The 139072-nt window shown below is 63.4% G+C and overlaps 1 protein-coding gene across 1 annotated transcript; it reads right to left on the bottom strand.

Moving 5' to 3' along the window:
• Positions 1-25282: 25282 nt before the first annotated feature.
• Positions 25283-106403, bottom strand: TCERG1L (transcription elongation regulator 1 like). The gene is made up of 12 exons (XM_054584935.1): positions 106128-106403; positions 103978-104124; positions 103055-103235; positions 88143-88325; positions 54430-54521; positions 52973-53061; positions 49218-49372; positions 41938-42007; positions 36647-36782; positions 30778-30867; positions 27276-27394; positions 25283-25439 (listed from the first exon to the last, which is right to left on the bottom strand). Exons 1-12 carry the CDS (start codon positions 106386-106388, stop codon positions 25283-25285), a joined length of 1680 nt encoding a protein of 559 aa, XP_054440910.1. The 5' UTR covers positions 106389-106403.
• Positions 106404-139072: the final 32669 nt, after the last annotated feature.

Below are 139072 nucleotides of genomic sequence, written 5' to 3'. Positions count from 1 at the left end.
CAATACCTTTTTCTTTGCTTATTCAGTGTTTTCCTGTTAAATGCCGGAGTCAGCCATCGGTTAGTTCCAACGCGTGAAACCCAAGTAAATCTGCGATTTTCGGCTACTTGCGTTAAGGCCCCGCTCAGCCTGGCTGCACGTTTGACCCCAGGAGCTGTCAAGTGTAAAATAAGGGTTCAGAGAGGCCCTGCGCCGGGGGCTGGAGGGGACTCACGCCGTGGGACGCGCGGCAAAGGTCCCCGATTCCTCGCCGTCCCCCTCCCCCGCCCCAGCGACACGCGCAGCTGCTCTGTCACAGGAGACACGCCTCCACTCCCTGCCCCCCTCCGGCCGCACTTGCTCCCCCCCCATGCCCCACCCCCCGTTACCCCGTTGTTTGTAGCCACCACCATGAACGCCGGGAAGAGGAGCCGAGTCCCTGTCGCAATCACAGCGCGTCTGCACCTGCTGCCTAAACCCCCGGGGAGGCAGAGAAGCGAGGATCTCAGCACAGCCCGGGCCCCGGCGCCACCCCAGAAGGAGCACAGCGCTGGCCAGGCGACCAGACGCAGTCGGCCCGGGTCTCCCGAAACCCTGTCACCTTGGCCAGGGGCTGAGGCTACAGGGTGGGTGTCTTCAGCGGGACTCCGGGTCCGACCGGTGGCAGGCATGGCAGCTTTGTCCCTGTGCAGCTGGCACACGCCGACACCTCCCCGCCGAGCAGGAGGCCGGCGCGCAGGCGCCCGGGGAACAAGGCCAGAGGTGGCCGCGGTGCACACGCGGCGGGTCGCAGACGCCCGGGGAAGCAGGTGCGGGAGGTGTGCGTGGCCTGGGCCCGTGGGGCGCAGGGGTGTGAGTTCGTTCGGGGACGAGGGCCGTGGGGCCGTGGGGCTATGGGCCCTGTGTCCCACCACCTTCCGCTGCAGCGGCAAGGGGTCAGGAGGCCGGCCCCACATGCGGCCCAGCTCCCTGGCTCCGCGCGCCCGGCGCAGGACTCCGTGGCGAGGCGGCCGCCCGTTTGCCGCAGCGACGGGGCGGGGAGGTGGGTGGGGCGGGCTGGCTGGGGCCGTCTTTGCGTGGGTCAGCCTGCTGTCCTACCGACGCCGTCGCACGGCCCGCTGGTCGTGCCTGGCCCTCCGAGGGCCAGTCCCGCGAATTCCGCAGGCGAGGCCCCGCTGAGGCGCCTGCCGTGTGGGGTGGCCCTCGTTCCCCACCAGGCCCCTGTCCCTGGGACCCAGCCCAGCAGCACCGCTGACACGTGGCCACCGCTGACGGAAACCGCGGAGAGGACAGAGGTGACCCTCCGCGGGCTCAGGGCACGAGGTCGCGGAGGAAGCCGCGTCTTTGACGCGTTAATCTGACGCGACACTGTGGGTATCGCTTGGAGGAAGTGCACGCAGGGACCCGCACTTTCAAACGCTGCGGGGGGTGGGGGATGGGGAGGCGAGTGGCTGCCTTGAAAGCGGCCCCGGCTTTGCAGATGAGGGATCCTCCACCCGCTAGACCGGTTCAGTGGGCGGGGCACAGGGCTGTGGTGGGCGGGTAACAGAGAGCTAGTGGGCGGGGCACCGGGAGATAGTGGGCGGGGCAAAGGGGGGTGGGCGGGGCACGGAGTGGGGTGGGCGGGGCACAGAGATGGAGTTTCTGAGACTTCAGGGGAGCAGCTGATGTGTCCAGAACCTGCCGCTGTTTAGCAGGAAAGCCAGCCCGTGGGAGCAGGTGTTCTGGCTGCTCCTCCTCCTCCTCCTTTTAGGTCCTTTTCTCCACGGGGGCGGTGGTCAGGCAGCATCTGGGACCCAGGGGACAGTCGAGAACAGCCCCGACCTGAAGGAGCATAGGTGGCAAGACGGCGAGAGCAACTGTCCAGAAGAGCAGGGAGTGGCCGCCCGGGGTCCGGGGGGGCACTCGCGCCGTGCGATCAGGGAGGCGGGCCTGGCGGGTGCACCCACCGGACACAGGGCAGCGGCCCTGACACTCAGAGGCGGGGTGGGGGTGGGGGGTGGGGGTGGGGCGTGGGGGGTGGGCGGAACTCGAGGGCGCTCTGCTGACGTGTCCGTAAACATCCAAGTACCTTCAAAAGGTCTACTTATTAATAAAAAAATATATGCAACCCCACACAAACACAAAATATTTAGCATTCTGAGTTTATTTCTCATTTTGGTGAAAACGTCTATAAGCCCACTGTACCCGACCCACTGCCTTTGTTCTGCCTTTCTGTGAACGATTTTTAAAAAATTAACCCATAAAAGGTTTCATCCAAGGTGCAGAGAGAAAGGAAGGCAGGCTGCGCTCAGCGAAAGGACAGAAGAGAAGGTTTACGTTTCAGAGGGGGAGAGAGACCCAGGACAGACGGGACATACTAAAATCTACCCTGTCTCCCCCGGCCGGCGTGGCTCCGCGGACTGAGCGCTGACCTGCAAACCGAGGCCTGGCCGGGTGGATTCCCAGTTGGGGCACAGGCCTGGGCTGCGAGCCAGGTCCCCAGCTTGGGGCGCGTGTGAAGCAGCCGATCGATGCATCTCTCGCACATCGATGTTTCTCTCCCTCCCTTCCCCTCTCTCTGAAAATAAATTAAACTTAAAAAAATAAAATAAAATCTGTCCTGTCTCCTCACCCCAAAATTATTTTGAAGTGAATTGCAAAAAGGACCCCATACAGAGAAAGGCTATAAAAACAAAGGCACAGACCTAAAAACAAGAGGAGCAAGGAAATATGTAGTAAACACCTGAGAAAATTGGATTATGGAAATGAGCAATATATTTTGTGCTGGTTGTTAAAAAAAAACAAAATGGTTCATAGACTTTGACCCAACAACCCCACTTCCAGGAAAATATTAAATTGGGGTTATTTAAAGGGTGAAATGTGAAAGTTCACCCACATGTCCAGCAACAGAAATGATTAAGTAAATGATTCTGCGTTAATGTAGAGGAAATTGCACAGTCACTGTAAAAACTGCTTTACAGTTTTTAGTCATGTGAAACAAGCTTATTGTATTAAGTGAAGAAAAAGAAGATTTAGAACTCGGTAAGCAATGTGACCTCAACTATACAGAAAACAAAACCACCTGGCTGAGTGGGGAGGAAGCAGGGGTCCCCGGTCCCTCGAGGGAGCTTGCCCTGATCTACCGCAGACATCGAGCCGGGGCTCCGGCCCAGGAGCTGTTAGCCCGGGGGCGGGGTGGCCAGGTTCCTGCCTCTGTCCTGGGGCTGGAAGGCCCGGTCAGTCCCTGAGGCGGGGAGGGCCCGGGAGGTGGAGCAAGTCCCAGGGGGTGGGTGGGAGAGCGGTGAACACTGGGGCTTGAGGGCCGGAGGCTGACACTACCTGGCAGCTGCTAGAACGCAGGGTCAAGGACAGAGAAGAGGAGCTGGTCGGAACGCAGCGCTGGCGCCCGAGGAAAGGACCGCAGGGACAGCCAGCAAGGGGGGGCCGGGGGACCGAGGCAGGAGAAGGGGAACGAGCGAGCTCCCCGGGGGCGGGGGCGGGGATGCAGGGGCGGAAATGCTCTCCCGAGAGAGCGCAGCCGGGAAGGCGGCTCAGGAGGGCGGCCTGGAAACGGGGCCGAGCCCCGGCCGCAGCGGGAGGGGAGAGGGGCCGGGTCCGCCCGCCGAAGCCCCGAGGCCCAGGCCTCTGTCAGGGTCAGCCGGAGCCACGCCGGGGGCCACGGGGCTGAAGCAGGGATTCGGGTTCCCAACGCTCAGGCTGAAGGCAAAGAGAAGGGCTGTGGGGAGACCCCGAGCTGAGCTGGCGTCGAGGGAGGAGGGATGTTTGAAAGAAGAGGCTCAAGTGCAGGGACGGTGGGAGAGGCGCTGCTGGGACGGCCTGGCACGGAGACCGGCCCGCGGAGAGGAGAGACGGGAAGGGCTGAACCTCGGGGGGAAGTTCCGGGTGGCGTGGGGCCGGGAGGAGGGGCCTCCGTCCGAATCCAGCAGGGGAGAAGGATGAAGGACAGGGCCAGACGCAAGGGAGGCTGCAGGGTCCACGTCCAGACTCTGGGTGGCGGGCGCTCACTCAGGAGCCGCCCTGGCCCGGCCACAGCTGCTCTCGCCCCAGAGCCCTGGGGCGGGGCCCCCACACGCGCTCACAGGCTCACGCTTCCCATAAAAGTGGTAGAGACTCTGCCGCCCTCCCCTCCCTCTGCGTGCTCGGGGCGGGTCCGCCGTAGACGCGTTCGGGGTCCAGCTGCGGGGAGCCGGGTTACGCCGGAATCGGAAGCTCTGTGGGGCGCGTTGATGGGTGGGCAGCTCCTATCCCGGTGCAGGGCGGCTTTGAGGGGCCTCCCCTGCCACTGTGATGGGTTCTCGGGCCCGGGGACATCGAGGGGCAGGGCCGGTCCCCGGCAACGTGAACATGGCTCAGGGCACCGGCCCTGGGAGAGCAGGATAGGGACAGGGAGGAAGCAGGAAGTCTGGGGCGGCAGCGCTGGTCTGGGGGAGGGTTCCCAACCATCACACGGGAGGGACGTGAACCGGGGAATCGGCCTCCATCGGCGCCCGGCCCAACAGGGGGCTCCGCTTGCCAGGACACGCTCAGTGACGGCACGCGACCGATTAACAATGTGCCGGATACAAACATTCCAGAGGCCGTGGAGTCCGGGGGGGCGGGGGGAGAGAGAGAGAGAGAGATTAGATGATAGATAAGTGATAGATAGATGACAGATAATATTCTCTCTCTATACATATTCTGTATGTTCTATTCCATGTAATTTCAATGAAGTGATCATATATATAGCAGCTATATACACACACACACATGCACATAGAGAGAGGTAGGTATATGTAATTCTGACAAAAAACTACATGAAATATGATTTATAAAAACCCCTACTCCGCAGGACACGCCGTCGGCAGGGCTACAGGCCTCCCAGGCAGTCCTCCTCACCCTACATGTCATGCACTCATGCAAACCGACAGGGAAAAACCGAGTTCACGTTGCTTACCTGGCTCTCAACGTCCCCGTCAATGAAGACAACGGAGACCTCCTACCCCCGTGGTGTCCGTCAACGGCCCGCTGGGGCAGCAGCGCCAGGTCCTGAGCTCCTGAGGGCAGCGGCCGCCGGAGACGTCAGAGGCCCTGACCCCCGGCAGGTCACCTGCGGAAGGGCCCCGCTGTGCGTCCCCCACACTGGACAACGGTCCTGTGCGCAGGCGTGACTCCACACGGCGGAAGCAACGGACGCTTTTCTGAACGGCCAATGTAAAAGAGGAGCAATCGGCGTGGGTCTAAGAGGCCGGAAGAACGGCTGATGCGTTTTCCTAGCCTGCGCAGAAAATGGTTTTACAAAAACCGTGTAAAGGAAGAGTCCGTAAAAGTACACGGCCGCACACGTGGTAAACGTAACAAGGCCGAGAACGCGTCGGGTGGCGGGTGTACATGCGATGGGATCGGGAGGCTCCTGATGTTTGGTACTTCTGGCAATTTTTGAATGTGTCATTTGTTGTGATTCCTTTTATAATTATACATATGCATTTTTGTACCTAACGTATGCTTTGTACTTGTATTGTCTTTCCCAAAGGTGGTTTGTTTCTGGAGTTTTCCATGTAATATTTGTGGACAGTGTGGGAACCTCTGTAGCACCAAAAACAACCAGGAGCCCGGCCCCCCCGGTCGCCCCCCACGGGTCAGTTGGCAGAGGTGACGGGTGGGGTGCCCCCCGGCGGGCCCAGCGGACGCAGGGGTGACAAGGACGGGCCTGGGACCGGACTTCGCGGCTGTTTGTCCTGGCGTGAGCGCTCAGTGCGTGGGGAACGGGGTGGCCCTTCTCAGCGTGGGGCCGGGCTGATATGTAATCAAGTGTAAACTGTTAATGAGGTTTAACAATTTTCAAATGCGTTTCAAACCCACAGCAGGTCTCGGTTTACCCACCTTGAGGCTCAGCAACCTCGGAGGTCAAGGCTGCGCCCACCCCAGTCCCGGCTCAAGCCCTGCACTGACCGTTGCTTCCTCGGGGGTTGGGGGGGGGGGCTGCAGAGGCGGCCGCCTGGGGTCCAGTTCCGCCCCGGCTCCTCGGGAACTGGCGGCTGGGGGACGGTTGCTTCAGTTCTCCAAGCCGTGCTTTCCTCTCCCGGAAAAGTAACCGCACGCGTGTTTATGCACAGGCCTGCTGCGTCCTGGCCCTGGGTCCCACGGGGAGCTGACAGGTGCCCCCCAAAGCACCGGGCCCGGGCAGGTGGCAGCCACTCTCCTGCTGCAGCCGCGACTCCGGGTCGGAGCCCCCGCCCGGCCGTCCCCCGTCCCCTAACCTCATCGCACCCCCCAGGACGACCCCCGCCGCCCGCCGCCGGTCCCTTCCTCCCTCCACTCCGCCCTTTCTCACCCTCGCACGTCCAGCTCCTGCCGTCTCCCTCACCGGCATCTCACGAGGAGCGAATTCACGTGCCGCCCTGTCTGAAAGGTCCCTCTCTGGTCGGAGTCGCCCTAAGACTTGTTGACAACACCCCACCCACCGTGTCCGGGCCTTTGCCCTGCCCTTTGCCCTGCCCTCCGCGCCTGACGCGCGGCCGTCTGTCTGCAGCCCCCGGGGAGGCCAGCCAGCTTGGCTGGGGCCCAGCCACGCCCGTGAGTCCCGTGTGACTCGCCGCCGAGCCGCCCTTCGCACACGAGTGACGCGCACGTGACGCGCACAGGGCTGGCGTAGTGGGGCCCGCGCGCCTGTGCCGTTTGGGAGGAGTGTTCAGGCCCAGCGCCTCGTGACCAGTGACTGCACGACCCCAGGCAGCTGTGTCACTGGAGACAAATGTCGTGGCTAGTGCACTTCTCCAGGGTCGTTCGGTGCCGACACGCGACCGCCGGCGCGGACCTCAGGGGTCAAGGCGCAGCCCCCAGCGGGGCCGCCCGCTCTCCAGAGGCCGGCTGCCAGCTCAGGGGCCCCAGGCCACAGATCCGAGGGCTTCTGGACCCTCGGTCCCGTGATTCGCTGGCACGGCTCAGGGAGCTGGGAGCGGGCTCCGTGTAGCCTTCAGCTCCACCATTAAGGCGGCAAACCAGAGGCAGCCACGGGAAGACGCACTCGGCGCGAAGTCTGAGAGGGTCCCAAACACGGAGCTCCGGTGTCATCACCCCTGAGTCAGGACATGCCGACTTTCTGGCCCATCCAAGGCCCTGCCAACCGGGAAACCGCCTGAGCCAGGCAGCTGGAGTCTTCACTGGGCTTTCATGACACCGCGCGAGGGGCCAAACCATCGGCCCCGCGACTGAACCCGGGTCCGGGCCCTCTCCTTCCCCACAGGTCCGGTCGGCACCCCGGCTCCAGCCCCCGCCCTCTGGCCCTGCGGCGGGGGTCCCCGCAAGGCCTGCCCCGCCCCAGGAGTATCCGGGGTCCCACCAGGAGGCCCCTCGTCACCGTGAGCCCAGATGTGGGACAGGGCCCACCATGAAGGACAAAGACACTCCATGCGTCACTCAGGAAACCCAGGGGATTGACAGCTGCTCCCAGGACCCGGGACGGAGACCAGACCCAACAGCCCCGGCGGGTGTGGCTCAGTGGGTCGGACGTCGCCCCGTAAATCGAAGGGCGGCGGGTTCCATGCCCGGTCAGGGCACGTCCCTGGGTTACGGGTTCGGTCCGCACGAGGGGCAGCGGGTGGACGCCGCTCCCTCGCGTCGGCCTTTCCCTCTCCCCGCCCCCTCCCTAAATCAGCAGGCGCGTCCGCAGGTGAGGATAAAAGCAGAAAAAGACAGACTAGACTCATTATTTGGTATGCAACGGCTAGTTATTCAAAACACACTGGAAACTGAGTTTTTGTTCCCCGTTATTTCTGGCAAATCAAAAATTGTTAAGTTCTCAGTTGTTCCTGAAATTATGAAGTAGAAGTTGTACACGGTTCTATAGGAGGTTGCTGGGTGATAGGAACGAGTCCCGCCCCTTTCTGCGGATGAAAGGGAGGGTGCACCCTGGGATTCACACGCACACCTTTACAACACAAACACACGGCTAATTGGATACAGAACATTCTGTTGGTGGATCTGTATGTTTGAGCCTGAAGATAATGACTTTCCCAGCTTTCTGGGTCCGCGCCTGGCGGGGAAGCCTCGGGAGACCGCTGGGTGCGTCTGCGTCTCCCTGCGTGACGGCGGGGACGCGGGTGGGGGGTCCCCGCGGCCTCACTGCGGCCACCCGCCAGCAAGAGGGAGGGGAGGCGTCCCCCCCCCCCGGGAGCCCCCCACGCCCTGCCTTCCCGCAGGTTAGACTCTTATCCTCTGTCAGGGTGCGAAGTTAAATTACAAAAGCAAAACAAAACCCCCTGTAGCCTGAAGGCTTCTGGCAAAGCAGGGCGTGTCAGACTCTGTGACCCTTGATGGCAAGAAGTGACACGTGAAATGTCCGTGCCTCCAGAACCTCCTGCAAAATGTCCACCCTGGGGCTTCAGCCAAACCCTCTTCAGGGCCAAACGCTGGCCGGGCGGCTCAGCTGGTGGGGGCGTCGCCCTGTCGTGCCAGGGTTGCGGGTTCGACCCCTGGTCGCGGCCCACGCAGGCGTCCGCCAATGGACGCGTGACTGAGGGAACATCAATGCCCCCTCTCTTTAAGTCGAATAAACACACACACACGCACACGCCAGTTTTTCGGCTCCCGTGACACAGGCCCTCTCGAGGGACGACGTCTGCTTTTGAGAGAAAATCTATCCGTCGCTTTCCGGAGGCTCCGGATCAGTGACTTGGGCCCGGCTTAAAGGAGGTTTGTCTTGGCGTCTGAGTACCAGGCGAAAGACGGACGCGGGCACTCTCCCCGAAGGTCTGCTGGGCCGGTTACAGATTGCAGTGTCAAAGAGCCTCATTAGCATGTGGTGTCACCTCCAAGCAGGGGACCGGCTGCACGGGAGCCGGTGACACAGCTGTCATCCTTGCCCGTTGCAGCCTCTAATCATCCCGTGCCCAGAGGTAGGAATTAAAGACCACGACCTCGCCATGATTGATGTTTTTCTCTGGCGTTTCTTTCAACGCGAGCGAGGGAAGCAAAGGAAGGAACGCTCCGCAGGACACAGGACGCAGGCCCGTGTCGCCCGCGCTTTTGTCCTCAAGGGGGGCCGGGGCCGAGGGCCGGGCCTTCGCGGAGGCTGCCGACCGCGGGCTCACGGGTGGCACCAAGCCCTTGCGCGCCTGGGGGGCGTGTCTCACGGCGTGGGTCTTCGCCGAGGCTGCAATTTAAACAAGGCCCCCACTGGCCCCGAGGCCAAGCCTTGCCTTGGCCCACGTCCAAGGCCGTTCACACGGCCGAGCAGGAGGAGCCGCGGGGAGGGGACAGCGCGTGCGAAGCCCCGAGTCCTGGGGAGACGTGGCGGCCAGCGTGGGGGGCGGGCAGGCGCCCACTGCCCGCTGGCGTCACGCTTCCCGGGACCCTTTCCTGCGACCCTCCTGCCTGCACCCGCTTCCGTCCGGCCGCTCGGCTGTCACGGAGTCCGCGTGCCTCGCGTCCTTGTCTGCCTTTCCGCTTCTTTCCCGAACTTCAAAGGAGGCGCACACCTTTGAAGCTGTGGAAAGCCGCCTTTCCGAGAGTCACTTGGGCCTGAGCACAGTCTTAGCATTCGGGACACAGCGGCCGGCGGGCTGGGTGGGCCTTGCCGACACGTGGGCCCTGCCGCCGCCTGTGAGAGCCGCTGCCGGCCCGGGAGGGGGCCGCCTGCTTCCACCGCCCGGGGCTGCCCCTCACGCAGCCCTGCAGGCGAAGTCCAGCGGAAGAGAGTGCAAAGTTCTCTTCCTTTCCCTTTAAGGAGGATCGGGCCTCTTCCAGTGCGATGGGGGCGGCGTACCCCTCTGCGCATCCTGTGAAGCACAGCCGGCCACGGGCCGGCGCCAGGTGTGTACGGACACAGGGAGACCGTACGAGTGACGAAAGGCGGAGGGCCCCTCGGGCCAGGGGAACCGCCGGGGGAACCGCCGGGGTGGGCGCTCGGGTTTTCTTTTCCGCCTCGTGCGGTGCAGATGTGGAACCGAAGAAGCCAGCGTCCTGCCTGTGCGCCAAGCCAGGAGGGAGCCGGACGCCCACCCTCGCCTGGCTGCCCCGAGGCCCCCGGACCCCCGCCGGGGGGTGCCAGGCGGGGCTCTCACCTCACTGGGCCGTCACAGACGTGGCCCCTCCCCGCACAGTGTCCCTGGAGACGCCAGGACTTCCATCCTCACCCATAACGGGGGGGGGGGGTGCCGAGGGGTTGGGGGAGGCAGGACTCTGTTATGCAGAGATAACAAGCCCACCCCCACCCCCCGGCTGTCAGTAGAGGTCTCAAAAGACGCGAAAACACGGTGGAGGCGCCGCGGGGCTGGTACCCACTGCTGAGACAGGAGGTATCAGCGGGGGCCAGGGCGGAGCGGGAGCCCCCACCCCGGTGTGGCCCTGGAGCCTCCGCGGCGGGGGTGGCGGCAGCCACACGGAAGGCGCCATCAGGCGCCGGGCTCTTGTGCCCTGCAGCCCGAACGGCCAGGTTTCGGTAGAAAATCGCTCGCCCTCCCAAGTCCAGGGGCGCCTTTGACTGAATCAAAACGTGGGATCCGTAAATGCTGGGACGGAGGTGGCCGGGGTGTTCACATCATCCGAGATTTCAGCTCGGTCATCGTGAACACGCTGCCGCGGGCAGCTACGGACACCCCAGGAGCAACCGGAGAAACAGAAAATCCCAGCCAAGAACCAGCAGAATCGCAGAAGAAACAAAGGGATTTTGGACTGAAAAAAAAATACAACAACAACATGAGACACTCCACAGTGGGATGGAGGGAGCAGAGGAAACCACCGATCACCCCGCACGGGAACACCACACGCGGCCTGGATGCTGACCAGCGCGGCGGTCCCGCCCGCACAACGGAGGGAAACGCGCAGCGGGGAGCGCGCGGGGCCTCGGGGACCGCGGGGCAGGGGCAGCGTGAGAACGTTTGTGTCAGCAGCGACCTGGGGGTGGGGGGGGCTCGGGAGAGGGCGGGCCGAAAGGTCCTCAGAGAAATAAGGACCGACACGTTCTAAGTTTGTCAGAAGACAAAACTATAGTTTCAGGAAGCCGAGCAAATCCTGAACGGCACACGCTGAAGGGGATCCACAAGACACTTCATAGTCCAACTCATGAAAACCGAAAAGGAAATATTTGAAAGCAATGAAAAAAAAGAAAAAAAGGTCCTCTTACCTGTAGGGGAAAAACACTTGGAACGAGGGTGCATTTCCATCAGAAACCACAGAGCCACAGGAAGGGGCTCCACACACTGGAGGGAAAGAACCATCACCCCAGGATCCTGCACCCAGGAGGGCACCGCCAGGTGACGGAAAACCGAGAGAGCTTGTCACTGTAGGTCAGCTTCCAAGGCGCCTCAGGGAGGCCCCCTGAGCGGAGCGTGCACAGCGGAGGAGGGACACGGGGTGGGGGGTGCTTCCGCCGCCTGGACCGGCTGCCGTGCCTTCGGACATCTGTCCCTGAGACGTGCAGGCTCGGGGCCACACGGCCGCCAGCCCCGAAGGTCTGCGGGGGCTTCATTCATGACATGCCCGCAGTAGACGAGGCCCAGGCGTCCCTCAGCGGGCGGAGGGTGAGCCGGCGCGTCCGTGCGACGGGCCGGCGCTCGGCAACAGGCAGCCCCGACTACCGGGGCCCAAGCCCTCGAGCGAGCCCCCCAGAAATCCTGCCGAGGGAAAGAGCCCCCCCAGGGTGCGTGCTGCGCGGCCCGTTTACGTGACACTTGAAATGGCACAACGATAGACTCGCGGTGGCCAGGGGCTCCGGAGGGGCGGGGGAAGTGGGGCTGATTTATTGCCATTTATTGATATCCACACCGATACCCCGGCTGTGAGAAAAATACTTGTCCCAGATGTTGCCATGGCGGGGAACCGGCCCTCTGCGTTCGAATCGGCAACTATCTCCAAAGGAACGTTTGATTTTATATATTAAAAAAACAAAAAGGCAGGGCGGGACTGTGAAGATGCCTGGAGATGCTGCAGAGCTCCTGGGACGGCCGCGTGCGCGGGGCGGGGCGCGGGGGTCCTCAGCGACGCGCCGCCCCCAGAGCGCACAGCGACCCGGCCGCCCTGCGCGGGGCCCTGCTCCGACCTGAGCGCCCCCGCACCGGCCGGCTGCTCCCAGAAGCGTCTACGGCAGATGGGTTCCTTTTTAACCAGCACTTTCTGCCCTGAAGATGAGAGTGGACACCGGTGAGGTGCCGGGGTGACGCGCGGCCATGCCCCAGGGCCCCCGAGACCTTCCCTGCCCTGCAGCTCCAAGGCCGCGGCTTGGTTTCCTTGGCCCAACTGAGATTTGTGTGAATTATTTTACATTAACTAGAAATCAATTTTTGCACACGCAAATTAAAGCTCAAAGAAATTTTCTCCAAAATATACTCATTTGTCTGTATTAAACATATTCATTTCCAATACAATAAAGCACAATTACATGCAAATTACTCTGAGCCTGAGTCAGGAGATTATAGCTTTCATCATAATTTTGGAGTCCATGGTAAAAAATAAAATAAAATAAGCGGGGAGCCACTGACCTTCCGGGCTTGGATCGCTCACGTTATCAAATTTCCGGAGAGGAGTTATGTGCAGCGTCCATTTCAGACGGTGACGGTCGGGCGCCTGGAGAGCAGAGCGCGCCGCCTTCCGAGCCCGGGAACGCCGCGCCAGGCCGGGAGCAGACTCCGCACGGAGCCCCAGCCGCCTGGTTCTACAGTCACCCTGCCCTGCGTCCCCGCCACGTGCCTGTGCCTGTGCCTGCTCTCAGATCACCCAGACGGTGACGTTCACATCCGTCGCTCTTTAAAAATAGCCCAGTCTAAACTCTCGGCACCGAGGCTTTGGCTCTGGGACCCCACCCGTCCCGGCCGGGTGGGTGGGGGAGGGAGGGAGGGAGGGCCTGGGCTGCTCGTCCGCGTAACGCGGGCAGCGATGACGCTGCGAGGCCTCCCAGGGCCACGAGGCCAAGACCGCGGGTCGGAACGTCCGGGAAGCCTCCTCTTTCTCATTAAGCAGTGTCCCCGCCACGGCCGCCCACCGCTGTCTCTGCGCTGTGAGCGCCTAGGCCTGGGCCGAGCTCTGTCCAGAAAGTGCCTCCGCTCCCCTCCTGAGCACGGCCGGCGCGCCCCAGGAGGCGGGCGTGGTGCGGAAACCGGTTGCCCCAGCTCCCAGGGCCAGCACCGCCCCGGGCCCGCCCGCTGGGGGTCCTGGGCCACATTCTGCAGGGACCAGGACAGACGCCCGCCACTCGTCCCGGCCTCTCTCACTGGAAGCCCCACCCACACACAGACCCCCCCCTCCCCCCGTCGCGGCCACCTCTTCTGCACACACCGAGGCTGTGCTCGTCCAGGAGAACCCGCCTGCGCCCGGCTGCAGACGCTGGCCAGACGCTGGCCAGACGCTGAAGGCAGACGGCGGCGGGAGGGCAGGTGTCCGTGATGGAGCAGCGGGGCAGGTGCGTGGGGGGTGTGGGCGCCCCCGCGGGCATTCCCAGCATCCCGATCCAGGCCCGGCGCCGCCCTCCAGGTCGGCGGCTTCTTTCTGGGCTCCGCGCTCGCCCCCTTGGTGCCCCTCAAGCCACCGTTCCGGGCCCTACTCCCCCTCCGCCCGGACGCTCTGGCCTCTCCCTGTGCCCCGGGAACGCTCTGCCTGAACCCCAAGGCCCAGCTCGAACACTCTCTCACCGCGGAAGCTTCCCGGACCCCCAGCGCCTGCCCGGTCCTCCTCACCCCTGGCGGGGACGCGGTCACGTCCTCGAGACCAGAGAGCGTCCTGTCGGACAACGCCCGGCTCTCACTGTTGGTCCACGGCCGCGGGTGAGGGCCGCCATCGGCTGGGGCCTGGCTGCCGCACAGGGAGGGAGGGGGGCGGGAGGGAGGGAGGTGCTGTCCAGACCACGGGGGCCCAGCAGGGGGCTGCTGCGACCCGCCGCGACCGGGCGCCTGGGCCGGGGACGAGGACGTGCGCCCGGCCGCTGGAGGCATCGAGGTGGAGCAGGCCCAGGCCCGGGCTGCGCTGGAAGGAAGTCTCAGCTGCGAGGAGTCTGGGCCGCGCTCGGCCCCGCCCCAATCATCAGCTCTTCTGCTAAAACAGACCAGGCTTCCACGGCGGGTCCGAGCACTCAGGCCAGGAGAGGAGGGGGCGCAGGCGGAGGTCCAGGGGCTCAGAAGCAGGGCAGGCCCTTGGGAGACAGTTTCTGACCCTCCGGAGAGGTGGCCGGCGGTGCCCTCCCCGCTGCCCACGCCCAGGCCTCCTTGAAGGGCCTACTGCAGGGCCAGCGGCTTGAGGGCAAGGGGCAGCCCATTCAGAGGCCACCTTCCTGGTCCTTTACCAGAGAGGCGTCGCTCTCCAGCTTTCATGCCGGGGCCTCCAGACCTGAGCCCAGCGCCCGCGTGGGGCGGGCAGAGCCTTGGCCGTCCCTCACGCGTACATGGGTTGCAGGTGGCAGTCGGTGTCCAGCCTGGGCTTGTCCCCCGGGACACACCAGCGCGGCTCCGCTCGGCTCTGCGCTGGGACCCCAAGGTCACCGCCGTCCGGTGGCCCGGCAGACGCCGGTTCGAGGTTGTGAAACGCCTCCCCGTGTATCACGCAACTTGATCTTCATGGCAATTCTCTGCACCTGCCCCAGCGGGCGCGGGTCCTGGGCCCTGGCCCTGCCCCCAGCTGGCCGTGCCTCACCTGGACCCACCGCCCCCTCCGGGCGCAGCTGGAGGCCCTGCCCCAGCCCCTCCCCCACACAGGCTCTGCGTCTGTGGCCAGGGGGTGCCGAGCGCCCCCCTCCTAAGGCGCCCGGGTGCCTGGCTCTCTGGAGGGCACAGCCGGCGCCCAGCAGGAGGCCGGGGAGGGAGGCCTCTGGTGGGACAGGGCCAAGGCCGCCTTCTCTCCAGAGCAGCCCTTAACAAGGCCCCGGGAGGCGCATGTGCCCCTGGCAGATGACACTTAACTTCTAAGGGAGAAAATAAAGAAACCAAAATTGTATTTCGATCACACATATAAAATACACTGAACAATAAACCAAGAGAAGAAAAAAACCGGACTGGAAAATTAAGATCCATAAATGTGTAATGATGTGTGATGAGCTGCTCCGTTAGTCGACAGGGAGCCGAACAGAAATATCTGATTTTCCTGGCCGCTCGGCTGGGGGGGCGGGGGGCGGGGCCGCAGCGCCGGAGGAGGCGGGTGGCCCTGAAACGCCAGCCCTGCCGGGAGGCCCCAGGCCCCTCGCTGCAGAGGGGACGTCGCCTGGGTTCTCTGCATCCCTGCTGTTTCGGAAAGCGACGCATGCTCTGGAGAAACAGTGCGGGAGGCGCCTCCGAAGGGCTGTGTGCCGGGCCCGGGGCGCGGTCTCTTCCGCTGCTGGGCTCACGCAAGGGCGTGACTGAGCGTGTACTGCGGGTGCGATTTTATATCCGAATTTTTTTTCACTTACTCCTGTGAACTATTCCACACGTTGTTGAAAATTTTCAGGAAGTCTTTGAATGGTCCTGTTGTACGAGCCGGCACCATTGAATTATTCCCCTGGCATGGGACATGCGGTTTTTGCATTTTTCCATTTTTATGGCTAATATTGTGATGAGTACCTTTGCAGGGGAGTCTTTGATAGTCACTATGGCTGTTTCCTGGGAAGAGATGCTAAGAAAAGGGGTCCCTGAATCAACCCATTCAACTAAGCAGCTGGGAAAGCCGCGCCCGCTCACCCGGAGCGGCGGGAGCGTGCCCCCTGCTCTCTGCGCTCGTGCGCGGGGACGGCTGCCGTTGTTTTTAAAACCCCTAACTTGGTAGGTAGTGACTACCTCACCGCTGCGGTGAATTGGCTCTCCCTACTCACCAGCAAATGTGGATAATTTTTATGTTTATGTATCAATAACTGCCTTGGAAATAACCTCCTATTCCTGCAGCCATTTTGCGAGGAAAGAAAACAAAAGACATAAAACACCAAGACCCAGTTCTGATTGAAACAGTAACGGCAAACCCTGCGCAGTGATGTAGAAATGGAGGGAAACCTCCCTGACACGATCATACATTCCTTAGCCCCAAAGCTCGCACCGAATCCGAAGCCAGGGTAGGACGGGGTGTCCCCACACCTGGGGGGCCTCGCTGCGGGGGCACCAGCCGGTGCAGCCGGACAGGGAAACAATAGCGGGGCCGGAGGAAAACCCTGTCTGTTGGCGGGGAAATGTGAGTCCCTAAACCTCCAGGAAAATCAGGGTGACAATAAAGACTTAAGCTAAAACCAAAGCCTACACGTGCAAAGGTGAAACAAATTAAAGAATTCAATAAAGTATCAGGGTATAAAACGAACATAGTAAGTCGCCTTTACACGAACAATGACCAAACACCAGAGAATAAGAAAACACCATTTAACTAGAAATAAAAAATATATATAAAATATACTTTAAAAAGCTGTAAACTTATATTAGATAAACATTAAAATACTCCTTTAAAAAAATAAATTAAACTTGCCCGAACGGAGCAGAGCCCCCTGCTCGTGGGCGGGACATCCGGGAGTTATTAGGAGACCAGGTCCCTCAGGTTAATGTATAACTTTCCTAGATAAAAATAAAAGGGCTAATAAATTTATTTTTTTCCTGAAACCAAACAAATCGATTTCATATGGAAACTACTGCTAAATAGCAAAAGAATTTTTAAAAGGAGAGCAATTAAGGGAGACTTACTAGGTATTAGAACCATGATAAAGCTTCCATGATTAAAACAGTGTAATATTGGGACATGAATCAACAGGCCAATGGAAGAAAACAGAAATCTATAAATAAGCTCAATTGCATCTGGAAATTGAGCGTATGTCAAAGGCAGCATCTCTCACATTTCTGGGGGCAAAACAAACGGGTTTTAGGGGCATTAGGAAGGCGGCGGCCACCAGAACCTTGGACCACCCCTCCCAGCATCTCTCATAACACATTTCCACCGGATCCGGCGGTAAAAATAGAAATTCGCAAATATCAGAGAAAGCCGGAAATGAGAATTCTTTTCTATTTGGAACTCAAATTTAGAAGCAATAAAATAAAAAGATCGATGAGCAAAAGGCATACTTTTTAAATTGTTCGGTACAAATCACTATAAATGAGTTCAAGATAAATAGCACACGGCCAGAAAACATTTACAACTTCATTCAGAATGAAGAACAGCCTGACAGAAGGACAGGTTGCTGCGCGTGGAATCCACAGGCTCGGACAGCAGCGTGGGGACGGCAGGGGGGCGGGCAGGGGCCGGGCGCGGGGCACGTGGGGGGACAAGCACTTCTGCCATAGCGTCAGCAATGGAAGTAAAGAAAAAAGCCCCCACTGAGCCCGGTCTCACCCTCCAGGTTAACCGAGTTCCTGAGCGTCACAAGATCCGGGCAGACGCCCTGTAACGCTGGGGGGCGCACGGAGAGCCACCGCCCACGGAGGGGACCAGACACGGCAGGACATGGCAAGAGCCCACGCTTTGGGCCTAGGGGCGCCCTTCCGGGAGCCTCCCTCAAAGACAAATGCCCCGAAACTGGAGCAACATTGAACGTGGCATCGCTGCGCGCTGGGCACACAGGAGGCGGCGCGGGGCGCTGGACGCAGGACAGGGCCCCGTGCGGGCAGGAGGGGCGGCCTGTTCGATTGCAAGTGAAGGAAACAAAGAGCGTGCGTAGCGCACAACCGCTCACGCCACGGAAGGAAGCCCAGAACGGGCGACGCGTGGCGGGGGTGGGGGGCGCGGCACAGGAGACAGGCTGGCGGGGGGCCCGCCCCGTGGGTCAGCGTCCTGATTTTCCTGTTCGACCCTGGGGCTGCTTTACCCCTTCAAAAAACGAAATTCAGAAAACGCCGAGGAAAAACCAAACGAGCCAGAGCACTGAATCCAGCAGAACCGCATGGACCCAAACGCACAGCGAATTCATAATGAAAACCACACAAAGGATTCACGTGTCTCTTAACCAGCATGCTTTGCGTGTCTGTCCCGTAGTGGGGTGTGTCCCGAGAACAGCAATGAAAAAGTTCTGAATTTTAATCAGGTTCAGGGACAACGCTCAGGACGCAGGGACTGTGAAATTGTGTGGGCGCCACGGGTGAGCAGCAGCCGCTGACCTGGGCCGCAGCCCCGGGTCGGGGGGACCGGGAGCGGGGGGCGGATGCCGAGAGGCGAGGGCTGGAGGAGCCGCGAGGCTGGCTCGGCGTCCGCGCGCCGCCCCGGACCCGGGGTTTTAAAGGTATTTAATTAAAAGTATAAAATTCCATCTTTCTCTAGTGTGACGCACGTAGGTTTACGTTTTTGCATACGCTCTCCTCTGCCTGTCCATTACGAGGCGTCAGGGCTCCTGGGAGAAATGGCTGGCTCCACGCCTGGCGAGCGCGGGCCGCGTGGACTGGGACGCCCCCAGCTCCGGCCCCGCCTCAGCGAGCCCCGGCGGGTGAGCTGCCTCCCACGCTCTCTCAGGGGTTCCTCGAAAACACCCCCTCCCTCGGCCACATCCCTTAAAAATATGCGTGTAATATCGTTCGGCACCAACCCCTCACTCAGGCTGTGTTTGCACACCAGCTCCAGGACACGCAACGCTTCTGTGCTCATTACAAAAATGTTTATAGCGCAATAAAATGAATATTTCAGAAGGAGATGATGCATTTAATAATTTCCGTGCCCCAAATTGCCTCGCACTTGCCTTTTCCAGCAAATGCAGAGGCCGGGCGCCCTAGGTCCCGCTGCCGAGAGCCCGCTGCAGTCGGGCCGCCCACCGCGGGCCGCGCTCCTCCCCGGCCGCGCACACACGCACACACGCGCTCCTGCCTCTGCTCACGCGAGCCCTTGCTTCCCAGGGCTTCTCCCTGGGTGGTGCACTTTTAACCCACACAGCTCAGACCAGGCCGAGTCCGCGCTCTCAGATCCGGAGAGCTCAGAGCAGCCGGGCCCAGGTGCGTGGCTCCAGCGGGGAGGTGGCCCTGCATCCTGGTGGCTCCCGCAGTGCTCCCGCCGCCTCTCCCTCCAACCCACCCCGCCCCTGCCCCGCACCCAGGCCCTGCGGCCACCGCCCGCCCAGGCTGCGCTCGCTGAGCACCGTCAGAGAAGAGGAATAAAGTCACCGGGCTGGTGACTTGCGCGAACAAGGCGTGAGTGCCCCCGAGTGACAGGTGACCGAGGACGGAAAGGCTCTGACCCTGTGGCAGGGGCCCGTGTGTGATGGTCCCAGAAATGCTGCCTCAGGTCCCTGCTGACAGGGGGTGGGGCGTGTGTCCCCACAAACCACAGGGACCTCTGTGGCCCCTGGGGACTGGCACTGGGCCCCGGCCCAGAAGCTTCCCCCGCGGCAGCCCCTCCCCGTGCTCCGCGTGAGACCCGCCGGCCTGGCGGGCGGGGCGCCGCACGTTCCTGTGACCCAGGACTCCGACCGCCCCCCCCAGCTTCCTGGGCCCCTGCCAACGCCCAGCCCTCCTGAGCAGAACCTCACCACCCCCTCCCTGCCCCCGTCGTGAAGGCGCCACCTCCGTGAGCCGACAGCGCTGTCCCAGGCTGAGCGGGTCCTTGACTCCCCGCCGGCCAGGCGGCTCCCGAGGCTGGAGCCAGACGCCCTCGCCAGCGCTCTCCCTGCGAGCCCCGCCCCAGGCCGGCGCCACCCTGAGCTCCGCTGCGACCGCAGGAGCCGCCTGGCCTCCGGCAGCTCGGGGGCCCGGTGACGCCCAGGAGCTGGCCCCATCCCGGCAGCGCAGAGCGCGAGCTCTCGGCCGGAGCTGCCGGCGGCTGCCTGCCTGGTCCTGGCCCTAGTCTGACCAGGAATTCTCACTGTGCCTCTTGCAGAAAAAAAATCTTTCCATCAATCAATATTTTGAACAGCCCTGCTGAGGCTCTGCCAGTACGCGCTTCTGAAGGAGTAAATGTGGGCTCCTCATTCGTGGGCCTTCATCACAAGCTTCTACGTCCAGGCCCTCAACTCAAGGACAAAGCAGGAGGCTGGCTGACCTTGAGCAGCGGGGGCCGGCCCTGGGCAACCAAGGACCCAGCTGCACCCCCCGCCTGCAGGCGTGGAGCCTGGCCCAGCGGCCTGAGCCGGGCTGCGGCCCAGCCCACACTGCGTCGCCATGGAAACCAGTCCACCCCGTACGCACAGCGGCAGCTTCAACAACAAATGGGAATAAATTTGGAAGCAGAAGCGTGGGACCAGCCAGGGCGGAGCCTGCAGGGTCCCGGCCGGTGGGCCGCAGAGCGGTTTCTGATGGGATGCGGGCTCACGCTGGCCGTCACGCGGCGTCTCTTCCCAGAAAGCTGATCGGCTCCGTGACTTGTACGTGAAGCCGGGGCTCCGGCTCCCAGGACGGCCGAGGGGTGAAGGGTGCCAGGACTCCCCTCTTCAGGCCCCATCCGCAGGGGCCGGGGCTCCTGCGCGGAGGTGCCCGGGGCCAGCCCACCGGCCGGCGGGGCAGGGCCTCCCCTGTCTGCGTCAGCCGCAGGTGCCCGCTCCTGCGGGGTCTGACGGCTGGGGCCCTGTGGGGGTGGGGCGCGCCCAAGGGACCAGCTCCAGGGCCTGGTTCCTGGTGAGCCTCTGGGCTGCCTGGGGGTCGTCGTTCTCTCTGCACGTCCACGCGTCTGGAAAATCCCATTAACAATCTTTTAACAGCCTGGCTCCTCCCAGGTCGGCCCCTCGTCCGAGCACCGGGAAGCCCCGCTCAGGAACACGGAGGGACAAAGGCGGAGAGCCAGGAGGGCCGGCCGCCTTCCCTGCCCCGCGGGGTCGGCCAGACGGGAGCCACGCGTGCCGCGCCAGCCCCGGCCCCGCAGGACGCCGGCACCCCCTCGTCCGGGTCTCCCCGAGTGGGTCCCCGTCACGAGTCCCGCCCGCTCGGCCCGCACGGCCTGGCAGGTGTTGCGACGCGCCGGCGGGCGCAGGCTGGTTCCTCTCTGAGCTCGTCAGGCCTCGCGTGGGCATCTAGTCCCAGCCCGCTGGGGGTGCAGCCTCCCCGGGCCCCCGGGGCTGGCCTGGGCCCCCCCACCCGCACCGCCTCTCTGTCTGCTCGGCTCCAGGACGGCCGAGGAGACTCACGCAGGAGACACGCACAGAGGCGGGTGGGCGAGGCCCCTCGGGGACCTCGCTCCCTCCCCGGGAAGCACAGCCCCCGCTACCCCAGTGGCCAGGCCGCCCAAGGGGGGCACCTGCCAAAGCCTCCACACCAGGCGCTCCGGGCAGGAGGAGCTGGGGAGCCGCAGGAGTGGGGCCATGCTGCGCCCCAACTCCGTCCCCACGGTCACCCCTCCTCTCCGGGCCCCTTGACAGAGCCGGGTGAGGCGGAAGGGCTGGGCGCGGCCGCAGGCGCCGGTTGGGCGCTGCCCCACCCTGTCCTGGGCGCGCGCCGTGAGGGACCGGCTGGCTGGCTGCCCACGGGGCTGCGGAAGGACACGGGCTGATCCCCGAATGACGAGTGGGGGGCAGGCTGGGCCCCGAGCTTCCCGGCGAGAGGAAGCCAGGCCTGACCCCCGGCCCGGGCACGTCTTCCGCAGCCCCGAGCACTGTCCCGGGAGTTCGCCTTCACACCGGCCCCGGAATCGCAGGCGAGCGCGGAGTGACCACGCAGCTGAGAGCCTGACTGTTGTTTCCTGAAGATATTTTCATTATCGGATGAGGATTTAAACGGATTTTTAACCGCCTCCCTAGATAATTCCTCTTAAATGTTTCAATGTTAAGACCTTCCCGGCTTAACGTGCTGCATGGGGTGTAACCGGGCGGTACTTCCTCTGCCGTCTCAGCCGGAGCCGAGAGGGCGGGATCATCATAAAACAGCCCCGCTGGGCCATTGGCTTCAGCCGCCAGGCGAGGCCAGCCTCCTGGGGCCTGCCACCCCCTGACCGCACCCCACCCTCTGCCCCACAGGCCCAGGTACCGGTCACACCTGGGAAGGCCCCGACCCAAGGCCCCTCTCAGGGACGAGGATGTCACGGGTGTGGCCTCGCTCAAACCTGCCCTGCTCCCTGCCAGCCCCCGCAAGACGGGAAGGGCCGTCTGATATCACAGGATCTCCCGGCTCAAGGCCAGCCCGGGCTCCCCGCTGGCCGCCTGGCTCTGACCCTGGACTCGCTGAGCACGGTCCCGCCCTGCAGAGAAGTGGGGGCCAGGGGTGTGCCAGCTCCACGCCCTGGAGCCCCAGAAGCGTGGGGACGGGCCCCCCGGGGGCCTTGTGGGCGTGGGAGCCCTGGGCTGGGAGCCTATCCCGGCTCCCCACTCCTGGTGTGGCTGCCGCGGGGCCTCGCTGAGCAGCGGGTCCTGGAGGCCGAGCGCCTGCGCCCCATCCGTCTCCCACAGGACCCTCCCTGTGAACACCCTCCCTGAGGCGCCCCCGGGGGTCGCGGGCGCGAGCGGCCGGTCGCAGCAGAGGACGTCGGGCAGGCGCCCCCGTGAGGACCCCGAGCCGCCCTCCCTCGGGACCCCGGGAGCATCGCCCCCGGTCGGCGTGGCCCACGCGGTCACTCGGCCTTCTCTGCGCCCGTTGCTCCCGGGGCTCGGGCTGTGTCTCTCCGCTGCCGGCCCCGGAACAAGGCAGCTGCAGCCTTGGTGGGACTCAGCACCTGTGCGTCCAGGTGCCGCACGCGACCCTGCTGTTCTGACCCCACAGCTGGGGACCGGGCACTGGCAGGGGACTCAGCGGCAGGGACCCCTCTGGGCAAAGGCCCGCCGTGTCAGGAGCCCGGGCTGTGCTGTCCTGGCCTCGGGGACGCCGGGGCGAGGCCAGCGCGGGAGAGCAGGTCTCCTAGGCCGGCTCGGGGAGCGGCCCCCGGCCAACCGCCGCGTCCAGCCCACCAGCCGGAGGTGTGGATGTGGCCTCGGCCACAGCGTGCGGCCTTTGTGGACCATTCCGTTCCTAAAATATGGCATGAGTTGCAAAGTGATGATACCTGTGGCAAGAAATATTTATTACGTGCAGGACCATAATAAATACGGCTTTTATATCCTAACAAAACCTAAAAACCCAGAATGTTCTGTGGGCCCCTTTTATGTCTTCCCATTACGGCCGCGGCCCGGTGATTTAGCCCACATTTAGTGGCAGTAAACGTGAGCTACGGCGACGTGCTCCCCGCCATGGGGAGCGTCGGCACACGGCAGCTCCACGGCCCGGGAGACCGGAGGACTGAAACCGCCGGACCTGCAGAACCCAGGCCTTCCGCCTGGGGGACCCCTTCTCACGTCCCTGAGGCCAGGATGCCACCGAAAGATGGGGCGAGGCTGCAAACACGCGTGGGCCGGAGAGTGTGTCGGCTCCTCAGCCTGAGCCGCGGAGGCCGCGGTGTGATTTCCGACCGCGCCGCAGGCGCGGGGCAGCGGGCAGGGCGCGGAGAATGGCTCGTTCCCAGCCAGGAGGCGACTCACCATGGGGAGCACACGGAACGCCCGCGTTTCGAGGCTTCACGGGCAGAACTAGGGGTGACCGCAGACACCCATCTCGGGTGGACGCGGCGGCCAAGCATCACCGGCCCGCAGAAGCCAGCGCCGCGCCCCTTTTGCGGGAGCGGAGAGCAGCCTGCCCCTCCCGTGAGCAGCCACCCACTTGTCTTCACGCCCCCGGCGTCTGTCTGCTGGGGCTGCAGGTCACCTCCCACAGGACGGTCCTTGCGGGGCCAGGACGGGGTTCCAGGGGGAGGGCTGGCGTGCAGACACCCGGGTGCTTCCCGCTCCCCCGACAGCAGCCGCCAAGGGGGGACCTGGCCCGCAGCCCAGGCCTGAGTCCTGACTGGGAATCAAACCGGCGACCGTTTGCTTCGCAGGCCGGCGCTCAGGCCACTGAGCTGCGCCAGCTGAGGCCCATTTGGGATCCCATCGTCCGCGCATCAGGAAGCCCGCCGGCCCCTGCAGCGGGTGCTACTGAGGGCGAAGCCCCGGGGCCTGCCCGGGCTCTGCACTGCAGCCCCCCAGCACCCCTCCCCCGAGGCCCGGGTGGCCAGCAGCCTCCATGTCACACCCCTCCCCACGTGGGCTGGGCAGAGCGTCGCCACGGACGCGCGGCCATGTGAGGGGCCTTCCCAGCCACCGGCACCCTGGGGGTGGGCTTCTGGCCGGGGGGCAGCCCCACAGCAACGCCCCTCGTGCGCCGATGGCCGCGAGCCTGTGCCCTGGCGGGGGCGCTTTCCGTGGCTGTGCCTCTGAGCCCGAGGCACAATGGCCGCGCCTGGCGTCCAACGTGCGAAGCCCTCCAGACGCGTCCTCGCTCGCTGGCCTCCCCACCCGCACGCATCGCGGCCGGCACTGCCTCCCACTCCGTGTCCCTGTTCCCTCACAGGGCGGCTTCTGGTTCCCACCCGGCCCTGGCGGTCGCAGGCCCCACCCACCGGGCCGCGGCCACGTCGGAGCCCGGAGCCCACGGAGGCCCCCCGTGGGAAGGAACCCGCCCACAGCACTGGCACTGAGGCAGGACTCGCCTCAACAGAGTCCTGCTGTGCCCAGCCGCGTCCTGACACGTGGGGCAACAACGTCCTCGCGGGGACTGACTGTGCGCAGTGGGGTCACGGTGCACGAGGGACAAAGACCATGTGTCTGAACGGACGCTCCGCAAACCTTGAAAGGAACGAATGGGTGTCTTGCACCGGGGGTGTTCCCGACCACTCTCCCACCCAGGACTAAAGCTGACAAGCAGGGTTTCTGTTTGATGAGGACCTACAGGGCCTGTGTGCACAACCGTGAACGTTTCTGTGAATTTTTCAAGGTAGAGTACCTTCGGCACAACTTTTTGCTGTTTAAGATTGTGTGGGAAGTCTTAGCCACAAAGGCACACTGGTTTAAAATATTTATTAATTAAAAAAAATTTAAAATTCTTTTATACAAAGATGATGAGAAAAATCTCATGCACACTCTGGGCATACAATAAAAATAACTCAAATATCATTTGATGGTTTTGTACAAAATAAATCTTTTTCCATGGGACCTCGGGCAGGCCGCGCGGCCCCTTCCCCGGCCGGACGCCCCGGGGGTGGGGGGTGAGGGGCTGCGCCTGTGGGGGGTCCGCGCCCATGGGCCCGGACGCTCACAGATGTCGCTAGGATGGACGGTACAGGACTCTATTGCTACGACTCAGAACACCGGACTGGGACGCGAGGACACTTGAGTGAACGCCAGGAACTCCTGAGGAACCGAGGACGCACAGGGAGTCTCAGGTCGTCGGCTCGACTCACGAAAACGCCTGGGGACGGTTTCAGGTGGCGCCTGCTGCTGCTGAGCCACAGGCCGGAGGCGGGTTCAGGATCTGTACACGTTACGAGTCATTTGCATAATTAAAACAACTAAGGGGTCGACACGTCCTGGCGATTAGAGATGCGTCGAACTCTGCCCGTCTCGTACAAAAGAGCTTCAATATGAAACAGTGATCCCGGGCGGGCGGCGCCCTGGGCGGCGCCCCGACCCCGCCCCGCCCCCCTCGCGCCCTCATCTGGGCCTCCGCGGCCGGAGCCTGTCCTCCCTGCCCCGCTTCTTCAGAACAAGGATGAACTGGTGGAAGAACTGCTCCTGGTCCTTCCTTTTCTGAACAAGTCGAAATCTCTGGTCCCGACCATACTTCTGGGCGAACTCCTTAAACGTGGTCCTGAAAAACAAGGCGTTTCTGAGCCCTCCCCGCAGAGCCGGTGGGTCCTGGGTTCGGGGCGCGCCTTCCCCAGCTGCGGGCTGTGGGGGCCGGGGGGCGGGGCATGGGCGGAGCTGGGGGGTGCTGGGCTGGAGGGGCAGCTCCAGGCCTCCAACCCTTGTGTCCGCGCCCCTCCCCCGCTCCCCGCGCTGGGCTGCTCCCCCTGGGCCCCAGAGGGCCCTGACCGCCCCACCGGTCAGCCGATCTCATCGGCCGCCGGAAGCGAGCCTGGCCCCGCCTCTTCGGCCTCCTCTCGCCCGGAGCCCAGCACTGCCCGCGGCCCCGCCCCGCCCCACCCACCGCTGCTTCCCCGCAGGGGCCTCCGGTCCCCTGCTCTCGCCAGCCCCTCCCCCGCCCACCACGCGTCCTTGCGCGGACTCTGCCCGCGGCCTGGGAGAGGTGCGTGGGGGCCGCTGTACGCATTTTACCAGTGGGTGGAGACTATTGGCTGAAAGTCTACAACAGTAACAGTAACAGAGACAGCTCCCGGCCGTCTCCTAATTTAACTCGTCTACAAGGTGAGTGGGTGGGGAGGCCAGTGAGCGCCCCCCCTGTCGCTGCCTCCCGGGCCCCCCTTCCCCCCAGGCGGGTGTCCTTCTCCTGTGCAGGCCCCGCCCCAGCCTCCAAGTCACCCCGGGGGGCTGTTGCCACTGGCTCCCACTCAGAAAGCGACACCAAAGCCCGCGAAGCCCAAGGCCTCTGCCCGGCCGGGCCTCGGGGGCAGGGCCCACCTGTGCCCCGAGGCTGGGGCTCCAGGACCGGCCTCCTGGCCCCACAGCCCTGGGGCCACCCCCGGGGTCACCGCGGGACGGGATGTGGGGAGGCCACAGCCACCCCCCCACCCAGCCCTCTCATCTGACTGAGGCTTCCCCCGCAGAAAACCAGGACTCACGGGTCATTAGACGCGCTGGCTTTTGCAATAGAGGTAATTCATGCTCATTTTCCCACTCAGAAAGTTTCTGTCCTTTAAATACCCGGAGGTCTTATGAGGACTAAGCAACCAAGACTAACTCACGGTATCCAATTACTGACCTGGTGAATTAACCAATTATCAATAAAATATGGAAACCTATATTCATGGAAAGCAAGCATTACTAATGCCCACTTAAAAACTAATGTTGCATTTATGCGTTTTTATTTTTAATAAAAACGCATAAATGTCCACTTAAGAATAATATCCCGATCTAAAAAAATGCATCCGAATCAATCATCTCGTATTATTATAGTTTTAAAATTCTAGAGCTACTACAAGTTCATTATTTTAAATATCGGTCAATTAAAGCTCATTTTAAGAAGCGTTGAGCTCGCGTCCTTTCCTAATTACTGACAGCTGCTTCCCGGGGGGTGCGCTGTGGTCCCCCGATCATCCAGGGCAAGTTCTGGCAGCCGAGCCGCCCGGGCCCATCGGCTGCGTGGGTCCTCAGTTTACGCTGCGGCGCCAGGAACCCAGGGGCTGGGGGTCTAGTTTGCTGTCCTTTGTTTGGCATATTTACTCCTTGGTTGTTAGATCAGAAATCAGGCCGCCTTGCAGGTGGGTCACCTGTGGATTGGTCACTCAGGCCCTGACACGCAGGGCAGGACACAGGGTCTGTGTCCGGTCAGCGCCCGGGGCCGTGTGCCCCGCGGGCAGGGCTGACCACACAGGGAGGGAGAGGCAGGCTCCCCCCAGGGCCCCCAAATCTCACTCCGGACGTCTGCGGACGCCAGGTAACGGGGCCTGCCCGAACGGCCCAAGCCCTCTTACAGGGACTGGGAGTCTCCGGCCCTGGGCGATGCTGGGCGCACCTCCCTCTATACCTGGGCGACACTTTAGATTCTTCTAGAAGCTTTTTGAATTCCTCTTTGGCTAGCAGCAATTTACTCTTCTTTTCCTTGTATTCTTCTTTTATCCTCGTCTTGACAAACTGTTCAAAAATCTGAAAACACACACACCAGAGAAACGCGTCAGGAGGCTGCGGATCCGAAATAAGCCCTCGCGTTTCACACGTGAAACGCAGCGGGAACCGGGGGTGAGCCTTCCTTTCTCGGGGGCTGGAGCCGCACGCTGCCGCCTTCCCGAGGCGTCGCTGCCCCGGCTTGGCCTGGGTTCCCACCGGGGCAGCTGGCGCCCCGCCCCCGCCCCCGGCCCACCACCGGCACTGCGCCGGGGCACCTGGGGACCGGCCTGGGAGCGACCACCGCGGTGCAGAGCTGGTAGTGGCGATGCCCACTCCGGGCCGCTGGGCTCCCGTGTGGAACCCAACCGCCGGCTGCAGCCACATCCGGCCGCCTGTCCCCTCCCAGAGCCAGTGGCACCAACAACGCACCGGACGTCATCTGTCCCAGTCAACTCCTACAGCGATGTCCTGGTCGCATAGGTCAACCCAGAATCCATTCTGCACACCCTGGCCTCCAAAAAGAGCCACGTGTGAACGTGGGGCTCGGGAGACAAGGCCGGCCTCTCCTGGGCGTGTCACGGGGCCCCAGGCCTGACCCTCGGACGCGGCGCGCTCCCCCATTTGCCGAGCTGTGTGCCAGAAAAGCCCTGTTCCTTCCCGGGAAGGACGCGGACCCCCTGGTGGGCGAATCCCTGCAGCCGACAGAGCGCCACGAGGCGGCGAGTCTCCGCTGTGGTGGCTTCCGGAATGATCTTTGCTTCATTACATCAAGACAGCCCGTTGTTCTAATATCAGGAAAGGGGTCATCAGAGACTCTGAAGCCAAAGCCGGGGAAGAGAGGCTTTGTTTCCCACGCTCTGCAAGCCTCACGAACAGGAAAAGGAACACACACGGGAGATCGTTTGAGGGTGTGGGCGATGGGTGAAAATCTTTAGAGATGGGTGAAAATGCCACGCACGGCCCCACGCAGCCACGAGGGAGCCACCCGCGCCGACCCCGCTGGCGGCTGTGGCGGCTGCTGGACCTGGACGCGGGCGCTCAGGGAGTCTCACGTGGGGACAGGGCTCCGCGGCGCTGTCTCTGGGCCCAGCGTCCGTCGGCCGCGGCAAAGCCCCGGGAGGATCAGAAATACAGGCCTCTGGGCGCCTCCCGAGGACCCGGCAGCGAAACCCGGTGTCCACGGGTGGGGCTGGCATGGACAGCGGGACGTGCCGACGGCGCCTTCAAAGCCAGTGGCAGCGCCGGCTCCCCAGCTGTCTCGTCATTTAACTCGTCTACAAGGTGAGCGCGGGGATTCTGTCCAAACGGAAGCGCGTGGCTCCGCAGCGAGCCGGAGGTTCGCTCTATCAGTGTTAACCGGGGAGAGCAGCTCAGGCGGGCGGGGCGTCAGAGCGGCCTGGAGCGGCCCCTTCTCCCCCTGCCCCCGGAACCGCTTAGCCGCCTAATCCCACTTTGCTCCTTCCTCTCCCTTTGCTCTGTTGCTCTACTTAGCGGCTATAATTTAATGTCACAGGTTTTTTTCCCTCTTCAACAAATTATACCGGTTTTATTCTAAGTGGAGCATGACTTTTCAGAAGACAGCCATTGGCTCCCGTCTCCTCATGGCGTGCTCCAGTGCGGCGAGAGGAAACGCCACGTGTTGCCATAGAAACAGGCCCGCTCGCACACCCTTGACCCCCGCTCTCTCTCTAGGCGCCTCTGCTCCGCCTTCCCAGGAGCCTCAGCGTCCGCCAAGAGCACCTGTTGGCAGAGGCCCCTCACAGAGGCCGCGCTGGGTGGTTTTATTCATAAACTGACTGTGTTTTGAGTGCTGGCCAACCACCATTTCCCTCGGCAGTTTGGCCGCAGGTCCACTTCTCCCAGGCTCTGCACCGCCCCCCGGGCGGGGCGGCTTCTCCCAAACGCCGGCATCTGCCGTCAGGACGCTCCTGCCAAGTGCCGGGGCCGCCTGCTCCTGCCCGGCCCCCTCGGGCCTCGCGGCCAAGCGCCAGCCCGCTGAGGTTCCCGCGGGGTGGTGTCTCGGGGGTGTCGGCAGGCTGTCCCCAAGCAGCAGATTCCCGGTGTGAGCTGACGTTCTAGTCTGACCGGTCCGCAGAGCTCACACCCAGGCGCAGTCAGGACGCCCGGCCCGGGAGGCGCCGCCCCTCCCCGGTGAGTGCCTGCCCCGCTGGCCACGGCCGGCGGGGGGGGCCCAGCTCTCCCAGCTCCCCTGGTTAGTCCGGGACGGCCTTGTCCCCAAGGCAGCTGGGGACCCTGCCCCACGCAGGAACCAGCTGAATTCCGCAAGCACACAGAGCCCCGGGTGGTACCGGTCACCGAAGAGATGTGGCCTTCAATCATCCCTGGGGCTTTTCTTTGAAGGCTGAGGGGTCCTACTTCTTCAGCTTCCTTTAAAAGGGCTGAGAGCTGCTGAAAACATCGCCGGCCGGAGAGCAGAGCACCGACCACGACAGCAGGCCAGCAGACGCGCGCCCCACCTCCGAGCCCACGGCGGGGCGTCCCAGCCAACCGGTGCGTCGTGACGATGGCTCAAGCGCTTCGTCACAAAAATAGGCAGGCTGTCCACCATGCGGCCCCGTGGCTGACTGGCTGTGCTTCCTGAGGTTTAGTATTTCCGCCCAATAGTAATAAAAAGGCGAACTGCCACCCACAGCCACAGTCTTCCGTTGTCCCCAAGCGCAGGAAAACCGCCCGCGTGACGCTGCGCTTGCGCCAGGCCCTGCCTGCTGGGCTTCACTGACCCCGCGCTGGCGGCTGCCTGCAGGGCCTTCCCGGCCGATGACAAGGCTGAAGTCAAATTGTGCTTGCTGTCCCCGTGCTGCCTGAGGGCCTGACGGTCCCCACGTGGCCACGGCCACGGGGCCCGCCCCGGAGTGGCGCTCCTGGCTCCTGCCTCCAGCGGCTGCCCCCGACGAACCGCTTTCCTTCTGCGCTTGAAGGGCCGGGGTGGGGCCAGGGAGAGGGGACACAGAAATGGGATCCTTCCCGAATGCATCTCGGGACCCTTGGCGAACGTGCTCCTGGGCCTCCAGGTCCCTGCTGGGCTGCGCGGCTTCCTCGCCCCGTTGGCCCTGCTGGCACAGCCGGCCCCTCTGCGGACCAGCTCTGACTCCGGGGCCCTGTGACGCCGCCCTGGCTTTTCCGGGGACGTCCTTCCTTTCCTCGGGCACCCACGGTCCCCTGGGCCCTCTCCTGCTTCACCGTCTGCGCAGCCGAGCTCAGGTCCGGCCACCACATTCATCGGGGACGCGCTCACTACGCAAGCGACGGCCACGACCGCCCTGCGCGCGGCGACTCTCTGTCCACAGACCCCGGGCCGGAGCGCGTCACGCCTCCCACGGGCCACACGCGCCACCTGCCCGCCACGCCCCCGGCACGCCATTCTCACGCTGCACCCTGGGCTGTTGCCAGTCCCCCCTTACCTGTTTCCGCTCCTCGGAGTTCAGCAGGAGGTAGCGGGGGTCAAACACGATCTTGTGTAACTCCTTCTCCCAGGTGGAAAACGCAGACACCTGCGGGGAGACATGCCCCGGGCTGCCGTCAGCCCCCGCCGAGCCCGGAGCCCGCGGAGACGGTCGGTGAGCGACCGGCCCTGCCCGCCCAACTCCTGAGAAGTCGGTGCTGGGAGCCCGCGGGACCCGAGTCCACGCTCGCGGCACTGGCTCCGCCGGGGTGTCTCCCGGGGCCGGCAGCGCCTCTGCCCGGAAGCCGGTTCCACCCGCGAGCCATGACATCCAAGGTCGTCCCATCTGGAAGGAGGCGGGACCCCGTGACCCTCTCAAGCACTTGGACCCATGGAAAGGGCTAAGGATTCAGGGACGATAAGCCGAGGCCTGACACCAGGGAGCCCGCGGTCCGGGGCAAGAGGTCAGTGAGGGGTGACCCCCTGAGGCCCCCGCAGGCACTAAGCGCACGCAGAGAGAGGCCTCTCCACCCGCCAGGGAGAGGCTTTCCAGAACGATGGCTGTTTCCGGGCCATGAAGACTCCCCCCGGCCGGGGAAGGGGCAGGAGAGGCCGAGCCGACAAGCAGGGCCCCCCCCGGGCAGACTCGGGACCGGGACCTTGTCCCCAGAGCCCCGGGAGAGGAGGGGGCAGGCGAGGCCTGCGTGTCTGGGAGGCCTCCGGGGGCCTGGGCACGGGGACCCCCAGGGGCAGCGCCCACAAAACCCCCTTCACTCGCACGCCTGCAGCGGGCGGAACACCTCCTGGTAGAGGACACGCGCTCTGCTGGGCCCGTCACAACACACATGTTGTGAGTTGATGTCTCTCCTTAATAATCCAATTGAAGCCTTTTTAAATATTCACACGTTCTTTCATCAGCAGGACAGCCCAGTGCCACGCGGGGATTTTCTCAGCGGGCTGAGGACCGGGGAAGGGTGGCCCCAGGGACCGGGGCGGGGGCCCTGGGCCGGGCCGCGCAGGAGGGCTCCCTGGCCCTGTGGTAACCGAGGCCATGGGCCGCGGGGGCCGCCGGGGGGGCCGTCCCCGGCTGCGTCCCGGCCAGCCGAGCACCGCGCTGCCCCGTGCGGGACCCCCTGCCCTAGGCGGCCACCCCGGCCAGCAGAGTCCCAACCCCCGCACCCCACGCCCCGCGGCTCCCCCACTCCACCCGCGGCGCCCCTGCAAGGGCGACCCTCCCACCGAAGCCCCGCAGGGGCGGCCAGGGTCTTGAGCACGAAGAAGAGGGAACACGGACGAAGCTGGCTCCAGCCTCAGTCCCCGCTTCCCAGAGCCTGTCTGGGCGGGGGCGCGGGCCTGCGTGGCACGTCCGTGTCTGGGGGACACCGGCTGCGTCTAAGCAGTGGGGTCCGAGTCTGGCCGTGGCTGAGAAGGGCAATCGCGAGTCTCCCGCATGCGCCTGCTGCCCACGGCGACAGCCCTCCCTGCGGCGTCCGCCTTCCCGGCCGAAGGCTGTTGTTGGGAGTACTCGACGACGCTCCAATCCCAGGAGGAGCCGAGGCCGTCCGGGCGGAGGAAGGGAGGCAGGTGGCCGGGGGGGGGGGGCTCCCGCGGGCCCCAACGCGGGCATCCGCTGTCGGCCTCCCCGGGCGGCCAACGCCGGCAGGTGCCCCTTCACTGCGGGGGCACGGGGCTCCCCTCGGACGCCTCTGGGGCACCTGGGGACCGGCCTGGGCCGCGCCCCTGCGTGTGGCTGTCGCTCCGCACTGCCGCCCTCATCGCTGCCTGCCTGGCCGGATCGGGAGCCCGGCCAGAGCAGCTGCCAGTGCAGCCGGGAGCCCGAGGCTGGGGTCCTGGGCGGCAGAGGGGCCGATCTGCATCTCCGATGGAAATCCAGTTACTTCAGAGGCTAATGGTTGTCACCAGATTTGAGCCTCAGACCCGCTGCGTGGACGGGCGCCCCGTGGGCGGGCGCTGTGTCTCTCCCTGGCCTGAGACCACCGCCCCTGCCTCAGGGCCCAGAGGCCAGAGGCCACGGCAGGGCCCTCGCCTGCGAGCTTCCCGGTTCACCCGCTGTCTCCACCTCCTGCCCCGCGCCGGCCCCAGGACCGCTCCCCTCTGCCGCCCACGGCCCGGCTCACCCCGAGCCCCGCCGCCTGGACTCTCCTCCGGCCCCCTGCAGGCGCCGCTCACGGCCCGAGGCTGCCCAGTGCCCGCCTTTCTGGTCCTCCCCTCCTTTCCCTCCCCTCCCGTGGGCAGGTTCTGGCCGATAACAAACACCAGTCTCGGTGATTAGCGTTCACACCATTACCCTCTTTACCTAATTCCCCGGAACCTGCGGCTGTGTCTTCTGTCCCCGGCTCCCGAGCTCCTGACAGTGAGCAGTGGCTTGAGAGGGACGCAGCCCAGATGGATGGACCCCGGCTGGCAGGTGGGGCTGTTCCCAGCGCGCCCCTGATGGCGAGGGGGCGTCACCGTCTGCGTCTCCTGCAGGCGGCCCCGAGTCAGGAGCTCGGGTGGAGCCGCAGTGCCTGGGAGGGGACCCCGGGCAGACCGGAGACTGGCACGGGGAAGGGGGGCAGCCGCGGTGGCACGGGACCCCCAGGAGGGCCGTGGAGAACCCGCCGGAGCCTGCCTGACGTTTGTCACCCAGGGACAGGGAGTGGGGGGTCTCCACCCTGGTCCCCCCTTCCTGGGATGAGCATGGCCCCTGACGATGTGAAATCCAAACTCAGCGGCGGAGCCAGGTGCCCCGAAAGGTCAGCAGGGGCCCGGGACACCCCGGCTTCCTCCACTCGCCTCCCTGGACTCACAGTATTTTTACCGGCGTCAGGGTTTTTTCTGTTTTGATGGATAAATAAAATGTCACAGCTACCCCACAACATACTTAGCTGGCCTAATTGACTTGAGGGCTATTTTCACATCAGGGAGATGCGTGATCCGTCCTAGGAGTCCGTGCGCCATCGGCGTGAGCAGACCTTGTCTCATGCAACCGCGGAGGTGACGCTGCCGGAACAGCGGAGTCCCCGGGGCCACGGTGCCCAGACCGGGAGGCGGAGCCGCAGCCGAGAAGCCGGGAGAGCCTTCGATCCCAGGAGAACGATGAGCCTCCGAGAGCGACGACCAGCCGCTGTGCACCTTCTCCCGCCCCACGCCGGCGGGTGCGCGGCCACACACGTGCGCCCAGGGCCCGTCAGACGTGCTGCCGGGGGGGGGTGGTGTGCCCGGCACGGACACGCCGTGTTCAGAAACCGGCTGGGACGCTGCCGAGGGCCGGGGGGCTGCAGGGAACAACCCCGCCCCCGAACGGAAGGCCGCACTGGGACACACGCTAAGTAGCTGAGACAAGCAGGGGTTTTGAATGGACAAGTTGTGTCCGCACCATAAACCTTTTCCGAAAAAATTACATTCACACTTTTAAAATGCTTAGGAGGAGGAAAGAGGATGCAAGTTTGGAAGTTAGGTCAAACCTTATGGAGTGGTCTACTGCATATTAAAAAATTTATTGCTCAGCCACGTTTAACTATAGTTTAATATTCGTTACACTGTAAGATAAAGATGTTTATTCTAGATATTTAAAAAAATCTGTTATTAAAAAACAGAGACTGGAAGAAAATGAACCCAATCGATACCGTGACTGTCTCTTAGGGTAGCGTTTCAGGGGATTTTTCCTTATTTATACTCTTAATATTTCGCAAGCCTCCTATGAATTAGCATGCGCCACGCCGGGGCACGACAGCGCTGGCGGTGGCGGCAGGTGTCTGGCGAGGTCCTGAGGAGTTGCCGTGGGAACGTGTGCCCGAGCGCTTCCCGAGCCGCAAGGAGTCGCCGCCTGCAGCAGGTGCGGCGGCTGCCGGGGCCACCCTCTCCCCGTGGCGTCCAGGGACCCGGGGCCGCCCGGGGCCTCCCAGCAAGGAGCCTCTGCTTCCTTCACACCCGCTTCCTTCAGCCCCACAGCCTCGGGATCGCTGGCTGTCCCAGCGCAGACGGGGCCCGGGGGGCCCGGCCGGGGTGGGTGTGCCAAACTCACAGCCAAACCCCAGTTCTCAGCTCCGCTGTGGCCACAGGGTCAGCGAGTCCCCTAGAGGCTGCTCACTGCTGGGACCGGGCCAAGGGCCACCCACACAGAGCCCACGCACCTGCGGCCCCCGAGTCCCCGGAAGAGGAACAAGGGTCCTCAAAAGGCCTTTTGTCCCCCAGGTCCTGGGAAAGCCACATCCTTGGGCTTTGCACAAGGAAGGAGCTCCCCGTAAAGCGCCGTGAACACATTTACCGAAACAGGCAGGACCGATAATCTATTCAATTAAACTGGCCTCTTGACAGACCGATGTTTAAAAGAAAGCTGTATTGTGGTTCGCGTAGTAAAAACAAACGAAACCTTCCGTGGAGCCCTCGCACGCACCACAAAATCACAAAATGGGGGGCCTTCTCTAGCCCGATGCGCTGCCACGCCTCGGGCCACGCCTTTGAAAACGCCTGGAAACCCACAGCCGCTGCCCCGTCCCGGCATCGGTGCACGAAATCCTGAGCAAACGCAGTATGAGATCTTATTCCCCACTCGGTTCATGAAAAAAGTGACCTTTCTGTGCCTCGTTTCTAAGCAGCTAGAAACCGTGCACGCTCACCAGCGCGTCCCTGTGGGCAGCTCACGGAGTTGGCCAGTGGGTTTTATGGACTCAGGGAGTCGGAGCGGCGGCCTTGCTCTGTGCCGCCGGCCGGAAACCCGGGCCAGGCTTCGCTCTCTGTGAGCGGCGTGGGGGCTTCTCCTGAGACCCCCGTGAGGCTTTTGGCCCCACGCCGGCCTCCCTCCCCGCAGAATGTGGCCCACGGTGGGCTTCACGCGCCACGTGTCTGGACGATCCCCCCGGACGAGAATCAAAGGCTGAAAGGCACGGCCCAGCTCAGTGAGGCTCTGAGACCTCATTGGTAAAACCGCTCAAGCCGGGCCAGCGGGGTAAACCACACAGCCCTGTCGGCCGAGCCGCTGCCGCCCGGGACAGAGAGCTGGCCCCCGAGCGGCCCCGGCCGCAGGCAGGCGCTTGGTTAGACCAGTGACCAGGAGAGGAAGCTGGCTCTGGGGACAGCGGCTGGGGTGATCCCGCCTCGGGTTCGCCGCCGCCGGGCCCTCTCAGCCCCCCTGCGCCCCCGGGGCCCACACGGTGCAGCAGCGACGCGGCAGGGCCCGGCACCGACCCCCGCCCCGCCCGGGGCGCCCCCTTGCCTACCGATGGCCCCGCGCCCCGGTCCCCCAGCACCAGCGGGGGCGGGGCGGCTGACGGCGGGGAACGTGCTCCTGGGTCCCCAGGCCGCTGCCGGGGCCCTGCCGCGGCCTCCGCGCTCCGTCTCATTTCGTGAAGAAATCCAACTGGGCTAACCTATCATTTCTGCTCGTTTTATACCCAAAAGCCAAAGCAGGAAATAAAAGTCACTGGAAAGAGATTCAATTACAAAATGTTTTCCCCCCATTAAGTTCCAAATGAGACCTACTGGTGAACGGCAATTAAGGATCTTAGAAACGAAATGCAGCGGACTCGTCCGCGGACGGTGCGACCCTCCCCGAGAGAGGACGCCACGGGGGGTTCCGCAGGGAGGGGCGGCCCCCGAACCCGGCCGGGCGCCCCAGGAACCTCAGCCGGCGGGTGCTCCCTGCCCGCGGCCCCCGCAATGGCCCCTCCTGGGCGGCCGGCCGTCCCCCCCCACCCCTGGCCCTGCCAGGCCCCACCCTCCCAACTCTCCTTTCCCCTCCACAGCAGGGAGCGGGGCTCCTCCTCCCGTCGGTCGGCACCGGGACTCCACGCGGGCCGACCCCGCGGGCTCGCGGGGGACGCAGAGCGGGGCCGCGGGACAGCGCCCGGTCCCCCGCCCCGAGCCCCGCTGGCGCAGGCCCTTACCCCTCTCTCCAGGAGCATGTCTCGGAAGTGGGTCACCCGCTCCTCCAGCGGCGGCAGGACCTGCGGTGGCGGCGTCCGGGGGCCCTTGTCCCTTCTCCCCTCCTCCTCCGGCCCGGGACTCACGTGGCCTTCAGTCCTTTGGGGCACAAGACACGGAGAGTCACACACACCCTGGAGACCCAGTTGCTTTGTGTGGCAGCCTTTTACCCGCTGGGCGGCTCTTACGGAGCCAAGACTCTGTTTCTCTGGAAACCCCTTTTAAATCCCGACACAGTCGGCCCAGCCGAGGGGCGGCCTCTGCTTCCCGCCCACGCTCGGTGGCATTTGGGGCGGGAAGCCGAGGCCAACGCCCTCGGTGAGGGGCCCCAGGCGGCGCGGAGGTGGAGGCCCCCCAGGAAGGAAGCCGAGCGGCCCTGTTTCGGGGCCTTGACACAGCTGTCACTCAAGCTACGGGGCGGGCCTTCCACTAGAACAAATCACCGGGCGCAGGCCGGGCTCCAGTTTTTCAGGGGGCCCCGCGTTTTGTACAGGTGCGTGGGAGGGAGTCCTAGGGAAGCTGTTCTGGCACCGGGCACGCGGCGGAGAGAGCCGTCCCGAGCTCCAACCCCATGCGGAGACGTCAGTGACAACAGGGACACCGGCCCCTCGGGGTCGGACGGCCCAAGTCCCTCGCACCGTCACTCACGCTGGGCTGTCGGACACCCCTCTAGCACTGGGCACCCACTGCGGGGGCGCGGGGGGGCTCGGCTCCTGGGACGTTTGGCAGGGTCGGGAGACATCGGCAATGCTCACAACTGGGGAGGCGCTACCGGCACAGGAGTGAGGCCAGGGACGCCGCTCAGCCCTGCGGTGGACGGGACGGTCCCCGTGCGCTGCCGCTGCGTTCGCGGAGGTGGCGATGGGGCCGTTCAAGGTCCCGGGGGCACTCAGTGGCCAGGACCCGGCGCGTCCCCCCACATGCCCAGGTACGTGGCCTGCCTGTCACCGTCTGTCCAGGGCTTTGTGAAAACCCGTCAGACCAGCCGGGGGACCTGCTGAGACTGTTCCATGTCTAAGAAGAGGCTCTACCACCAGGGCTGTAACGGGTTAATCCAACCGAATGCAAAATGTGCAAATCGAAAACATGATTGCTCAGCATTAGGAAATCTCATTTCTACACCAACGTGTTCAGGGGAACTTACGTTCTTTGCTTCTTCTGTGATTATGTGGAATTTTTAAAAAAGAAAATTACCAGTGGATGTTCTATTGTACATTCCAAGGAGTATAATTAGGGTTCCTTTGTAATAAATTTTCATTAGTTAAAAATAGAAATGTGGAAACAAGACTTGCATTGTCGTAACTTGAAATGAGATTCCTAAGAACCCCGTGCGCTCGCCGACGGCCGCGGGTCAGTGCTTCGTCGACCCAGCGTTTGTGCCGAGGCCTGGGCGCCGTCCAGGCGGCGGGCGGCGCGCGCGGGGCGCAGCAGCCACAAGCCAATGCCAACACCGACTTGCTAAATACACTTTAAATATTCTCATGGCCGGGGGATAACTCTGGTGCCTCCAACTGAGAGTGAATGTGGATACTTCTCCTCCAGCCGGGGCTGCCCGAGGGCGAGGGGCAGCCTCCCCGTGGCGCTGTCTGGCACCCGTCGCCCCGGCCTCGCGTGGTGGAGGGTCCCAGCGCTCGGCAGGGCCCGGGCGGGTTGACGCGCTGCTGTGGGGACACCCCGGCCGCCTGTGTGGGCGGGAAGGGCTTCCTCTGCTCCGGCCCCCCCGCCCCCCGGGGCCCCGCGTCTGGGCCGCAGGCCGGGGCCTCCACTCCGACCGTGGTGCCCACCCTGCCTCTGTCCCCTCCCGTGTGGGGCGGCCGTTCCCAGCCTTTGTCACCTCACGGCACACACACGTTACCAAACGTCTGCAGCACGCCAGAAACACTGGATTTTTAGCGGATCCGACAAAAAAACAGGTGCGGTTTTGATTCACTCACACTGGACAGGTACTGAGTTGGCCGTCGTCATGGCTCCTCTATCTGACCACCGAGGGGGACGGCGGTCGGTGCCCCGACGAAGTGCTCGGGTGCCGCCCGTCGAGTCGGGCGTGCGGCGCAGCGGCGGCCCCGGACGGGCGGGCGGCCCTCAGGGAGGGCGGGGCCTGCGGGCTGCGTGTGCGTGGCTGGCGTTCCGCCCATCACGCCCGCGCTGACCCCGCTGGCTCCCTGACAATGACTCTGCACGAGGCGGCTGGGGAGCCTCCTGGCTGGGGGGCATGTTGGGGTGCCGGGAGGGGGTGCACCCCAACTCCGCGGAGACAGAGGCGCCTGCCGGGGCCCCTCCTGGGCCTCAGCCCCCGCGCCCCGCGCCCTCGCCGTCCCCGAGTGGCCCCCGGGTGACGTTGCTGTGACCGTCGGGGCAGCCCCTCCGAGTTCCGTGAGGCGTCCAGGGAACCATCGAAGCCGAAGGGGGCGTGGGCAGCCCCGGACTTACAGCCACGCTGCGCAGAGGCGTGGGCGGCCTCCGCGGCGGGGAGGCCTTGTGCGGCTGAGCCCTCCACCTCGGGGTGCCCGCTGCCGCCTGCAGGTGGCCAGCGTGAGACCCGAGGGAATCGAGGGCGGCAGAGCCCAGAGCGGCCGCGGGGACCGGGGCGGCCGGGCCGAGCATGGACACGGGTGCCCCGCCCCCCCCGTGGAGCCAAGGCTGGCGCGGCCGGTCAGGCGGCGCCGGAACGTGGGTCCCCTTCCGGTCGTTTTTGTTCCATCCGGCACGGTGCTGGCAATTTCCTCTCTCACTAGTTTTATGTCTAATTCCATTCCGGTTTTTCTACCATGTGACACACTTCTGCTGCCCGTTTAAAATAATTCCGCTACTTGAAGCAAATCCTAAGTTCCTAACACAGCACATTCAAAAAGCAGGTCTGAACTCTAAACGGAACCGCGCATCAGAAATGGCCGCACCTCCGGGCGCCGTACGTCAGCGGGGATGACAGCCCGTGTTCCCGTCCCGGGCACGCGTGTCAGCGCGTCTCGGGGAGGCCCGTTAAACAGCAACTAGCAAGTCATCGGAACGGTGCTCACCACGTAGTTAAAACATTTCAGTCACTGGAGAGCTTGTCACTGTGACGTTTGGGAAAAGTCTCACTTCGACCTGGGCTATTTGCACAACTGACTTCGTTCATCTGCCTGAGAAGGTCCCCGGTGGACGGGAGTTGGCAGGGGACCTGGGGGGTGCAGGGTGGAGGCGGCACCCCACACAGGCCTCGCCGCCTGGGCCCCGTTTCTCAGCCGGCGACACGGCTGCAGTGAGCCACACGTGGCCGGAGGATGTCAAGTGCTTTTCGCTGAGGAAAAATTGTGTTATTTACACCCAAAGCGTCAGTCCTAAGGCGCGGCCGCCGGCAGGCCCTCGGAGGCCCGTCTCCCACCGCCGGGCGGCCCAGCCCGGGGAGTCGGCCGCGGCAGACAGGAGCCCGCGCGGCGCCCGGACTCACGGGCGCAGCCTCGCCACAGACGCAGACGTGCCACGTCCGGCCGGCCGGGGGTCGGCGCCGCGCAAGTGACGTGCAGGCGGGTGCCATGTGGAGGCTCGGGGGCAGCTCCCAGGCGGGAGAGGCGCCCTGCGTGGGGCCTGGCTCATAGAGGACGGCGGAACGTTCCGGGCCCCGTGCAGCCTCCCGACCGCAGCTGAGGCCTTTCCCATCGTCCCTGTGCCTCAGAGAGTTCATCTCAGTTTTAAAATTATTCACGTGTCTCTAAAGACCGAAAAAGCCCGGCTTGGCCGATCTCCCCGGTGAGGATGCAACAGTAAAGGGACACGCGTTACCCCCTCCCCAGAGCCCTCGGTCCCATCGAAGTCGCTCCGTGTCAGGAGTGACTCTAAGGAGGAGACTGGGCGGGGGGCCGGGGGGATGACAACAGGGGCCCCCTCGCTGCCGTGCCACAGGCAGCCCCGCGGCGCCTCGGCCGGGAGAGGAGGCCCCGCCTCCCCGAGACCATGCCCCGTCTCGGAAGGACCGGGCATTGTTTCTGAGAAGTTCTGGGATGCTGGCTTATTTCAATGAAAATGACAACATCCCTGGGCCCTGACAGGCAAACCAGGTTTTCGGGAAGTGCATTGTGGGAAAAGGCCCAGAGGTGTCGGCACTGAAGGACTTCCTGGGCCCGCTCAGGTCTAAATCTACAGGCTTGCGGCTGTGGGGCGTCCATCAAAGGGGCGCCTGTACCCCCCAGCCCTGCTGCAGGGCACCCGCTCGCCTGCGCCTCCCCGGCTCCTGCCCGCGCCCCGTCTTTTGCCGGGAAGCCTCGGGGTGAGAAGTGAAGAGGCGAGAGGGAGCGCAGGTTCAAAGGCAGGATTTCATTTCCCTTCATGACTGCAAACCTTCGTTGTTGCAAAAGTATTGCTTCTTCTAAGGGATGTTTTTTAAAAGAGAAAACGCAAACGGTGCTGACGTTCTTGACGAGAGCACTCAGGTGCCTGTCGCGGGCCTGGGCTGCCCCAGCGAGGGGACACGCAGCCGCCCCGTGCGGGACGGAGGGCGCCCCCGGGCCACGGGCCACCACGCGGGCGCAGGGGGCGGCCTGTGCGTCTGCCCCCCGGGCTGGCTTCCCGATCCCCCACCCTCCTCTGCCGAAGTCGGCGCCCTGCCACCACGCCATGCCTCTGTCTCTCCCCGCCTGGGGAACTTAGACGTAGTCCCCAAATGTCACCCCCTACGTGGAACGCAGTCGGGCAGGCACCACAGACGGGCCTGCCAGGCAGGCTACCGGGGGACGGTGACCCCCAGACTTGGGCGGAAGCGTGGCTTTCCCACCCCCGGCACTGCCCCCACCGCAAACCTAAGGTGCCACCCAACTCCAAGGGCGGGCCTCCACCCCCGAGTGCGACAGGCTGTCACGTGGGGCCACCTCGCCCAGGCGTCGCTCGGGCTGCGGCTGGGAGCTCCTGCCATCTCACAGGGCAGGCGGGAACCCGAGGCCATTTGGCAGGATGACTCCGCCCGGGACCACAGAGCCAGCGAGGCCGAGCCGGAGAGTCCGCCCGGAGCCGCCCAGCCCCAGGCGCGCGCCTCACGCTGCGTGGGGCACCGGAGGCCCCGCCCACTCCCACGGGGCTCCAGGACCCAAGGCCACCGAGCCCCCGCCCACTGAGACTGAGCACCCCGAGTGGCCACAGAGACAAAACCCAAAGCCTCCCGCCAGCGGGTGGCCTCGAATCCCGCTTCGCTCAGCCAATAGCCGCCCGAGGATCCTTTCCGTCCTTCACCGCCTACCGGCCCACCAGGGAGGAACAGAACGGGAAGGACGCAGGCACCTACCGGTTCCTCTTGGTTTTCACGGCCGGGTCTTCGCTGCCGTCCTCGGAGCTCGATCCGTCGCCGGGGTCAGCTGAAAGACAGGCGGGTTAGCGCGGCGGGGCGTGGGCTCTCGGCCCTGAGGCCAAGCACCGGAACGTTCCCGCAGGCTCCTTGGGAAGCTAAGAAAGCAGGTTCCCCTTAAACACCGATCTCAAGCTGCCACTAGCTTCCTCTTGGAACGCTTCCTTCAACTTCAGCCAAGAGAAATCTGGTTTTCTCTGGGGCATGGAGGCCTTCCCCAGCCGCTGTCCACTGAGAGGCAGCTGGGCCTTCTGCGGGGCCAGAGGACAGAGGGCTGAAGGCCGGCGCCCACCCGCCTTGCACCCCGGGACGTGGGCCCTGGCTGCGCCCTTCTATCCCACGCCTGCCGGGTGCCCCTGTGAGTGGCCCCCCCGACCCGGGCCCCCCTCTGTCCTCCGGGCTGAATAATCCGCTGTCCCCTGGGGGCTGCGCACCCTCCACTCCTGACTCTGTGTCTGATTCAAAAAGCCAAACCGGTTTAGAAGGCGGCTCCCCTCCCTCCGTCCCGGAGAGGCCGGCTCTGTCCGTGGCTGGGGGCTTCGGGTGGAAAAAGGAAAAAGGTGCTCGGGGGTCTCACAGGGGTCTCCAGAGGGGCGGGGGAATGTGCATGGCGGCCTGGGCCCGGACCGGCGGGGCGGCTTCCCGGCGCGTCCGGCGCCCCAGCTGCCTCTCGCCCTGTTTCTCCTTCTCTGTGGTCCCCCAGGATTGTGTCCCCGAGTGGGTGCAGGTGCGGGGGACTCGGCACCCGCCGCCCGGCTGCCCCAGCGCACGCACTTCTTCCTGAGGAGGCCGCACACCGAGAACGTAGCTCGTGACAAACGTGGAGCCCCTGGAAACAGCACCAAGCCCCGCCTTTGCCCTCTATCAACCCTGCCGACGCGCTGCCCGGAGTCCTGCACCGCGGCTCCAGGCCCGCCTCCTCCCAGCTTCTCCGCCCGCCCACGTGCAGAGGGCGCGGCTGGACGGAGGAGGCGGGGCTCCGGAAGCCCCGGCACACCCTTGCCCCCGCCCCCGCCCGTCTTGGTTCTAGGGGCCTCCTCCCCCTGCCGGCCAGGCCGGCCGCGTCCCACACGGCGCACGGCTCCACCCTGGCGCCTGCAGAGCCACCAGCTGCCAGGCGTCCTCCTGCGGGACCCGCGGTCCCGCCCCCACCGCACACGCTGCGAGGAGGCCCTGCCGGGGAACGGGGGATGGACAGGGGCCCCTGCAGGGCGGTGCTGGGGCGGGGAGGGCGCTCTGGGCCTCAGCCCCTGGGGGCGGTGGTGGCATCCGGCCTGGTGTCTGCAGGGCTCTCCAGCTGCAGCCCCCGGCCTTGCAGCAGGGGCACCGGGGCGGGAGGGGGTGCCGTGCCCGTGGGGCGTCGGCAGCATCCCCGGCCTCCGTCTGCCTGAGGCCGGCGGCACTGCCCTCCCAGCCGGGGCCACCACGGGCGTCCCCAGAAGTTGCCAAGCATCCCCTCAGTTGAGAACAGAGGTGCAGAGAGAGCAGCGTGATGACTGAACTGCCGCGGGGGAAGGGGAGGGGGTGCTGGGGGGGCGGAGGAGGGCCGTCCCTCCTCCGCCCTCCCTCCTTCGCCCCCACGCTCTCCTCCCACGCGTGCCCATCATGGCGCCAACAGTCGCTCTCCCTGCGCTGCGGACACGAAGCCTCGCTGGTCTCCCCTGCTCCTGCCCGGCTCTCCACCTCCCGGCCCCTCTGCCCAGCGTCCCGTGGGGACCCCAGCTCAGCACGTCCAAACCCTGCAACCTGACATCCCACGGGAGTTCTGGGGGCGGCCGCCCACCTCTGGCGGAAAAGACCGGCGACAGGTAAAGTAGCTTTTATACTCGACAGGGTGCTCGCGTCACCGGCAGAGCAAGACCTCGGGGTCCTCGGAAGCTCCGTCCGCCCGGGCGCTGCGGGCCCCTCCGCGGAGAGCCAGCCAGTGTGGGCGCCCAAACGGAGCTAAGGATGCAGGTCACACGGTTCCCTCGCTGGGCAAAGCGGAGGCTAAGGGCGGGCCACTGGGCACGGTCGGAGGTGGGGGACGGTCCACGGGGAGGTCGGGGCTCCTGCCATGGGGCCAGGCGGGGTGGGGAGGGGTCTGCGTGGGGGGAGCCTCCCTCCACCCCCGTCCTCTCGGGTGAGCCACTCTGGAGAATGCCCAGCACGTCCGGCCTCCGTGGCCTCGGATCTTGCTGAGCGTGGCCCCGTGGCCCCACCTCACGCGGGGACCTGTGTACGCCGTCCCCGGGCAGACGCGGCCTGGAAAAGCCACCCCCTCACAGCCACAGCTGCGGGGCCCCCGGGGCCCCCGTGTGTCCTGTTGGGGAAAGGCGTGTCACCGTCAACGTACGTTTGTCTTGGACGCCAGAGGCTAAAACGTTTCCGGAGCAGTGAGGCCAGCGGGGTCCGTGCCACCTCCGATGCGGGTTAGGGACAAATCAGTGTGAGAGGACGAGGCTGCCGCCCCGGTTCCCAGGTGCTTTCCAGAAGCCTGTTTGCCTCACACGCTCCAGGCGCGGGGCCGGGCTGCCCCCCTTGAACGTGGAGTCGGACCCGCCGAGGTGCCGTCCTGCCCCCCGTGTGACAGCAGAGCGACCGTGGCCAAGCCAGCGCGCGTCCTCTCTTTCATCCCCTCTGTCACCTGCGGGCGGCAGGACAACGGCCCTCCCAGACATGCGGGCCCTGGTCCTGGAGTCCAAGGGCGCCTCTGGCTCCGTGGCCGAGGTTGCCGGACAGCGGATCCAGGCGGGAGGCGACTCCGTGTCTCCCCGGAGGGCCCAGGGCCCTCATGAGGACCCTGCATGCGGGGGTGGCCTCCGAGGCGTCGGCGGGGAGGGCGGGGAGGGCGGAACTGGCTGCTCTGAAGGTGGAGGACATGCCTTCCGCCTCGGGGCTGGGAGAGGCCGGGGCTCAAGTCCCCAGGGAGAGCGGAGAGCGCTGCTCCACGGCCGCCAAGGAGGCGCGCGCTGCTGGCCTCTGACCTCCGGACCCGTCAGGGAACACACCTGTGTCGTCCTCCGCCGCCGGGTCTGTGACTTTGCTCCAGCAGCCGCAGGAGGCTCACACAGAGGCCCCCCGCACCCTGAGTTCCCCCAGCTCTGCTGGCCTCGTGTCCTCCCCAGCCACGGGGCGGCCCCGGCGGGACAGGAAGGCAGAGGAGAGTCGGAGGGTTCACCGCCCGTCTCTCCCTGCCCCGCCTCCTGCCCACCCCGAGGACGGCCCGCCGGCACTGTCCTCGCACCCAGCGCGCGCCCCGGGCTGCCCCAAACCCTCCCGGGGGAAGGGACAGGATCCCCACAGGAAGGCAGGCAGAGCGGCCACGGCCGGGAGGCGCAGGCGTGTGCCCGACCCGCGGGGGGCGGACCGTGGTGCTGCAGGCAAAGGCGGCGGCGGCGGCACAGGGACTCCGACCGACCGGTGTGAGGGAAGCGGGTGCTGGCGGAAACGGGAGTGCGTACGGGCGGCCGCCTCACGCTCACAGTAGTTTCCCTCAGGACGGGTTTGTGGGGATGTAACCCGTCCCAGGCCGGGGAGCCTCTGCACCCCCTACACGGAGGGCCCCAGCGGCGCGAACAGCGCGGGGCGGCGGCTGCGGGCGGCGGCGGGGCTCTCCGTTCCTCCCTGGGGGCGGACATTCATCCGGCACCAACCGCGGCGGCCGGAGCCATAAAGAATCTGGATGCTCCGCCAGGTAATTAGAAAATAACTCAGGCCCGGGTCTTAATCTCTCAGCAATGCTAACGGGGTGACAAAGGGACTTTTCCTTTATCTGTGGGATGATGGGTGGCTCCGGCGCTGCCAGCCGCTCTGTCCGTCTGCGGCCCCGGGGCTGCCACGCGCCAGCCCCCACGCCAGTGCCTGCTGCTCCTGGTGAACATGCAGGCACATGCATGCAGGCACGTGCACGCACACACATGCCTGGGCACACACAGGCACACATATGCAGACACACACGCACACAACTGCTAAACCCAACAGCAGCTTCATGTGGCAGCTGTTGTTTAGAATTAATTTATTGTGCTTCCTTTGAAAAATGCTGGGTGTCAACTGGAATGCTCGCTTGTTCCGCCTCAGTCTAGAAGCAGGTGATGCTACATTCAAATCTACCAGTTAACAAAGTGCTGGAATCTCCACCAATCCCAATCCCGCCCAGAGCTGGCTCTTACAATAATTAGGGCCAAATCATTTCATGAGTCCTGGTGGATGCCCAGCCAGGACAAAACGCCACCGGCTGGCAGCTGAAGGTCATCTGCTCGGCCCAGTGGCCGCTCATTATCCTCCGGGAGCAACCCCCGTCCTAGCTGGGCTGCTGCAGGAAACACGCTGAGTGGACCTTAGGAAATCAGAAGTTGCACATTTGAATTGCAACTCTACCCTGCCACAGGAAGTTGAGAATCGAGGCCATTAGCATACGTTTAAGATTCAGGTTTTTTAAATGATTGGTTTAAGAAAACCTCTTTAAAAAGAGGAAGCTAGGATAAAAACGTTGGTAAGTGCATGTGCTTTTATCACCACACATCTCTCCAGGTGGAGCGTGGGGCCCCCGGAATAAGTGGATGGAAGGCAGACGCGCCGTAATGCGGCGAATCTACACGCACTGGCTATTATTTCTGGCTGCGCTGTCAGGTGTAAGCCTCCATTCTCCCCGTTTTTTAGTATAAAATGAGATTGGTGGTTGCAGAGTGAAACGGAGCCCGCTAACTCGGGTCCCTGTCACTAAATCAGTTAAACGAGGAGGCCATTCGACGGAGGAGGCTCGGCGCGGGGCCCTGGCAGAACCCACCAGAGGCCCCAGCCAGCAACTGCCCCGGGTTAAGCCGTCTATCAAAATACCGAGGGCAGCCAATCACAAGCGGCCAGGGGCTTCCACTGCAGCCAATCAACAGCTTCCTTTCTTCGCTCCGCACCTGCGAGTCTTGTCCGGTGGGCGGGGCACCCCAGGCATTTCGAGTTTGGTGGTCAGGGTTAGAATGCTTTCTGCTCAAATAACCTCTTGAAATCTGTGATGGGCCTCAGTTTACCTGTTACCGCGCCCCCCGCAGGGTCCTCCGAGCCGCGAACTGGCCGGCGACCCGGTGGGCCGTTTGCGGGCGTGGCTCTGCTACACTCGGATCGGTGGGTCGAGTGGAACGCAAGGAACAGGAGTGCGCGTGCGCACGCGGGCCGCGTGGAGCTCAGGTCCTTCGACAGCGACCCGCTCCGGAGAGAGAAACAAACAAACGGGACCAGCGCCCAGCCACCTGCGAGTGCGGCCGGGCATGGCGCCAGGGCCTGCCCGCAGTGCCCGGCTTCCGCCGCAGCACCACCGTCGCTGCTGCGAGGCCCTGGCGTTCCTCGGGGGCTGTGGGGTCCCCCGTCTCCCTCCTGCCCGCGCCGTGCGGGTCCTCTGTCCCCGAGGGCAGACCCCAGGAGGCGGGTTTCTATCAGGGCCCCTGGCTCAAGCCCTAGTCCAGCAAACAAATACCGCCCTTAAAAATGGAGGCCAGACGCTAGTGTGGCTCAGTGGACTGAGCGCTGGCCTGCCAACCAAGGGGTCACGGGGTTGATCCCCGGTCGGAGCTCGTGCCTGGGTGGGGGCCAGGCCCCCAGTAGGGGGCGCGCAGGAGGCAAACACATGGATGTTTCCCTCTTTCTCCCTACTCCTCTGTCTAAAAATAAATAGAATCTTGATTTGAAAAACCGGTGCCAGTCAATCAAAAGAGGAAACAATCCCAACTTCCCAACTTCTATTGCCCCTGAACTCAGCTGAGGGGGAGCAGAGTCTGTCACCCCAAAATGTGCCTGTTTCGGGTCTGGAGTACTTGGATCTGGCTGTTTTAAACAAATGACTCAGAAACAACCTTTGGCCCTTAGTTGCCAAAAAAACTCATAAGCTGGAGGACCTGCTCTGGAAGGCAGCTTCATCGGGTTAACGCCAGTTAACATGAGCTCGGGGTCTTGGGCAGAGAGGCGCCCACGAGGCCCCGTTGCTACTGAGGGGCCCAAATGGGCTTGGGCACCAAATACCGGCTTTTCCCTCCCCCGGTGAGCTGCCCTCCTGCCCTCGGAGGCCCCAGACCGCAGCCCCCTCCCTCCTTAGCTCCGAATGGCATGCGCACCCCACGCCGGACAGGCCTTGGGCCCATATTCTCACGGAACCGGGCTCGCAGAGCCTGTTACTCAGTCTCATGCTGATTTGGTGATTAGCCCACCAGAACTCAGAGAGGTAGGAAGAAAATGATATTCCTCTCCCCGCAGAGCTAAGTTTTTACAGATTCAGTGAAATAAGCACCCAGAACACTTTTCTTTCCCCAGCAGCGGCGGACGGCAGCTCTCTGGAGGACACTCTTATTATCTTACGTGAAATAAACACATTAAACCTGTCATCTTTCCACAACAACAGACAACCACTGGCTTCAAAAGAGCCGCCGTTTCTCCGTCCCTCGGCGCTGCGAACGTGTCGGGAAAGCGTGCGGAACACCCCCCCACAGCCGCGGTCGGACGCCGCCGCACCTGCCGAAGCTGCGGACCCTGGCATTGGTGCGCGCCCGCAAGGAGGCGGAATCGAAGCATCACTGCAAACCCGAGAGAACAGCCCACAAAATAAAGGATGACCCGCCCTTCCGGGGGTCCAGCACCTGCCTTTCAGGCCAGAACCAAGCTGACCTCTAGTCCCCCGGGGGCCCGCGGGCTCCGCAAGGGGCTCTCCCAACACCGCAGCCGATCAAAACGGTAGCAGGGCTCACCGGAAAGGGCCCGTCCCAGAGACGCTCGGTGTTCGTGTTCTCTGGGAACGTGATTCTCCAGGGCCTATGGGAGACGGCTGCCCTCCGCCCCGCGCCCGTGCCTCCCCCGGCACGCGGTTCCACGGAATTCCAGGGTCCCGTCAGATACACGAGGGACGGCCCCGTGCACGGGTGGGAGGAAATGGGCTGTTTGTGCACGTCTGGTCTCTCAAGTGGGCTTCATACGACATTCGGAAAAAATGAACTGCCGGCCGAGGAGGATGCCGGGAGAACTGGCGTGGCTGCCGACATGAAAGGCTTTCTCTGAGTTAGAAACCTAACTGGGAAAGACAGCCAGAGCCGGCCCCTGGGGAGGACGGCTCTTTCTGCAGAAAGCGCCATAAAAATTTAATTACTACATTCTAAAATAGTGAACACGATTCCTTAACAGCCAGCCGCCTCCGGAACCCGCTCCTCGGAGCGCGCCGCCGGACGCGGACCCAGGGCCCGCGAGCACCCGCCATCGGCTACCTGCGGAGGCCTCCAGCTTGCGCTTGTGGGGCGGGTCTTTGATGATCCTGTTGAGGTCCCCGCGGTGTCTCAGGTCCCGGGGCTTCTCCCACACGGACAGCTGCATTGTCGGGTTGAAGAAGAAAACCCGGTCGTCGCCTGTCCAGACCACGCACCTGTGCCGATCGAAACACTCGCCTCAGTTACACCCGGACCCGCAGTTCGGGCTCCGCTGGCCCGTAGGACCCTCCTGGGGTCCACCCGGTGACCTGGTTTCCAAAGCAAAGGGACCACTTCGCTGCCGGCCGACAGGCCAACGGGACGCGCTGGCCGAGCCTCCGCTGAGGCCGCTGACCTGGCGTCCAGAGGCCCCCCCCCGCCTGCCCATTCCCCGAAGGCCTGGAGAGGCTGAGACACGCGTGCCAAAAAGCCCCGGCACCGCGGGGGGACCTCTGGAACGTCCTTTACCAGGTGGACACGCTCATTTCCTCACTGCCTTCGCGGGGCATCTCCGCCGCTGGTTCGCGTTAACGTAGAGGAAGTTCATCTAACTTAGGAAAGGGGACTCTACGTTTGGAGGTTTATGGGGCCCCGTGCTCTCCCGATCCCGGGTCGTCTGTTGCTTGTCTGCCACGTTGGGGGTGCACCGCTCCTGAGGCCGGGGTGCCCCGTCCAGAGACTCCCCCACGCCACCCGGGCACAGGGCAGGGCCAGCGCCCTGGAGCCCCAGAGGGTGGGCAACAGTCGCAGCTTCCACACCACTGAGCTTCTACAGTGAGCGGAGGGCGCAGCGCGGCAGGGGCTTCGCAGGGCCGTTCCCCGGAGGGTGCAGAGCAGCATCGGCCAGCGCAGTGCCCTTCCCTCCGGGCACAGGGCCGCACCTCGGGCCGGGGCCGGGCCGGGCCCTGAAATGCAGGCCTACGCGGCAGCCTCGTCACACAGCACCGCCGTCTGCCTTCGTGACCCTCTGTGACACTTGTTCCCATTAGTGTCCCCTCCTCAGCACAGAAGTCCTCGCCTGCCCCTTCCCTGACATAATAGAGGCTCCGTGGTGCGGAGGGGCCAGGCCCGTGGCCCCCGGCAGCCTGTGCGCTCAGGGAAGCGCGCCGTCGCGTGGCCTCCAAACCCCGCCGGCACAGCTGCCATCGGGGGGCCGCAGGCGGAGCCCCACGTCCCCTGTGTGCCTGGCCCGGCCTCTCACTGCCCACAATTCCGACTGCCGTGCTGCTGTTGAATGTCACCCGGTCGTGTTATGTTTAGGGACATTTTCCTTTCTTCCTGGACAAGTTTTACCACTTTCCTCCAAGGCCTTATTTTTGATACTCATTCTTTTATACCCACGTTCAGAAAAATATGGAGACGCTCCTTTGAAAATATCACAGTCCATAAACAGTTATGAATTAATAAAAAGCAATCCACAGGCGCTAAAACACCAGGCGGAGTCCGGGTGAAGAGCCGGCTGGTAACCCACGCTCCGGAGGCCGGGAGCAGGCCCGAGCTTCCCACACGTGTCGCCGGTCAAAGGCTGGCCGCCCGCGGCCCTCACCTCCAGGGCCGAGCCACCGCCAGCCACCGGCCCCTCAGTGACAGCAGGCGCTGGCACCTGCAGTGCCCCACGGCCGTGTGAAAACAGCCCCCGCCCCTCCTCCCCGCGTACCGTGAGATCGCCCGCGGCTCCGCCCTCGGAAGGGGTCAGCTTTCTGACCGATGGACACAGGAGACCCTGGTCCCCGGGGGAGCCGGGGCCGGCAGGGCCCCTCCCCTCTGCCCAGAGCGGTCCTGCAGCGGAACTGAGTCTCAGAGAGGCAGGCGGCGAGGCCTCTCCGGCCACTCCGGGAACGGCGTGCAGCTCCGGCAGCGGCCCGGCTCTGAGGCTCGGGGTGCGCCTGCAGGCGGCAGCGGCTCCGGCGCCCGGGGCTGGCGGCTGTCCCACCGCGGGCTGTCCTGAAGGCCCTCCTATCCCCTTCCTGCTGGTGGCGGAGCAGAGAGACGGCTGGAGAGCAGGCCCCTCACGGCCGCCCGCGGCTGGGAGGTCAGGAAGGGCGCGCGGTGCCAGTGTACCGTCAGGGGGCGCACATGGCGGGGGGCGCGGGGCGGGGGGCGCGGGGCGGGGGCCGCTAGTGAGGACAGTGCGACCTCCAGGGTCCCGCTCGGCACTTTGCACCGGAACCGGGTTCCGTCCAGGAAGGACGCCTGCAGCTTCCACGGTCAGAAGGTTCTGGAGCCCAAGGCCACGCCTCCTACCACGTGACCGCCCCAGGCAGCACCCTGGAGCCGCAGGCAGGGCCACCGCCGGCACCGCGCGCCTCCAGCCCCCCGCACGGTTCGCTGGAAAGTGGGCCTGCCTCAGCGGCACAGCGCAGAGGGCTCGTCACAGGGACCCCAAACGGGGCTCGTGCACAAAGACGCAAGTACGTGGTCTTTGTCCCCAGCTCCTGGCCTCCGATTCCAAACAACCTTGGAGTTGGCCGAGCGGCTGCAGAGTCTGCTAAGCAGCAAGCCCCCGGGACCACGCGGGCGAGGAGGCGAGTCGGGGTGGGGCTGGTCACCGGAAAGACGGGCCACTGGGCTGGAGGCTCGGACCCTTCAGCCCCGCCTCCTGGGAGGGGCTGGAGACTGAGGTCTGTCCCTTGGCCAGCGATGTGACCCCTTGGGCCTGAGGAATGACACCCCCATTTCAACCCCGCACAGCAGGGTGCAGGGGGCTTCTAGGCGGGTGCACGTGTCACTGTCCTGGGCGGGGGTGGCCCAGGAGAGGGCAGGGAGGCTCCGCCCCTCCCCAAACCCTGCCTGGGTCCCTCCTCCAGCCTCTCCCGGGCTGTGTCTTTCCAGCGAAGCTGTGATCGTACGGGAAGCACTTTCCCGGTTCTGGGGGTCACTCAGCGCGTTATGGAGCCTGAAGGGAGGTGGCGGGAGCCCCAACCCTGCAGGCCTCTGGGGGACGGGCCCCGGAGCCTGCGGGGTCACCCGGGAGCCGTGTCGGAACCGAATGGGCCGAGGGCACTCGTCAGCGTTGTCACAGCGTCAGTGCAAGGAGGCGCTTCCGCTGGAGACGGTCCCGGGGCGCAGAGCGGGCTCTGGGGTAGACGGGGCGCGGGAGGCCGCGGGGGCTCCGGGCACTGACCACGGACCGGGCGGGCGGGGCGGCGCCCGCTGCTCCGGACAACGAACAGGTCCTCGGGCCGGGCCGGGGGAAGGAAGGACGCCCTGCCTGCCCCTTCGGGGGCGCGGTTCCCCGGTGACTCGCCTGGCCCAGCCCCCCCCCAGCCCCCTCCTCCCTCTGAGTGTCAAGCCCTAAGCCTGACTTTTCCTGAGATAACCTTTTCATTCTGCTTCCAAATCACCCTGGGATAAAAGGACATTTTAAGAAACCGAAGACGGGACTCCTGCACCAAGGGAGCTTGGCGTGTGGCGCCCTCCGAAGACGGCGGCCGGCGAGAGCCGGCCTGTGGCCGGGCACAGCCGCCCGCCACTCTCCCCGCGGCGGGCGGCGGGGGCGCTGAAGCTCGGCGCGCGCCGTGCTCTCTGCAGACCCTGGGTCTGACGTGTACGCACCCGCATTATTATTTTAATAAATATTCGCAAATGCACTGCAGCAGAATCTCATCACTTAAACACTGTTTTCCTTCCTGCAGGACGTGACAAGGTACAGAACTCTACCTGCCGTGAGTCGCAAATTAATTTTTAAGCCACAGTCTTACCTAAGGAGCGTGCATTTCTCTTTGGTGGCAAGACAAGGCTATTTCTCATGGCTCCCGGGGTTCAGGGCCTCTTACCAGGGGGAGCCGGGCACCGGGGCGGAGGCCACCGGCCTGCTGCCTTCGGCCGCTCCGTCCTCTCCTGTCACTGGGACCGACGGGGGCTCCTTTCAACAGAAAGAGAAGGAGGGCGCCTTTTACACGGTGTTTAAACACTCGTCTTCATTACCAGCAGCCAAGTAAGAAGGAACAGCCTCCTGCCGGCAGAGCTGCCTGCGGTGGCCGTGAGACCTTGACCTGCTCAGGGGAGCGGCCAGTCGTGCCGGGAAGGCGGAACCGGCCGCGCGCCAGGCCGCGGGGAGGGACCCCGACAAAGGCGCCCCCGGTTGCCCCGGACGAGCTACGCTGGCCGCTGCCCCAGACGCGAGACGGAGACACAGCCCGGGGCTGCTCCCGCTGCCCTGGTGCCCGGGGCCCAGGCGAGACCACCGGGTCCCTCTCTGGAAACAGGCCGACCCCGCGGCTGGGGTCACCGTGCCCCCGAGACACCGCGTTCAGTGGCAGGGAAGCCCGAAGCCGCGAGGGGCCCGGGGTGCAGCTGCGGCTCGCCCACCCGGTCCCTTGATGGCAGGGGGAAGTGACGAGCCCACGTCCCCGCGGAGTCTGGGGGCACCAGCGGCCGCCCCTTCCTAGAGTGCCCCGCGGGGCGGAGCTCACGGGGCGGGACGAGGGGCAGGCGGTTCCGTGCGCAGTGGGCTGTGATGGGAGAAGGGACGGGCCCTACACCCGGCGGCGCCGGGCCTCTGGGCCGCTCTCTGCGGAGGCCCCTCCGCCAGGCCACGCAGGTGGGCGACCACCTTCTGTCGGGGATAAAAACGGCCCGTCAGGGCGCGGAGCTCCGCTTGCGTGCTGGGGAGTCAGGCACGCAGAGCAAGCGGCGGGGCAGCGGCCGAGGCCCACGGAGCCTGTCGGGCGATGGACCCGCCGGCCTGGCCGCTCCTGGGCAGGCCCTCCGTCCGGAGACCGCGCGATGTGCACGGACATTCGTGGCCAGCCTGCGCCGCGTCTGGACACCGGGACGGAGGAGAAGCCGTGGCTGCCAGCAGCGCGGCCGGGGACGTCACGGTTGGGGAACTGGCCCGGAACCCGTGCCAACGGGGACGTCACAGCGCGGAGGCACAACTGACAGCAGTGAGGGGAGAGGGGAGGGTCAGGGACTCCGCGGGGACCAGAGCCTCCGGCCTGTCCGACAGGCCGGGGGCCCCACGCGCCGCCTGCGACTGTCCAGGTGGCCACGAGGGCCGCCCAGCAGGGCCGCCCAGCGAGCTCGGGGCCCCGGGTCCCGGCGGGAAGGCTGGCGCCCTGCCTAACCTCCGTGACGCCTCCTCCCTGCCCAGGCGTCCCCTGCGACTGCTGGGCTTGACCGTCTCGCGTGGGACTGGCCAAGTGGCCCTGCCCGAGGGCCTCGTGGGGAAGCCGGCGGGAAGGGGGTGCAGCCCAGGCCTCCCCCCAGGGGGCCGCGTCCCGAGACCGACCTTGTCTCCTCCGTCCCCGGCCGGGCTCTTCCTCTCCGCGTGCAGCACCAGGGCGGGAGGGCGAGGCGTGCAGGCCGGGTCCCGGCCTCTATCTGCTGGGCCAAAACAAAGGTCGTTAGCCTTGCACCTGCCACGTCACTTCGGAAAAACCAAACAAGGGTGAGACGTGGCTTTGGACATTCAGCTGGTGCGCAAACACCCTGTGCACCGCAGGACGGCGCAGTCGCATGGCCCGGACGGTGGTCTCGCAACAAGTCCCTCCACGGCCCCTTCCTGCCTGCTCGGTCCCGCCCACAGCCCGCCAGCCCCAGCGCCTGGACCAGGCCACGCGAGGTACGGCTCGAAGGGACACACAGGCTCCCTGAGAAGACAAGGGGCCCACGTGGGGCCAGGTTTTCTCAGGCTTCCGCGCCGAGTGGCCACAACAGGCCACCTCAGCCCACCCCACCCCCACCCTTTTAGCTCATCGCTGACACGGTGCCAACTTTGCCAGGGACCAGCCACGCCAGCTCTTTGAAAAGCAGTTGTTTGGGAAGAGGGAGGGGGGATGTCAAAGGTGTGGACTCTGCATATAAAACGCAGTTGAGGTCTCATCCTCCTTAAATGTTGGCGAGCGGTAAACTCATGTCAGGAGAGGCCCCAGGACAAACCACCGTTACCGCTGAGCGTTGGAAGGAAAACCCAAACCATTCACCCGCCCCCCCCCCCCGCCCCCAGCTCACGGGCGTACTCCTAGCTCAGAGATGGGGACTAGCCCCAAGGGACAGGGCAGAGGAGGGCCTGAGCCTGTTCTGTCCTGAATGGCCAGCCAGTCGCGACTCTGACAGATGGTTCCTGCGCAACCAACCTCCTCTGAAGAACGTGTAACTAGGGGGGACACCTTCTCTTAGACTACGAGGACCCCTTACCCCCAGTCTGTACCTCACGACCCTGCAGATGCTGGGAGGTTGGAGGGGACAGGGGTGACGAGTTCCTGGTGGTTGCAGCCCACCGGCCGCTGTGGGAAGGGTTTGCAGAGAAAACCCTCCCAGCCACCCAGGCTGAGCCGACGGGAGGGACCGCGGAAACAAGCTCAGCAGACCGGCCGTTACCGGAGAGCCGTGGTCGGGAACAGATGGCTCTCCCCGGCGACCTCCGTCCTTGGGGAGGCCTGCGTAGGACGTGGGGCGGCAACAGACGGTGCGGACTCTCCGGAGCTCCGGCCTCTGCTGGCTACCATCCAGCAACCGCTTTTCTGCACAGGAATGTTCTCACCGCCAGGAGCAGATCACGGACCAGCCACTTGCAGAAATGTCTCAAGGAGAGTAACAGGGGGCATTTGAGCCCGACAGGCTCACCGTAAGCACCGCCTTAAAGTGGGTTCGGCGATACCCCAGCACGGCAGGAGCCACCATCTTATTGTACACAGAAGAAAAATAGAGTCGTTGAGTTGTTTTCCAGGTTACAAAGCAAGCCACTAGGGAGGGCTCAAATTACTTGTCAATTTAAGCAGCGCTGGGCTCCTTTGAAAAATTCGATAATAAGGGAAAAATGCAATTTATGTTTAAGATAATAAAAATGACACACTCAGGTCCACTGAATACGGCTCTCAATGAGGCCTGAAGAACACATCGATCTCCGGAGGCCACTCCGCCGTGAGGGCGGAGGCACCGGGAGAGGGGCCCCGGGGACGGTGGCCGGAGCCCGGCTGCAGCGCGGCCCGGGCGGCGCCTCAGCACCAGCCGCGGCCCGCGGGCGCCCACGAGGAGAGGGAGACACGCAACCCCAAGGGGAGCCCGGGGGCCGGGGTGCGAGGGAGGCCCGGCTGCTGCCGAGAACGGGGAGCCCAGAGCAGAGAGGGCGCCCCTTAAGCCCCCCTTCGCCTCAAGCCCACCCACCAGGGCTGCGGCAGCCCAGGGCGCGGCGGCGCCACTGTCCCGGCACGCGGAGCAGCCCGGGGCCCCGGCCCGGGCTCCAGGGCAGGCAGCGGACTTCGGTCCCCACGAGAAGGCCCCTCCTCCGTCGCCGGCCCGGGGCCTGCTGTGCGCTCTGCGGGCTTGTCGGCCTGCAGCTGGTGAGAAAGCGCCCCCGGGCCTCCGGAGGCCGCCCCCATGGGAGGCCGTTGGGGACGGCCTTCTCCCTGGGTCCCGGTGTGAGGCTCAGAGGGCGGGCTGGCCTGGGTTCCAAATGCAAGACACCAAATTTTGTATCATTTAACTTGGTTTTCAAACTCTCTTTCCCATCGGAGACTGCTGAACAGAGGTCCGAAGAAGCCGCCCCCCAGAGCCGCCGCCCTTGGGGTCCACTGCGGTCACGCTGGGTCCTCAGCCTCCACGGCCACCGGTGTAGGCCCCCGGCCCAGCCTCACGACCCTGGAGCGTTCGGGCAGAGTCCCGCCCACCAACACGACCGCCTTCGCACTCGAGTCCCCAGCAAGGGTCTCAGGCTTTCCTCTGGATCTTGAGGTCAGCGAGGACCGGGCTGACCTACGGTCTGCAGCCGGCACGCATGAGCCCAAACGACCACCGCTACAGCGGAGGCGGCGGCGGGTGCAGCTCTGCCACCGCGCCGCTCACGGGGGACCCGGGGCTCCCGGCAGCCGCGTCTGGTCCCACTGCAGGAGGCGACCGCCGGCGGGTTTGGAAGCCCCGACCTCGTCTCTGTGCCTGGCGACCTCAGTCCTTCCCAAAGACAGAGAGTGGCCGCTTCACCTTTTGGTCAAAGTGTGTGCTGAGCGTGGCCCGCCCGGCACACGGGTGTCTCAGGCCTGGGGCTGCAGTGTGGCCAGCAGTGCGTGACCGGCCAACAGTGTGGCCAGGCGAGGGCCCTCTGGAGCTGAGCAGGTGACTTGTGCCTATGACGGTGTGGACAGAGGCTCAGGGACAGTCATCTGAAGCCAAGACCCCCCAGGTGGGAAGTGACTGGGACCAAGGGCAGGGGCGTCACGGGGGCAAGGAATAGCAAGTGCGAAGTCATCGAGGTGTCAGGGACTCAACTCCCACCCCGGGTGCCGGGGCCAGTGAGGGGAGATGGGACCAGAGCCGGGTGACACCCGCCACCCTCTCTGTCCCCCGTTTGCACAATACGGAGAGAGCGCGAGGACACACATGAAATTCTCACGATAAATAACGGTCTATCGATACAGGACGTGCACAGTGTGCCATGTAGAGTTTTTGCATGTAGTACACAGGATCAAGTTTTACGGCACACGGGAGCCTGTTTTCAAGGCCGCCTGCTGCCACTGGTGTCATTTCACGGGAGGAGAAGCCTGTGCGCGGCCGGGGACACTCCACTCGGACAACGCGAGCACCGTCACAGCCTCAGGCGGCGCGGCCCCGCCCCCCGCGGCGGCGCCCGCAGCTGCGGGGAGTAGAGCTTCCCAGAGGCCTGTTCGCGTGGCCCGCAGGTACACGTGGAAGAGGAACGCACGATTAAACGTGCTCTGTTCGAAATGACATTGTTAACTTGTATCAAAGAGAAACACTTCCGCTGAGAAACGGGGTTCCGTATGAAAGCAACTGTCACATAAAAGGGAGGTTTGCGAGGCCCGAGCCCTTGGGACAGGAGTTACCGTCCCCAACTGTGTCCCAGGGGAGCGACAGTGATGTCTGTTGCCTGGAAGGGGAGCGGCGTCGCCAGGCCTCTGGGTTCGACGCCGCCTCAGGGCAGGGACCCTGGGGGACCGGCCCCCCTGCCACCACATACCCCGCCCGCCCATCCGGGGGTCCCCGCTGCTCCCTGGTCCACACGTTGAGACAAACTCAGTTCTCTGGACGCCTGGAGCCCCCCACCCTCCAGGGAGCCCGCCCGCTGCGGGTTCAGTTGGAGCCCTGGCCTGGGGGGCCGGAATCAGGCAGGGAGGCACGGCGGCCACCACCCCCGGGGGCCGGGCTGAGCACTGGGATGCGGCTGGGGCTCAGACAGGCCGGGACTCAAAGCCCAGCTCCGCCTCGCACTTCCCGAAAGGCGGGGACAGTCGCGACCCTCCCAGAGTTTCGCTCTTCCGGTCAGGACGGCACGGGGCAGGCGTTGCCGAGCACAGACTCTCCACGCGCGGCAGCATCTGCCGGGCAGCGCTCTTGCGACCAGAGTGGAGCAGTGTCGGGGCAAACGCATCCTCGGCCAGCCTGGCGCGCCCCCAGGGTCTGCCTGGGGCTGAGCAAGCTGGGGGGCCCCGGCCCAGCGGGTGGGCAGGCGGGGTCTCCTCCCCCCCCCGCCCCCCGCAGGCGCAGACTCCCCCGGGGCCGAGTCCCTTCCCGGGGAACGTGGCTGGCTCGCCTGGCGGGGCCTCCCGAAGCGCTGCCGCGGCCTGACCGCTGCGCCGGGCCCGGCGGCCCCTCTCGAGGCCTCTGGGAGAGACCGTCGCTCACGTCACGTCCAAGCGCAGCCGCGGCCCGGGACGCAGACGTCAGGCCGCCCTGACGCAGCGGCGACCCTCCGAGCGTCTGCGTGCACGCGTGCGTGTTTGCCTGTGTCACGTCAAGCTGCCCTTCTGAACGTCCCAGACCCTCCCTGGGCCCGCGTCCCGTGTGCGCGCCACCTGCCTCTCGCAAAGCGCGCGCCGCGCCGCCGCGGTGCGGCAGAGGGAAGCCCGCGCTGAGGCTCCCCGGCCTGCCGCCTGCGGGAGGCGGGGCCTCGCTCCGCGTCCTCGGCCCTGGCACCGGCCGCCTCGTTAGGTGCGGAATTTGAGAGGAATGAACGTCATCTATTTAAACAATCCTCCCAGACATAAATCGTGATGTGGGAGAGTCTTCCTCACCTAACCCGTTCGCCTGGCTGGCGTGAGCAGACACTCGCGAGGGTGTCCGCCCGGTGCCCGAAAGCGCGCTCCACCGTCCGCTTCGACCGGCCTGCGCCGGAGGTGGCGTCAGGGGACTCGCCGTCGCCGCCCCGCCCGTCGCCCCCAGCCCCCCGCCCCCGCCCGGAGGGAGCCGGCCGATCTCCGCGGCTGGTCTGTAGGAGGCGCCGTCCCCGCCCGGCTGGTTTGCTGTCCCCATTTCGATGCCACGGGATTGACGACTCCTCTCGGCTGATGAAATTACCTCGGACTTTTTTTTAAAGCACCTTCTTTCAGTTATTCTCTTTATTTACCAAGGGGATGCTCTTCCAGTCATTTGATACAAATGGCTTTAATTAGTTCGAGGCAAATATAACCTTTAACAAACACAGGCCCGGGCGCCGCACCTGTCACCTGCCGGCGTGACCCCGGCCGCCCCCGCCCCCGGCCACGCGCGCGCACACGCAGTTCTACGACGAGGTCAGGCTCCTCTGTGGGAGGAGGCGGGGGCGACCGGCGGCCCGAGCTCCCCGTATTTGTGCTCAGGCTTAGAAACAGCAGAAACTTTCCCAGGAAGCTGCATTTTTCATGACTGTTTCTTTTGAAAGGTATTAAAAATTAAAAACAGTCCAGCCTACACTTACCACAAAGCCTCTGGTAAAAAGAGACCTTTGTTCTGCAAAGGCTCGGGCGAAGGTTCGTGCCTTAGGTTTTCCGGTCCCGGCTCCGCTGGCCGCTTACCCCACGGGCCAGCTCGCTGTCCCCTGGAACCAGAATTTCTGGTCCGCAAGCCGGCGCTTCCGCTGCGCCTCGGCCTCGGGCCGCGCCTGGCGTGGCCCCCCGCCCTGCGGCAGAGCCCACCCCGCCCTTCCCCGGCCGCGCCTTGTTCTCTGGGAACCCTCCGCAGCCGCAGCGCCTCCCGGGCCTGGCCACCCACCCGCGCGGCTGGAGCGCCCCACCGCACCGCTGCCCGCCCTCGCCCTGCCCACGCGCGCGCGGTCCGCTTCTCCGCACTGCACAGGCCGCCCCTGGGGTTCAGGGGACGCGCCCCCCTCCTGGAAGATGAACTCTGGCGACGCGGGAGCCGTGCCGCTGGCGCGTCGTCTGCTGGGTATGGAGGCAGCGCGGGCGCTCAGCGAAGACCAGCGAACCCTTGGGCCAAACGCTTCCCCGCTTGGATGGCCAGTCCTTCCCTCCGCGGCTGGCGGGGCCGAGCCGGGGGTGGCCTTTCCACCTCACCAGCTCCGCCCTGGACGCTGCCAGTCCCCGCATTTGCCTCCGTGTCTGCCCCCCAGGGCCCCGCCCCTCGCAAAGCCCCCCCGCCCCCGCAGCCTGCAGTGCCCAGGCCTCCTCGTCCTTCTGTGTTTAAAACGCATTATGCACATTGCCACTCGAGCAGAACGCACTTAATGAGTCATTATGTATCTGCGAGCGTCCTGAACACAGAAGCCACACTTTTCCTCTTTAGCTCTGCTCTGAGCCAACTGTGTGATTGACACAAAATAGACGCTGGGCGCATGTTGGAGGGCCGACTAACTGCGCGCATAAATGCACGCCCAGCCGCCCCCTGGAAGACGTCAGTGGGCTTGTCAATCTGTGCCTCCCACGGGCCGAGCAATCCAACCACGGAGGCTCCAGCGGGCCACGGAGCCCCTGGACACACTGCCGGGCGAGAGCTGCGGCCACGGGCGGGGTTTCCGCGGCCCAGCGAGGCTCTGGGCAGCGGGAATCGCCCGCCGGATGGTGCCCTCCACCCCCCGCCCCCGGCTCCCCCGACCCCAGGGCAATCTGTCTGCAGCTGCCCCACACGGACACATGGGCCCACGGGCCACGGGCGGAGCTGGCCTCTCCGCTGGCTGGTCCTCACGTGCAAACGCGCGGCCCCAGGCGGCCAGGCGCCTGAGCAGGACACCCAAGGGACGGCGGAGCTTGGCGGCTTCCGGGGCTGCGGTGGGCCCTGGTCACGGAAGGAGGCCTCCTCCACGGAAGAAAGGCTTTGGGGCCGGACAGAGCCCCAGCGGCGGGCACACAGCCTTGCGAACGCACTAAATACCACCCGGCCGTTCCCACTGAGATCGTGATTTTATGCCACATGAACTTCACCCCAATAAAAACCAGAAGAAGGAAGAAACAGCACTGTGGAGAACTAACCCCAGAAGTGAGCACACAACCAACAGAAACACCCAGAAAGAGGACAGAGGACGATGAACTCAGGCTTCTGCAAACTCCGGAAACAGCCGCGCCGGGGCCGCTGAGGAGAGGCGCTGGAATATCGGAGGTGCACGTGGATCTAGAACCTCGCTGCAAAAGGGTGAGGGCAGGCTGAGCGCCGAGCGTGGTCACTGGTCCCGGAAGACACTTGTCCCTGTGCGTTGGGTTTGACAGGCAGACGGGCTGCCGCACGGAAGGCTCCAGACCCGGCCTGCGCCTGGCACTGCGCACGGCACACGCCTCCGAGTTGTCCTCAGCTTCCACTTCGCGCGCTGGCTGGTGGTGCCTTCGTCAGCAGCCTCCCAGGGACAAAGGCAGCGCTTCTGGCCGTCACACAGTCAAGGTGGCACTGGGCACACTGGAGGGGGTGGCTCTGCCGCAGGCGAAGTCGGGGCTGCAGCCACGCCCCCCAGGCCCCGCCCACACAGCTGCCCCGCCACCTGCCCAGCGCCTCTCACGGGCCTCCCCGCCCCGCCCACACCCTCCCCGTGTCAGGCACGGGCTCTGACCCTCGGGAGAAGGCAAGACCCGGCGCACACGTCCTGGCTCAAGAGCAACAGAGAAGCACAGGCCAAAAGCTGACACCGAGGCCGAGGGCTCAAGACACCGAAGACGGTGACCTCGGCGATGGCAAGGGTCCCAGGTCGGGTTCACTGACACCCCGCCCCCGCCCCCGCCCTGGTGCAGACGGGTCTGTGAAGGAGGGGCGACGCGTGAGCAGCAGGCATTTGCCAGAGCTCAGCAACTGCAGTCTGGGCCCAGGCTGACCCAGCGCTGCCCTGGACCCCACTTCGCCCAGGGCACAGCGAGGGACATCCGGGGGCCCAGCAGAGGGCACTCCACGGGGCGCTGATGGCCCCATTTGGGACTGGCCCCTCCCGCCCCAATCACCACCACCACCGCCGCCCCCCGCCCCACCCCCACCCCACCCCCACCCCCACCCGCAGGTCTGTCCTGAACTCCCTGATGGGAAACCAGAGTCTCAGATAACCTGCCCTTGCGCGCCCGTGTCTGCCAGGTCCCCACGTCGGCCACAGCCTCCTCCCAGCCCCTTCACTGCCCCTCGAACGCCCGGCTGCCCTACAGGGCCACGCCTGGGCCACTGGGTCCTCCTGCAGAGTGGTCTGCGGGCCACCGCCGCGCCCCGCAAAGCGCCCCACCCGCTGCTCTGGGGGACTCAGGATGCACAGGTGACGAGAGGAGCCTGCCACCCGCTGCCTCCGTGCCGCACGCTGGCCGCGCCGCCCCGAGGTCCCCTCCCGCCTAACAGAAAAGGACCCGCTTGGAAGTGAGTGAAGCGCATGCTCTGCGCCCCGGGAGGCCCTTCCTTCCCGTCCTGAAAGGCAGCCTCTCCCTCGCTCCGTCCCCAGCGCAGCCCGCGGTGGGCGCCAGGCAGACCCGCCGCCACCAGCCTCCAGGGTGGTCAGCGCCGGGAGCAGGGGACTTCTGACAGGAAGGCAGAGGGCCAGGCCTTCCAGGCGGCGTATTGGTGGCCTTCTTTGCGTATTTGGAATGCTTGTGAAGTCCCCGACTGTTTCTGATGCAATTAGCTTCACTGCTGGGAAGGGAAACGAGCCGCAATAGCGGGAGTCCAAGCCCCGCCCGACGTGGCAGAACGCCACAAACCGGGGTGCCGGGCTGCGCCCTGCAGGGCACTGGCGAGTCCTCCGAGGCCGTCCTGGGTCCCCGCCGCCTGCGGCCACTTCGTCCGCGCTGCAAACACCCAGGCCACGTCAGGGACAAATGAGCCTCCGAAATAAAAGGCAAACGGCTACAGAAAACACCTTCCCTTGTAGGTGGCCCAGCACCTAATTAGCACTGCAAAATCAAAGCCGAATCTCTGTATTTCAGTTACTTCTGCGATCAATAATGCGCACATAATTTACATTGATTCAGGGCAATTATTACAGAAAATTCAAAAGATGCTTCACACACGCACCTCGATGGTTTTGGCTTTGGGTTTTGCTGGTGTGAGTCAGACATATTCAGAGGGTGTGTTTCTGTGCCTGTCTCTTTAAATCAATTTCAATTTTAATAGATGGTACATCCATTGTTAATTATTCAAATTTCAAAAATGCAGGTGGATCGAACGAGACGCGTCTCCCTCCTCTCGTTAAATCCAGACACATCTTTCCTTGGAATTAATGAATCCTACCAAGCTGCACTGTGAGTTTCCTTAGGTATTTATGCATTTTCCGACAAGTGTTTATTCTGTGTACAGATGTACCTTATTAAAACCTGCTTTGCACCTTTGTCGAAAATCTAATACCATGCATCCCCGAGAGCCAGGTCAGTAGGCACGCCCCGTCCTGCCCCACGGCTCGCAGCCCCGCGGCAGGGAGGACCGCGCGGGCCCCGCCCCCCGGGCCGGAGGCGCAGGTCGCTCCCGTCTGTGCAGCCACGGTTCCCGCTGCCAGGAGCAGCCCTGTGCCCTGTCACCTGGCACCTGGGGAGCCCATGCCCACGTCCGGTGAGTCCCTGCGGGGCACTGGCTGCGTTGGAGGCTGCGCAGCTCTGTGGTCTGATAACGCCGTCCCATTTTTAATTTTAATTAACGAGCGTGGCTCCTGCCCCAAAGGGGCTGGGGGTGCCAGCGTCCGCCCCGGCCACACGGCGGGCTCAGGCGTTGGCCTGTGCCGACCCACGGTGACAATGCGTGTCTCAGGAACGCACTTCACTTTTGGTGCCCTCTTTCGGCAAATGCTCGTTGAGGACCTACTGCGTGCCAGGTGCTGCTCTTGGCCTGGGGCGGTGGGGGCAGGGGGGCAGGAGGAACAAACAGACGGCGTTCCCAGCCCTGTGGAACCTGCGTCCTAAGGGAGACGTGGCATCGGTCCGATTGCGTCCGAGTTCCTTCCAGGAGCTGCACCTCCTCTTCGGCGGACTTTGTACTCCTGCCTCGGCTCCGTTTCCGCCAGCGTCTGATGGCCCCGCCCGCATTTTTACACTTAAAGGGTCAAACCGATTGTTCTTCCGATTGTTCTTCCTCTTCAGGGCCTCTGGGCTTTTGGTGTGTCAGACAGAGGCCGCTGTGCCGCAAAGCGCAGCGCAGTTCTGCGCAGTGTTCCCGGGACGTTCCGGGGCGTCGTCCCCGCGTGTCCGTCCGGAAGGGTCCAGGCGAAGGCGTGGCGCACGGATACGCCCTCCCCTGCTCCAGGGGGCGCCCTGTCTTCCCCACACCGGCCCCCTAGTGACCCATTTCACCCGACGCGAAACGCCTTCCTCACCACCTGGGGGTCTGTTCCTGGACTTCACGTATTTTGCCACATATCATGTGCACATTTTTGCCCAAATTTTTGAGGGAAAAATTAGGGTGCGTATTGGACCTGGGAGTGCATTATGCACGGCAGAGTATGTTAATGGTCATCGTTACATATTGATCTTCCAGGTCAAAGAGCAAGACAGGGGGAAGGCAAGGGCGCCCGCGTGTCACCAAGTCCGGCCGCCCAGGTTCTCACTGACAGGGGCAGGGACCCGGGCGGACCCTCCCGGGGTTAGGGGCCCTGCCTTGGTGCCGGCGGCCAGGCCGGCTCTCAGGCCCCGCCGCGCCCGGGACCGGCTCTGACAGGCACAGGGCACCTTCGCCACCAGCCGGGAGCCTGCAGCTGTGAGCCGTAAGCGATGGCAGCCTGTTTGGACAAGCCTGTGCAGCTGTCCCCCTCGGCGTGGGCGCCCCTCGGCTCAGCTGCTGACCCCGTGCGCTGGCAGAAAGGCCCCCGACTGAGGCCCACATCCGGAGGCTCAGAACAGCGAGCATCAGCCGGACCCGCCGATGGCCCCACACGGAGACCGAGGAAAGGAAATCCCGTTGCTCGGGGCTAATCAGTGCCCGGGAGCCCTTCCTGAAGGGGCCTCGGGGCTCCGCTGGTTTCTGGAGGGGCCCCCACCCCTGGGAGGGCCCTCGCCTGCGCCAGGAACCCAGCTCCGCCGGGGCCTTCACTCCACAGCGCGGCGGGAGCTGAGGGGTCCACAGCCCGGGGGGCCGCTGGCACTGCCTCGCCGCAGAGGACACGGGTCGCCGCAGCACAGCCCGCGGTGCTCGTGCCATGACAGGTGACGGGGAGCAGAAGCCACCTGCCAGGCGCACGCGCTGCAGCTCCACCTGGAATCCAGGGCCCGTCCGGAACCTCGGCCCTCAAGGTTCCTGCGCGACGGTGAGACTCCGGAGGAGCAGCAGCTGCGTTCACGAACGGCGATGAACCCCCCGCGACAGCCCCTGGCCGCGTGCACGCGCTTTGTGAGGGTGGCCGGGTGGGAGGGGCCGTCCTTCACGACCCTCAACCCGGGACACAGGGATGTTCCCAGGCACAGGGCCCCGTGAGGCCACCCACGCAGAAGGGCCGAGGTAAGACAACGATTCCCAGCAGGACGTCTAAGCTCGCCCCCAGTCTCGCACCGACCCCGTAAGCGCAGCTGAGAGGCGGAGCGCGGACGGCCGGGTCCACCCCCGGCGCGATGACACGCCTGCCAGGCTCTGCCAAGGGCCCGGCGACCCCGACTCCCAAGACCCATCCCAGATGGAAACACAGAGGCAGTCGGAGGCGTGAATGTCACCTGGTCCTTCATGCCAGCAGGAAACTGGGGATCGGGCTCCCCCACGGCCCCGCTCGCGATATCAGCAGGCAGAAGAAGAGGGTCCCAGCCCGGCTGCAGAGGTCATGGCCTCCGGCCAGGTGACGCCCACGGGCTGAGGGCTCAGCCAGCCTGCGCTGGGGTCGGTCCAGGGCCTCAGCCGTCGCCCGCCCTGGGGCCCCTCGGCGGGCCCCCCGAGTCCCGGACAACGGCTCATTCCGTTCCGAGGCCCCTCCTGCCGCAAGCCCACCTCTCAGACCTGGTTTTATGGCCTCTTGTGCCTGATAAGTGGTTCCCTTAAAAGGGGAATGAAAATGTTCATCTTGGCACTTTGTGCCCCGTCCCAGCAGACCCCTTCCGTGGAACGCCGTGGAATTAAGAAGGCGAGGCGCACGGCATAAATTAGACGCATCCCGGCTACGGGCTGTATTACCTGACTCCTAAAATGTGCAGCTATGAAATCTAAACAGGTTTTCAATTTCTTCTAATGTCAAAAAATGGCAATAAAATCAAAAAGTGAGAGAAAAGGGGAGAAGGAGCTGGACGTGGCGCGCGGCGTCCTCGGGAAACCGCATTAGGCGGGAATGGGTCCCCGGTGGCTCCCCCCGGGCTGCCCCGCCGGCCCGCGTCCCCCACCGACACGCTCGCAGACCACACTGCCGACTGGGGGTAGAACGGCAGCTTCCTGAGGACGAGCCCCCGCTGCCGGCCCCTCTCTCCGCAGCCTCGCCGGGCAGGTGTGGGCCTGGGAGGGCCACCGCCCGCTAAGGGGCTGCTCCCCGGAGCCTACACGCCGAGGACGCCGCCCTGCGGGCCGGCGCTGTGCAGCCCTGGCGGTCTCCAACACGCGCACGTTGGCCAGAGGCAGTGGGAGCCCGGACGCAGAGTCCAGGACGTGGCTGGTGACATCGGAGGGGGCGGGGGGCGCGGGCAGAGCAGGCGCTGCAGGCGCTCACGGCCGGCGAGGTCCCTCAGCGTGGAGCGCTGGCCGGCGGCCCTACATCCCACAATAAAAAGTGCCGACAGCATTTCAACGCCACCCTGGGCGCCCACTGACCGCCCGCCGGGGCGTCCGGCCAAGGTCAGCGGGCAGGACCTCACAGGAGGGCCGAGCACAGGCCACGCGCAAAGCCCACGCAGGCGCAGCCCCGCCGCTGCGCTCCCTGCTTGTGGGCAGTGTGGCCGGGGAGGGGCAGAGCCGGCTGTGCCCCTGACAAGTGGCTGTGGTGAGGAGCGGGGGGCCCAGGACAGGGGCCTGCAACAGCCCCGCTCCTGGGAGCCCACGCACAGGGAATGGGACTACAGACGGGGGTCACCGCAGAGGGTCAGAGACACGGGGGTCGGGGCATCCCGGGAAGATCAAGGGGCTCCTGGTGGCCCAGCGCAGGCAGGCGTGAGAGGGTCTGGGGGCCGGGCAGGGACGGGGCAGACGCCCCCAGACTCGCATCCCTCGCCCCGGAGGTCTCGCGCGGGCACCCTGTGACCGGCCACGGTCAGTGCCCGTGCTCGGGTCCGACGCCGGAGTCTCCCAGAAGGCGTGCTCTGTCCTGGCCCATGGGCCGGGGAGGAGGCCCTGCTGGGTGCGCCGGCCGACGTCAGAGGCCCGAGGCAGTCGCACGGTGATTCGTGGGGAGGGTCCCCCCCCCGACCCCGCACTTGGGACCCTGCTGGAAGCCGGGCTCCAGGCGGGCAGCGGCAGCTTCTCCGGCGGAAGGTCCGGCTGTGGGGGACGTGGGGGCGTCTAAAAGTCACGAAGGAGAGCCTGTCGGAGCCCGAGGAAGAGGCCCTTCACACACATGGCCGCCCGGTAAAATAATCCGTGATCACAAATTAAATGTCCCACCCGCAGCCCGCGGGCCGCACGCGGCCCAGGGTGACTATGAATGTGGCCCCACACAAAATCATAAATGTACTTAAAGCATGATGAGATTTTTGTTTGTTTGGTGATTACATGTCTCAATGTATTTAACGTGTGGCCCAAGACAACTCCTCTTCCATGTGGCGCAGGGACACCGAAAGGCTGGACGCCGCTGTCTAGACAAGCGTAGTTATAAACGTGAAATCCGCGGTCCTTGCTGCTTGCAAGGCCTGTCCCCACCCCCGAGCGACCCCGCAGGTCCCGGCAGCTCCGCGGCCAGTCGGCCTCCTGCCCTGGCGACCGCACAGCGCGCGCCGCCGCAATCGCTACCACTGTCGTTTAAATACGCGTTAAAATAAAGTATAGCCTGAACCGCTCACAACTCTCTGCGTAAATGTATTTAAATCATTTTAAGCTGAAAGAAGACTTTATGTTTTAATATTAATTGTCCGAAAAATGCTTTCTAAATATTGTTGTCTAACATCCCGGAATCTGAACGATGAGGTAACTGAAGCAGCGAGATGACAGATATCCCGCACCGGCAACGACAGCGCCCGGGGGCCGCCCACGCCCCCGGCCTGCACCTGCGGGGAGGGCCGACAGCAGGGAGGACTGACACCCCAGAGGGCCCGCTTCTCCTCCGCGGCTTCAGCTGCGCTTGGGGCTCAGCGAGGAGCGTCGGTGAGGAGGGCTCTGCCCTGAACTTCGGGGCAGTGCCGGACACTGGCACACGTTTCCATGACATTCTCTCTCTCCCTGCCACATTGCTCGGTAACTTCAGGAGGACGCCATGCCCTCCTGCAGATGAGGAGGCCGTGGCCTTGGAGGTCTCCCGAGGTCCCTGCTTCGCAGGGAGTGCCAGCTCAGAGACCAGTGCCAGGGCCCCCAAGATCCCCCGCTCCCCGCCACAGAGCCCACCCTCCATCTGCTGTAGCCTCTGCTGTGACCGGAGCCACCGCCGACCAGGGGCTCCCAGCCCCGCCCCCTCCGGGGCAGCACCTAACAAGGGAGGGGCGGGGGTTATCCGCTCTGCAGCGGAGCGTGGTGGTGCTCTGCCAGGTCACTAAGCCTCTCCACGGTCACTCAGGAGCCCCAGACAACGCCCCTCAGCCCTCAGGGCGCCACAGGAGGGGACCCCGCACCACCGGGAGGCTCTCGGGTCGGCCCCGGGCGCCCCAGCTCCCGCCCCTCCTGGGGGCACCTTCCCGCCGCCCCTCCCCCTCGCCCATATTATTCCTCTCTCCTGCTTGGCTAACTGTCCCATCAGGCCCAGGTTACAAACATATTCTGTTTATTAGTAATAAATTATAACTTCAGTCAATAACTCATTTTCGAAAAATTAATTCGGCAGCACACGGCTCCCCCCGGAAGATCAGGGCGGCAGCGCGAGCCGCCGCAGCACCGAGGCGTTACTGCCCGCCGGCGCTCGCCTCTCATTTTCCTCCGGTGGAGATTTACAATTTCCATGAGGAGCTGCTGTGCACTTTAACGTTTTAATCAAAATAAAACGTCCAGAGACATTTTGTTCAATCTCCCTTTCTGACGCAGGCTCACTTCGGGGACTCCGAGGGCCCGCTTTTGGACAGCGCCCAGGGCATGCGCGCCTGTGCTCTGGGAACGGCAGCAGAGGGACACGCAGGGGCGGGCGGGCGGGCGGGCGGGCAGGGGACCCAGTCCGGCCGGGCGCAGCGCGGCCAGGCCCTCCCCGCAGGTGCGGGAACCAGGTCGGCCCGGGTCGGGGGCCATCCTGGGCACCCAGGCCCCGGCAGGCAGGACTAGAATTGGACGAGCTTCCCCCACATCAGGACAGCGCCCGGTGCCCCTGGGGTAAGACAGGGCCCCTGAAAGTGCAGCGCCACGGCCCTGTCCTACCCCGGGCTGTGCCCCGGGGCTCCTGCAATGCCGGTCCCCGCTGTGTCGGGGCGCTGCTCCTGAGCACAACAGTTCAACCCCCGCTGCCACCCAGCACCCACCACTGCTGCCGCCTGCTCCGTCGCCACCATCACCACCATCACCACCACCACCATCACCGCCACCACCGCCTCCACCGCCGCCATCGCCGCCATCACCGCCACCATCGCCACCACCGCCACCACCGCCTCCACCGCCACCATCGCCGCCATCACCGCCACCATCGCCACCACCGCCTCCACCGCCGCCATCGCCGCCATCACCGCCACCACCGCCTCCACCGCCTCCACCGCCACCATCACCGCCACCACCGCCTCCACCGCCACCATCACCGCCATCGCCGCCATCACCGTCACCACCGCCACCACCGCCACCACCGCCACCATCACCGCCATCACCGCCACCATCGCCACCGTCACCACCATCATCACCACGATCATCCTCACCGCCCGTCATCACGGCCGCCATCACCACCCCCCCGACAACTGCCTGCCCTTCTGGAGCCCCAGCTGGTGGCCCCGGGGCTGGGCCACGGCCCCATCCCAGGGAGCTCCGACCGGCCCGGCCGCCGGCCCCCAGGCGCCTCCTGAAAGCACAGCGGCCGGCGGAGTCCATTTCCCTGAGTGAGAAGGATTATGCAGGAACAGTGAGGCCCCAGAGCAGCCAAATAAGCAGACACCCCTCTTCGTTCAGTCCTGAGCCAAACCGTCGTCTGCTGCTGTGGAAAAGGGACAGGGACCTCACTGATGTCCCTCCCCGCCCCGGTCAGGAAACAGCGGCAGAGACGAAACTGGCGTCTCTGAGGTCCTGTGCAGCTATGCGCACGGCACACTCGGGGGCAGGCCTTCTCTGCCGCTGCCCGGGCGGGGAGGGAGAGCCGCCACCGACAAAGCACCCTGCCCGCCCCCCTCGGCGGGGCCGCTGCAGGGGAGGCACCACCCTCCGGGCCCCGGTTCCGTCCTCTGGAGAGGGAGTCAGGCCTAGGGGCGCCCAGCCGCGCCTTACCCGCGGGGCGCAGGTGGTGTGGAACCGGGTTGCTTTTACGACTCCTATTATTCCGGGGTGGGGTCCTCAAGGCCTTCCCAAGCGGGGCCTCCAGCGCCACAGGGAAGCCATTGCGCGTCCTGAGTTGGCTGAGCGTGGTATTTCCAGGCTGGAGGCACCCACGGCGCCCACTGCGGAGCTCTCCCAGCTGAACGCAGTTCTTGGTTTCTCCCTCTGTCTAGCCAAGCTCAGGCGCACAGCACAAGGCCTGGTGACGCAAGGGTGGGTGGCCAGGGCACCCCATCTCTCCGGGGATGAGAGGCCACCTGTCTCAGCCCTGGGGGGTGCACGGAAGGGCGGTCAGGCTCAGCTGAGGCGTGTCACCTCCCGGTCCCCTCCCTCCGCCCTCTGACGCCATCCTAACACTGACTCAGGGGCTGGCCAAGGAAGCCACCCCAGCTTATCCTGCAAGGCCTCGAATTCCTTCTTGGTGTCCAGTCCATGACCTTAAGTCGGAGTGTCCCAAAGGCATGATGGGAGACTTCGTTCACCCAGCCAAAGGCATGATGGGAAACTTCATTTATCCGCCAAAGGCATGATGGGAAACATCACTCCTCCAGCCACAAGCATAATGGGAAATGTCAATCATCCAACTAAAGGCACGATGAAAACTTCATACATCTGGCTAACTGCATGATGGGAAGCTTCATTCATCCAGCTACGTGCACGATGGAAACTCATTACTTTAGATTTGGCATCTGCAAGATCAAAATTATTAGGCTTCACCTAATGAGCCCGTAATTACGCTCAGACTCCGGAGTGGAACGATAAATAGAAGCGGGAGGTTCCAGGTGATTTGACACCCGCGTGCAGACACCGCTCGGAAGCTTCCCGGGCGCCCCCCGGCCTGGACGCACGCAGCCTGCCATTCCGGCGTCCCTAATTACACCCACAGCCACCGAATTAGGCCTATTTACCGGTGGCTCATAACACAACTAATTAACTTATGAATGTTTGTGAGCAACCGCAGATGCAAATCAAAGCTCATTTCTCGGGGAGTCGGGAGGCGCCGCGGCGCAGCGGCCGGGGCGGCTGAGGGCGGGACCGCGGGTCCAGGCCCGGGTGACAGCGGAGGCGGCGGCACGGGCCGCGCTCCCGGAGCCACGCACGGAAGGTTCCAGACGCTCTGTCCTCTCCTAGGAGAGCCTGGCCCTCAGCCTCACGTGGGATCCGAAGACTTGAATCGCTCGTCGGCCTACGAGCACCCCTCTCTGCTCCCGCCAAGGCCCGCGACCCGGACAGCCGTTCCCCGACCAGCCTCCACCAGAGGCTGCAGCAGCGGCGCGGGAGGTGTTCCTCCAGCCAAATGCTCGCTGGGAGACGTCGTGTGGCTCACCCTCACCCCCCTGCAGGCCACGTGGGCTCCTCCCACGGCCAGTGCCGCCCCGGCACCGGGAAGATGGTGGAACCCCCAGGCTCTGCAGAATCAGCGCCCGCACACCAACCTTCCCATGACCTTGGGGGGCCTGGAATCCGGGCGGCCCATTCGCCAGACATTTGTGCGGAAACTCAAACAGAAAACAGATATAACTGGGATGACTGTTCGTGTTATAAAATTAATCTGTTCACTGGAACCCGATGTCTGTAACTCCTACAAGGTGTTTAAACAGGATTCTGTTCTTCGAATTCCGGGGAAACTAAGAGCTCAGATGCGGGAGCTGACGGCCTCAGCTCAGGCTCCAGCCCAGGGGGCCCCCTCGGCCTGCCTGGCCTGGCTGTCCCTCCTGTCCCTATCAATGGAAGGGGACAGCAGCCAGAGCTGCCCCCCACCCCCGCCGCTGTGGAGGTTCCACGAGCTCATTTGTTCATTCCGAGCACGTGAAACAGCACCTGGCTCCAGGTAAGCCCTGAACAAACGCGGTCTGTGTATCCTGCTCTCTGCTGTTTGCTGAAGCAAAGCCTAATTGAGAGAGCAATTTACACATCAGTGTGAGGGCTGCTGAGGCGCTGGCTCTGCAGCTGGACCCCTGCCCTCCAGGACGGGGACCGGTCCCAGCGGGAGGACCGGCCTCCCCGGACTGTGAGACGCAGTCACGGCGGCAGCGAGGCCAGCCGGCGCCCGTGCGGCGGGTCCTGTGAACGCAGTCGAGGTCCCCTGTGTAGCAGGACGAGGACCCGCTCTCAACGTAAAACAAACAAGGAAGCCCACGCCCGCCGGCCGCGGAGCCAGGCGTGCCTCTGGGAACACGCAGCTCCGGGCCTGGCTCCCCGGGACGCCCTGGCCGGGCCGGCGCGGCCGGGTGCCGGCGCTCCGCCAGGCCCGCTGGGGCTCGACTCCAAGGCCCACTCGGCAGGCTCTGCGCTTCCCGCCCGAGTCGCTCCCATCCTGGCCACACACCCCCACCCACTCAGGATGTGGGCGGGACCCAGCCCGCCGGCCTCAACGGGACATGCGCCACACAGGGCGCCGGGCTGCCACCGTTCCCTTCTGTGCTGCCACGGGACCCGGCGTCTCCTGAAGACACCCCCGCTCCGCTCGAGCCTGGCTCGGGCAACTGCACCCCTTGGCACTGCCCCTTGGCTTGGAATCGTGCCCCCCCCCGAGGTGGGCCCCCCTCTGAGGAAACGAGAGTCTGCACGGGTGCTTCCCAGTGGGGCTTACGGTCCGGCCGCCGCCGCCTCTGTCCCCCGGACAGAGCGTGTCGGGAGCGGAAGGCCCTGTGTCTTTCAGTCGAGAGCTCCCACAAAGCTCATCCCTGCCCCGGGCTCGGGGAAGTGCCGGCCTCTCGCTGTGGGGGGAGGGAGGCTTCAGTTCAGCTTGAGGAGGCGCTTCTGACACTGGAGACGGTGGTCTGAGCCCGGGACCCACCGGGCCCGCCCGCCCAGCGTGCCCCCCTGGGACCGGCACTTCCCAGCGACGCTGACGGTGACACATGCCTACGCCGACCTCAGAGCTACCGCACGTAAAGGCCAGGCCGGCCCTGACCCGCAGGCGCCTTCCGGTGGCGCCGAACCCTCCAGGCCACGGCTCCGTGCTGCCGCATCCCTGCTTCCGTGTCGCGGCCACGGGCCCACGGGAGCCAGGGGTGAACGGCAGGTCAGAGACGCTGGTTTTAAGCCCATCAAAGCGTTTTAAATGGGGGACGCACCACTAGGCAGGCACATGAACTGCTGAGAGGAAATTACCTCGAAGCGAGTGTGTAGATATAAGGGGCATTTAACGCCAATACGGAAAGGAATAACCTGACCGGAGACACCACAGCCGCCGCCGTTCCCACAGGGTCTCTGTCTGCTGAGGAGATAAAGGGTCCCCTGCAGGGAAGCTGGAGCCCAGGTCTGCTGCTCGGAGGGAGGCCTGTGGGGGTCGCAGGCCCTGGGGCGCCTGCTGGCGCCGCGGGCAGTGCTGGCTGCTGCCAGAGGGGCCGTGGACGGGCAATATCCCGATGATATTGCCGAGCATCGTCCCAGGACACACACGTCCTCCGACCTCCCATGGATCAGAGACCAGAAACCGCACAGAAAAGGAGACACGAGTATGTCGGTGGGAAACACAGAAACCGTCTCCACAGCAGAATTACAGGACCCAGCCCCGGCTGGTGTGGCTCAGTGGATTGAGCGCCGGCCTGCGAACCAAAGGGTCGCCAGATCCATCCCCAGTCAGGGCACAGGCCTGGGTGCGGGCCAGGTCCCCAGAAGGGGGTACACGTGAGAGGCAACCACACATGGATGTTTCTCTCCCTCTCTTTCTCCCTCCCTTCCCCTCTCTCTAAAAAGAAATAAATAAAATCTTTTAAAAAAAAAATAACATGACCCAGAAAAAGAGTGACCTGCAGCGCACAGAGCCGCCGCGGCCGATCGCTGCCAGTGCAGACGCCCTGTGCCCAGGGGCGCGGCTGGGCCGAGCCGGTGCTGCTGGCCTCTCGCAAACACAGCCCTGCACAGGCCACAGGGAAGGGCCAGACCCGGGAGCGGGTGGCCCTAACCCTGTAGCGGCCCCGGCCTTGCTCCCGGGCACAGTTCATTTTAAGTAAAAACAGTTGGACTCTGGCAAGACCCAGCCAGGAGTCACAGCAAGTTGGTCCCTGTCCACTCTGCCCTTGATGAAGAGGAAGAAATGGGACACGCAGTCACCAGCGTGTGCAGGAAGCCAAGGGGACGCAGGAAGGCAGGAGCGGCGGGGGCAGGGCACTGGGGCGGGCGCTGAGGCCAGCGGGGCTCCCAGCGCCTCGGCCGCTTCGGAAGCACGCGGTCCCCGGGGTCGCTCCAGCGGCCGCGGCCCCGCAGCAGCCGGCTCCCACGCCAGCGCGGCTGTACTTGGGACCACCCTTTGCCTCTTCCTGGGGTGGTTTTGAGAACCTCGGATAAAACGGACACACACCCGCTTTAGGAACCCCGGCAGGCCTCCTCACGCCGCGCTCACGGGCCGCGGGAGGGAGCCGAGGGCCGGCCACAGGCTGCGCGCGAACTGGCCTCTCTGGCCTCTCACACTCTCTTCGCTTCCCTGGGGCTCCGGCGGGGACAGCCGGACGATGGCCAGGACACGGAATCTGGGGGAGCCTGCCGGTCCGCCCGGACGCTGGTTTCCGCCTCCACGGGCCACCGTGAACAAGTGCCTCCCGATGGCTTTTTTGAAAAGACATATTTCATGCCACAGCAGCCAAGACTCAGAAGCCAGAATTGTCCATTTATTCCTCAATAAGCAATTTCAACCAGGGTTGTTAGAACACAGTTCGCGTGACGGATGGGGAGGTGCAGTGAGCGTCCACTGTTAAGTGCTGTCGCTGAGATGCTGCCCGGGGCCTGCCTGGGCCCCCCCGGGGGGAACGTGGGCGGACCCCCCGCCCGTGGAGCCGGACGGCCCGGCCCCTCCTTCGCCTGCTCCCTGGGCCTGGCAGGGGGCTCAGAGCGGGAGGGTCTCCTCGGACTGCCCGGCTCCCGGCGGTGAACGGCACAAAGAACGAGCCGGCCTGAGGCGGCTCCGTGCAGCCCCCGAGGGGACCGAGATCCAGGACGGGCCCCCCCGCCCGCCGGTGGCCTCTTGCAGCCCCTGAGCCGGCACGTCGTGGTGCGTCCTGTCCACTGGCCCTAACCTGTGGGCCTGGGCCAATCAGAGACCGAGCAGCCAGGGGCGCTTTGAGTGACAGCCGTCCACTTTGCGGAGACCAGAAAACCGACCCCCAAGCCTAAGCGTGGCTGGGACGAGGCCACGCACTGGCAGCTGGCGGGCCACCTCAGGGCACAGGCAGCTGCCCAGCTCCTCCCGCCCCCGTATTCAGGCAACACGGGAGGAGGGAAATCCTGGCCTCCCCAGGAGAGAAGGAAGTGAGTTAGACATGGCTCCCTCTCCGTGTCTGAGCCCCGAACGGCCCACCTACCTCTCCAGAAAGTTTACAGCTCAGGAAAGTACTGTTTCCACCCCCCGTCACCTGATTTCGGAGAAAGAGCACAGTTCTCAGACCCACGCATTTCAGAGGCAATTTGAGCAGAGCACATCTAAAAATTTCATCAAGGAAATCATCTCTTTTTTTAGACAAGTTTCATTGGTAATGGTGATTGCACAAGTATCTGCATTTAATTTATACAGATTCTCAGAGGACCCATTTCTCGTTCGTTTAAAAAAATTCAACCCTGTCTCTTCTTCCTTGTTAAGCTAGTCTAGTTGCGTGTACGCAAAGCCATTCTTGTTCTAAGAAACCTGCTGCTGGTGGTGAGGAAGTCGAAGCGCTAAAGGGAAAGGGACTCTGGGCAGCGGACACACAGAGCCAGGACCTTTCTCCTCAGAGCCGCCTTCCACAGAAACCGCCCAGCGGCGCCCTGCAGGGGTGCGGCGCCGCGGGGACCCTGCCGGGCCCCGGCCAGCGCTCGCTCCCAGGAACCGGGCCGCCCGCCGGACCGGCTCTTCTCGCCGGCGCCTGCATCGCAGAGTGGGAACTTTCCGAAAGAGTGTAACAGGGATGTCGCATGCGCAAGTAACACATTTTTGAAATATGCCACCCATCAGCTAAAATTGCATTTGCTATTATCACTCATTAAAAACACATTAGAGTTCTTTGCAAAATACACTTATTTGGCACCAGTTCTTGGGAGCCAGCGGGTCCCCCGCGGCGCCACGGGGCGCAGACCCCGGATGCATCCCGCCGACGCGGGCGGCCTGGACTTCTCTGCCGCTGCACTGGCATCCCGGGAGGAGCAGGCGTCTCCCTGCCGACGGCGCCTCCGTGGAGTCTGCAGCACCCGCACACGAGCCGCTGCGGGGCCACCCCGGCCAACGTCCCCTCGGCCCGCGGCTGGCGGGAGGGCGGCGTGGTCACGGGCGTCCTCAGGCCTCCCCGTTTCCGGGGGCGCCCTGCCGTCTGCAGCCCTATCCCCCAGAGGACACGCTGCCACACGAAACCCTCCACATCCTGGGAGGAGTCAGTCACACCCGTCACCACGCCAAACCCGTGAGACAGTGCCTCACTCAGGGCCGGGCGCAGCGGGGTGACGCACTGCGCAATAAACAGGACACGGCCTTCCAGGCCCCAAGCCACCGAGACGGCCGCTTCCCTGCGGCGCGCTGCGCGGGCGTGGCGACCGGGCGTCCGCTCAGTGAACGACGGACTCCCAGCCAGACGCCCCACGTGCCCCACAGCGACGGACGCTTCAGAACTCTCTGCAAGATATGTTTTTGGGTGGCCAGTGACGGCTGGATTTGGAACGACGCTCGATTCACGTGTGAATAGCACTGTTGTATCGGGTACGGGTCTGACCACGCCGGGGGCCACCCCTTGCTCTGTGAGGCCAGAGCTCTCTCGGCACCCTGTGCTCCTTGCCATGAGTGATTGATTTTGGAGCCGGAGCGTTTTATTTGTTATTTTTAGAGAGAGGGGAAGGTTGGGGGAGAGAAACATCCGTGTGTGGTTGCCCTCGCGCGCCCCCTGCTGGGGACCTGGCCTGCAGCCCAAGCCTGTGCCCCTACTGGGGACTGAACCTGTGACCTTTCGGGTTGCCAGCCGGCGCGCAGTCCTCTGAGCCGCACCAGCCGGGGTGGAGTCGGAGTGTTTGGCACGATCCCCTCGCCTCCTACCTCCCGCCCCGGAGGTCCTAGCTCAGGGCTTCTGCGACTCAAGCAGCGAGTTGGAAACCGCTTTATTTCTGTCCAAATCCTGTTACGTTCTGAAACATCACGGCACCATTAGAGACATCAGGGCTTCCCGACCTCCTGCCGCTCACGTCTGCCCCCAACCCTGGCACCTGCTCCCAGAGGGTCGCCCCCATGCTGGCCCCGCTCCCACGGGCTGGGGGCCTGGCTGCGGTGTTGGCTCTGCCTGGAGCCCTGTGCCGGGCGGGCCTGGGAGCCGGCCTGTGAGCAGGTGCGAGCCTCCATTCCTGGGCACCGGGTGTCCCGGCAGAACGCACAGGTCTGGCACAGGTGCCTGGGTTCCTGGCCTGCGCGGCCTTGAGCTCTGAGAACATGAGGGCAGACGCCCTCGGGCATCCGCTGTGAACCAACCGGGCGCTCTCCCTGAAGGACAGCCACCCTGGGCTCCAGCTCCCGGGGCGGCGGGGAGCCCTGGCGGGGAGCCCAGAGCCGAGCGTGGACGCAGCCAGGTGCTCTCGCCCAGCACAGAGGCCACGTCCACAGTAGCAGTCGGAAATGCAATTTTTCACCTTCACTTGAATGCAGCCTTTACTGGACGTAGGAAAATAAATAACAGCCCGTGAACTGTGTGCTGGTGCGGGAACGAACGATCGGCAGATAGCAGGGCTTGCGAGGGCGCCGTGCGCCGCCCGGGAGAAAAACAAGTGTTAAATGTCAGCAGACGTCTTATCTCCTAAGAAGAAAGCCCTGTCGAACATGCTTATTTATTCATTATCTCGAAAGGAAGCTCTTTGCAGACTGGGACAAGTGGGAACAAGTCGGAGCGAAGCAGGCACTTGCAAACGCCACCCTCCGCAGCCCCTGGGCTCGGGGAGGGCCAGACCCACGGGCCTGCAGAACCCATGTGCCTGGAGGAAGGAGGCGGGGGTGCTGGGCAGCACCTGCCGGGGGTGTGGGGCGACCCTGCTCGGGACCGGGCAACCGCAGGGCCACGAGGGTGTCAGCCTCCCCCCCGCCCCGCCCCGGGGAGGGGGGGGCGCCAAGGCGTGTGGATCCCCCAGAGGGGCAAATGGAACCACAGCAGCCTGGGAGCCCAAATAATTCTCCACGGAATTAGTATTTTCCAGCGTGCAGAAACCAGTAGAAAACCACTTCAGGCCAACGATACTCAGAGCACGTTTCCCACAGGAGGTCTCGAGAGAAAACACGCGCCACCTGGACGGTAACACGGACCGAACGCGTCTCTCCCTCTGCGAGTTCAGATTTTGGAAGACAATAGAGCCATCTCTTGGGAGGAAAACAGTTTAAGCAAATGTTTCGTAGCTTGACAACCTATCAGTCGAGTTGGAAGGCAAATGAGAATTTTAAACACCCAAGAAATTGGAAACTTCTTTTATTGGGACGTTCCTGTCGAACGCGCTCCAGGCAAGTGCAGCTGTGAAGGAGGAGGGGCGGCGCCCTGAGCCGCAGGTGGCGGCGGGGGCGGGGGCGGGGGCGGGGCGCCCCGGGGAAGCGGGCCCCGCCCCCGCCCCGCCCCCCCCTCGGCTGCGTCCCCGTTCGCCTAGTTTTGCTTTGGCTGCCCGGGCCGGAGGAGGCAGATCCAGGAAGAGGTCGCTCAGACGGAAGTCCGGGTTCGCCGCCGCCTGCGTCTCCTTCCGGGAGCTTCCCGGTCCCCGGCCTCACACGGAGTCCGCGGTCCCTTCGGAGCTATTCGCGCAGAGGATGCAGGACAGGGTCCAGTTTCGTTTTTTCTGTTTTGCATGTCATCTGGTGGGCACATCGTAAGGGGTACAAATGTGGAATTACCACGCCGTACCCCTGACACCAATGGAGTACCATATGCCAACTATAATAGGAACCTTTAAAGTCAAATAAAATACGTGTCCTGAGTTTTCTAAAAATGTCCATGAAAGCAGCCGCCACTAAAGGAGCTGCCTCCGGGCTGGCGGTCCGGGTCCCCAGAGCCCACGCAACAGACTCGGGCTCGGGCGTCGGCACGCGTGCCAGGCGGGGGAGCAGGGAGGTTCGGGTTCCGAGCGGGCGGCCCGGGGCGGGGGGACGGGACGGGGGTCCACGCGGACACGCTCCCCACAGACAGCAGAGATTGCTGAAGGTGCAGTGGGAGGAAGGTGCTGGAACCGCCGCGTCCCCGAGACTCAGTGTGGGGTCGGAGAGCGCGGATGAAGCTGAAACTGGGCTGGAGCGGGTTCGGCTCCGGCTCACAGGCCGTGAGCGCCCTCCCCGCCCGGCCAGGACTCCGCCTCAAGGACGTCCTGCGTGTGTTGGGGCACCTGGGACAAGTCCGGGCCAGCGGACCAGCCGGGGGACGGTCTTCCTCCAGCGGGCGGCCGCTGACTTCCCGTCACAGCCGGAGCTGTCCCCCTGTACGAGGGCGTCGGTGTGGCCCCGGCCCCTCGCCTCTGCCACTGTCCCGGGGAAGCAGGGGACCCCGAAGGGCCTGGCACGGGCGGGGTCGGCCTCTTCCTGCCCAGGAGGCGCGGCCGCGGGCAGCAGCGGGGGGCGAGGGCCCTCCCAGGCGGGAGCGAGAGGCGGGGTCCTGGGCCGCAGCGCCGCCGACCCCGCCCGGGCCTGCCTCGCCGCGTCCTCCCGCGGAGGGATCGGGGCTCCCGCACGTCTGCTCCGAGAAGGACCAGCGGGACCAGCGGGGACCTCGCCCGCCCTGGGGGTGTTGTTGGCAGCACTGCTGCCAGCACGCGGAGCAGGGACCACGACCCCGACACACGCTGGAAAGAGGGCGGGGGGACGGCGCCGGCTGCGCGTTTGACCCGCTCGTGTACTGCCGAGCCGAACCCCTCCCGGGTCTTTGGCTCCATCTGATTAATTATCTCTAGAAATTACAGCCAACATCACAGCCCAGTAACAGGCTTAAATAACAAATTAGAAAACGCTGAGAGGTTTACATCGTCTTCAGCGGAGCGTCTCCAGCGACGCCACTGGGCGGGGAGCCGCCTCCTCCACGTGGGGTCTCCCCCCAGGGTCCCCGGCCCCGCCCCCGCCCACAGCTGCTCTGCAGGTCAGCCGGCCGCCACCCCGCCCGAGGCCCACGGGCCTCAGGGGAACCTCCGAGGGCGCCGGCCCAGGCCACAGGCGGGGCTTGGGGGCAGCGGCTGCGTGAGTCATCTTGGCTCCGGGTTGGCCCCCGCGCCCTCACCAAGGGCCGGTCTGAGGTCCACCTCGGTGGGAGGGAGGCCGCGTGCAGGCGTGTTGGCAAACCTGGGGAACGTGCCGGGCCGTTGCTATGTTTGAGGGGCGTTGGAAGGCTGCCCCGGGTCCAGCGAGAGGCGTGGGAGCGGAGGTCCCAGTGGTGGGCAGCGTGAGGACAGGAGGCGCGGGCCTCGGTGTGTTGAGGTCCAAACACGCACAGCAATTTGCGCGTTTTCACTCCGAGGACCACGTGACCGCGCTAAGCTTGTTCAGGCAGGAGCAGAGCTGAGGCTGCTCTGGGCTACCCAATCAGCATGGCTCAAAAGCCCTGACCCCTGGACCCTCCACCTTCCCCTTGACTGAAAGCCGGCAGGAGTCCGGGTGTCAAACCACAGCTGCCTGCCCTTCTGGCCTCCCCGTGGGGCGCTGACCTCCGCGTCGCAGGCTCGGGGCGCAGGGTTCGGCCCTGCTGTGCGCCCGGCAGCTGCACCCTCTTTGGTTCAGGGACGCTCTCTCCCCGCAGGAGGGACGTTTAACTGCCGGGCCGCAGTGGCCCCCGCCGGCCGCTTGATCCCCGAGCGCCCCAGCCTGTGCCAGTGCAAGGCATCACGCCTCCGGCGGCCGCGCGGGTGCGGAGGTTCAGCGTGGTGGCCCGCGCTCTGTTTCAGAGTGGCTCCGTGGAGATGCGAGTCACAGGCCATAAAACTCCCTTCACAAGATTCACAAAGTGGGGTGACCATCCCCACGCCAGGGTTCGGACATTTGTCACCCCGAAAAGCAGCCCTGTGCCCATCGGCGATCACTTGCGTCTCCCACGGCCACCCCCGGCCCCTCTGCCCTGGGCCACCCGTGGCCTCCTTTCTGTCTCCGTGGATTTGCCGGCTCAGACCTGCGGCTTTCTCAGCTGCGCGTCACTGAGCTTGTTTTCGAGGGACCTCCATGTGTACACACCCTGTGTTTTTATTCACGCTCCCCAACCTCCCTCGCATCGATTTCCTGCTGGCAGTCGATGGGGGCTGGGTGGTTTCCCGGGCGGGGTCGCTGTCAGTAGCGCTGCTGTGAGCTGAGCACCAGGGGCTGAGTTGAGCCCGGAGCCCCTGAGCCCGAAGCCTCCCCGCAGCCAGCGCAGAGCAGGGCGCCCCGTCCCCGCCCACACCCGGCCAGACGTCCCTCCCTCGCGCCGCCCCCACCGCCCTGGCGCCCTGGCAGCATCTCCAGCCATACTGTCGTCACAGACGAGAGGAATGGCCGGGCCCGGGCCCCAGCCGGCTCCTGTTAGAGGGAGAGCGCGAGAACAGCAGCGCCGTGGCCCAGGGTTCCGCCCGCCGCCCGGCGCACCTGCCCCCCGGGCCTCCCGGGGCCCCTTCTGGAGTGACCCGCGGCCCCAGGCCGGGCTGGGCGCCGGGTTGTGGCACGTGAGCGTGGCTTGGCCGCCCGGCCCCAGAGCCGAGTCTCAGCCACACCCCCGCGGCTTCGACAGCCTGGCTGGTCCTGGCCGCCGCTCATAGACTGGAGCGCAGTGACTCCATCCCTGAGGTCAACAGTGGCCGGTGGAGGGACAGACGGAGGTGACAGGGGACACACCAGGCCCCCGGAGGAGGGCGGCTGAGCTCTAGCTCCACTCTGCCTCCGGCCCTGGGACTTGGGAGGGGGGTCTCCACCAGCCCCGCTCCGCCTCCCGACGGTGACGGATGGGACCAGCTGCATTGGGCCCAAGCGCCCTTCCAGGGTGACAGTGCGGGGTTCCAGGAATCCGGACCTCACAGGACGCAGGGCCTGGGGGGGTGGCGCCAAGGCTGCGGGCGGCCAGCAGTGTCCCCCCAGCGGCACTGGGCCTGGCGTGCGAGGGGCCCACCGCGGCAGGGGCTCCACACGATGGGAAAACGAGAGCCGCGCAGGAAGTCGGGGAGCCCTGGCGGGGTCGCAGGGCGTTTCCCGGACTCTGGGGCGGTTTGAGGCTTGTTCTCAGCTCCACCAGAGCAGCCGCTGGGGGCTTTCAGCATGTTCCTCAGAGGCGAGCGCTGGCCCTCGCGTGGGAGAGGCCCCCTCGGGGGGTGGCGCAGGGGGCGCTGCTGACGAGGGGGTGGACGGGCTGCCTCCCAGGGGCAGGCAGCGGGGCCGATGCGCTGGACATGAGGGGTCAGGCAAAGCTGAAGGAGGCCCCGCTGGGCAGACTGGGCTGCAGCTGACTGAGCTGGGAAGAACAAGGGGGCGTGAGCTTCCCTGGGAGGCTGCTGGACAGGCAAATTCTTCCGTGCGGCCTTGGAAGCAGGGCCACGGCCGGGGACCGGTGCCTGCTCCGCAGAAGTGGGCAGCTGGAGCTGTCCACCAGGAAGCGGGGCGCCCCGTGGAAGCTGGACCTGTGGCCCCGGTCGGGGGCAACGGGGCTGAGACAGCCCTGGGCCAGAGGAGGGTGGCAGGTCCAGGCCGGGACTGTCCCGGGCACGCCCAGGAGGGGAAAGCCTCCCAGGAGGGTGGGGGACGACCGCGCGGGCAGGCCAGGGACCGGCCGCCTGCCCCCCACGGCGCAGGAGGACGTCAGCGTGAACTGACTGCATGGCAGCGGCAAGTGGTGGGGGGTGGAGGGGTCTTAGAACATGCGTGGTGTCGCACAAAGGAGAACATCACAGGAGAACGCGGGGGCTCTGCCGTGGATAACGCCCACCCGCGTTCGGTGCGCATGATGCACAGGATCATTACACCCATTACTGCACCCGTGGTAGGTAATCATCATACTCATGTATAAGGCACACTCGAAACGCGCGGCACATCGACCTAAAATCCAGAGGAGCCTCAGCTCCGCGCGCGTCGCTTGGAGCCGGCAGGCCCCAGGGAGCGGCTCCGGAGGCCGCGAGGGAACGGTGGGCACGCTCGGGAGAGCGGCTGTCCCGGGTGCTCCGCCGTCCGGCCGCCCGGAGTGTGCGGGCCGGGAGACGCCCACCCCCAGCTCAGAGCGGCCCCAGGTCTGCCGCATCAGCGCTCGGCAGGCTGGCACAGGCACACGCGTGCCTCCGCGTGCGCGAGGCACTCTCAGTGCCGTTGCCCGGAGTGCACTGCAGGGGCAGAGCCGCCGGCGGGGGCCGCGCCCCGCGTCCCACGTAGGGAGGGTAGCGAGGAGCGGCCCCAGGCGCGCAGACGCGGGCAGAGGACGGCCTTCCGAGGCCGCGACCTGGGACGATGCCCCGCCAAGTGCTTCGTGTCCCGGCCGCGGGCTCTGCATTCCCACAGCCCGCCCTTCCACGCCCCAGCATGGCCTGCGTCCTTAACACGAGGTCATTGGTGGGTGACAAACTGTAGAAAGTCTGGGGTGTTTTTCTTTTTTTTCTTTTTTAGTTGTTTAAATCCAATATTTTTCCTGCAGAAAGCTGCTCAATCCCGGTATTAGAAACACATATGTCTTCCTCACAGGAGCCAGCTGAGCCTCAGACACTGTGGAGTGTAAGTAATTATGCTGTTACGGTATTTTTGTCTCTGAAAATCGCTGAAATGTTAATATGTATTATGACATTTTTCATTACAATGGAGGAGAAAACAATTCGTGGAGGAGGGAAGGGGAGGCCACGTCCCCCGCGGTGGGGCCGGGCCTCGCGTGAGGGGCCGCTCCCCGCCGCAGGCCCTGGCGCGGGGCTTTCCCGACTTGCTCTGCCGCTCGGCGGGGGGGAAACAACAGCGACTGCCCAGCTGTTCTGTGGCAGGACAAAAATGTTCAATTTAAACCATTCAGTAGTTGCGGAAGCACAGGACAGGTGGTGAATGGCTTCCCGGGCAGATGGCTCTTCTTAATCGTTGTGCTGGATGCGAGTTTGCTCTACCGGTGGCCGGAACGACCTCTCACGGCCTATCTTGTTCTCCTGGATGCTTACGGCATGGCAGGCAAAGGTCTAAAAACAACGACCGTCATTCCCACGAGCCCCCTCGGGCACGTCCTCGGCCGGGGCCACGATCGCCCTCCCGCGGGGGGGCGCCCTCCTCGCGCCCGGGCTGTGGCCCCGGCGGCAGGTCGAGGCCTCGCCCAGAGCTCGGGAGAGCAGTCCGCGCTCAGCGGCAAACCCTTCTCCGGGGCTTCCCTCCTCCCTCGATAAACTTCACGTTCTCCTGAGAAAGGTAAGTAGAAATACACAGGACGCAGGTACGTTTTTACCCCGGGAGCCTCCGTGCTTGGCCCTGAAGTCCTCAGGCTCAAAGGCACAGTCGGACGCGAGGGAGGCTGTGGCTGGAACCTGCGCGAGGGCCAGGCAGGGGAGGCCCTGCTGCCCCGGCCCGGCAGCTGCTCTCCCGTCGCGGCCACGCCTGCAGGTCGCCCCGCGGCGCCCGCCTCCCGCGGCCACCCCTCTGACCTGTGAGAAGGCCGGCGGGCGCCGCGTGCACGGCCTCAGGCGAGCTGGAGGCGGTGGTGCCCAGCAACACCGGGTGCTTCAGAGGAACGGCAGCGAGCGCTCGCTCGGTTCCAGGGCCCGGCGGCACTGGCGGAGAAAGCGCACCTTACGCACGGGTCCCGGGTTCTCTGAACACGTATCTTCCCTGAAACTGAATCATGGTGAAGACATCAGCTTTTAGCCTGACGCACGCCAGCCCCTCGCCGCACCGAGCCCATTTCTGTCAAAGCCCCTCGGTGACCGGGTCACCGACCCTCCCAGGTGACAGTAGGCCGTTCACACACCAACACAGGCCCCGCAGTTTCAGCGGAATTCTAGAATGCACCCCAGGGCACTACTAACGCTGCAGGCCAGGCAGCTCCACCCCTGGGGCTGTTCTGGGCGTGGCGGGACCCCTGGTCTCTACTCCCTGGAGCCAGACCCCAGTCACAGCCTCCCAAACGGTCTCCGGCCATTGCCAAATGTGCACGGGGGGAAACCGCCCCCAGGTGAGAACCATGGTGCGGGACTTGCATGGTGACCGCGCTCATCTACCTCAGGCGCGATTCGTCTGCTACGTACAGGCAGCTTTGTCCACCTGCAGGCACACCAAGCTCCCCGCTCTCATGACACCAGTTTGAGCCTGGAGCGGGTCCCACAGAAGCCGTGTTTTCTCGGTCTGCGAACGCCCTTGTGCCAACAACACCGTCCTGTCTCCCCTCCCCACCCCCGCTCGCCGCCTGGCCCTGGTGGGCTGCTTCCTCCGCCGCTTCGCCCACACTGGGGGCCAGGGACTCCCCGGCAGCCACCGGACGCCCCGCTGAGGACATTCCTCCGCGGAACTGATGCCTCGGCCGCCTGGGCTTCGGAGCCGCCCTGACAGACGAAACGTCGACGCCCGGTCCCCTCCGAGCCCTGGCTCTCTGAAGCCTCGAGGGAAGGCCTGCAGGGCTCTTGGCCGTGAACCCGGCCCGTCTCACGCATGCGCCTCCTGCCGAGGTCAAGAGGAGACGGCCAGGGAGACACTACAGGGGCCGCATCGCCCACGGGCCCCTCACCAGGGACACCGGGCAGAACCCCGTCGCCCCGGATGCCTGGGACGGGCCACCGAGCTCAGAGGCCCCCCGTGGGCTGGGTCATTGGGCCACACCCAGCCTCCGGGCTGTATTTCAACTTGGACCCGGCGCCTCGATGACAAAGCGAGACTTTCAGCGCAAGGGGCCCACGGCCCACACTGCCGAGGCGCTTTCAGGAGCAGCCCCCGGGGCCCCCGGCCCTCGCGCTGACGGCGGCCGGGCAGTGAGCGGAGACGGGCAGCGTCCTGCCGGTCTTTTCTCACCAGATGCACGTTACGGCAGATCCGATTACAGAGCCTTAGAAAACGCACACGTGGAGAGACATCTAATTAGGGTGTCACTTCATCCATCCTAGGGACACGCAAAGGGAAGCCACCCCTGGGCTCCAAGGTGCTCGGTTCTAAGATTAATTTTCTTGAAAAATAGTAAGTCGTCCTTAGTAAACGCCAACAGACTGATAGATCTGAACCAGGATCTTGACGCAGCTGTTGAGTTACACGCCACTCGAGAGCTTATCTCCGCGGCCCATTCACTTCCCCGACACGCCCTCAGGGCGCGTGCTCGAACCTGCGGGGACGGGACTAAGGCCCTGCTCCTGAGCACGCGATGTTCTGCCGCCCGGCTCGTGCATCGGCCCCGCAGGCCACCGTGGGCGCCGGGGGCCGGCGCTGAGAAGACACGTCCGATCCCCCAGAAACAGGGCACGCAAGCCGAAATGCTCCCCGCGCGGGGAAGAACTAGGCCGTTTCTCCTCCCACCCTGAACTCACACAAGCAGCCATCGAGCGACGCTTCCTGTCACTGGTGACCAGGCAGTCGATGGCATTAACGCGAGAATTAGAATTCCGGCATCGCCGCCAGCGTTGAATTAGGGTTAGAATTCTGCCGAACTCCCCTTTGACTCAGCGCATCGCACGAAAGGCTAAACCTGAAGTAAGAGAACGAGCCCGCAAGAGTCAAGTCCTTGCTGAATTATCAAAAAGCCAGGTGAACGTGGCTTTTGCTCTGTGTCTGGGAGGACCCAAACGTGTGGTCCCAGGGACGGCGTGGACACGGGACACATGGTTGCAGGCCACAGACGCCGGTGGACAGCTATGACCACGGAGTCGCCACCGTCCAGGGCCCGGGCCTCCCTCCCCCTCCTGGGCCCCGGCGCACGGGGCCCCGCCCGGGATGCCACACGTGGGCCCGCCCCGGGCCGCCGGAGGTCTGTCGGAAGAGCACAGCCACGGCGCTGGGGCTCAGACGCCCTGGTGGCCGCCTGTGCCTGCAGTGGTCTCTGACCACAGGCTCCGGCGGACAGGCCGGGGGGCCTCGCCAGCGGTCGGCTCAGGGCGCTGCGCCCCAGGCCCGCGGCGCACGGCTTCGTCGCGCACTGGCTGAGGCAGTGCCCTGCCCCACGGCACCTTGCCTTTGCTCCCCCCGCACTCCATGTAAAAGAGCCACAAACCTCCCAGGGTCGTCCTACTATGTCCCCACCCTGGCGAGTTGGTAAGGAAGTGTCACTTCTCAAGCAGAGACGGGCCGCTTTGCTCTGCGGCAGAAAACGCCCACTGGACCCAACGAAACCCTGCTGAATGAACGGGAGGCCCTGTGTGGGGGCTGCCGATGCCCAAACCTGGGTTCCCTCCCGCCCACGCTGCCCCGGGGCCGGCCCGGCGGGCACCTGCGGCCGGCCGGCCCCTCCCCGGTCTCCGCGCCGGACTCTGGAACCGCTGGGGCTCGGGGAGCCGCGCTCTGCTTACCAGAGAAGGGGGCGGTCCGCAGGGGTATTTTGATGGGCGCCAATGTCAGGAAGTGGCAGGGCTGCTCGCAGAAGGGGGACGGGCCCCCGCGTCCCCCGGGGTCCACGGAGACCATGGCGGCGGCGGCGGCGATGGCGATGGTGGGGCTGCTGGCGACGGGCTTAAGGCTGTGGTGGCAGCCACCTGCCGAAGAGGGACAGGGGGTCAGCACGGGGACACCCGGCGGCCACAGGAGACCACGCCACTTCATCACGCGCCCCCCGAGCACAGGAAACAAGCGGCACGGTGCCCCCCTTTCCTGGACCCGCATACAGCGTGCCCGTCTCCCAGAAAGAAGCACGACGAGTTTCCCGAGTGTCGCGGGTGGGCAGAGCACACGCCCCATGTGACAGCGAGTCACGGCACTGACTGTCACCTGTTCCTTAAAGAGAAGGGCCCGGGCTGCCAGGCGTGTGCTCAAAAAAAGGAGTCCCCAGTCCCCAAAGTAGTGGTGGTTCCTGAGGGATGTTTTGCGTGTATGGCTGGTTTGCCCAGCTCTGGAAAACAGCTTGGAAATGTTTTCTGAAAAGCCTCACACAGTTTGCAACTTTTAACGTGGCATTTCCCTCCCTGCGACTCAGCCTCCTGTCCGACGCCCTCAGAGACAGGTTCGCAGTGACAAACGGCACTCAGGCGTCTGAGGGGCTGCGTCCACCCGCCGAGACTTCGGCTGCCGGTGCCACCGTGTCCGGGAGGAGCGCCGGTGGCCGGGACGGCTCCCCGCGCGCTCGGGGAGCAAGCAGCTGGCAGGACCGCCTCTGCCTACACTGTGCGGCCATTCGGTCAACACCCCCTCACCTGGTTGGCTTGAGGCCAAGCCCGTTTAGCTCGCAGGGACAGAGCGAAGGCCACAGAAGGCCGCCTTCAGGGGCACAGCTGCCGGTAGGGGCACACGGTCCACACTCTTCTCGTTGGCCCGCTTTTTGAAGAGTGCGGCCGGGGAAAGGAGGCTGGGAGCCGGTAGGTGGGTCCCTGCCCGCGGGGCGGGGTGGTCAGGAAGCCCTTATCGTGATGTTACAAGATAAGCACTTCCCAGTACCACGAACGGCCTTCCCCGGTCCAAGTATCGGAGCTCAGGCAAGGGACCGGCTGTGCAAATTCACCGCGTGCGCCCAACAAGCCCCATCGTAATAGCTGTCGCCTGTTACACAGCATCGTGACACACTCAACTGAGTGCAAAGAAGTTAATTTCTACATTCACTGCCCTCGGACAGGCGTCCAGGGTCAGACAGCACGGCCACGTGGGGGGCACACGTGTCGACCCGCACAGTGATGGGGGGGGATCAGCGCCCAGAGAAGCCCCACGCAGACGCGTCTGTTCAGATCTGGCCTCCCGCCCCGCCCCGCCCCGTGTCCGCACGTGCGCTGCGTGTCGGGGCGTTCTCACGGGCCCGGCCTCCCGCACGCCCCGCTCAGACGGCCCCCCGTGCAGCCCCGTGGTCCCCACGCCCTGGCCCGAGCCCTCGGGGGCCGCTGCCCAGGCAGGCAACCCCTGTAACCAGCTTCACCTCCCGTTCAGAACGGAGGTTGACGAAGAGGGAGAAACCGTCGGCGCTTTCAAAGAAGCGGCTGCGCAGACAGGGCTGTTCTGTGCGCAGAGGTACGGGGACGGCTTTATGCCCCATGTGATGATTTTGTTGTCAAAACTGATGTGTCAACTGAAAAGGAAAATGAGGAAGTAAACGCATCTGCCTGTTAAAGAAAAACACACAGGGGAAGTGGGTTTTTAACTTTTGAATTCATTTGGTTCTAAATATAAATGCGACGCTCTCTGGCGAGTTCACAGAGTCAACTGCATGTTATCAGAGGAGACAGGAAGTCAATAACCAATATTGACAATTATCTTGGTCGCTGATGAGCGCGCTGGAAGGAGGCCCGAGGGCTGACCCCAGAACCCGGCACCTGGGGCGGGTGGTGCCCCGGCCCTCGGAGAGCACACGGGCACTGACACGCGTGTGCGGGTTGCCAGGGGCAGCACGCGCACCGGGGGCAGGTGCTGAGGGACCCCCGCTCCGGGGGTGCGAGAATGCAACGGGGTCCGGCGTTCTCGCGACCATCCTCTTCCCTGCCCCCCGCCATGGTCGGGCGCCTGCCCAGCACCCCGCACGCTGGACCGCACACGCGTGCGACGGGAACACGATGCCAGGAGGCGAACAGATGAACGCCGCAGGCCCCGGCCGCCCCGGGGCGCCCGCTGCTCCACGCGAGGGCCTCTCGAGCCGACCCCAGAAGAGACGCAGGCGCCCAGGACGCTGTGTTGGCTGATAAAAAAATGATCATAACTCGTTTTCCCCAAAAGGCTGCAGAGAATCCCTGAGTTCAGTAAATAACAGTGAGATAAGATAGGTCCAGCCAAAAAAAAAAAAAAGAAAGAAAGAAATGAAAACTGCTAAGCCAGCTAAGAGAGAAGCCAGAGATGCTGTCCCACAAGGGTTACTTATAAAAATCAATGTTTGAACCAAAACAGTAATTAAGCAGGCGCCTGCCTTGGGAAGCCCCCGCGCCCCTTCCCGGCCTCCGTCGCTGCCTGTCGTCCCCGTCTGCCTCCTGCGGCCCCCTGACCTGCCACGAGCCACGCGGCACGCTCCACCCTGAGGGGCCCCGGGAGCCCCGCGCCCCCATGTGCCGCCCAAGACGGCGGGGCTCACGGAGGTTAAAGGAGCTTCAGGGAGGCCCGTGGACGATGGCGGTGCCAGGCCTCTGCAGACGGGCCCGCCGCCTGGGACGCCTCTGCCGCCGGAGCGGCTGGGAGGCTCTCTGCTTGGCCCCCGCCTGGGCCCTGCACCTGGGGGCCCTGCCACCAGCTGAGTGTGGGGCCCCCGCGGCCTCAGCACCACAGTGGCGCCGGAAGCAGGGTGGGGGGCCGGGGGGCTGTGTCCCCGTGCCCTCAGGCGCCCGGCGGACACTCTCCTAGAGCTGGAACCCGGACCGCGGCCCCGTGTGCTCCTCCCAGGACGCAACAGAGAAGAAAGAGAGGGGCTGGTGGCCATGGGGACTGGGGCAGGGGGACAGTCAGGGCCCTAGAAGCTTCCGGCATCAGGCTGAGCACAGTGCATGTCCAAGGGTGCCCACTCAGAGTCCCCGCTCCAGGTCCCTGCTCGGGGTGCTGCTTGGGGACTGGGGGCTCTGCCTGTCCCCGCTCCCTCTGCCCGGGGCAGCCCCCGAGGACGGCCCAGGGGGTCGCTGCTGTGCCCTGCAGAGGACAAGCCGGGAGGCCAGCACCGAGCCCGGGGTCGCTGTGGCCCTCAGGCCGGGTAGCGGCACCATGAGGAGCTGGCGTCTGCGTCTTTGCCAAAGACAGACAGATGGGGCCTCCGCAGGTCGGAGTGTCGGAGGTCGCCGTGGCGGGGGGAGGACCTCGGGGTCTCCGGGCGGCCGGAGCAGCTCCTGCGGAGGCGAGGACCTCACCCGACACGCGTGCTCACAGTGCAGAGCCACGGACTCAACACAATCGGCCACCACTGTCTGCTACGTCTGCCGAGCAAGTGACTTCAGCTCCGGCGGAAACCATGCGGGTGGCGTGTCCACCACTGGGCGTTTTCTCTGCAGAAACAGCAGCGCTGGGGACAGAGGCACGGGGTGCCCCTGGCCCTTGCCTGCCGCTCTGGGTGTTTCTGCCGCCCACTGCTCCAGGAAGAGGGAGCGTGTCCAGGTTTGATCGGCCACCCATGACTCGGGCTGCGCGTCCGTGTGATGGTCGGGCTCCCTCGGCTGTGGCCGACTCGAGGGCCCCCGGGGGGTCTCCCCCGCTGTCGGACACCTGCACGGAGCCATGCCCCAGCTCCCGGCCCGGCTGCGGGCTGTCCGCGCGCAGAAGAGGGCGGCTCTCAGCCCACCCCCACCAGCTGTGACACACGGTCTCAGGTGGGGACCGGCCAAGCCGCTGAGGACAGTGCTCTGTGGGGGCGCCGTGCGGGGCAGGTGGGCGCGGCCGCCTCCGCCGGACCCCGGGGACCCACGAGCTGTGCTGGCGGGGACGAAATGGAGGACCAGCCCCCAGGCCCTGCCGACGCCCAGCTGCCGCGAGGCCGCCTGTGCCCGGGTGTGGCGAGTGGGGGCAGAGGCCACCGGGCGCGGCCCCCGCGACCGCCCTCTGTCGGTGTGACGGGCAGGCACAGGTTCCAGCGACGGGTGACAGACACTCCTGTGTTTAGCAGCTTGAGGAGGAGCATTCTCATGCATTTCATGGCTTTTCTCTGACTATTGAAGTAACACACGCTCCTTAAAAAGGGAAAATAAAAGCGACCATAGAGTTGGAAACTAAAGCATCCCTCACCCCTCAGCCAGAAGCGGCCGCAGTGGCGTCTGGGCGGGAGGCGCCCGCACCAGGGCGGGTGCCTGAGCACGGCGTGAGCGTGCCCGGGGCTCCGAGGGGTCGGGTCCTTCGGTTCAGACACGGTGCTCCCCGCTTTTACAAACTTACGAAAATGAAATAAGAGCACCCACTTCTGTCTAAATAATCTTTATTAAAAGTTAAAGACTATTCATTTTTAATAGCGATGGACGTATCACAATTCGCTTAACCAGTCACCAGTCAGGGACATCTGAGACTCTGTCTTCCCCCTGGGATAGTAAGCTGTCATGTGTGACCGACCACGGCCATGGACTCACTGAGTGGAACCGTATTAACACTTGGAGGGGCCTGAAGGTCCTCCTTCTAACAGCTGCGGAAGGACAAACAGGCTCAGTTTCTGACCGCACACACTGAGCAGAGCAGAGGGTTTTGAAGGCTGCGCTAATTTAATAGGAGGATATTATATTTGCTGGTTTAAATTTGCATTTCCTCAATTACGTGTGAGTAAACCCTATTTTGCATAATAATTAAAAATAATTTATAATTTTCTGTGACTCATCGGTTTATGTGCATTTTTTATTATGATATCAGAATATTGTCCTCTATAACAATTCTTTTAAAGCTTATTACATTACATCATAGGTAGATTAGTGCATCGGTACCTCATTTTAAAAACTGATGTCACTTTAGAATAGGTTCAGGCCCTCTTATAGATTTTTTAAAGTACACATTCGTTTATCTTATCGTCTGTATGCCATGATCAACACTTTTAAGTGATTTCTTACTAATCAAAAAAGTAACACAATTAGCATCGCACTACACCCATAAGTTAGTTTGAAAAGAATTGTTCCATTTTCCTATCCAAGCCACAGCGAGCCTCTCCAGCTGGACAGTAATTCAGCTTTTCCTTGTGTGACGTTCGGACATCGGTGAAGGGGGTGACCCGTCTCCCTGCGTTGCCAGACCTGCCCGGGGACCTGACCACCGGCCCCGCCCTGTGACGGTCACGTGTCCCCTTTGCACCGTCTAAGTGACTATTAATATGCAGGAAATACACTGTCTTTTGTACGTTTGTATTTTATCATCCAGTTGCCAAACTGTCCTTTAAATTCTGAGAGTTATCAGTTGAATGTCATGACCTTTCAAGATACGAAAGTTATAAACTTCAAGTGGCTTTTCCTGTTTGTGTTCCTTTCGTATTGCATGGGCTGAGACTGCCGCAAGCAGCCAGAGACGAACAGCGAGCAGCTGTCGCGGAAACGACGCCCACGGTCGCCGCGGTGGGGCGGGCTTTGGATGCGTCTTACGCGGCCCGCTGAGGGGTTACGCCCCCTCTAGTTAGTACCAAGCAACACATCCGCCTACCGCCGAAGGAGAGGACACTTTTTTTCTTATTAAACCCACGGATGCGATTTCCTTGTCAATGCTTTTCTTATTTCCACACAGTTCCTGCGACCGGGAAAGGCACACCCACCCCGAACCCTGGAAGTGCCCCTGTCCCCGCGCCGTCACAAGCTCAGTAACGCTCGCAGGATCGTCACGGCGCCCTTCGCACGTGGAATCTGACCACAGAGTGGACTGGCTTTGGTTTTTTTCTATTTTTGAAATCCGTTGGGAACATGAGTAAACGACTTCGTACGGGCTCTCCTTGGAGTTGGGAAGGTTCACCAGCGAGGCCCGAGGAGGGTCACCGGGCGGGGGCGCCCCAGGCGGGGGCGGGGGCGGGGCAGGGGCGCAGCCTCCGCGGGGCCCAGGCCCAAGAGGCAGAAGACTCTGGGTTTCCTTTACGCGGGCGCCTCTTCTTCATCCAAGTGGAATAGCTCCTCCCCTCCCAGAAAGCAGCTCATCTAATTATAATATAAAAGTTTACTAATATCGGACAGAGATGTCTCCACATAACCTTTCTTTTTTTCTGACCATGGGCAAGGAAAGCATTTTTAATCAATTTAACTTATTGTGTTTAAAACTATAAATGTCCGCCTTGATTTTGATCGTGCGCTTCCTTGGGTTTCCTCGGTTTCCTCCAACTTCCCGACACCTGCGGCTGCGGCGACCCCGCGCTCGCGGAGCTTCCTCGCGCCGCCGCCCCAACACGCACGCACCCGCACGCCGCGCTCGGCTCTTTTGTCAAAGGTCCACCGTGGCCCCCGCGACGCGCCTCGCTCGCCGGTTTCCATCCGGATCCGCACGGGCGGCTGGGCTGCTGCGCGCGGCCTACGGTCCAGCTTCACCTCTCGGTTTCACTGCGTCGTGGCAGCTGAGAGCCCAACCGTCGCTCTGCGCTCTTTGGCAGGGCGCTCCACAGCGTTACTCGTTACTCTTCTTTCCTTTACCTGTCCTTGTGGGCGCTTCCAGCAGTAACGCGGCAGAGAACCGCGCGATGAGCCCCGCCTCCGCGCCACCCCACCCCCGCGGCCCTGGCCCGCCCGCCCCGCGCGCCGCGACTGCCTCCGCCCTGTCCCCCTGTCCCCCTGTCCCCGCTGAGTTTCAGAAGCCGCCTCCATAGCGTCGGGGTCCGTTTACAAAGAAGCCTGCGCACAGAGCTGCGGTCACACCTGCAAACTGGCAAACGGGCAGCAGCGCCCTGATTCGCTGAACACGCAGTGTCCGGATTTCTCCAGGTGTCTTTCAATTTTTTCTTTCAGAGTCAGATAAAATTCACACACTTTCCTGCGCGTGTCTCTTAAGTCTCTCTTTAAAAAAAAAAAAAAAGTTGGGTGCATTCAGGTAAAATTTACATTCAGTGAGGTTTGCTCTTTTGGGGGGTCCAGTTCTCTGAGTTTCAACAAGTGCCAACAGCCAGGCAACCACCACAGGCAGGGCCGGTCCACACCCCCCACCTGCCCCCTCCTTCCCCGCCAGCAGCACCCTCCCCGGTCCCGCCCCTGGAAACCGCCGTCCGCTCTTGGCCTCCGGTCAGAACAGGGCGTCGCGTGCGACAGGCACGTTGGTCCTTTCTCTGGCCGTCACACCGTCCAGGTCCAGCCGCCCGCTGCGGGGACCACCAGCCTGCTCGCGGGCACGCGCCGGCGTCTGTCCGCTCACCAGGGCAGGGGCGTTTCGCTTGCCCCCGGGTTTGCTGCGGACATCTGCGGGCAGGCTTTTGTGGGGACGCCTCTATTTCTCTTGGGTAAACGCTCAGGGCGTAGGACAGGGCGGGCCTGGGAGACACGGCCACGCGCTGCGTCCCCGCCAGCGAGTGCCGGCTGCCCGGTGCTGCTGAGCCCGCGGGCACTGTGGCGGGCGGCGGGGCTCGCGCTGCAGACTCGCGTGCACTTTCCTGAGGGCGGAGAACACGGGGCACTCACGTTTCACGCGCCCGCTTGCCGCCCGCACATCTCTGCTGGCGATGAGTCTGGTCGCCTACTTTGCCCATTTTTGTTGGGTTGTTTTCTGTTTTCTTATTTTTGACTTGCCAGGGTCTTTGTGTATTCCGGATACCAATTCTTTATTAAATACATTTTTTGCAAATATTTTCTTTTAGTATTTGGCTTTTCTTTTCGTTTAATTACAAGTGCTTTCTAAGAACACCAGCATTTGGGGGGATGAAATCTAATTTATGGATGCATTTCCTTTTCTGGTTCATGATTTTGGTGTCATATCTAAGAAATCTTTGCCTCATTCAGGATCGCAAATTTTTCATTTATGTTTTCTTTCAGAAGTTCAAGGGTTTTTAATTTTATAACCACATTTATAATCAATTTTGAGTGATTTTTTTTGTATATGATACACGGTATTGGTCAAGATTTGTTTGTTTATGGCAAAGGCAAGGGCTCAATTTTTTCTAAACCATCTATTTATTGGAAAGGAATCACCTTTATACCTTTGTCAAAAATCGACTGACCATGTATGTGTGCGTCTATTTCGAGAAGGTCTATTATTATTCCTATTGATCTTCGTCCTTACGCTTTGGCCAGCCCCACAAAGCCTGTGTTCTTGCAGCTTCGCCACAGCGTTGAAGCCGCCGATGCAGGAGCCCTCCCGGTCGGCTTTCTCTTTCCCGGCCGGCGGCTGCGGCCCTTCCCCTGGCTTTCCGCGCCAATTACAGGGTTGGCTTGTCAAAGCCTGCGAAGCTGGGGTTTCATGGAGGATTACGTGGAAGTTACAGGTCAAGCTTAACATCGCTGAGTCTTTCAGCCCATTAACACACAAAAGCTCTCTATTGATTAATGTCCAATTTCTCCAATCGATGTTTTCTGTTTCTCTGGGCACATGTTTTGTTAGCTTTGTCCATAAGCATCTCTGTTTGGGGGCTTCAGTGGTGCTGCTCCTTGATTTCCGGTTGCCCGGCCCGGCCACCCAGGAACTCCGCGGTGGCACCGTCACGTGGGCCTTGGCCCGGCCACCGCGCACGCCCGCTGCTGGTGCTCACGGTGTCTACACGGCCTCATTTTGCCTGCCCAGAGAGACAGTTTTATTTCTTCCTTCCTGATCTGTGTGCTTTCCGCTCTTTCCTTTTCCGTTTCCCTACAGATGGTGCGGGCCTTCCGGCCGCTCCCGCGCAGCGGAGCAGAGCGTGTGCTCAGTTTCATCGCGGATGCAGCGCAACTTACCCGTCTGTAGCTCCTGGCGGACGCCCTTTGTCCGTCTGACCATGCTGTTTTCCTTCTTCGTTGCCTCGATAAAGTAGATACCATAGATTTCCTAGAGCTAAACCAGCACCGCATCCCCAGGAAAGGCCCCGCTTGGCCACAATGGGCGGCGTATTTTGTGTATCACTAATCTCGTGTTGAGGGGTTTTGCATTCACGTCTGTGAAGTATATCGGTCTGTAACTGTCTTTCTTTGTAATACCTGTCTGGGTCTTGTATCTGAGGGCCTCTGACGTCGGAAAAGAACTCGGGGGACGTGGCTCCTGCCGCGGTTCTCTGAGGACACCGGCTTCCAGGCGGCATCAGCCCCCGCTCGGTGCTGGGAGGGAGCGCGGGGCAGCTGCCTGGGTCAGCGCGCTCCCTGCGGAGGACGTGCGTGTCCCTTTTCTCCACGTCCTCGCCAGCCACCTGCTGTCGCTGGTCTTTTCGATAACGTCCACTCCAGCAGGTGGGAGGCGACATCCCCCTGCGGTGTCGCTGTGCATTTCCTTAAGGATGGGGGTGCCGAGCGCCTTTCCATGCACCAGTCGGCCATCTGTACGTCGTCTTTGGAGAAATGCCTATGTAGTTAGGCATTTAACTGCCCATTTTTAAATCATATTGTTTTTCTTTCTTTGGGGGTTTTGTTATTGAGTTGCATGAGTTCTTTACAGATTCTGGAAATTAATGCCTTATCAGATACATGATTTACAAATATTTTCTCCTGTTTCGTAGGCCGCCTTTCGTTGTCTTGATTGTTCCCATTCCTGTGCAGAAGCTTTTTAATTTGATGTGATTCCACGTGTTGCCTGGTGCTATTGTTGCCTGTGTTTTGATGTCACATCTAGAAAACTGTTGCCAAGACCAGTGGCCTGGAGATTTTCCTTCATGTTTCATTCCAGCAGTGGGATGGTTTCAAGTCTTGTGTTCGAGTCCTTCATCCACTTCGAGTGCAGCTCTGTAAGTGGTGTCAGCCCGGGTTCTGTGCCATTTTTCCGAGCGCCATTGATCACAGAAGCCACCCCCCCCTTGTCAAATACTGCTGGCTGCGTAGGCGGGGCTGTTTCCGGTGCCCTCTCCCGCTCCGTCCGTCCGTGTGCCTGTGTTTCAGCGGGCGCCACACCGTTTTGATGGCTGCGGCTTTGTGCTAGTTTCAGTCAGGGAGTGCAACGCCTCCGGCTTTGTGAGTTCTCAGGGTTGCTTTGGCTCCTCACGCTCATTTATGGTTCTGTAAGTATTTTAGGGTTCTTTTTTCTTTTTCTGTGAAAAATGTCATTGAAATTTGATAGGAATTGCACTGAATCTATAGATGGCTTTGGGTAGTATAAATATTGTAACAATATTAATTTTTCTGGCCCATGAACACGGGATATCTTTCCATTTGTTTGTGTCTTCTTCAATTTCTTTGTCAAAGTCTTGTAGTTTTCATTGTATAAATCTTTTCCTTCCTTGGTTAAATGTATCCCTAAGTATTTTTATTGTTTTGATGCTGTTGTGAATGGGTTTGTTTTCTTTATTTCTTTTTTATTTTGTTGTTACTGTATAGAAACTCAACTGTTTTCTGAATGCTGATTTTGTATCCTGCAACTTTATTGAATGTGTTGATTAATTCCAACAGCGTTTGGTGGAGTCTCTAGGATTTCCGAGGATATAATATCACATCATCTGCAAATAAAGACAACTCTACGTCCTCTTTTCTGATGTGACGCCTTTAATTTTTCGCTGATTGCTTTGCCCAAGACTTCCAGTGCTGGTTTGAAGAGGAGCGGCCAGAGCCCTTGTTCCTGATCTTAGAGGAAGAGCTGACATCATACACCACTGTGATGTCAGCGGTGGGTTTGTCGCCTGCGGCCTTTCTGCTGAGGTGCGCGTGTTTCTTCCCTACCCAGTTTGTGGAGGGTATTTTTTTTAAATCACAAAAAGACATTCACCCTGAGAGAGGGGCCGGGGACTTGGGCAGCCCCGTGGTTCGGGCGTGGGGTCCGGCACTCTCTCCCTGGCCCTTGCTCGGGTGTTCCTGGGGACTAGGACCTGTCACCCTCTAGGGCATGAGGCAGCCCCCTAGGGGTCTCCTCCACCTTCGGCTCCCGGGGAAAGCGTGGGAAATCGCGCCCTCGGGCGGACGAGCCCACGACCGCCGGCCGGCACCTCCCACCCGCACCAGACGGCGGGGGGGCCCTCTGCTTCCTTCTCATCTGACCCCGCTGCGCGCACAGTGACACCGCTGGCCGGGAAGTTAGGAAGGCGTATTGGATCGGCCTCTCGAAGCTTCAAAAGGAAGATTTAGATAAATAGACCAACCCACGATGGCATTAGGTGTCGGCCCAATTCATTAGGGTGTTAAAAGTGGCCATCCTTGTTTGAAGAGGGGGTGGTCATTTGGAACTTGACTTGTCAAGGAAAGATAGGAATCATAAAATGAATGCCTCCAAAACAAAAATTGGACCCAACTGTTCTTTCATAAACTAGTGAGTTCCTCTCATGGCTAAAAGGTCTGTTTCTGTCGGTCTTTGTGTATCTACCTACGAATATTGTAAACATAAGATAATTTTTAACTTCCAGATGATAGTGTTAAAATTAATCTAAAGGCAGGTTCTTGTAAGAATTGGGTAGTCTAAAACTCTGAAAAATATACAATGCTTTTTGAGTTCACATGATCTCAGGTTAATCCTTCTAAAGAAAAGCTAGCTTAAATGTGTTGGTCTAAGAACAGGCATGTCTTTTGAATTATGAACAATAAATGTCATATTTGTATTTTTCCCCAGGTTTACAAAAACAAGTCCGCGTTAATAGCTGACTTTGATGGTGACTACGGCACACGTCTGTAGGAGCTATAAACTGTCTTCCTCAATTTGCCAAGCTAAAAAACGCTGCTTACTTACCCCTTAGTTTTCACTAGAAATTGAGGTTTACGGGTTAACACCTCAGTCCGCATGGGAGTAGCGTCGCAGTGTTCCAGAGGGGCCCTGGAACACATCACAAGTCTGTTTGTGTGAGAAGCTGCATGGGAACCACTGTAAAGTGAGTGACGGAAGACGGCGAAGGTAGTTGGGCAGGTCAACGACGGCTGTGAGTTAAAGCAACAGCCAGAGCCACGGGGAACCCACGAGGGCCGCGCGCCCCTTCCCGGGCTCCCCGGCCACCCCGTTCCACACGGCTTTCAGGCTGGATGCGCACGAAGGAACTTCGGAGTCGACACGATTGAAAGGAGGCATCTTAGCGCCTGTCGAGGGTGACACGGTCACTTCAAGGGAATGTCGGCTCGGTAACCACTTCCCCTCACTGGGCGCTCCCAGGAGACGCAGGCCCCGGAGCTCCCTGACTGCCACCTGGAGATCAAGTTTGTTAAAGAGGACATCAAATAAAAGACACGCTCCGTCATTGGAAGGGGCCGCATCGTCGCCTGACCGCGAACGGACGCCTCCCCGCGTCCCCGACACGCGCCTGCGCCCGCAGCGGGCGTCCGGGCCTCCTCGGGAGGGGGAGGCTGCCCGTGGCAGACGGAGGCAGCCACCCCGCGACATCCGCGCGGCCGGCGTGCCCGCCGATGGCTGCTCCACGCAGGAAACGATGGGCCATCTTTACGTGTCTGCTAACGACAGCAGTCCTGATAAGGGCTATCATTGTTCCGTGGCTTTTTCCATATAGTCCAACTGTCCGTGATTGCTGAACACGCGTGAAATAGCTGTTAATGCTCCCACGGCTTACAAAAACGCCCTACTGGATGCCAGACGCAGAAAGAATGAGACTGCAGGGAAAACTCACACTGTGACAGCTCACAGGACAGAGAAGATCAGTGCTTCCGCAATGAAACACTTGGGACCCGAAGCCTTCCCCTACTGCCCTTCCCTTTGCGGGGAGCTCGGCCTCGTGTCTCGTGGGCGTGGTATGGCCCCATCCCCAGGGGCCCGCCGTTTCTACGAGACTGCGCGCTGCTCAGACATCCCAGAAATAAGCCTACCTCGCCCGTGAGCCCGCTCTATCCAACCAAAAGGCTGGTGGTCATCGGCGCATCCCTCCGGCGGATCTATAACCGCAAGGGAGAGCCGTGAACGGGAACGGGGCCGCAGGGGCCGCCAGTGCAGCGATCCCATCGTCGCCCCAGCGGGGCTGGGCGGGCGGCAGAGTCACGCGTTGTAGCTTCTCTTTTTCTTGTTTCCTGAATGCACTGGGGTGACACTGGTTAATAAAACCCTACAGCTTCCAAGTGTACAGCTCAGCGACACATCGTCTGCAGCCTCTGCTCCCCACCCAAAGTCAGCCGGGTCTCTCTCTCCCCCTCTGCCCTCTTCCCTGGTGAAAGGCTTGGGGCCCGCCCTGCCCAGTGTTCTCGTGCATCTGGGCGCAGACACCTTTGGAAGGACCGAAGCAGCACCCCCGGAAAGGTGTCACCGCCCTCCGGAGAACACGTGATCTTATAACCCTCGGGCAATCCGATCCCACCGCTTCCTCCGGTCTTCCTTCTGTTCCCTCCTCCATTTCACAAGCGTCGAAGAGACTGCAAAGCCATTATTCCCTGGAGCACTTGAGACCTTGCTTCCCGGCAACTGCCATCAAATAAACCCTTACTAAAAATTCTCTATAGGTTTGGATGTTCCTTACGTCGACAGCCTCTTCAGCTACACACGTAGCACGCCCGCTGTACGGTTTCTAAGAAGAGGGCGACGGCGCGCTGCGTGCTGAGGCGCGCCCCCGGGGCATCGGGAATGAGCCAGAGGCAGGGAGCCCGCTCGGAGTCTGCCTGAACCCCGGAGCTAATTTATCTATTTTTAAACTAAATTCCTAACTATTTTGGCCACAGTTATTGCCAATGCGTTAGGACACTCACATAGTATTCATACCTAGACCCTGAGAGCCACCTGCAGCCACGGAACCCGTGTGCCCCGCCTGCTGGCCGATCACCCTCCATCGCCATCCCATGAAACGGTAACACAGCCGCGCAGCGCAAAGCGTTCACAAGCGCAGGTAGGGATGGCGCGCACGCAGACTTAGGTGCCTCCGCGGTGCCCAGGGGCAGGGCCGACGGCGGCCTTCAGCCAAGCAGCGCTAGGGCTCCCGAACACACGAAGGCGGGCGCCGCCCCTCCTGCCTCGTCGCTCAGCACGGTCCGGCGCACACGAGGGCGCCTGAGGTGGGCACACGGGGACGCGCACAAAGCCGCCCCCTCACCCGCCGGCACACACGCCACCTTGGCAGGGGCATGTCCTTGTTCCTACGACTTAGAGACACACACTGAGACAAGCGGGTAGGTAGGAAATTACAGGAGGCTAATGTGATTCTGAAGCCATAAAACATCCCATAATGGAAGGTGTTGCAGGATAATTTTTGCACAGGCAACATTTGCTTTTATGATATGATCGTGTGTTAAGGTGATTTTAAAAATCAATTTAAAAATTCATAAGGTGATTTTACCCTCCTGGTGCTAAACGGGTTTATTACACAATCTTTCATCCAGGGGTTATTTTCTGGGGGTTCTCTCCAGGACAGACGTGCTTTCAGGTCGCCAGACTCAGAAGGCAGAACAAAATCCACCTTCCACACGGTGTGTGTCCACAGGCCCCGCCCAGCACCACCCCCGGCGTGCGGGCAGAATCCACCAGTCTTGCGCGCCCTGCAGGCCGGGGGCCTTGCAGCGCGCGCCTCGCCCCACGCCGGACACAGGTTTAAATGAGTCTCCTGATCATTCCGTGCCCCTCGTAAGCACTACCGGTGAAGATCTGGTCCAATTCTAAAAAGAAAGGACCAAAAATATGTTTCTGGGCAAATCCTTCGGCCATCTCTTCACCTTAAAACAAATTCCATACCCCAAAAACACAGGCAAGAAGTTACCCCAAATTCAGTTTCTTTACCCAACGGAATCATGCCCACAGAAAGAAAAATATTACTGAAAGAATTTTTCAAACAACAGTTTCATTAAAATGGCAAATATAGTTTCCATACCTAAAACTAACTTCTGGCTAAAACAAAAAGGAGAGGCACGCACGCAACCACCCCCGTTCGGGCACCAACCTGGTACAGGCTGCGGCGGTAACGCCACGGCGGGCAGCGGCCGGGAGGCAGCCGCGGGCCGGCACAGGGACAGAGCCACCGGGCGCGCCAGCAAGCGAGGCTTGTCACACCCGCGGAACAGCCTCGAGTCCTCGGGAGGCATCCACACCGAGTCCAGGGCAAAGGAATTGTTGAAAAAGACCTGTCCACAAAGAAAGCAGGTATGACATTTCAGACCGCACACGTGGTAGAGGCTAAAGACGGCTGCAAAGTGCTTATCTTGTCTCCCACCGATCAAGTATCGGAGAGTCTGTAAGTGGGGACTCGATAAAAGCTTCGCTCTCCAACCTAAAGACCCACGGGGCTCCAATAACAATCACCGTCCGGTTCGAGTTGTCCGCGTGGGTCTTCCACTACCGACCTGATTAATTCAGCCCAGCAACCCCTCCACAGACTACAGAACCGCCCCAGTGAGCTGGGTGGTGTAGACACGTCACCGCGCTAATTTATTTTATTTTATTTTTTTTAGTTTTCAATTAAACAAAGTATAGTCAGTAAATTTGAATTCAAAACCCAAAGCAAACCTTCGGGAAGATGAACACTTAATAACAGCAAGAAAATCTCACTACTAAAACTTATACTTGAATTATATAATGTTTAAGGCTCTCTTTCGATCGATTGGTCCAGATTAAAAACTGAAAATTGTGAAAAGCAGGTTTTGATTCTCAATCGAAAAATGTATATTGTTCTGTGGAATCCAAATGTTTTAAACCAAAACAAAATGCCCACTCCCCACCATCTGCTGGTGGTTTTGAACAGGCAGATCTTATTCCGAAAAGATTTCTCTTGACACCTAGATGGTCCCCGTAGTGCAATTAGCAACGAGAAAATACAGTTTCCCGTCGTTATGGAACTATATCCGCCGAAGCCACGCGCGTTTTTACCTTACAAGCGGGTGTCCGTTTGTCTAGCCAGCTTTTCCCCACAGCGGGCGCGAGGGCGGGCGGGCAGGCGCGCGGCACGAGGGGCGCCCGCTCCACCGCGGGCGTGGGGGGCGGGCCCAGGGGCGCAGGGGGGCCCCCGAAGAGCCACTGCAACACAGGGGAGAGAAGGCGCTTGTTAGTCCGCGTCGGCCAGCCCTGCTCCGCACCAGAAGGCACCGGAATGGCGCCTTTTTTAACAGAGGGCATTTAAAAATATACATATTTGACTATGAGAAAAATTCCCTTTTCCTCAGTCAAAATACCCCCCACCATTTTCACAAATTTTAAAGATTGACGTTCGTGCATCAGAATCACCCCACAGCACTGCCCGCAGGGCGCCCCCCCCGACACGGAGGACACGCGGCGGAGCCCCGGCGCGCGGAGCGGGCGGCGGGCAGGGCGAGGCGCGCGGGCCCCCTTCTCGCCTCCGCTGCCCTCCCCGCACAGGCCGAGGGCCGCACCCCGTGCGGGCCCTTCCAATACCACCCCGCGTGTGAACTATTCTCACCATTGTCAAGACGAACACAAACAGCACTTTCAAAATAAATCTAGCCGAGCGGTTAAGATTTAAAGTTGCCCAAGGCTCACACATGCAAACTGATTCCAAGGCAAAGACGACGCAGGTGAGCTCCGCACGCGCCAAAGACCCCCAAGCAGGAAATAAAAGACCAAGTGCGGGAAGGGCTGGGTCATTAGGGAGACGGCCCCCCTAATTAAAATGATCGGATCTTCATCAGGCAAGAACTAACAAAATCACTGCCTAGCGAGCCGGAATGCTTCACCATCTATTTCTTATGAAATCATAAAAGCATTGCCTTAATTTTCCCGTTGTGTGAAAAGGTTCCTTTAGTTCTAAACACTGTCATTGAACAGAAGAAGACATGTAGCACAAAAATATCTAAAAGATTAATATGGTTTTAAATTTGTTCTCCTTTCCATTTACACGGGGGGAAATGCAGTGTTCCGTAGAGGAGGGAAAATGTGTGGCTCCCGGGCCTCACGCGCCCCCAGTGGCGGCGCTGCGGAACAGCAACCCTCTGAAAAGGCAGCAGGAGCTGCCGACGTCTGTTCCCCAAAACCCAGTGTGAGCCGCATCGCACAGGAAGGTTCGTACCCAGGACCTGCCTGCGTGATGGAGCGTTAGGTCTGAAGACCAGGGGAGTTGAACATCTCTTGGAAGGGCTCACGAGGCAATATCGGAATAACATTAATTAAGGGGTGTAGTCCGACGCACCGCTCCTTTGAATATGCTAATGAAGACTACCCTTGGAATAAAATACGCGTCATTCCCGCTTTAAATGCATCTGCATAGTTAGGGAGCAAACAATGGATCCGGCCCAAACCAGCCTGCCTTGCTCGGCTGCGCCACTAATTGAAGGTACAGTCACTTTTTCTCCCTAATTCCGGGGGTCGAGCGCCCCGGGATTACGAAGGACGGCTCGGCTGGCCACCAAGGTGGGCCCGGGCGGGCGGGCCTGGGACGAGCGGCGGCGGCGGGGCGCGTGGGGGCGGGGCGCTCCTTCTCCGGTAACATTTCTCAGTGTTAAAGGCAGGATTTCCCTGCCGGCTTCCATTGGTTGGAATTCTCTTAAGCATTGTCCTGAGTCTATTTTCACAAGGAAAAAAAACCCCAGCCAGATCAGAATCAGAAATAGCTATTGATTCCCGGCTCGCTTCTCAAGTCTGGTGGAGACTGTAAAAGTATTAACTTCTCTGCGATAAGTCGCCACGGTGCGCGGCGGCCACGCTCGGCTCCGGCGGGGCGACTTCAGCACCGCGCTCCGGACAGCGGCCCCGGCCCGGGCGCAAGTTGCGGCCGCGGGTGCACCCCGGGGCCTCGGGGGCGAGTCTCTACCAGGCTTGGCTGAGAGACCGCGAAATGTACTCAGAGCACTGCCTGGAGGCAGAACGGGACGGCGAAGCAGGAACTTCGTTGCCGAAGCCCGGCTGCCTCTGCTGCGTCCTGGCGTTTGGGGAGCCCGGGCGCCCGGGGCTGGGGAGCGCGAGCCCCGAGGCCAGGGCCGCCCGGACCGGCGAGGGCCGCGCCCAGGGACAGGGGGCCGCGGGACGCGGAGCCCCGGCGCGCGAGGCCGAGGACGGGAACCCGTTACCTGCCCGTGGAGCAGCGGGAGGTGGTGCGCGGCGGCGGCGGCGGCGGCGGCGTGGTCTGGCGCAGAGGGCAGCGGCACCAGCGGCAGCAGCGGCTCGCCGGGCGCTTGCCAGCCGGGCGGCCCCCGGAGCAGCGGGGCGGCGGGGGGTTGGGCCGCGGCGAGCAGCACAGGCTGGGGCGCGACCCCGGCGCCCAGACAGAGCAGCCCGGCCGAGCCGGGGACCATCCAGACCCAGGGCGGAGGCGGCGGGTCTGCATTCATCGGCCACAGGAGAGGCTGCCGCCGCCGTTGGAGCCCGGCGCTCACCAGCATCCTGCATCCCCGCGCGGGCGGCGGCGGCGGCGGGGGCGCGGGGGCGGCGGGCGCCGGAGGTGCGGGCCGGCGGCGGCGCGGGCTCCGAAGCGAACTCACTTGGTTCCGCGGCGGCCGCTCGCTCCGCCCCTGCCCCGCGCGGGGAGCCCCTCCTCCCGCCCGCCGCCCTCCCCTCCCAGAGCGGCCGCCGCGCCGCCGCCCCCGCCGGGCTCGGCCGGGCCCGCCAGCGTCCGGGACCTCGGCCCAGGCCCCGCCCGCCTGCTCCCCTCTCCTGGCCCCGCCCGCCCGCACCCTCCCCGGGGCTGCGCGCCCGCGCCTCCGGGCCCCTGGGCAGGCGGGGCGGGCGGGGGCGCGGGGAGCCGAGGGCGCGCTTGGCCGGGTTCCCGCGGATCGCGCCCCCGGACTCCCGGGAGGCTGCTGGAGGCCGCTGGCCCTGGCGGACGGTGCGCACGCCGCGGCGCGGGAGACACACACGGCTGCCCGGGAGCCGGAATCCACGCGCGGCGGCGAGCGGAGGCCCAGGTGGCCGCGCACGAGCCTAGCACGTCCTGCCGCCGGGCGGGGCTGGGGGCGCCAGCCGGGACCGCGCAAGGTCCGCTCTCGGCCCGGCTCGACTCCGGTCAAGGGCGCAGGGCCCCGGAGGGGATGCTGGCTGCAGACCCCGACGCTAGGCGGCACTGATGGCCGCTGGGGACGGGTAGACCGCTCTCGGAGAGACCTGCCAAACACTTTTCTAGCCCCCAGCGGGCCCTCTTTCCCAGCGGCCCCTACCCCACGCCCCACTAGCTCTGGTGCAACGCACCGGGCAGGTCGCCTCCGAGCCCCTGCTCGGGACATCCAGGCGGTCGCGTGGAAGCGCCCTGTGAACTGGTCCTGAGGTCCCGCAAGCGCAGCCCTGCGCTCGCCTTTACCCACCGCGCGCGGCCTCCGCGGCGCACCACGGGCTGCCCGGGCCGAGGACGGACCCTTCCTCCGAGCACCCTGCTCGGCCCCGAGCCCGGCTCAGCGCTGCTCGCCAGCAGCCACCGCCAGGCGGCGCGCGTCCCGGCGGCTCCTGCGACCACCCCCGGCCACCCACGCGGGGCCCTGGGACGGCCAGCCTCCTTCTGGCGATCCCCGGCCCGCAGCAGCGGAGCCCAGACCGCGCCCAGCTGTGCGCCATTCGTGCTGGGGGGCGGGACGGAGGCTTCTCCGTGCCGATCGAGCCCTCGGGTCGCCCGTGGGGAAGCCCGAGCGGCCACCTGAAGCGCAAGCCCAGAGCTGCTCGAGAGAGTTTGACGAAGAGGCTTCCCGCGGCTTTGGGCGAAGGCGGGGTTACGGGGCTGGCGTTGCGGACCCTGCGGTAAAACCCGCCCGGACCTGGCCGGACGGCACGCCCCGCCCACCCGCGCCCGCGGACCCACCTGGGGCCCTCCAGACGCGGGCTCCGTAGCCTCTGAACTGGTCCGCGCCATCCTCCTGAGACAAAGGCGGACGCCCGAGTGGTTTCCCCAGTGTGCGTCTAGGGCCGTCGCCCCTAATCCTAGTTTGCTCGATTCCTCTGCTCTGGCAGGGTCCCCTTTAGATCCAGGCATATGTTACTTTGCATAGCTGGCATCGCCGCACGCTCCCCCATGCAAGCCATTTTTTTCAATTAGCAAATTCCTCTCTCTTTGATGCAAAAGTTCTGGCAAGATTTTGGTGGGGTTTTTTTTTCTCACCTAACATCAGAAAGCTCTGCAGATACGAAGCCTGTGTTACTATTCAGCTCAAGCTTTTAATTCATGTGCATGTATTTGTAGGTGCCCACAAATGTGACAGCACGTTCCTCTTGCCGGCCAGGCCACAGCCAGGCTGCAGGACGGGGCCGGCCGCCTTCTAATGTGCCCCCCCTCCCCCCCTGCAGAGGGTCCGGTGTAAGAGCTGTCCGGGCCTTCTCCACCATCCGGAAACTGGGCTTGGGGACCCGTCATGACAGAGTCCTGCGCGCACGCTGCTCTCTGCAAAAACCAAGTGCTGCACCCACTCACCCCGCGCTCCCAGAAAGGCGGGGTTCAGCCCCCCTTGCGGTTGCCTCTGCAGGCACTGGGGGGCTCACCCCATTCCCACACACCACTGTCCTTGGACTGGTTCCGCTCACGTCAGCTTTTGTCAACTGGTGATACCGGACCCGTCCCTGGCCCCCCGTGTCCTGAGCGCCAGAGGCCTTGGGCCGCCGCTGGACTCCGAACAGAAGCTGAAAACCACGGTAACTGTCGCCGCTCCACCAGGCCCTGCTGCGGCTGCCTGCGCCCATGTCTCGCAGCTCTGGGCCCCTCTGCCACGCCCTGCCGAGGGCTGCCTTCCAGGGACACGGCGGGACAGCGCAGGGGCAGGGCGACCCCCTCGGGTGACTAACAGGCACAACAGGGCACCCGGGATGCGGGCTCCCCCTCCCCCCGTTTCCGTCCCCCATCTTGGGAGCCGGGTTCATCCCAAGGGCCCCCTGCACTCGGCCCAGGAACCGCCCTGCACCCTGTGGACGGGAGACGCGCCTCCCAGTCGGGGCCGCGGTGGCTCTTAGGTCAGGGAGCCCAGTCCTCCCTGCGACCGGAAACAGGGCGTGGCCCATCCAAGAGCAGAGCTGGGACCAGCCCGTCGGCGCCGCCGGGGCCAGGCCTGTGCAGGGCACAGGGCTGGTGTCGGCATAACCTCGGGCTCCTCATCCACCTGTGAAGAACAGTGGGACGTTCTCCTTCTGAAGGGCTGTGTACACAGTCTGGTCTTAAGTTCTCACCAGTAGCATGGACCTTAAATCTGCCCCTGTTGTTCAGGCAAACCCGGCACAGCCCCCCGGCTAAGGGAGGCGGGGGAGCCCCCGAGCAAGGGCAGACGGCACCGCCAAGCGCGCAAGTGCCCGCGTGCTGACGGCGTTAGCTTCGGGGCACGGGACATTGGGTGTTGAGGGAGAGAGCAACGAAGTCAGACGCAGCTTGTAGAAGGTGGGGTTTTTTCCCCCAAGTTATTTTACTCTGTTGTTTTAAGTAAATATAAGAATCTAGAGAGAAAGAGAAGGATGGAAATGCTCCCCACCCCCAAGACCTGCGGGGTTAAAATACGCCCAGGGAACGTGAGGCAGGGCCGTGGGGGACCAACACGCCGCCTCGGCAGCGCCCTGCCAAACCAGCGCGGGCCCACCTGCCCCTTCCCTCCTGAGAACTGGCAGCTGTGGGCCGAGGGGCCCGGAGCAGCCAGGGCGGCGGCCCCGCAGCGGGACAGCGAGCTCCGGAGAGGGGCGCGCGGCGCCGGCTCAGCGGGGTGCAGGGGGCCATAAAAGCAAACCCCGCAGCCCGTCGGCCTGAGAGGGTGGGCGGCCAGCAGCCTCCCGCGTGAGGAGCCGTGGGGCTGAGCAGAGACGCGAGGGAGGCCTCTGTGGGGCGGAGACCCCGGGACCCCTGGGAAGGCCCGTCTGGGTCCCAGTCGCGAACTTCAGCCTGGGGTCCGGGGCCCAGTCTCGGAGGGAGACACAGGAGTCCGCATGAGGACTGAGAGGGACAGCCGTCCCTGGCCACTGAGACCCGGGTGTGGACGGGATGGGCCGGCCTGCAGACCGAGAGAGGAGAGGCCGTGCGTGGGTCAGGTGACGGGGACACAGAAAGGTGAGCGAGGCTGGCGGTGGCCACGAAACCACTCTGGACGGACAAGAGGGTGCCCGTCCGACAAGGGGCGTTGGGTCGGTTTGCTCGGCCGGAGCTGCTGCCGCGCAGCGGGAAGGCGGAGGCGGCGTGAGCCCCACCCGCCCGGGCACGGCCGAGTCTCCGCGACCACCCTCGGCTGCGCTTCCGCTCCGTTCATCTCTCCCTGTGTGTCCTGGGACGGCACAGGGCGCGGATTATAAGACGCAGTTACCTGCGAAGGTGGCGTTTTGTAACAAACAGTGTTCATTCAGCTTGTTTGTAGTATATATAACTTTAAATCTTATTTTTCACTCAATACCACAGCATGAGCGTGTCTCCTCTTTATTAGAGATTCGTAGAGGGTCCCCCTTTAGCAAAAGCAGAGCAACCGCTCTCTGAGGACGTGCAGGGGTTTCGGTAAGTGCGCCCCTCGTGGGAACTCGGCAGCCCACGGCAGGACGGACACCGGGGACACCCCACTCCGCAGCCTGTCACGCCCGCCGCGGTGTCCGTCCGTCCGTCCGTGTGCCCACCCGCCCACGCTTCTGCCTCTTTCTCTAGGACAGACACCAGCGGCCCGCAAGCTGGAGGGCGCGGCGGCTGGAGTGGGGGCCGCGCGGGGCCCCGTCAAATCCCCCACCGCGGGCGTGGCTGCGCCCCAGGCAAGGCCGAGGCCGAGGCCGAGGCCCCGGGGGGACCAGGCCCCGATCCCAACCCCCTCCTCTCTCCCAGGACGCCCCGTGAGAAACCGAAGGCCCGGGCCGGTCGGAGGAGCCCACCTGCTGGATGGGGCCCCGCCCGGAGTCGCCGGGAGGCCCAAGGCTCAGAGGCTGGGGGGGTGACAACACCAGACCCGGGGGGCTAAGAGCCGCGGGCCCTGCTCGTCCGGCGCTTCAGGCCCAGAGGAGAAAGGCCGGGACAGGGAGGGGCCCCGCGTCTGCGCTGTGCCCACCGCCCCTCCTCCCCACTCCGCGGGCCCGGGAAGCCCTGGAAGGCAGGAGGCCGGGCCCCAGGGCCCAGCGGGGGGCAGAGGGCTGTGCGCCCGGGGCAGGCTTCCTGGGCCCTGGCTCTCCGCTCCCCGCCCCGGGGCCCGGCCCCTTCTGTGCCCCTCCCGCCCCGAGGCTGCCTGGCAGCTCCAGCTGCGAGGGAGGGGCCGGGCCTTCCATCCGGTCAGACTACGGTTTGCAGGCCACTTACGACCAGGAGGGGAGGGGAGAGGCCGGTGGGCCCGGGCGCAGAGGCCACGGGGTTCTCGGAGGCGGCACGGTTTGCAGGCGGGAGGCCCGAAATGGTTCACACTCTCTCCAGAGTCCCACCAAACGGCAGAGCCCCTCCGCGGCGCGCGCCAGGCTGGACCCCGCCGGCCACCAGGCACCCAGACGCCCCGCTGTGACACAGCATGTGCCGGGCCTACGGCTTCACTTTATCCCGTCCAAGTGTGGGGACAAGCGCCTACCAGATAGAGCCGCGTGTGAACCGGCTCCGCCGTCCCCATGAGGCGCTCTTTTCCGGGGCGTGACGATGGCAGAGACGGGTGGGAATCGCCTCTCTTCGCCCCCCTTTGGGGTGGCGCGTTGGGAGTCACTCCGCCTAGTTGCACGTGGCCGTGCCACACGCTGACACGCAAGAACGGCCGTGACTGGACAGGCGCTACAGCAAACCCACTAACTGGCCCTAAGTCCGGGGCAGCCGCTGCTCCGAGCCGGTGAGTGCCGGTGACCCCTGCGGTTCGGAGGCGCCACCCCGCTGTGGCGGGGAATGGGGACCGGGGCAGCCCCGCCCCCGCCGCCCTAGCCCTTCCACCCGAACTCTCCACGCCCGCTTGGGAGTTATTTTTTTGACAGGAAAAAAAAATATGGCAATGACTAACTGTGCACCATGGATCTGTTTCTCACCTTGATAAAATATTCTCTGGATAAGAAAAAGGTAGAATTTGTCCGAAGGCAGCCGGTGTTTTCTTCCCGGAAGAGTTAACTAAATAGTTCCACACACTCAGCAATTCTCCCGCTCGACCTTCCCTCCGACTCCCCGGCTCATTAATAAACATACTGAAAGGCACGCACTTTGGGACCAGTCTCTGGGGCACCCGACCTCTGCCCCTTCTCCATGTTCACAGTTCGACAGGGCAAGAGTTTTTATTATTTAAGGAGCTAAATGGTAAAATAGAGTTGCTTACACGAGACTGGGGGCCCCAAGAGTGAGGTTTCTCGGGGGGACGCTGGCGGAGGGACGCGGGGCCCCAGCTCCACGGCCCATCCGGCTCCGCGAGCTTCCCAGCTGCCCCGGACCCGCCAGGCGGGGATGACTCAGCCCAGCGCAGACGCTCCCGTTGTGCCAGCCGCTTCTAGGGTCCATGAGTGAGGGGCCGGGGCAGGCGCCCCATGGCCTTTGGGGGTGAGCTCATCAGATCCTGTCCCTCCCAGGCGTCTCCTGGCCAAGCCCCTGACATCACCGGACCGAAGCGCCCGTGAGTGAGTGAGGTTCGATCATACCGTGGCCGTCACACGGAGTGCGGCATCTCCGGAGCTCCGTCTAGGCCCTGCCCTGTCCCGGGACGCTGTGTGACCGCGAGAAGCCCCGCCCCCTCCGTGGGCCCCGTTTCCCCAAAGGGAGCCGGCGGGAGGCGGCTGCGGAAGCCGCGGGCGGGCGGCGCGGGAGGCAGAGCCAGGGCACCCCCGAGGCTGGCAAGGCACACGTGCCCAGCGTCCGCCTCGCTTCTCTGCTCAGTGGCCCCCACGCAGCTCCGCAGCTGCGGCCGCCCGTCTAGAGCCGAGCCTGGGACATAGTGGCTCAGCGGAAGGACATCAGGCGTCCTGGGCCGCCCCAGCCGCCACAGCAGAGCGCCACCAACGGGTACACGGCGCACCGCCCGCTCCCGGTGCCGCGGACAGGGAGGTCCGAGGTCGAGGCGTGGGCGAGGGCGTGAGGGCCCCACTCGGCTCCCAGCCGGCCGCGGTCTCGCTGTGTCCACACGTGGCTGAGCGCAGAGGGCGCGCAAGCTCTCGGGACCCTCAGGAGGACAGCAGTCCACTCATGGGGGCCCCACCCTCCTGCCCTCATCGAACCCTGGTCACCTCCAAAGGCCTCACCTCGAGACGCCACCCCAGCGGGGGCTGGGGTTCAAGGTATGAACTGGGGTGGAGGAGAGGTAAACACAAACGTCCAGGCTGTAACAGCCTGGGCTTCCGAACGCCCTTCCGAAGCGCGCCACACGCAACGTGCACGGAGCCCGGGGGCCTGGTACTGTCGGGGGGGAGGGGGGCGCCTGCCGGGAGACGCGGGTGCTGAGTGCCCACCGCGCCCCCGCTCAGCGCCTCGCCCACCTGGGCCCCCGCGCTCTGCGAGGCCTGCCCGCTGCCTGGGGCCCCGGTCAGGGGCGGCCGCGCGGCCTCCGCCACCCCCTGGGGCCTCAGATGCCACAGAAGGGACACCTTCCTGGGCACATTCAGAGAAAAAGGCAAAAATTAGACTCATATAAAGCAAAACAGCCTGAAAGAGGGAGGAGAGTGAGGCATCTCGGTTCCTCCTCTCGGGACAGGGCTCTGTTCTCACTCCCGGGTAAGACTCGGGCCGCCCAGAGCCAAGGCCGGCTGCGGCCGGGGGCCCTCTGGACGCCACCGCGACCTTGACTTTGCAGGAGGGGCTCCCGAACCCACCCACGGATGGCAGGGCGCAGGGTCCAGGAGACACCTGCTTGCCAAGTCCCCCCTGCGGCCCTGGACCCCCCAGCACCCCCGGGACCCCCAGGGGCCGCGGGGGCCCAGGCCTGGTTCCTCCACGCCCAGTCTGATGTCCTTTCTCTCAGCAGGTGAGTGACAGATGGCCAGGCCTCCTGGGGGCTAGGACACGTGGAAGGTCCCTGCCCTGACGAAGCCAGCCGTGCCCTGAGCGGGGTGCGCCGGGGGGAGCCCTCGGCCCCGCCCACTTTTCGCTCTGACCAGGTGACTGTTTAAATGTGTGGGTGTTCAATAACCGCAGGAAGGGCCCCCTGCCACCACCTGCAGCAGCCTGGCCCCCAGGACGCCAAGGTCAGAGGCTCCCCCGTGGCCTCTGCAGCTGCTGTCCAGCAGTGTCTCTGCACCCTCGCAGGACACAGGCCGCGGCGGGACAGGGACAGAGACAGAGAGAGACAGAGACCTGGGCAGAGCGATGCCGAGTCGCCCCTTCCGACCCGAGCGACGGAGCGCAGGGCCGCCTGGGTCCGGGCGCCGCCGAGCACCACGGGGGCTGCTGCCGCCCGGGGCCGGGGCGTGGGGGGTCGGGGCGCTGCCCGTGGCCTGAGCTCGGGCCGGATTTGGGCGCCCCGCGGCGACACCGTCCAAGTCCTCCTCCTCCTCTCAGGGCGAGGGGTCGGCGCGCCCTGCCCTTCCGCTCGCGCAGCCCCTCCCCCCCAGGCGTCGCTCCGCCCCTCCCGCCCCCCGCCCCCCGCCCCCCCGCCCCCGCCCCAGTCCCCAGCGCCAGGGCTCCGGCTGGCTGCCGCGGACACTGACAGGCGCGGACGCAGGCCCTTCGCCCACGCGCTGTCCCAGAACCAGGCCTCCCCCTCCCCCCCGTCCTCGCTGGCTCCCAACGCGCCCCTCGCCGGAGCAGGCGCCCCGGCCCAGGGGAGGCAGCGCATGGGGAGCCAGGCAGGACACATCCAGACACATCCGGGCCCCCCTCCCCGCCTGCACCGAGGCCCCCGTGGGCTGTAAACCTGGGGACCAGGGGCACAGTGTGGCCCCGCACACGCGTGCGCAGCTGTAGAACGAGGCTCTCATGTCTTGAGAACAGTTTCTAGAGCGGAACGTTGCCAGAAGAGTGGGGCTGAGCCCCTAAAAGGCGCAGGGCTGGGTTGGTTTAAAACACGGCACGGGAGCCCGTGAGGGGCCAAACAGGCCAGGAGGCCTGGACGGGGGCCCGGCCCAACCTTCGCCGCCCACGGTGGCCATGGGTCCCTTCTTCCTTGCGCGGCCACCATGGAGCGGGGCTCCCAGGAAGCTGGCGACCTCCGTGTGAACGAGGAAGAAGCTCCTGCAGAGGGAGAGCGGTCGTGCCCGGCCCCCACCTGACCCCGCGGGCGGGAGCAGGCCCGCCCTGGATGGGACGGCTACAGACCGGCCTCAGGGGCCGGGGGCCACGCTTCCGCGTGACGGGGGAATGTCTGAGGCTGCCGCTGCGGGGAGGTGGCGCCGGCAGCTGTCAGGGACACTAGACACCCTCGGGAGGAAGACACTGGTGTCAGCGCAGTCCCCAGAGAGAGGCCGCGGGGGAAGGGCGAAGGGGGCACATGCAGGGGCCCGGGAAGAAGGAGCCTCCCCGACTGAGGTTTGTGAGAAGAAAGTTGTAACCGAAGAGCCAGACCTCACAGACGGGGAGTGTCGGAATCATGGCACACGGAATACAAAATACGTGAGCTTGATCTATTCGAATCCTATGTCAGTATTTCAGTGCACTCTTTTAAAACATATTTCAAAACACCATAGCAAAGTTGCAGCTGAAGAGTGAGAGGTTATAAAAACAACAGGTGAATTTTAAACCGATTTAATAAACCTTTTATATACAAAGGACAATGCTTGAGGTTTCAAACGCACGCGCGTGTTAAAGCGCAGAGGCGGCCCCGCTGCAGAGCTCCCCGGCGGCCGAGGGACAGAGAAGCGCCCAGAACACACCGGCCAGAGGGCGCGCGCTGCGCCGCGGGGGCGGGGGCAAGGGCAGGAGAGCGGGCGACGAGGGTCCAGCGGGAGTTCCAGGAGGCGAGGCGAGAGCGGAGGCGCCAGAGCGGGCGGAGCTCGGGGTGAGAGCAGCAGAGGCCTTCCGGGATCCACAGAAATGACCGGTCCCGCCAGCTCTGAAGGAGGCTGGCGGGGGCGGGTGTGCGGGGGGGTGGGGGAGGACCGGGGACGTCGCCGGGGAGGCGGAGCATCGTGCAAGGTGCCGCGTCGGGGCAGGAAGGCTCCGTTCCCGGGCACGCAGGTTCCCGGGGGCCACCACCCTGAGGCGCGGCAGCGCTGCCGTCTTTTTCTTGCGTTGAGAGAGGAAGTTGGCCAGAGACGGTGGATTTGGCAACAGGAAGCACTGAGAGAAGGCCCTGGGCCTGAGAGGGGGCGGTGGCCTGTCCACACCGCGCAGAGGCCGTCCTGCTGGGGCCGGAGGGCCCACCGCCGTGCGGCCGGGGCTCTGTCCGCCGTCCCACACGGTCACGGGCGAAGCGCAGCATCGCGCACGGACCCCCAGGTTCTCCAATACTTTGTTCGATCAAATTATTTCTCTAACCAGGGCCTCGCATGAAATACTTGCCCAGGGCAAACAGTGGGGCAGCCCTGGGTACAAACGCTGGCCAAAAGGACGCTGGTGCAGGTGCCTGGACGGCCAGGTGCCCTCAGGACGAGACAGGTTATGAGGGACGGAAGAGGGGCAGCTCACAACAATGCAACAAGAAGACCCCACAGTCTGAATGTGTATGTGCCTAATGCCATGCCCTTAAAGTTCAAAAAACAAATATCAGCAAAACTGTTTAAAAAGTAGGCGAATGAGCGATTGCCACGGGAGGTTTGAGCACATCTCTCTTAGGCCCGGGAAGGACGGCCGGATGAATACAGCGCCGGCAGGGGCGCCGACGGGGTGCGCAAGACAGCACACAGCCCGCCTCTTCCGAGGAGCGCGGAGCCCAGCGCCCGGCGCCTGAGGGGCACAAGGACGGGGCACGAGAGAGGCTCGCGGGAGCGACGGGGCAGCGCGGGGCCCCCGCAGGGCGCGCTCTCACACGGGTGGGCGTGGGAGCGCTTCCAGGGACAGGAGGTGGTTCAGGAGGGAGGTCGAGACGCCAGCGGGGCCGCTGAGCAGAGGGGGCAGGTGTGTGCGGGTGACAAGCGCCCCCACCCCCACCCCACGGCCCAGCAACAGGAGGGGGGTCGGGGGGGTGGGCTGGCCGTCCCGTCGGCACTGGCTGCCGGGCTAGACCAAAGCAGCCTGCAAACCTGGAAAGCCATCAGGACAGGGTCACATTTTAACTTTGCTAAATTAAGCACGCCTGCTAGAATTTCTAGAGGGAATACTTAAAAATTAAAATAGAGTTTGACGGGTTTTAAAAAACCCATATACAGAAGTTATTTTCATTTCCATAACACAGGCAAGTGGAACATATGCAGTATTTTGCCATGTATGACGCGCACTTTTTGCGCAAATTTTTAAGGGAAAGATAAGGATGTGCATTATACATGGGTAGCACTAATTCTGTACCTATAGAAATGTTTTTAATCCTTTAATTTATGCTTATGCATTAAAAGTGTAATTCTAGAAAGCAATAACAATATCCGTAAGCAAAATAATGCCCTGGAATACGATCATCAGTTTTGTTTCTAAATATAAATAAATAAAAATTGAATTAAAAAATCAAAACGAAAGACCTGTTTCCTGAAAGGCTGGGCCGGACCCGTGAGTGCGCATCAGGCACGGAGCACACACAGGGGTTGGGGCGCTCACCTTCCCGCAGTCAAACTCCGTGAGCAACCTCTGGCCCCCCGAGCGTAACCCGAGTGGCTGGCAGCACCGGCGGTCGCTGGACGCACACTCTGCATGTTACGCGCATTGAATACTGCACTCTTGCAACAAAGTGAGGTAGAAAAGAAGAAAATGTCAGTAGGAAATTCATAAGAAAGAGAAGCGTGTTTACAGTATTTAGTGAAAAGCGCCTGCGTTAAGTGGACCCACAGAGTCAGCCCCAGGCCGTTCACGGGGCAATTGCATTCAATATAATAACAAAAGGGCGAAGCCCCTAAGACTAACCCAAGCTAAAACTGTGTAATTTCTTTATGCGGAAAGTCCTATGACCTTGTTGGACGTTTTTTAAAAACCTTAAAAAAGTCGAAAGACCGTGTCTATGGACGGAAAGGCTCAGCACTTGAAAGGGCCGCTCCTCCCCAAACCGACGGCTAATTCTACCGGAGTCACAGCTACGCCCACCGCGTGCCTCTCACAGGACCCAGCGCAGGGCGGTCCCGCGGGCCTGGCCCGGGTCCCCCGTGGGACCGCGGAGCTGCGCCACGGCCAGGACGTCGGTGTCCAGGGTCAAGACGCGGAGGCCCCGTCACCGCGCGGGCCGCGCGGGCCCGCGACTGTCAGCCACATCAACCCCTGCCCCACGCCTCCCCCGGCGGCCGGCCGGGCCGCCTGTCCCCCAGTCCTGTGATTTTGTCCTTTCAGGAAAGTGAAGCCAAGGGGACCGCGTGGAGCGCAAGCTCACAGCCGACTTCTCTCCGGCAGCGTCGCCCCCGGGGTCCAGCCAGCCCTGGGCGTGGCCTGCTCGGCCGTCGAGGGCCGCCGGGCGTTCCCAGCGGTCGGCTCCCAGGGAGGGCGCGTCCGTAAACACTCCTGCACAGGCTTCGGCGCGAACGGGCGGCGCTTCCTTCCCCAGGAAGGGCTTCCCCGACCTAGAAATGCAATTTCTGGGTCGCAGGACAGCGTCATTTTTAAAGAAGTAACTGCTTCCGTGCGCGCTCTGCCGCCTGTCCATCCGGTTCTGTCCAGCGCCTCTTCGCGCCTTGGCCCGTTTTCTGATGGGGTTGTTTGTGGTTTTAATGTGGAGTTTTGAGTGTTGAATATTTGAGTTTTAATGTTGAATATTTGAGCTTTAAATATTTTAAGTAACAATTCTTTGTTGAACAGGTGATTCGCCAACATTTTCTCTTGGTGTCTACCTTGTCTTTTCATCCTCCTAGTCAGGCTTTTCACAGAACAAAACATTTCAGGTTGGAGGTTCATGTTTTACTTTACGGCCACGGTCCGTTTTGACTCAATTTTGCGCAGCACATGCGACTTGGGCCCAGGACAGCCCCCGTGCCTCCTCTCGCCCGCAGACCCTGCCCCGCTGGCGGCCCGCCCGGCCCTGAGGGAGGCCCGGCCTTGGGCCCCTCGGCGCCCCGCCCGGCTGAGCCGCGGCTTCTGCAGACCAAGCCCCCTTCTGCGGCCGCGGCCCCGGCCCCAAAGAAGGACGATGCCCGGACGATGTCCGCCAAGAAGTCCTGCCCGGAGTCCTTACGGCAAAGCACAAGAAGCCACCACGGATGCCGCTCCAGCTGTTTCATTCGAACTTGACCTTCCTCAGGAAAACACATTAAAAAGCCATATTTACAGATTGATGAGTTGTTCTACAAGAATAATTCCACTTCTGCTATCAAGTGGCACGACGCTTTTAAATACCATCACTCACGCTGCGGTGGCTGTCCCCGGGGAGCCGGCTGCCGAGGAGCCCATGAATAAAAGATGCCAAGCCCGCGTCTTCTCCGGGCGGGGCGGACACCCGCGGGAGGGGCGGGAGCCTCGTGCCGGTCGCCTGAGCACCTTCCCCACCGGGGTCCGCGCGGCCGCGCCCCAGGGCAACCGCGGGCCTGCGCCTGCTGCCCTGAAGCCCCCGCTGCGGAGGGAGGGATGCTCTGGACCGAGCCGTCCTGACCCGGACAGGGCGTCGGGCCAGGCCGCGTGGGGGACGGAGCTGGGGAGCAGCAGGGCACAGCTCCTGAGGAAGAACAGGAAAACCCGGGGTCTCCGCGGGGAGGCGTGCCATGTGGTCCCACGCGTGTGCTCACCTGCCGGGCAAGTCACGGAGAAACCCTTCCCCACCCTCTTCTGGACGCACCTTCCCTGGGGCAAGACCCTCAGCTTCGCAAGGGAGGGCAGGACCTGCACAAGAGGCCACAGAGGACGCGTCTCCTTCAAGGCGGCTGATGGCCTCAAGGGCGAGGAGTTGCTGGAGGCGGAGGCAGAGGGCGGCGCCCCCACTGCGGGCGAAACGGGGGCGGGGGGACCATCGCAGCAGCGCCCCGGGGGCCAGTGCTCTGTCCAGCGGCCCTTGGTTGATGGGGGCTTCGCTGTCCTTTCCTGGAATGAGCTATTTCATGCGCGCAAACCCGCCCTCTCGCCCCAGCGCCCCCTCGAAGTCACTCTGCACGGGCCTGGCCCTTCCAGGCAGGCCGTTCCCAGGGCCCGGGGCCGGTGGCCACAGGACCCCCGCCTGTCAGTCCCTCCTCCCTGCACGCGGAGGCCTGAGACTCGCCCGGGACGGGACCGCGCTGGCCGGAGCAGGCCTCCCGCCGCCGCGCCGTTGCCGTGCGTGGAGATGGGGAAATGAGCGAATGAAGGAACAACGCGGAAAACCACCCGGTCCTGCCAGCAGAGCTCCTGGAACACGCGCTGGCTCGTTCACACGCCCTGCCTTCCCCGGGTATTTCACCTACAAGCAACAAGAAGATGCGCGATCTCCAAAAACAGGGTAAGCCCCTTCAGCAAGGACAGCGGCCGGCCCCTGCCTTGTCCAACCTGGGGGTCTGCACCCCGGTTCCCTCCCGCCAGCCTCCGCCAGCTTTGCTGCAGCAATGACACGAGCTTCCGGACAGGCAATTTCAGAACCAAACAGCAGCCCCCCGCCACCTGGGTGTCAGGCGGGGGGACGCCAAGAGCCCCCGCCGGGACCCCCCCAACAAGGCGTGGCCGGGCGGCACACAGCCCACGCTTCCCGTGCTGCGGGGAGGGGGCCGGGTCTTGTGCCAAGGACAGACTTTTCCAGAGGCATTAATTACCATCTGCCCACACGCTGTCATCGTTTCTCACAAACTGCCGAGAAGGGGCTGCCTGGGAAGCTCAGCAGAAGGGGACGGTCAGTCCGCAGTCGCTGGCGGTGATTGAGCATATTCCCGGGGACAGGTGGCGGACGCGGAGGCGCTGGACGCGTGCTGAGCTCGCGAGTCCCCTTCACAGTGACTCCGGGGTGTGTGGCGCTCCGCGCCTTTCAAGCGCGCGCTTCGCCCCAGCTCCCTCCCGCTCCTGGACCCGCTCCTTTCCCCCTGGTCTTTCCGGGTCTTCCCACAGGGTGATGCCGGGGTCAAGGCCCCCTCACCTCCATTCGTGCTTCTTATTTTAATTTTTAAAATAGTGGTAACTCGCACGGAACAGAGCCTCCGCCCCGTCAAACACCGCCCGCCCCGCCGCGCCGGGCACTGGGCCCACTCGCGCGCGGCGGGGCCGTCACCCACCCGCCCGTGGGCTCCGTCCATCTCGCGAGGCTGGAGCTCTCCGCCCACTCCCCCCGTCGCCTCCCTCACCGCCCCGCCCCCCCATCCCCCCCGCACCCCGCTCCCTGGCTCCCCACACGTGGCTCCTCCGGCGACCTCGTGGGGGGCTCCCGCAGCGCCCGCCCTTCCGCGTCTGCTCATTTAAATCACTGAGGGCGTGTGCCAGGGTTCACCCGTGTTGGGACGTGTTGGAATTCCCTTCCTTTTTAAAGCTGAACGATACTTGGCGGCGTGGCCCTCCCACGGTGTGTTTATCCGAGCCTCCACGGGGCGCTGGAATTGCTTCCACTTTTTGGCTAATGGTGAGCAGTTTTGCTGTGAACGCAGCGTACAAATCTCTCTCTGAGACTTGCTGTTCGTTACTCTGAGTCAACACCCAGAGGCAGAACTGCTGGCTCAGTTGGGAACTGTGGCTTTGAGTCTCTGAGGGGCCTCCGTCCTGTTCCCACTGCCGGGCACGACCTTTTCCTCCCGCCGGCCCCCCGGCTCGAGGCCCCATCGCCCGGCGAGGTCCCCGCACTCGGGGTCCAGTCGGCAGGTGGCCAGAGCGGCCGCGCGGGGGTGCGGTGAGGTGGGGTCTCCCCGTGGCTTCGGGGTGCACGCCCTGAGACGGCTCCGTCGCCACCTGCCCATCCCCTTTGGAGAACTGCCCATTCGAGTCCTTTGTCCATGTTTTAACCGGGTTGTTTGTTTTCGTGGCTGCAGCGCAGGGGTGGCCTTTCTTTGGGGACCTCAACCCCGCCTCAGCCACGGGGTCCGCAGGCGTCCCCTCCCGGCCCGCGGGAGCCTTTGGCCCCGAGGACGCCGTCCTGTGACGCACAGGAGTTGCTCCTCGGACGCGGTCCAAGCAGCCCGTCTGTGGCCGTGGCCTCTCCGTCCTGTGCGCCCCCCTCAGCCCGCTTCTCCCTGCCGCCCCCTGCCTCGTCCTCAGCAAGCTGGTGCCGCGCGGGCTGAGCGCTCGGGCGCTGCGTGTGCTGCGTGCGCTGCGTGCGCTGAAGACCCTTGCGGCGCACCGGTGGAAAGCTGCCGTCGCAGAATACGGGGACATGCTCGGTCGTTCTTCAGTAGGTGAATTTATTACAGGGAAACACTAATTATTTTGGTTTTTCTTTTGATATAAAGTTCTGGGGTTTTTACTTCTTAAATAAGCTTCCCCGAGGTACATGTTGGATATAATGAAGTGCATTTGTTTTCAATGTCTTTACAATGGAAACAGCACCACAATCCAGATACGGGACCCGTCCACCCCCCCAAACGCGCCGTGTGACCTCCATCCCCCAAGCCCGCCCCCGGCCCCGGCCACCACCGGCCGCAGCGTGACCCATGAATTCGTGTGTCGGTCCCAGAATTTCATGTGGAAGCATTTTTGCGACATCCGCACACCAGTCCTTGGACCCTGCTGCTCAGCACAGCGTCTTCGGGGTAGAAGCGCAGGGCCAGAGAGCCCGGAAGCGCGTCCCTTGGCGGCACCGCGGTGGAAGCGCGCCCCATCCCTGCTAGCGCTCCCTCTGCCGATGGCCTGAGAGCCGCTTCCAGTTTATTATAAATAAACTTCAAAATAAATTGCTGAGCTGTTTTCCAGAATGATTGTATCACATTTAATCTCCCCAGAAAACTCAGGAGGGTTCCAGCCGCCTCTGACCTTGACCTGACGTTGCTCTTTTTCAGTTCTGTCCGCGCCGCGGGGCCTCGCCCGCGGGGCTGGCCTTCGCCTTCTGAGGGGCACCGAAGGCATCGAGCCACTGCTCCTGCACCTGCCGGTCGCTCCCTGCTTTCTCACGCGTCTCCTCAGGTATTTTGCTGAGTTTTTAATATTAAAATTTGGAAACAGTTCCACTGAGATGTAATTTACATAGGATGTAATGCCCTGATTTAAAGTGTATAATTCGATGACAGTAACAACGCTTCCTTTGTGGGAGTGTCTGCCCAGACCTTCGCTCCACTGTTCCTGGCGTGGTTCTCCTCCTGTTGAGCTGTGTGAGTTACTGGTGCTTCAGGTACGATTCCAAGAGCGCAGAGGGCGGCGTCCTGGGCTGGCTCCCACGGTCCGGAAGGACGGGCGTGGGCCGCTCGCTCTCCCCGGCGCTGCCCTGGCTTGCGGGGAGTGGGGTGTCCGAGGCCCCGCCTGCTGGACGTGGCTCCTGAGAAGGGTGTCTGTTCTCCACCGAGTGACCTTGGCCCGACCCCTTTCTGTTCATCGGGTCTGTTCCTCTGTCCTGCAAATTGCACGTGGCCTCGATCGAGGAAGCGTCACCGTCAGCTTTAAAGTCAGACTGTAAGATCGTATGAAATTCCAAATAACTGGAGGGGCCAAGGTGATTTCAGCCGAGGAGACCCCCCGAGAGCCGTCGGCGGGGTTAGGGCGCTGGCCGGCGTCGGGCTCTCCCCGTCACGCACGCGGGCACTGTTCCCGCAGGCGGGGCGGCGCCTTCTGTCAAAGGCATTTCCCACGTCCATCGAGGCTACTTTTTAAAAAATTTTTCTTTTAATATGGTAAATTAAAATTGATTTTTAATGTAAAATCACTCTAGCATTCTGAGAATAATCACCACTCGATAATGTTATTCTCTTATGTATTGCTTGATTTGAATTGCTAATGCTTAGCTAAATTTTCACATCTATATTCATGAGGAATATGGGTCCATCGCATTCTTTCCTTGGGAGTTTTTTCTTGAGCGAGTTGGGAGGCGTTCCCGCCTCCCCTCTTTTCTGAGGGAGCAGGTGTAACATTGGCACTAGGTCTTCCTCATCCTGGGGAGAATTCATCACGAACTCAGCCTCCTCGGTGGGCGGGTTTAAATATGAATTCAAACACATCAGCGGGGACACATTTGTTTGTATCATTTTTGACATGTCACTGCTTTCAGGGGACCAGCCGGTGCGGTCGCTGCTGCCAGGCCGGGGCCTGCATTTTCTGTTTTAAAAAATAAGTCCAGGTAGAGACTCATCAATATTATTGATTTTTTAAAATGTCACTTTTCATTTATGTCCTCTGCTTTTTGGTTTGTTTGTTTTTTTTTATTTTGTTGATTTTCCCTCTTCTCATTATTCCCTTTTTTCCTACATACTTTGGGTTTCTTTCTTCTCCTTTCTTAATGGAAATGTTTTGATGAATGGATTTTAAAACTTTATTAATCCCCGATATACGGATTTAAAACTCTGAATTTATCTCTATGTCAGCTTTATCGGTATCCCACAAATTTTGATATGTTATCATTGAAATCAAAATATTTTTAATTTCCAAGCATTTTGATATTTCCTATATATTTTTCTTACTGAGTTCTAATTTTAGTTTGTTCAGAGCAGATACCCTGCGTGACTTCGGCCCTTTTACGCTTATTTTGGTTTGCTGGGCCCCGTACATAGCACACTTTGGCCAAGTGTCCCGTGCGCTGGAGAGGGGCGCACGCTTGGCCCCTGCCGGCGCGGGGCTCAGGGAGCCGCGTCCCCGGGCCGTTCGCGTGGCCCCAGTCCGTCCCCTGCGTCCCTCCTGACCTTGCGTCCGCCTGTTCTTAGGTAACGGAGGGGGCAGTTGAGAAACGTCCGCCTGCAATTGCTGATTTCTGTTTCGCGATGAGATTCTAAGTGTTTTCTCCCCCTGGGACCGGGTACGCACGCTCCCCGAACGGCTGCGTCTTGCCCGTGGCCTGACCCGCCCTCCCCCGTAAACGTCTCCCCGTCCCCTGCGGTGCCCCCTCCCTCTGACGCCTTCACCTGCGGATCAGAGCCTCCCCAGCTCTCGCGCCGCGAACGGGCAGGCGGCGCACGTGCCATCTGTCCGCTCTGTAGATAGTTCTCCCTCTTTGTATTTAAAACAGGCTTCACGAATCAAGTGTCGAGTTATGTCACCTTTTTCCAGTCTAATAATCTCTGCCTTTTCACTGGAATTTAGATCCTTTACATTTAATGTGCCTATTGGTATGGTTACGTGCACGCCCACCACGTTGTCATTTGTGTTTTATTTGTCCCGTCTGTTCTTTCTTAACTTTTTAGGACTTTTCCTCTTTTTGGACCCCTATTTGGGTGGGTGGGGAAATTCTCAGGTTCATGTTCGCTCTCCCACCCGCCTTGCTGCTTGTTTTCAGCAGAGGCTCCTGGGAAACAGGCGTAACGAAACATCCCAACCAGCCTTCAGCTAACGCACGACCTCACCCCCGCTGCACAAAATGCGCAGCGGGCACTCGCTGTTCTCCCTTCAACGGCATCTTCATGGGTGTGGCTCCCTGACATGCTGTGCGCCCCACAGCCGCTGCGGTGACCGCTGCCGTTTTCCATTGCGACTTTGGTGGACGGCCAGGGTTCACGCACCTTCCACTGCGGGACCCGCGGGAATTGTTCACTCCGCAGCCGCCCAGCGGACCCCTCACTAGTTTATTCAGTTCCACTGGTGACCACGCAGCTCAGCCTTCAGCCAAACGCACAACGGGCCCACGAGAGCTTCCAGAGCTCGCTCTCGGCACGGCTCCCCGCCAGCGGCCGCCCTGCCAGCTCCCACGCGTGTCCTGGGCTCGCCGCGCCGCCTCGCGCACCGGGACCCTCCCTGGAGAGCACCCCCGGCGAGGCAGGCGAGCTGGCCCCTGGGCTGCCTGGTTTGTTTGCCATCCCTCGGGGACAGCAGCCTTGGGCTGCGCATTCACGGGAGACTCCACACTCTTGTTTTACAGATTTCAGCCGGTTTCATGCTTACCGGAGTACAGGTGAGTCTGCATAATAAGCGCGTCTGCCGCGAATGGCCGTGGCAGGGAGCAAACCCTGTGTTATTGTTATTTCACGTTTCCTTTACCGCGCCCTCGTTTCACTCGCATGTTTTTCTTTGTTTAAAATTATCTGTTATCATTTCTAATCATTATATAGTTCAGTTTTAGAACCATAGCCCTCCTGTGTGTTTGCACCCTGTTTTTCACAAAGTTGTATTTATGTATTTTTGCTTTGACTTTTAACTTCTCTCTAAAACCTGGTTTTCTAAAATCACGCTCGTAATTTGATTGTAACTGAGTAAAGACATTGTTTTTTCTCTCGCCCCTTCCCCATCTCACCTTAGCAGCTGGGCTCGGCAGCGAGGGCCACCCCGTCCCCACGCGACGGCGGTCACTGGCGGGAGCCTGCGAGTCTCACCTTAGCTACTTGAGGCCGGCAGCAGGGATGGACCTCGGCGACTCCTCGGTGTGAGGCTTCTAACGGCGGCCTGTCACAGACAGTCCCCGCGAAGTCACACTCACCCCAACTTCTTCATACGGATGTTCACTTTTTCTCAAATTATCTTTTCCTCGTTCTCTGACTTTAAAGTAAACCCCTGATGAAGAATGTTTGTAAGGATTTGGACACGTAAAGAGGAAGATGGAACTCAGTTCTGACTCAGCCCCGAGCTGGGCCGGTCCCCGCGAAACCTCTGGCACACGGTCTCTTCCCTCCGAGGCTTTGGCGGGCGGTCGCTGGCTGTCCCCCCGGCCCACCCCCGGCGTCCTCTGCTCCCATCTCTGCTGACAAAGTGCTTGGCCTGTCTGGGTGCCTGGCGGCACCATGCCTGGGGCGGTGGCTCCTCCCTGCCCCTGGAAAGTGAACGTCAGCTTTGTCTTGTCCAATCACGTCCCCAGAGACTAGTGTGGGCATGGACATACTTGACCAGTGGTCGGCGCGACATAAGGGCCACTCTCCCGGGGACTTAGACGCGGAGAGATGGGCAGTGGATGGGGGGACAGCCAATGGGTGGACGCACGGAGAGAGCTGGACAGACAGACACATCGGGGAGCTGGTCTTCGGTGATTAACGTCGTGACGTGGCCGCGGGTCCATGACGCTGGCAGCTGTCTTGTGCACAGGAGGGTCCAGGACAGACAAAGTGGTGGAAAGGAAAGACAAGGGCCCTGGGCAAGTTCGGGAGCAACCTGTGTCCAAATGTCCCGTCAGCGACGACAGCGAACTCCTCGCCGTGTGAGCACGCTCAGCCACGGGCTGCCGCTGGCACCTGAACGCCTGCCGCCCGGCACACACCCTCTGTGGCCATGGCAACACGGTGCGGTTTTGTGACATAAATTCTCCGCACAGTGTCTACTGTTCTAGCTCACTGAACGTCCCTCACATGCGTGATTTCAAACAGCCGCATAAGAACCTAAGAACCCATGTGTGAGTATCCCACGCCCCTCTGTTGAGTATCCAGGGCTCTCCAATTTTGCTAACACGCGCGACACGGTGTGAGCGTCTGTGTGTGTAAACCTCTGTCTTCAGATTACAGGAGGCCCCAGGGCCGGACCCCCAGAGGTCCCACGCGTGTCGCTGCGTCGGTCATCGGGGGGCGCGCTCGGGAAGCTGCCCCGTTCAACCCTTTGGCTCTGGCTGGCCCCAGTCGCCTCTTTGTAGTTTTAACTCTCGTGGACTGCCTTCCTGCTGAGGCTGAATCATTTTTGATAGACGCTCGTTCATTCGTCCAGGTGTTGTGTTGTGAATGTTGGCTGATGTTGCTTAGTCCTTACTCCCTGGCACCGAAGCCTTCTTCTTACGTGCGCCCTGCCTGAGAAGGTCACCCCGCTGCCGGCCGTCCCCCCACATCCTTCAGGCCTGAAAACAGTGTTCTGTTACCTCCGGGCCGTTGCTCAACCCACAGCTCACCTACTCCTGGGGCTCGGTGCACGTCTGGACTACACTGCTGTGTTTTCTTTTGTATTGTTCTCGGGAGCAGGAGTTCTGTCTCATCTGTTGGTGCGCAGTGATAAAGCTGCTGGATGGACGGATAGATGGACGGACGGATGGACAGACGAGTGGAGAGGTGGATGGGTGGATGGGTGAACGAACAGGTGAATGAATGAACGGGTAAACGGATGGATGGACGGACGGACGGACGAACAGATGGACGGATGGATGCACGGACGGACGACTTTGTGTGGCTGATGTGCTGACAGGGAGGCTCTGCCCCAGTGCTCACAAGTCCGAAGCAGGGACTCTCATTTCTCCGTCCGAGGACGACCCGGGCACACTGGCCAGTGCTCTTGAAAATCTGAGGCCAAATGGGGCGACGGGCCCCAGGCGGGGGCAGAGGCAGACACTCAGGCCCAGACAGTCCCTGAGCAGAGAACGCGGCTGCACGAGGGCGCGCAGCGCAGGTCAGGTTGACGGGCAGCCCGTGGTCAAGGCTCCATCGCGCGCCCCAGCAAGGCCGCCGCCAGGGAGCCAGCGGGCAGCGCGCGGGAGGCCGGGCCGGACGAGCTGTGCCCCCAAACGGCCCCTCGGCCCCGGGGGGCCGTGTCTGGGCCTCTGGCTGCGCCTCCCAGGCCGCGGTGTCCGCCTTGAGCCCCCTCAGCTGCTGCTGGGAAGGAAGCGGGGCTCCCCCTCCCTGGGAACCGGGACCCGAGGCTCCAGGGCTCCGTCTCATCTCGGTGGGGGGCACTCGCCCTCTCCCTGCTGCTCCCCCCGGCCGAGCCGGGGCACAGGGCGGGGGGGGCTGACTTCGAGCCCCCTTGACAAGAAACGGTCACTTACCCTTCCTCTAGACTGTAGGAAAGCAAGACTAATGTGGCATTTTTCTGGGTTCCGAGAGGCGCTGCTGAATGTCGCCGCATGAAAGGGAAGCGGCCCTCGAGCCCGCGCGGCGAGCGGCGTTTCATGTGCAGCCAGGGTCCCCGCCAGGTCAAGAGCGTAAGGGAAGTTCGCTCAATAAAAGAGTCACTTTTATGTTTTTCTTTGGCACTGAATAGTTAAAAGAAAGCTGTTTTAAATTGCCAGCTTGTCTCATTTTCAAGACTAATCGTGATCCAGGAATAACGGGATGAAATCTTTTTAAAAAATGTTTACAGAATCGAATTTTTCTACGGCTGAGATGATAGCAGTCGGGGCCTGTTTCTGGTTCAGACTTTTGTTTAATTTAATTCCACCAATCCCGTCCTTCGCGGGTGCATCGCTGTCCAAATTCATCATTTTATCTCCTCAGTGTGATTATTATATCGCCGCGCCGAGGACGCAGGCCCAGCCGCGCGGCTGCGTTTGCGCTGAGGTGAGACGCTCCGTCTCGGGGCAGCCTTCACGGCCCCCGCCGCCAGGGCGCCTCAGAGCGCGCGCGCGCACCCCGGGCTGGCCCCCCGCCTCGGAGCGGCCGCTCTGGTTATCGGGGCCCCCGGAGAGCCCCCAGCAGAAGCCGCGGGTGGGCGCCTGTGCCTGCCGCTCCCCGCTCAGGTCGTCCTGGGCTTCAGTTCCCTTCCGCCAGCGCGCCCACTGCTCTGACAGGCGACCTCCGCTCTCAGGGCCTCGAAACCGTGGACAGTCTCCGGCTCACCGCCCCGCAGGGCGGCCCTGCGCCCTGGGCTCCGTGCGGACTCACGTGCCGTCTGGAGGCCGGGCGGCCGCGGCGGCCCTCCCCCTCCGTGTGGCCCGCCCCCCGCAGGCAGCGGGGGCACCCCGGCCAAGGAGAGGGACAGGCTGGGGCGGCCAACCCACGCGGTCTCCCCAGGCCTCTGCTTGCATCCAGCTCACGTGTTACAGACGGTCCGGCTGCCCCGGGGTCAGCGTGGGAGGGCGCCACGGGCTGGGGCCGGGCGAGGACCCCAGGCAGCGCCGGAAGCCTGTCACCGCCTGCCACCGCAGCGTTCTCCTCTGGTGAGACCGTGGCCTCCGCGCTGACCCCGTCCTTCCGCCCGCATGTGGGCTGGGTCTGGTGCGGTTGGGCATGGGAGAGGTGCCCGCCTTGTGCGTGGTCCCCGAGGCACTAACTGGCGGCTGCGACACCCCCCGGGCCGGCCAGTGGACCAGAAGCCCAGCCTCGGCCGTCCTCCAGCCAGCGCGGCGGCTGAGTGATGACGCGTTTACATGCCCAGGGGCGAGCCGGCGGCGGGCTGACGTGGCGCCGTCCGGGGGGGCACTTCCCGCTCTGCTGTCTGCCGCAGGGCACGCCGGGGCTGCCGGGCGCGTCCTCTTCTGTGCGTGAGACGTTCCGCAGACCCGGAGCATTGCCGGCCACGCTGCTGCCGTCCTTGCTGGGAGGGGAGGCTCCCCTGACGAACGCTCGTCACCCCTGAGGGCACAGCTCCTCCCCGACAGGGGATGTCAGCGGGGCTGTGCGGGCTGGAGGGCGCACCAGAGGCCCCGGGGGAACGCGGCCACCGCTGCCAGGGTCCCTGGCCTCGCAGCCCGAGTAATGCCGCCGCCCGTCCTGCTGAGCGGGAAGCCGGGCCCGGCTCGGCCTGCCCTTGGCCCCCGCCCCCCGCCCGCCTGTCGCATGCCCCTGCATGGGCCCGGGCCCACACGGCCGCCCGGCCGCCCCTCTGAACCGCCAGGCACTCGCGCGCCTGGGGCCGAGCCCCGCTGGGCCCAGGCGGCTGGGGCCCCCCACGTCTGCCCGGTTGTCGCCGTGGCGCTGCCGCGCATGGATCCCAGCTCTTTGTTGTCTCCTGCCCGCCACCTGGGTTTACACCCTGGAACGAAAGCTGCAAGTTCTTGGGGGACAGGGGCTTGGCTGTCCCTGGGTCCTCTGTCTTCAGACGTCACATGTCTGTCTTCTCCCAGGAGTCACAAGCCAGCCTGCGGCTCTGTGACCCGGGCCAGTCCCGCCGCTTTTGGCCGGGCCCATTCAGGCCCCCCTTGGAAGGCAGCGTCTTCACCTCTTCCCTCCCGGTTGCGACTCCAGCGTCTGGGCCCGCGCCGCGCTCGGCCGGGCACACGACGGCCACTTGTCACTGAAGGGGCCGTCTCCCCCGGGACGGCACCTGGAGCTTTCTCACCACGGCCCAGCTGGGCGGGAGCCTGAAGCCTGGGCAGCAGCGCCCTCCTGCCACCCCACCACCTAGCGCTGCCGACACAAAGGCACTGTCGGCCTGGCCCCCGCCTCGCCACCGCCCCGGGCTCCGCAGGAGACGATCGCGCCCATTGTGCCCATCCCAGGCTTCAGGGCACAGGGGTCCCGGAGAGCGTCGGTTTATAACTCAGAACCCTCCACTTAGCGCTTGGGCCTATGTTTTTAAAGATTTTATTTATTTTCAGAGGAAGGGGAAGAGAAGCAGAAAAAGGGAAAGAAACATCAGCTGCCTCTCACGCGCCCCCAACTGGGGACCCAGCCCACAACCCAGGCAGGCGCCCTGCCTGGGACTCGAACCGGCGACCCTTCAGTTCGCAGGCCGGCGCTCAGTCCACGGAGCCGCCCCCACTGGGGCTGGGCCTTTTCTATGGCAGGGGATCTCTGCAGCGGTTTTCCATTTTCCGAGGTTTAGAAGACATGGGGGGTTATTTTCAACGTCACCCGGTTGAAGTTGAAGCGGGCGGTGCTGGGAAGCCGGTGTGGTGAGCGCCCCGTTTGCCCAGGCTTCTCCCGGCCGAGCCGCGGCCTCTCCCGCCCCGCTGCCGCACGGCGGGCCGCGGTCCCCCTTCCCGGCTGGTTTGTCCCAGCCCGCAGCCGCCTGCAGCTCGGCCTCGGGAACAGCAGCCTGTCCCTTGGCGGTGGCCCAGCACAGCACAGCCTGTGACAGGCGGCAGCCGGCGGCCTGATGGGCCCGCGCCGCAGACCCCCTGCGGGATGACCGGCAGGCCTCGGGCCAGGGGACCGCGCGGGACCCGCCGGCTCCGCTTCCGCCCAGAGCCCTGCACGACGCGCACCGCCGCTGCCCCTGGAGCCGATCCCGCTCGCGCTGCGACCTGGGCTGGCAGGGCGTCGGTCCCTCCTCGGGGAGCGTCCTCGCCTGGAATGATTCGCTCGGAATCAGAGGCGCCATGCGTGCCCCGGGGGCCGCTGCGCATGCCCTTCCCTGGTCCCCCGCCTTTTGATGAGTGGAAATTTGATGAAGGTCAAGAGAGAGAAGACAGGGTCCCAAGGAGACTGATAACAGGATCCCAAACGCTGGACACCAGCCCCGCAGATCCTGCAGGTGTGGAAATCACCGGCCCCATTAAAAATTTAAACCAAGGAGGGTGAACACAGCTCAGGGTCCTGGGTCCTCCCGTGGGGAGGCTTCCAAAAACATGCACGTTCAACGAAAATGCGAGGTGACGTCTCCCACTGGGAAAAGGCTGCTCTTTGACCCTTCGCTCCCACGTTCATGAAATCGGCGGCTCGCACCCGGGCTCGTCCTGGGTCCTCACCCATCGGGGCGCCCTGTGCGGGAGGCGGGCTCGCCCGCACCGCCGGGGCCTTGGCGACCCCGGCACAGCCTTGCTCCCCGCTGGGCGCGCCACCCCCTGCACAGATGGTGCTCGTCAGATACGACGGTGCTGCCGCGCTGACCACACAGGTGCCGCTGGAGAAGTCGCCACAGCCCGCATCTCAAGCGGGGGTCACCCCGGAACCCCCCGAGTTCCCCGGCGGCTAGTTACTGTCACGGGGTTTATGGGGAATCCTGACACCTCGAGACCAACTGGTTTATTCGGGGTCTGAGTTCCCAAATGACTCTTCCAGGCTCAGAAGAGGCAACACAATTCCTTTTGTGGAGAGATTCCAGGTGGACAGAGCCACCCTTTCTGCCAGGGAACCGTCAGGGTTCAAAAGTCAGTTGTTTTGCGGAGAAGGCCTCGGCCCTGCCCCCGGAGGCCCGCCGCCGGCTGGCGAAGCTGTGGGCGAAGAAACACGAGGGCACATCCCGGCCAAAGGGCCGGGCCAAATTCTTAGCTATTGCACAGGAGTCGAAGCAGAATCAGAAATGTGCTTACACGCAACTATCTTAACAACAGAGAGGCACAGGGGGAAGATCCCGTTTCCCCAGGAGCTTTAAAAATCAATCACGGCGCCTCTGCCGGGGGAATGTGCCTGCTCAGCACAGCGGTTTCCGACCCCGCGCGCACGGGAAGCCCCCGGGGCTTTCGGGCTCTGTGGCTCCCAGCACACGCTGGCTCGGGGTGCCTGCTGGTCCCAAGAGGGGGAGGGCCCTCCGCCTCCACACCTGCGGCTCTGGATCTAATTCCCGGCGTCTCAGCCTCTCTGTGCCAGCCCCACACGTTGTCCCAGCTGCTGCAGGAGGCGGGGGAGGGGGGGGAGTGCGGAAGGGGGCGGGGCGGGGCAGAAGGCTGGCCCATGGGGCAGTATGCTGCCACCTCCACACCGCGGGACGCCCCTTCCCATCCTTGCCGCCGATTCTTTGTGGTTTGGGGGGAAGAATGGAGACTGTCTCCCGTGGGACAGGCCCGGAGCCCAGGCGTCGCGTGCTCTGGATCCAAGGCTTCTCGGTTCTCATGTTCTCCACTACGAAAACCATGATTTCATGTCTCATAACAGAGCTGTCTGAGCCAGTTCCCGCAGGAAAATTTTAAACAAATAAAATGAAAGGCATCTCCATCAGTTTCAGAAGACAGACCACGTGCCTCATCTGGCTTCTCACCGGCTGGTAATCACGCCCGCTCTGGAGAGCGTGCGGGCTGCGGGCAGCGGGGTGTTTCCGTCCAGCCGGAGGCCGCCCACTCCCCGCCTCGGCCTCCCGCCCCTGGAAGGCGGTTGGTGACCGGCTCGCGCGGCCTGCAGGCTGACTGCGTCTCCTTCTGAGGCTGAGAAGGAAAAGCATTTGGCAAAATTCCCCAGGGGGATGATGTCCTTCCGTTCAGTGAGGATCGCAGCGTCGGCGTTTGGGAAGCTTGTTAACGCATCGGGGTCACGGGGCGCGCCCGCACGCACTGAAAATAGCTCGTGGTCGCCACGGCTCCTTTGAACGCGAGCACGGGACGAACTCAGGCTTAGCTTCCGGGGGAGGGCCAGCCTTCCCGCACTCCTGCGGCCTCGGGCTCCCGGGCGTGGTGCCCCCACCCCCCGCCGAGCCCTGGGCCTGAGCTGTGTGTGCACACGTGTTTGTGCAGGTGTGTATCTGCAGGCTTCCGTGTGGGTGTGCCCTTGTGCGTGTGTGTCGCTGTGTGCTGTGCTCGCGTGGGTCTGTGCGTGCACACATGTGTGCGTCCCTGGGGCCGGGCCGCAGGCCGACGGGCGGAGCACGCCGGGGCCCACAGGAGGAAACCGGAGCTCTGCAGCGACAGGCGCTGCGCCCTGCCCTCTCGGGGCCCGGATGCCGGTCCGTGCCGGCCCGCGCCGGCCCGGTGCGAGTGGACAAAGGCATCAGGCAGCACGACCTGGGTGAGAATGCCGCTCACCAACGAGAGCAAGGCCCCACACGGGACACTGGCTGCGGCTGAGCGGCCACGCGCGGCTCCCCAGGCGAGGGCGCCCCCGCCTGCCGGCACCCCAGCTCACCCCGCCCACCCAGCGCTGGCGAGGAGGACCGCCGTGGGGACAGGTTCTGCTCGGGTCCGGGGTGAGTCCGTCTGGGGCGAGCACAGAGGCCCCCGATGAACGCCGGGCCCCTGCTGGGGAGAGAGTCGCCAGCAGAACTGCCGGGGAACAATGGGCCACATGCAAAGGCTGAACCAGGCACGACCGCAGCCCGGAGTCTGCTCAGTCAAAACCAGTTCCGGCAGCCGCACACTGGGTGTGTCCCATGTAGAAGCAGCGCGACACAAACTACTCCTAATTCACAGAAACAATACGTTAGCAAGCAATTACTTGCGTGATGTAATTTTTTCCCCTTTTCAAAGCTTCCTTCATTCATTTGTTCCGAACACACCCAAGGGCTCTCACGATAAACGAGGTTGGCACTGCGCTGTGCTCAGGAGGCGGACTTGCAAACACATGGCTGTGACAGGTGGTGACAAAGTGCCTCATGCGAGCTGGGCTCCGGGACGGCGGGCGCCCAGGGGAGAGGCAGGGGCTCGGGGGCGGGGCGGGGTGGCCGGCAGCAGGGTGCCGCTCACGGGGACAGGGGTGAGTGCTCGGGGCAGGGGTATGTGTCCGCACAGAGGCGGCCACGCTGCGGTGACAAGCGTCCCCCACGCCTCTGGACCTCGCAAGCAGAAGTGAAGTTCTTGCTCCAGGAAAGTGCGCTGTGACCCTGGGAAACCCCCAGGAGACAGAGGTAGATGTGCTCAGCTCCCTCCTTTGGCTACAGCTGCTGACGACATGCTCGGTCCGGTGGCGGCCCACGCACCACGGTGCCCCCCCGCCAGTCCCGCGGCCCCCCTCCGAGCGGGCGTGCCCGCGGCTCTCCCGTGTGTCGGGAAGGACGGGCCCCCCTGGGGGCCGCTGCCCTCACCAGGAGACGGGCGCAAACCACCTCGCAGAGCCACGGAGCCCGGGGTCGGGGAGCACACGCGGGGCTCGGGCATCTTGGGGTGCGGGCGTGGCGGTCGATGGGGCTCAGCATTGGCCGTGCGCCCCGGGATTCCGGCCGTGGACAGGAAGGCCTGGCAGACAGCCCCACGCCGCACGCCCACCGCCCTGTCGGACGGCCCCGGCCTGCGCGCTCCCCAGCGCGGTGCCCGGGACCCGGGGCTGCGTCAGGGACGCCCTGGACTTGTGCTATGACCGGTGTCGCGCTGAGACCCACTCCTCGGGAAGCACTGAGTGAGCGCCTGTCGCGTGTCCGGGGCCAAGCCACACGCGGGGGCCTGGAGGTGAATCAGGCACGGTCCCCGCGCTCCAGATATCACCGCGGAGCATGCCTGACGGTCCCTGTCATCAAATCAGACGGCTCTGGACCCCGAGTTTGCAGCCAGAATCGGCCTTCCGAACCCCCATGGGCCGCTCCTCGTTTGTGCTGTTGGCGATGCAGCTTCGGGACCCCAGGCGGCGGCCGCCCTGGACCCTCAGACGCAGCGTCACACACGCCGCAGCCCCCCAGCCACCTGGGCCTCTCCCTGCGTCCCCGAGGGGCGACGGGGGCTCAGGTGACTGTCCCCACCTGTCGCTGGCCGTGAGTCCTGAACGTCTCCCACAGGCTCTGCAGAGGCGGGAAGGGGAAGGTCTCCTTCACCAGGTCGAAATGAGGCATTAGGTTGTGGAGTCGGCAGCTTTTCGGACACCAGTTAGGGTGTCCCTTCTGCCCCAGCGAGTCCCCGCGAAGCGAGTGCAGCACGAGAGCGAGTCCCGCCCCGAGTTCAAGGGGCAGCGCGGCCTCCGCTGCTGGAAAGCTCATTTTCCCAAAGCGGCCGCCTCGCGTCCGCCCCGAACAGCGTCCGCCCCCTCGCCGCTGGCTGGGTGCCGCCACACACCTGACAGCGGGGCCTCGTGGGTGGGCGGTGCGGGCGCCGTGCACGTGTGGCACTCGTGTGACGTGCCCGTGAGTGCGTGCACGCGTGGGAGGGCGCTCCCCGCTCTCATGTTGAGCACCTAGCGGCCTCGAGGAAGCAAAGCGCCCACGACAGGTGCACCACTTCGCCAGGTAGTTCTGACATTTGAAAAATAAAGACCAAAGTCCTAGAAAAGAAGAACCCCGCGGGGACCGAGGCAGGAAGGCGGGGCGCCCCAGTCAGCGCCGCGCTTCGCCGAGGGACGTCGCGCCCCGGAGCCCAGTGCCCTCACTGAGCGCACAGCCCGGGCTCAGCTGGGCGGCTGGCACGGAACGCCTGGGGCTCGCGCCTTTCTGGTCGGACGTGGAATCGCGTGGACAGGGATGCCCCTGTGCTGCTGGCCGACGGGTCCCTTACTCTGATTTTTACTTTTTGCTTTTCTGTACGGAGAGCGGCCCCCACCAGCTCTCTGCGCCCCGAGAGCCCGTTGGGCTGCCGCCCGAGGCGACCCCCACTGCAGCCTGCGGCTCAGCCCCCCGCGGGCCCCCCCCAACCAGACGCTCCCCCGCTGTGCTGGTCCCTGCTCCACCTGTACCAGCTCAGGGCTCGCCCGCGGGTGACGTGCGGAATCCGTGTGTGATGAGTGGACTCCATGTGTGGCGTGTGGAGTCTGTGTGTATGACGTGCAGAACCCGTGTGTGTGATGTGCAGAATCCGTGTGGCATGTGGAATCCGTGTGTGACGTGTGGAGTCCGTGTGTATGATGCGCAGAATCCGTGTGTGACGTGTGGAGTCTGTGTGTGTGATGTGCAGAATCTGTGTGACATGTGGAATCCGTGTGTGGCGTGTGGAATCCGCGTGTGGCGTGTGCCGGAGTTCCCACAGAAGCCGCTTTTCTCTCTTCGCAGATGGAAATCCGGTCATTCCGTGTCAAAACCCCACGTTCGCCTGCGACGCCCGCGTGCCCTGCGCTCTCGCCGCCTGTGCTTGGTGCTCCTGCTCCTCCCGCGCCCTTGGAACGCCTGCAGCCCTAACGCGCAGTTTGAATTTTGAAGGCTGAGCTTTCTCTTCTCTCTCCAGACAAGTTTTAGAATCAGTTGCCGTGTTTCTCAAAAAAGTGCTATTAATATTTTGATAGAAATGGCATTGAATTATAGAGTAATTATGGAAAGATTGACACTTTAATAATTTTTACATAGTCATTGTTAAGAATAAAATTTTGTATTCCAACTCACCAAGTAATAACCCGAGAGGGTAGCACTAACATTTTAAATGCAGTCACAGAAATTCAGCATTTTAGTATCTTCAGTGTGGGAGACAAATGATCACTTCAAATTTTCACGTGCGCACACGCCATGTTGCCTCTGCTCGGTCTGGACGTCAGCCCGCCGGCACACGCGGGGCGTGGCTGAGTCCGTGGGGACGCTGGGAGTCCCCGAGCCCGCCCCTTGGGCGGAGACGCCCCTCCCAGCCCCCAGGAGCGGGCCCAGGGCTCGCGGCCTCGTCCCTCCCGGGGCCACGCTCCGACCTGGGCCGGGCCTTTCCACAGGGATGGCCAGCGTCGGCCGCCCGGCGCGCTCGGGGACGGGCAGCTCCCGCTCAGCCAGCCCATGTTCGGGGTGCAAATCCAAACCACTTCAAGCTTTAAGTAGGGAGAACTGCAGTCTGGGACCTTATTCCTCCTTTACCATGTTAGTACGACTCACGGATTGCGGAAGATTTCGGGGTGTTGGGGGCCAGGGCAACGCCCCGTGGGGCAGACTTTGCTTCTCTTCCTGTCCTGAGCCGCATCGCCCGGGGCCCTGGGCGCAGGCAGCCCCCGGGCCCAGGCAGCCCCCGGGCCCTGGGAAGGGGGCCCCCTGACTCAGGCTGTTTCCTGCGAGCGGGCCTCGCTCTGCAAAACCGGGGTGGCCCACCGAGCGGGAGAGAAGCGTCTTCTTCCTCGTCCCCGACAGGCACATCTCCAAAGCCTGATGCACGGAGAACAGGTCTCATCATGATAAAAATTTAAAAATACGCCAGACCAGTTGCTAAATATGATTCTGTAATTTCCGGATAGTCTTATTTTGTATTATTAAAGTTGGATATTTTAAATGAGTTTTTCTATCCCCGCGAGCAGCCCAAAACGCAGGGCTCTTTAAATAATTGAATTCCTCTCCATTCTGATTAAACCCTCCACCAGGGTCCCCACGTACGAACGGGAGCGAAACTGCCCTCACAGCGGCCGCTGTCCCCGGCGTTCCCGTCGGGGACCGGGCTCGGTGCGTCCACTTCGGCGAGGCGCAGGCCGGAGCTCCCGCCCCGGCTCCCTCACCGTCCAGGCGGCCCCAGCCCCCCCGTCCCCGCGCCCCCCCCCTCCCCCGCCCCCGCCGCCCAGGCCCGGGGCACCTGCTGTTCCGTCTGCACATCGGCGTCCCCAGCGAGCCGTCCTCCCTCCCGGCCTACGGCCGAGGCCCCGGCCGGGCACTGCCCTGCGGAGCCGCCTTCCTGCCCGGCTCTCCTCCCCCTCGGCACTGACGCCCGGCCCTCACAGCCACGGTGCGTTCGGTGGCCGCAGCTGTGCCTGCCCCCCCAGCACGCACGGGGACCTGGGCCAGGCCGAGTCTCTCCCCTGAGGGCTCATCCCCACGCCGGGCCCCCCAGACACACAGACGCCCATGTGCACGTGTGTGTGCACACACGTGCACACATGCACACGCTTGGCGGGTCCTCCAGGATTGGAGACCCAGCAAACATGACTCCATTTTTAATTTAGCTTTGACCCCATAAATAAAGAGAAACCCTTATCTTATTCTTGTTTTCTTTCAAATGCTAAAAAAGCATGCGACGCCCTTCGCGATGAGTATATTAAACCTTTTTTTTAAAGATCAAATTTTAATTTGCATCTCTCTGAGGGCCAGTGATGTTGAGCATCTTGTCATGTCTCTGGGCCCTGTGTA

This window comes from Pteronotus mesoamericanus, unplaced genomic scaffold (genome assembly GCF_021234165.1).
Source record: "Pteronotus mesoamericanus isolate MK-2021 breed Mesoamerican mustached bat unplaced genomic scaffold, CSHL_Meso_final contig_1201, whole genome shotgun sequence".
Lineage (NCBI taxonomy): Eukaryota > Metazoa > Chordata > Mammalia > Chiroptera > Mormoopidae > Pteronotus > Pteronotus mesoamericanus.
Note: the sequence above shows the minus strand (reverse complement) of the source record. Positions and strands in the feature narration are given on the sequence as shown.

What these genes read in the sequence shown, in the direction of transcription:
- TCERG1L (XM_054584935.1), bottom strand. Translation starts at nt 106,388, where the DNA reads ATGAATGCAGACCCGCCGCCTCCGCCCTGGGTCTGGATGGTCCCCGGC. An exon ending in ACCGCCGCAGCCTGTACCAG is followed by an intron (nt 88,326 to 103,054) that starts GTTGGTGCCCGA and finishes CCTCTTCGGCAG; the next exon opens with GTGGCTGCCACCACAGCCTT. An exon ending in GTGAAAACCAAGAGGAACCG is followed by an intron (nt 36,783 to 41,937) that starts GTAGGTGCCTGC and finishes TGTGCCCCAAAG; the next exon opens with GACTGAAGGCCACGTGAGTC.